This window comes from Pinus tabuliformis, chromosome 4_1, assembly GCF_031772625.1.
Source record: "Pinus tabuliformis cultivar Carrire ecotype Pingquan chromosome 4_1, CPIR1, whole genome shotgun sequence".
In the NCBI taxonomy this organism is placed as follows: Eukaryota; Viridiplantae; Streptophyta; class Pinopsida; order Pinales; family Pinaceae; genus Pinus; species Pinus tabuliformis.
In genome coordinates, this window is record NC_142303.1 from 549,878,723 (window position 1) to 550,022,901 (window position 144,179).

The window sequence follows — 144,179 nt, forward strand, 5'->3', positions numbered from 1 at the left end:
TAAATGGCATATGGAAGTTTTTGCTCAACTTGTCCTAAGGCTGCACCTATGGCTTTGTTCGAGGCATCAGTGTGGATGTGGAAAGGTAGGGCCCAGTTTGGACCTCTCAAGATTGGTGCTGACACCAACTTGTCCTTTAACTCATTCAAACTCCTCTGACAATCGTCAGTCCACTTAAACTCCACATCTTTTGCCAACAGACCAAACAATGGTGAGGCTAACTTGCTGAAGTCCTTAATGAATCTCCGGTAGTATCCTGCTAATCCCAAGAAACTCCGGACATCCCTTACTTTTTGAGGAGGTGGAACCCTCTTGATGAGAGCAATTTTGTTAGGATCCACCTGCAATCCTTGGGAAGAAATGGTATGGCCTAGCACGGTCCCTTCAGTCATTAGGAATTCACATTTTTCAGGGCTGAGGGACAAGTTCATCTCGGTGCATTTGGTTAGGACTTTCCCCAGGTTGGACAATGCTTCTTGGAAGTTGGCCCCATAAGGAGTAAAGTCATCCATGTATATTTCCACTGCATCACGGACCAACTCCGAGAAGATGCTCAAGACAGCTCTCTGAAAAGTAGCAGGAGCATTGCATAGCCCAAATGGAAGGACTCGGTAGGCAAAGGTACCCAAAGGACAAGTGAAGGTGGTCTTATCTTGGTCTTCCGGGCTGATTTGGATTTGATTGTACCCGCTAAACCCATCCAGGAAAGAGAAGAACTTCTTTCCTGCCAGTCCATCCAACACTTGATCTATGAAAGGTAGAGGGAAATGGTCTTTTTTGGTAGCTTTGTTCAGCTCACGGTAATCTACACAGATCCTCCACTTCCCATTCTTCTTGGGAACCAACACTAGAGGGGACACCCATTCACTATCTGAGATGGGGTAGATGAATCCGGCATCCAACAGTTTCTGAAATTCTTCCTTGACAATGTCCTTAAGGGCTGGATTCATTCTCCTCTGGGGTTGCCTAACTGGTTTACAATCCTCTTTGATGTATATATGATGGGTACAGACCGAGGGATGGACTCCTTTAATCTCCTTATAGCTCCAAGCAAAAGCATCTAAGCGGCTGGCCAATAGGCTACACAACTCCTTCTCCTGGGAAGGAGATAGGGAGGAGCTGATCTTTAATGCTCTCTCAGGGCCGAACTCCACACTTTTGACTCTGGGAGTGACAGGGCTGGTTGTACAAAGGTCCACTAAGGTGCTAGCTTGGGCATCCTCCACCAACTTCTCTAAAGATAGTGCACTGGAAGGTGGATTCTGGATCAGGGTCTCAATCAAATCATCCTCGGTTGGGGGATTTCTTCTAGTGGTATCTAGGGTACACAAAGGTGCCGAATACACCTCGTCTTCTTCTCCTTCCTCCAACCAGAGTGGTAAATCATGCTCTAAAGAAGGTTGGGCAGGAGGGTATAGGACTAGTTGCTTGGACATGGGACCATTTTTGATGGTCATGTTTCCTGCCCGACAACTTATGTAAGCATCTGCAGTAGCTAACCAAGGCCTTCCCAAGATGAGAGGATATCCAGTAAGCTTGGCCTTTGGTTGCAGAACCAGGAAGTCTGCAGGGTATTCCCAAGAATCGATAGAGACCAAGACATCCTCCACAATCCCTTCGGGAGTCACGGTGGAGCGATCTGCTAATTGCAGTACTGTCGAGGTCTTCCTCAAGGAATCCTGAAGATTGAGTTTAAGCATGGTGTCCTTGGTCATCACATTGATGGCCGCCCCCAGATCAATCAAGGTGTGGGGGATAATGGTGCCATTGATGTGAACATCTACTACAGGACTTCCAGGATCTAGGTACTTTGGGCAGATGACTTGTCCTAGCATAAGGTCAGACAGCTGTCCTATGACATTGATAGTTGAGGCATCTTTCTTCCGTCTGCTTGGGTGTTTGAAACACTTCTCCTTGACCAGCTTGTTATATATTGGCACATCCTTGATGGCTTGGAGAAGTGGGATTTTTACACACAACTGCTTGAGCTCACCCAAAAGCTCATCTTCTTCTGGGTTAGGTTGTGTGGTGGCTGTTAGTCTCTCAGGAAAGGGTGGAATAGGCTTTGGTTCACTCTCCTGATGGTTTTCCTCATCCTCTGGGGGAGGAGGTTGGCGATCTGGAAGAGTCTTTCCAGATCTAAGATTGATCTCCTGGATCTCCACAGCATAGGTAGGGCATGAGGTCTCCCCAGTATATACCTGCTGAGCCTGTCTATTGTTGGGGTTCGGGTTCGGTTGAGCAGGCATCTGAGGTTGCCTTGGAGGAGCAGGAGGTAAAGGCTGAGGTTGAACTGGTGGTGGAGGCAAAATGGCAGGAGGAGTGTTGTATTGGGGCCTCCACCCCGACTGAGGAGCACTCCATTGAGGCTGCGACTGGGTATGTGAGTGATATGGATGAGAAGTAGGTTGAGTAGGGTACTGAGGTGGATAAGACCATGGAGGAGGCATGGACCAAGAAGGATGAGCAGGGGGACCCCAGGAAGGCATGGGAGTCGAGTGGTTGGGGTTGTAATAAGCTTGAGATGCCCCTTGCATCCCCTGTTGATAAGGTCTAGATCCTTGAGGCCTCCTTTGGTTGATGAAGTAGAGAGGTTCAGTGGGGGTTTCGGTTCCTTGGTACATGGCTTTAAACCCAGGTAAGGTTGGACACTGATTTGTTGGGTGGTCCTCCTCACAAACGAAACACACTTCAACCGAATGCAATGGACATTCGTTCTTAGGGTGTCTTCTGGTGCACCTAGGACAGAAGACAGCCAAGGCTCTCTCAGCTTCTTCTTTCTTCTGCTGGATCCTGAATGTGTCCAGCTACATGGCAATGGTCTGTCTCACCTCACTCTTAAGATCTTCTAATTGGTTTGTAAACTCATGTTTGGAGAAAGGGACACCGGTGGAGAGGAGATTTCCTCTACCTCGTTTTCTAGCTGCCCTGGAATGATTTCGAAACACAGTCTTGATGTCCTCATAAGGCAGTTGGTAAATGTCCCCCCCAGCTAACATGTGAAGGGTGTCTAAGAGATCTTCAGGGACTCCTCGGAGTAGAACCAACTTGAGGGATTCAGGGTCAAGTGTGCACCTGGCCCGTTTATAGCTAAGTTGGAACCTCTCCTCATAATCCTCTAAAGACTCATCATTCCCCATGGTCATTCGAAAGATCTCTCCCTTGGTTTCCTTGGACCTACAATAATCCCTATACTTGGTATTGAAGGCTTGCTGCATCTGAGCCCAAGTAGCGATGCTATTCCCAGGTAATCCCATGAACCAGCGTAGTGCTGCATCCTTAAGAGTGGAAGGGAAAAGCTTCAGCTTTTGCTCATCTTCAGTATAGTCATAGGTTCTACAAAGGACAGCAAACTCAAACAAGAAGGTATCAGGATCCTCAGTGGTTAGTCCATGGAAGTGAGGCAAGGCGGAGGGGCTAATGTTTTTCATTTTCATATCTCCATTGGTCTCTCGGATGGGGAAAGCTCCTTCTATTCTCTCATCTTCTCTCCTATTATCAGCCATGGCTTCAGATGGAGTGGTCTCTAACTCTTCTTCTTCTATAGGGTCTTGGTATATCTCAGGATGTTCACCTATAGGTTCCTCTGGGTCACTGTCACCAAAGAAGAGAGAAGGGTGACTCAGTGATGTGGTGGGGGTGTTTGGTAGGAATTTGCCTGATCTATCTCGGTTCCTACGAGGCATGAAATGGAAAGGACTTTTCTTTTTTTGAGTGCTTTTGCTTTTTCTTTGGTACCTGCAAAACTGAAACAAAGTGATCTACAACTAACTATATTGCTCAAATGAAATTGCAGAATTGGAAAGCTAATCTAGGAAAGCAAGAAAAATTACTCTAGGAAAGCAAGAAATATTAGTCTAGGAAAGCAAGAAATATTAATCTAGGAAAGCAGGAAATGCTATCTTAGGAAAGCAGGAAATGCTAAGCTACTTTTGCAGAATGGAAATGAAATAAACTACTGAGCAGAAGTAAGAGTACGAAAGTAGAAGAAAAGCAACAATTACTAATACTCTGACGCTTCCCCGGCAACGGCGCCAAAAAGATGGTGAGCTCCAGTATTGTAGCAATAATGCTACAACTCCTGGGGCTTCTTGTCTCTCATTTTATCAACCTGGTAGTTCGTACAAACTTGGAAGCGACGGTGCTATATGCACAAGTACTAGCTCTTGTCGCAGCTGTCACTTGGTCAGCTGGCACAAGTCCGCTAGGGCTCAAGCCAACTTCTATAGGCTCTCAGAAGAAGCTTGCTAATTGATGGACGAAAGCTATTCTCAAAGGAAAACTACTCTACTTGAAAAAATGGACTGAAAGCAAATCAAAGCATGTAAACCTAGGAAACCCTAATTTAACTAGTCTAACCTCTACAATGCAAGAAATGTGAATGAAACTTCTACCAATGCTGCTGTTACCTCTAATAAGTGCAAATGCATGGATCTAAACTACTTGCATCATGAAATATATGTTTTTGTATTTTTCCCTTAAGTGTGTGGAATGATTGTGATTTTGTGCTAACTAGGGTTTGATTGTGCAGATGGGATGGAGAAGGAAGGAAAGCGTGGGACAGGTTGGGGAGGCTAGGAGAGGTCCCTAGGGATCCTTAGCATCCATCCACAGAGGTTCCTCGCATTCAGAAGCTCGGCAACCGAGTGAGTGGCCTCCTACAGGAAGTCTGCAGGGGATCCTACAGGATACTCTGGTTTCTACAGGATGTCTACAAACGGCTACAGGATGACCTACCGTGAGTGTTTGGCGTGATGGAGGAGTGATGAAATGGTAGGGGGAGATGTGTAAGGTAGGAATGAGGCTGGTGATGGCTGTAGAAGTGGAGGAATAGGATAGGGAGTTAATGTAGGGAGTAGGTTGGAAGATAGAGGGCTAGGTCAATGAAAGGGCTAGAGAATGGAAGTACGTGAGGAGTGAAAGACTTTGGGAGATGACAGGGCGGAGCAGAGGTCAAAGATGTGTTTGCATGTGTGATCAAGATGGAGGACGAAGTAATGGAATGAGAGAAAGCAGTGTAAATGGAACAAATGCTTGTGACTATCACCAAACCAAAAATGCATTAACTTAGACTACCTGTGCTTATAAATTCAATGAACAGCAATCTAAACGCGAAGGAGAATGTGCATGAAGCTGTGGTAAAGGAGTGTGGTGCAGGTGTGAACCATGTGGAAGCATCTAACATAACGTGACTGTGTTTGCAACAATCATGGAACAAAGAAATGCGTATTTTTGGTGGCTAGTCATGGACTGCACTCCAATCCTAGATGAGACGGTAGTGAGCCTTAACAACCTTTTTGTTGGAGCTCCAATCGATTATATCTATCCTCTGCTACACTAAGCAAGTGGAAACAAAGTCATCATAAGCAACTCCTACCTAACTCATGAAAAAGACCAACTTAACAACCTGTAATTCGAATTGCATGTGCAAATGAAAAGCTCAAAGTGCTGAAATGAAATGGAAACAACACTACAGCAGAGGGGATCTATGGCTCTCAGGTTGGGCCCTAACCTGAGAGCTATAGTCTCCTTAAGAAAACTCAGAACTAGATCAGAATCTGCCTTCTTTATTCATAATCTGATATCATGCCAAATTGGCTTACAAAAAGGAACAAAAACTGAGCTGTGCTCGAAAATTACAATAGCAAGACGAGAGTTTCAACAACCTATCCAAGGCTAAGGCCTCTACACTTATACAAAAACGATGATCCAACAAGTGTCCTTGATTTTAGGAGCTCGGCTGTCCAACTAGAGTTTAACTGCTGATCCTGTAGGACGGTCATAACTGCTATTCCTGTAGAGCAGTTTATAACTGTTGTTCCTGTAGAACAACTGGCTGCTTCTAAGCTCAGAGGGGAGATGGATTGGAGCTCGGAGTTCTTGGTGGGAATCATGAGGAATGTCCCCAAGACCGTGGACATCCTCTCCTAAAAGTCAGCAGTGCCACCTCATTGTCTCCTTGTCTCCTTTTCGTTGTCTTTTGCTCCCTTTTAATGCCAAAACCTGGAATCACAATGCATTAGTCACGTAGATAGAGTGCCTACCCTTCTTTCTACAAACAACATGAATAAACTAAGAAATGCATGCATAAGCAGTAAAAAATGAATGGTTTGAGCAAGTAGAATAGGCCAAAATGAGCCCAAATTGTACCAAAATTGGGGCTCATCAAAAAGGAGGCCATTTTCATGCGCGATTAGCGCTTCGCTGGGCAAATAAGGCCAAAGAGGAAGAGCCTTAAGCACTCGGTCATGTTGGGAGCTAGAGAACCACAGGCGGAGAAACAAAAAGCACTAAAGGACAAAGGCGGGACCCCCGCTCTGGAAAACCAGTGGTATTGATCAGGGCACCCTTGAACGGTAAGAGGTTTTGGAGGAGAGCGGAGCGATCCCACTTAGTGATTGACGCATGGCAGCAGAGGAGAGATAAAAACCGTCGTGATCACGCGCTATCAGTTGAGCAAGTCAACTGTGCTTGATGTGCGTATGACACAATCTAAATCACAACCTATGGAAACGGGAACAAAAACTCACTATGGCTCTTGGCTGGCCCAGACAACGTCCTGTGGGTGAGTAAATGCAACAAGACAGGCTAGACGACGTCCTGGGCTGTAGTAGATCGAGAGGTTGTTCCGTCGACATTAGATCTGGAGGAGCCCAGATTGGATAGCTGAGATTGTGCCCCATAGAAAGAAGCGGAATCGACAGGGAATTGAGCCGCGATTTAAGGGGATTTGAAATTCGTTTGACCGCCACGATGGAGAAAGAACGCATACACGACGTAACGGAAGAAACGAACTGATGAAACACGCTGGCACCAGTTAGATGGAGACACGTGGCCACTTGTCGAGCATTCATGCTGACGCCGAATAGGGAACTCCAAGCACAGTTGCAGAAGGTGAATTGACGCAGGCGGGAGAGGAACCGAACAGGCATAGGGATCGAATGGCTAAAGCCATGAACAAAGATAGTCAAACAGGTGGGGGGGATTGGAAATCTGAATTGAGAGGAGTCCAATCAACCAAGAGAGACAGTGAACAGTGCACCCTGAGAGGAGGACTAAACATAGAGAACAATAAAGCCAAGCAGAGGAGACAGAGGGCCGAGCTGACCATAGGCAACATCGAGCACCAGAGAGCTTGAAGATTCAAGCCTTACGATAGAGGAATCTATCTAGATTGAGCATCACAGTTGGCTCTTTCCACTGTAGACCGAGGGTCATAGAGCTAGTAGGAAGAACAAGAGTCTGTGTACTCCGAGTGGCTTCGGGAATCCAAGAACCACCCTGCTAAGCAAACCTGTTTCAAGAGAACTCACATTGAGTCCATGTATTTGTAATTCTCTGCTTAAAGACGCAATAAAACAAGGCCACCACTGAAAGCTAGACCTAAGACGTAGCCCTAGAGAATAGTGTGAACTCCTTATTAAAAAATTCTTGTGTCTTTATGTTGCTTACTATATTTCTCTGCTGTCTTTCCACTTATTTTCTGTGTATTGGAAATCTAATCGATCCATTGTTTCAATAACATAGAACGCACACACCAGCACATGAGTCTATAATACCTTTTGTTTAATAAATCTTCAACTGAGGTCACTCATAGGGTGATTATTAGATCAACCAATGAAGATATGAAGTATGTGAATCTCAGTACATGTTGTACACCTCAAGAGAGGTAAACTTTTATCTGTCTTTTCAAGCAGTATTTCTATGTGTTTGCACAGAGGTATGATGAGTTGAAAACTTATGATATGTGAATTATCCAACATGTAATAGTTAGCAATGAAGGGGTAAAGCCTTTTCAGCATAAATTAAGGAAATTTCATCCTACACTTGAACCCCTCATCCAAAAAGAGTTAAGAAAATTATTGGATGCTTGAATCATATTCAAAGTTTGGCTTTCTACATGGGTCTCTAATCTAGTTCCCATAAGAAAGAAGTCTAGAGAGATATGCCTATGTGTTTATTTCCGAAATTTGAACCAGGATTCCGATAAGGACAACTATCCTATGCCACCTATGGAGAAGATAATTCAAACAACATATGTGTCAGAGATGGTCTCATTACTAGATCGATTTTCTAGATACAACCAAGTTCTAGTAACAGAACCCAATAGACACAAAACCACATTTAGGACAAAGTGGGGTACCTTTGCATTCAAGTGCATGCTTTTTGGACTCATCAATGTGGGTGTTAACTTTTAATGGGCTATGGACATCGAGTTTTGTGCTTTAATTAGACAAAGTGTAATATTTTAATTGAATGACGTTACAATATTTTCAAAGAAAATATTTGTTCACTGTCATCATCTGAGGCTGATTTTCGAGCAATGTCAAAAGTATGGCAAATATTTAAATCCAAAGAAGGGAATCTTTGGAGTGTATAAGGGTAATATCTTGGGCCACATTATAGCTAAGTTTGAGATTAAGGTGGACCCAGAATGGGTCAAAACTATTTATCATATTCCCTTTCCCATGAACAAAAAATTTATGTAATCATTCCTGGGGAAAAATAACTTCCTTCGTAAGTTCATCTCAGGTTATGCACAGATAGTTAATCCATTACAAGAGATGATTAAGAAGGATGAAATTTACAAGTGGTATAAAATGGAGACATATTCCTTCTCCTATATTAAGAAAGCAATTGTCGAAGCCCTAATATTGTAGAGTCCAGATTCTGACAAAGGTTTATTGTTATATACTTTCGCTTCTGACACTTCTCTTGCAACCGTTCTTACTCAAAAGGATTATCAAGGAAATGAGGGATTGATGATCATTCATGAGAACCAACTTATAGGGATCTAAATTAAAATACCCCACCATTGATAATAATGCTTATGCATTAGATGGTGAAGCACTTCAGGCCTTACCTTTTGAAGAGTCATGTTATTATCTGTGTGCCTCACCCAATGGTTAGATCATTTTTTATACAACAAGAGTTAGGTGAGAGAAGGGAAAACTACATGACAAGCCCTCAAGAGTATGATCTTGAATTTAGGCCAGTTCATATGATAAAAGGTCATAGTATCTGCCAGCTTGCAGCATAAGTGGTTAATTTACCAAAAGAGGAATCTTTTGGATGGGAACACAAAACCAAGATGTACAGTATCAAACAAGCTACCCCCATTATTACGGCCATGTTTTGGTACACATATGTGCAATAATATCTAGAGAATGGTCATTTTCCCTCATATTTATCAGCTAAACAAAAGAGGTTTATTTGAATTTTATCATATCAACTTTTACATTGTGTATGTTTTTGAAAGCATCATAATGGTATCCTGTTTAGATGTCTAGAAGCACATGATTCAAAAAGGGTGCTAAAGTATCTTCCAGATGGGATAGTTAGTGGAAACTACGCGAGTGATACTACTACACACAAATTCATGTAGGTTGGTTGTTATTGGCCCACATTATTGAAGCATGCACATGCATACACCCGTAAGTGTTTAGTTTGTCAAAGATGTGTTGGTCACGATAAAAAGTTAGTTGCCCCATTGCAGTCCATTGTTGTTGAAGAACCTTTTCAATGATGGGGATTGGATGTCATTGGTGAAATTTTTCCACATTAATCGAAGTAGACCTGACATATCTTAACCGCTACATAATATTTTACTTGGTGTGCTGAAGTAGTTCCTCTAAAACAAGTGAATGAACAGGAAGTCATCAACTTCCTTAACCAGAATATCATCACTAGGTTTGGCATTCCTAAATCACTTTTTTTTTTTATAATGAATTTTTTTCATCACTCAAACTTTATGGTTCTGTATTAGAAAATGGTATTTCTTTAAAGCACTCATATAACTATTAACTTCAAGGAAACAGTTTAGCTAAATCTACCAACAAGAATTTAATTTGTGTCATCAATCAAATCATTTACTATGAGTAAAGAGACTAGAATAATTCTTTGGTGAATGTTTTATAGGATGATTGTGTCATACCAAAACCATCTCTGAAGACTTCCCCTTACTTTCTTGTGTATGGAAAATAAGTTATCCTTCCTCTAAACATATACCCTGGCTCTTCAACTTTCCCAAGAATATCAGAGGTAATCCATGCCTTGTGGTTCAAAGTATGATATAAATCTTATTAACGTTAGAGGAAGAAGGGAAAAAAAATGAAAGAAAATTTTGTCGTCCATAATAGTGATATAAAGTGTTGGTTTGACAAGAATTTTGCAAGGAACAAGGATTTAAATGTGGGGGACCTAGTATTGAAGTGGGATAAAACCCATGAAAATAAAGGTAAACACACTAAATTCCAATCCTTGTGATTGGACCTGATGTTGTGCATGACAACTTTGGCCACCATAGTTATTGTTTTTAATCCTTAGATGGGAGGATGGAATCTCTTCCTATTAATAGCCAAGATCTAAAACAATATTTTCAATAGCATCCTAGGGATGTATCCCTACCCTATGTACATATTTCTTTCCTTGTCCTTTTCATGTTATTTGTGTGTTATGTCCTTTTCATCATATTTTGTTTTGTTGTGCTATGAATAAAACCTTGTGTCAAAATGTTTTTTCTGGTTCCAACAAGTGTGGAAAAAATTTAAAGAGAATTTTGGCATACAACAAGACTTGGTTAAATTTTAGTCCTTCTTCTTTGTCTTGGTCTAATATCTTAAGTTCAATGATGTCTCAATGGAAAAGATAATCCATTCGTATGGAAATCTTTGGGAAAAACCATGACACCCGCATCTTGTTGGTTGGATAAATCGATCTTGCAGACAAGACCGATCTCACTAGTATCATAAGATAGTCTAGACGTATGTAATTTATAAGTAAATACTACAAAGGTGTTAAGATCCTACCTTAGATCCAGTGCTTGTTTGTAGTAGTCATCCTCCAGTCATTTGAAAGAGTTATCTTTGAAGACCTGCAATCACAAACAAGCAAACATTAAATAACACCTGCATAGAAAATATTATAAATCATGCCTATTATGATGATCAAGGAACCCATAAAATAAACCATGAATTAACAGCATAATGAGAAAAAAAAAATATTTGTATTAACTTTGAATAGTAGAAGAACCTTACAACCTTTTCAGCCTTGATGTTGAACAAGTTCTTCCTGGGGTCTGAAATAGGAATTTCCTTTACTTTGACAAGCCTTGCACTCTTCCAAATGAGATTCATAGAGGTATGTAATCTCTCCTCATAAAAACTCAACTAAAGAAGACTAAGTTCCAATAGCATTTTCCCTCAAAAAATAGTAAGCTTCTAACTCCCTGTTAACCAGCCCAATGCTTCTTTTTATAGTGCAGAGGAGGAGGTTACAGTTCCACCTATGAAGGGATAGAATCCTCCTTCAAAGGGATAAGCTCCTCACATCAAGGGGTTAGCTCCTTAAGGTATGAGATACATGAACCTTAAAAGAGTGAACTTGCCACCTCAAGATTCCTTCCAGAAGCTTCTAGAAATAACTGAAAGTGAGTTTTTCAGAATATACTTGCGCCTTTTTAACTTTTACAAGGGTCTGCACCTTTAACACAAAGATAGTGCAGTCAGGTGTGCTGGAGACATGACCATTAGGTGCGGGACCGCAGGTAAGACAAAGAGAAAGTGTGGAACCAAAGTTTTACAAACTTTTGAGAGCTTTTCTCTTATTTTCAAGGCTTGATATGAGGAACTGATGTTTTAGACTTGCAGAGGAGGAAAGTATGAGTGGTAATGAACTCACACAGATAGCAGAATGTCAAGGTGACAATTTTCAATGCAACAGATTGCCCCCTAAAGTGCGAAGTCTATAATAGATGGAGATAGAGTCTGTCATGTATGAAGAGTGAAGTACTTTATCATTTCAAGGATCATCTTGTGGAAACCCCAGTCGAAACCTATAAAAACATTCAATGCAATATATATCTATATATATATATATATGTAGAATATCATCACTGAGGTAGGCATTCTCATACTCAGATCAAAACTGACTAGAAAACTGACTAAACTGTTCTGATACAGGAATGATTTTGTAATACATCAGGAGTATAGACATATGTAGGTACAGTATGGACGCAACCATCTGTTTATGAATAGCCCACTGTATAATGAATAACAAAATTCCTCGTAGCCTAGATGGTAGAAACTAGATCCAGGGTCTTGATTTCCGCTTCTCGAACTAGTACGATTCTATCCATGTGAATAAATGTGTCGAAGTCAAACATGGTAGAAACCACTTGATTACTAGCCAATGCTGTGTAATGTTAACAAGTGTGAGATAAACCACCAGTAATGTCAATGGCTCTCAAAGTACTTAGAACAATCCATGAAATGTGAATAAATGAGCCGAAGTCGAACATGTCATAGAATCATTCGATCGAAGTTCACTGATGCAACCTATCGTGGAAGGCGAGAAACCTACCATTAGGGCATGCAGATTTCAAGGTACTAACGATTTCTAGATCAACTTCCTAGATAATGAGCTGAAGTTAATAGAAAGAGATCTGTCGTAGGCAAGCCCACAACATGAAATCATAGATCAAGTTTTGAAGAAATATATTGGCAAGGACTAACTCAGGGATGGTCAAAATGGATGACAGATATCTTGCACATGAATGGTTTGTTTGAACTGTTCTCTTGAACACATAATGACATTGTAGATGGCTTGGTGACAATTGACCCAAAGCTAATACCCAAAAACCGGCTAAAGACTTTCAATGTGGTTTGATTAACTGTTAGTCAAAGGATTTCCCAACCCAGGTGAACAAAAAGTGTTGTGTTCAAGAGTGGTTAACGACTTTTCTAAAAAACAAAGTGTAACAAACAGGTTCATTTTTCTCTCTTTTCCCAACCATTTCTATCAAGTACCTCTTTATTTTTGACAAGCTTGAGGAGGATAACATTTGCTTGTTTATAAGCTCATCATTTGGATGAGTCCAACTTAGTTTAAAATTCGAACCCTAAGAAGGAGTGGTTCGTTACTGTTTAAAATTGAACAGGTCCTTTACTGTTAAATTTTAACGAGTCTAATATAGGAAAAACTCAGTGTTTTTCAATTTTAAGGAGTCAGAAGAAAAATTTAAGAAAAATCCATGCGGGTACTTTTTCATAAAATAATCCCTCAGGTCTGAAAAAGGATAAAATAATACAGGAGGGATGACATTTCAAATAATTTAACGAGCTGGAAAGGATAAGTGCTTGACAAAATTTTCATGTTTAACAAGTCTGAAATGGGTTTAAAAAGGACTCTATTGACCGTAATTAGTCAACGTATACATTTTTCGTAAATAGTCCATTTCAGTCCGTAAAAGGGGTAAACTTATACTGAAGGGACGATTATTCATTTATTTTAACGAGTTCAGACAATCAAGTGCTCGGCAATCTTTTCAATTTTTAAGAGTCTGAAAAGGGCTTAAAGAGGACTCCAATGTTTCGCTTTTTCGTAAATTTTTTAAAGAGTCTAAAAAAGTGATAAAAGTATGCTCTTTGTTTAAAAATGCTCAATTTTCCTGAAAAATCCAATATTCTGCACAAAAACTCAAAACATTACACATACCTGTTTAAGATAAATAAAAATGTATTTAAAAATTTAACTTTTTAAAGTGAAAAATAAATAAATTAAAAATTCATTTATTCGAAAAAACTTATAAAAAGGGCTTCTGTAACTTCATTTTTACCATTTGAGTTCAGAGTGAGAAGTGAGAGCTTTTGGGTTAAAAAATTCCTGTGAAGATTCTGGAAAATCCGTCCGTTGGAATCGAAAGCCGTCAGCTCCAAGTAATCCACGTCCTCCTTAACTTGCATTTCATCCGTTTACATTTTGTTTTTAGGTTTTAATTTTGATTTTTAAAGGAAAAATAGGTTTAGAAAATCACTCGCGGGGGTCCGCGGGTGCAACACGCGGGCCCTGCGGACCCCAAATTTTTTCTACAAAGAAAAAAAGTCATGGGTCCACACCTATTGCTCACAACCCATGCAAACCTATGCACTATTTGGAAGCAGCGGGTGCAGACCCCGCGCAATGAGTTTTAAAACTTGACTTTCTCCATTTTTGCCCAAAATTTTTTGAACAAGCTTGTTCTGATATGTCTTTTTATGCATTATAGGACATTCAAAATGCTTATTTGGCGAGAACGTGAGCACGAGGATGTAGATCTTGCCACAATAAATCATATGCCCACATTGCAGGCATTGAGATGATGTAGACTGCTTAAGTTCTCGGCCATACTGGGCATGAGGGCCCAAGTAGACCTTCTGACATGGCTAGTAGACAGATGGAACACACAGGACCAGTGCTTCGTGATTGGTGGCCACCGGCTCGAAATCGAGCTGGAGGACATATACTTTTTGACTGGTTTGTCCAAGAGGGGCGAACAATTATCTCTTTTTAGGAGTAGGCTAGGTTGCTAGTCTGTCGCTAGTCTCCGATTGGAGTTTTGTGATGATCGAGCAGACCCCAAGGATAAACGGATTGATATGAAAACTATCAACCATCCTGAGCTTAAAGTTATTGCATTCATTATTACCAAACTATGCAAGAGTGTAGCATTGCATGTGGCTACTAGATCCCAGATGCAAGTGGCTGCACCCTGTTTACGAGGCACCATATTCAACTGGTGCAAGGCTGCGTTGGCAAATGTGAGAGGCCAACTAACTAGAGCAAAGAATGGATAGCTGAAAAACTTTGGATACGGATTTATCGTAGTCAGCTTTGCTCTAGAGAGGATCCCCATGTTAGCCCCATTACATATTCCTATTGATGCTGATCTTCCTCAGAGCCTAGAATGGTTCGTTAGGTTGCTTTGATGGCCCGTCACTCTGAGGAGGGCACAGAGGTTGTTCGATTTCCACCTGAATATTTTCATTAGATGAACAACCAAATTTTTGTGATTCAGGACTTTCCATAGGCCGAGATGGATTATCGTGGCGATACAGACATGAATTTTCCACCAAGAGAGCAATGGGATGATTCAGGTAAAAACCATTTTCAACACTTTCTAAGTTTTTTTTTTTTTTTAATCGTACAAAACTAACAATCAAAAGTTTAAATGTAGATTTGGGTCCACAACGACCAGCTGCTCTCCAGCCTTATGAGAGGAGACACCTAGCTGTAGTAGTACCAGCCCCACAGGACCAATCAGCAGAGATCCTGACCGACTTGGAGCATCATGTAGAGCGCTTGACAGTAGATATTCCAGAGACTGGCATAGATGATATTCCACTTTGGTTATAGAGATATGTGATTGGGGTCTGTCACACGGAATGAGTCGATCTTGCGGACAAGGTAGACCTTCCTAGAATCTAAAGAAGACCTAACGACAAGCAAACCAACCAGACACTATCTTTCTCTAAATATGCTTCAATAAACAATAGCAAACAAGTGTTTTTAGGGCCTACCTTTGGTCCAACGCAAGCTTGTGGATGCCCTCGCTCTTTTGATACAAATGAGCTCCTCTTCGCAAATCTGCAAACACAAACAAGGCAAACAAATTAAATAGCACCTGAAAAACCAATTTCATAAAACATATTTAACATGAAAGTCAAGGAGTCCATGAAACAAATAACATAAGATACTTGTTGAGAAAAATGAGTTTGATTGTATTAATTCAAAAGAAGAAGAACTTTACAACCTTTGCCTTGACGCTGTACAAGCTCCTCCCAGGGTCCAACAAGATGTCTCCTCTACTTTGACAAGTTTCACTCACTCTCCAATGGAACCAAGAGGTATGTGATCTCTCCTCTCAAGCTCAACCAAAGAGTCTTAATTTCACCAGAATTTACCCTCAAAATGTTCAGCTTCTAACCTCCCTAGTCCTCACCCCAATGCCTGTATTTATAGTGCAATGGAGGGAAGTTACTAGGTCCTCCTTCAAAGGGATAAATCCCTCCTTTAAAGGGATAGCTCCTTTAGTCAAGGGATTAGCTCCTTTTCTTTTGGGATGCATGAACCACCTCAGAGCGAACAATCCACATCAAAATTCCTTCTAGAAAACTCTAGAATTAATCCAAAGTGATTTTTTTAAGATAAAACTTGCGCCTTTTGACTTTCACAGGGGTCTGCACCTACACCGTTAGGGACAGAGCAGGTAGGTACGCAACTTTTGTACACAGAAGGTGCGGGACTGTAGGTGACCATGAGAGAAAGTGCGGAACCCGAGTTACATTGATTTTTAATGTCTTTCTCCCACTTCCAAAGCTTGATTTGAAGAGCTGAGGTCTTATACTTGCTTAGGAGGACAGTACAAGTGATGATAGACCCATACTGACTGCAAATAATCATGGTGACGATATTTTAGTGTAACAGATTGCCCCCTAAAGTGCGAAGTCTGTAGTAGATGAGGATTTCATTTATCATATAGGAAGAGTGAAGTACTTTATCATTTCGAGGATCATCTTGTGGAGAGCCTGGTCGGAACCTGTAAAAACATTCAATGCAAGATATATATATGAGATCATATCATCGCTGAGGTAGGCATTCCCATACTCAGATCAAAACTAACTAGAAAACTATCTACTGCTCTGATATAGGAATGATCTTGTAAAACATCACAAGTATGGACTCATGTGAACACAGTATGGACGCAGCCATCTGTTTATAAATAGTCCACAATACAATGAATACAAAATTCCCCGCAGCCTGGATGGTAGGAACTAGATCCAGGGTCTTCATTTCTACTTCCCGAAAAAGTACGATTCTATCCATGCGAATAAATGTGTTGATGTCGAACATGGTAGAAACCACTTGATTACCAGTCAATGATGTAAACTGTCGTCAAAGGCGAGAAACCTGCCATTGAGGCATGCAGATCTCAAGGTACTGACGATTTCTAGATCATCTTTCTAGATAATGAGCTGATATCGATAGAAAGTGATCCGTCGTAGGCAAGCCCACTACACGAAATCATAGATCAAGTTGAAGAAATTTAGTTGCAAGGGCTGACTCAGGGATGGTCAAGATGGATGACAGATATTTTTACATATGAATGGCTTACTGGCAGTGACCTCTTGAACACATAACGACACGACAGATGGCTTGGTGACAATTGACCCAAAGTTAATACCCAGAAACTGGCTGAAGACTTTCAATGTGGTTTGATCAACTGTTAGGCAAAGGATTTCCCAACCCAGGTGAATAAAAGTGTCGTGTTCAAGAGTGGTTACAAAGTATGACAAACAGGCTCATTTTCCTCTCTTTTCCCCCACCATTTCTGGCAAGTACCTCTTTATTTTTGACAAGCTTGAGGAGGATAACATTTGCTTGATTATAAGCTCATCCTTCGGATGAGTCCAACTTAGTTTAAATTCGAACCCTAAGAAGGAGTGGCTCGTTCCTGTTTGTAATTGAATAGGTCCTTTACTGTGGAATTTTAACGAGTCCAGTATAGGAGAAACTCGGCATTTTTCATTTTTATAGAGTCTGAAAAAACTTAAGTAGACTCCAGGGTTGACCTTTTTCGTAAATTTGTGTCTCCCAAGCTCGAAAAAGTATAAAATAATACTTGAGAGAACCGCTTGATCTTTTACGAACAAGGAGTACTTTTCGTTATTAGTGTCACTGATCCGAAAAAAGTAAAAAAGCGATCAACGACACGTCGTTTTATAACCAATATCAAATTTGAAACGACAAAAATCCGGCAATCTTTTCATGTTTTTACGGTCGAAAAAGAGCTGTAAGTGGACCGTCTTTTAATTCCGTTTTAACGAGTGTAAAAGAAACGCTCAACAATCTTTTCATGTTTTAGGAGTTAGAAAAGGGTTTAAAGATGACTCTACTTGTTTTTTCGTTGAAAATGATAGATTTCGCCTGAATAATCCTTTATTCTGCACAAAAACACAAACATTACTCATACCTGTTTGAAATGGATAAAAGCGTTGCAAAATACCTTTTCAAAGTGAAACATAAACAAATTTGCGATTTATTTACTCAAAAAACTTATAAAAAGGGCCTTTGTCAATTCATTTTTACCGTTCGAGTTTGGGTGAGAAAATAGTGCTTTTGCTTAGAAAACTTCCCGTGAAGATTGTGGAAAATCCAACCGTCGGAATCAAGCGCTGTCTTCTCCAGGTAATCCACATCATCCTACTCTTCATTTTCAACCGTTTAGTTTTTTGATTTAGTCCCTCATTTCATTTTTTGAGAGGGTTTTTAGGCGCAAAACCTGCGCGCGGGGGTCCGCAGGTTTACCATTACGGACCCGCGGACCCTGACTTTTTCTCCATTGGGAAAAAGCTCAGGGTCCGCACCTTCCGTGTAGACAAGGTGCGGACCCACGCACTGTGTCTAACGCAGAGGGTGCGTAACCCGCCGCAAGGGTTTTGAACCCAAAATTTCTCAAAAATGGACCAATCAAAATGTTTTCTGGCAATCTAATTAATCTTTATACTTGATGCAGAGAGTATATCATGCTAGATTGGCGTGAACGAGAGCACAAGGACGTGGATACTGCTGCATTGAATCATCAGCCTTCACTTGATGCTTTGAGGGCATGCGGACTGTACAAATTCTGGACCATTCCTGGCATGAGGGCTCAGGTAGATTTCTTACAGTGGCTGGTTGACAGATGGAGCATACAAGACCAGTGCTTTTTCATTGGCGGGAACCGGCTCAAAATCGAGCCGGAGGACATTTATTTCTTGACTGGTTTGCCTAAGAGAGGCGAAGACTTGACTCTATTCGGGACTAGGCCAGGTGGCCAGTCTGTCGATAGCCTCTGGCTAGAGTACTGCAACAACCAGGCTAAAGACAAAGGGATAGACATAAAGACCATATCCCGTCCTGAGCTCATGGTGATTGCGTTTACTGTCACCAGACTTTGCGGAGCTGCCACATTACATATTGCCACTCAATCCCAAATGTGTATGGCAGTTGATTGCTTTCGAGGCACCATCTTCAACTGGTGCAATGCTGTGCTGGCCAATGTGAAAGGCCAACTGACCAGGGCCAAGAGCGGACGACTAAAGACCTTTGGTTATGGGGCTTTGGTTGTGAGTTTTGGCCTGGAGAGGGTTCCTATGCTGATCCCACAACATCTTACTATTGGAGCTGGGCTTCCTCGAGAGCCCAAACTGATGCGATGGGTCGCAGTCATGGCCCGTCACCCAGACGAGAGGGCAGAAGTTGCTCGGTTCAAACCTGAGTATTTCCAATGGTTGGACAGTTAGGTTTTTTCCATTCAGGACTTCCCTTACGCTGGGATGGATTTCCGTGGTGACCCAGACATGGCTCTTCCACCAGGAGAGCAGTGGGACGAGTCAGGTAAAATCCTTTTCAACTTTTCCTATTTAAATTTTTTATTTTTCCATCGTCTCAAAACTGATAGTAAAAATTTCAAATGCAGATGTGGGTCCACAGCGACCAGCCGCTCTCCGGCCTTTCGAGAGGAGGCAACTAGTTGCACCCGTGCCAGCCCCACAGGACGAATCAGTAGAGGTTTTGACCGAGTTGGAGAGTCATCTTGAGTGCTTGACAGGGGATATTCCTGAGACCACTATAGACGACATTCCTCGTCGACTTCAGCACTATGTGATTGGAGTCCCGGGACCTTTTAGGAGGTTCCTTTGCAAGGTGGCCTGAGTAGTGGTTTCTTATAGAGATCATCACCAGTGATAGGATGATCGCCTTTTGTCGGCACATGCGACATTTTGTTTTTGTGCTTATCATTTTTGCCGACATAAGGTGTTTTTCAACCTATGATCGAAGACGATGTATTTTTTTGACACACTCCTATATATATATATCACTATTACCGGCTTGTCTTGTAAATCATATTATGGAATGGTTTTAAATTTACATGTATGATTATTGCAAATGTCTATTTAACATTCGAGAAGCAATTGCATCTGCTAATGTATTTAAAGACCTTGGAATATGTTGATATTCAATATAATCAAACTCACGTTCCAAGAGATGCACTCTCAAAAATAATCTTAATAACACTGGATTTCTAATGGCATACACTCTATTAAGCTGTAACACAACGAGTTCAGAATCTAACCTCACTATCAAACTCCGAATCCCAAATGAAATAGATTCAGACAATAACTCAATCATTGCACTGTACTCTGCAATGTTGTTTGTTGTTTGACCGAGGCTTACCCCATGCATAGAAACTAACTCGTCAGAGGGTGAATAGATAACCCAAGCTGCGGAAGAGATGTTCCGTGTATTACGACAAGCACCATCAGCAAACCCAATGTATGTTTGGAGAGGCATCGACATCTGCAATATCAAGAGTAAAACCAAGATAAGCAGGAAAAATGACGGAAAAACACTCTCTAAGCTAAGCACACTTTTGTTTTTAAACTAAAACACACCAGCTAGAAAGAAAAACTATCCTAACTAAAAATCTCCATACCTCATTCTTTCAAGCATAGTACCTCTTCAAGTAAAGGCCATTTCTGGGTTTACCCAAAGAGTCCCCATCAAAGTCCACCAATTCATAGGCCCCTTTTGCTAGCTTTCGCTTAACAATATAGGGACCATGCCACATAGGAACGAATTTCCTAGCGCCTAATTTATCATTAGCTTGATCATACAATAACACTAGGTCTCCTTCCGAAAAATTTTGAGGGGTCACATTCCAATCATACTGAGCTTTTATACGTTTTGTGTGAGTCTCGATCGCCAATGCAGCACCACGTCGATTCTCATCTAATTGAGCTAAGTATAACAAATACTTTTCCTCTTCCAAAGTAGCTGAAAGTAACTCGATGGCCATTTGCAGTGACAGGATTTCGCACTCAATGGGTAACACAACTTCCAAACCATAGACTAGGTGGAAAGGAGTGAACCCTGTTGATGTTTTTACTGAATTTCGGTACGCCCAAAGTGCTGAAAATAGCATGTTGTGCCAATTCGACCGATGAATCCCAATGATTCGTCGGATCATGATAACTAAAACTTTGTTGATGGATTCAACCAGACCATTTGCTTGTGGATAATAAGGAGTTGAACTATCGTGACGTAAACCAAGCTGGCCTGTAAGTTCGGTCATCATAACGTTTCGAAAATGATGCCCATGATCAGTGATTATCACTTGTGGGACGCCAAACCTAGAAATTATATGATTGAACACAAAAATTGCAGCTGTCTTGCCGTCTGTCTCAAATGTAGGCATCGCCTCGGCCCACTTAGTAAAATAATCTACCACAAGGATGATATACGCATGCCCCCCGGTCGAGTGAGGGTTACATGTAATAAAATCGATACCCCATTTGGCAAAAGGAGCAACGGAAATTATAGGGTGGAGAGGAGCAGGTGGAGCGCGCATCTTACGATCAAAAATCTGGCAGTTGTGGCATTTTCGGACCGCCATAATACAATCTTTAAACAAGGACAGCTAGAAATAGCCAGCGCGCAATATCTTTTGGGCTGTGGCATACCCAGACATATGACCGCCACATGCTCCAAAGTGATAGTCATTTAGAACCCTCTCAGCCTCTTCGTGAGTTAAGCAATGTCGAAAAATAGAGTCCGCCCCACGGCGATAAAGAGTATCTCCAATAATTTTGAATTGTTGGGACTGGAATCGAATTTTCTGACGTTCCGACCTTGAAATTTCTGGCTGAAAGGATTGTGTCTGGAGATAGGTGATGATATCCCCATACCACGGATCTAAAGTGCTGATTAGAAACAAAGATTCGTCCGCAATGGGCTCCTCTACCACAGTTTTCGTGTCAGCACGCGGGAAGTCACACATTAATTCTGCAAAAACTAAAGATTTCTTAGACTTAGATTTCTCAAACTCCAAGTCGAACTCCTGCAGGATAACGATCCATTTAGAGTACTTTCCCCCTAGCAATTGTCTGGTCAAAATGTAGATCATAGGGTTGCAATCTGAAATTACCGTAGTTTTACGTAGTAAAATGTAGTGACGAAAACGTTGGACAGCTTGAACGGCTGCCAATGCCAATTTCTCCACATGTGAGTATTTTAGCTCAGTTGGATTTAACGTTCGACTAAGGTAATATATCACATGTTCCTTTCCGAATTCATCTTCCTGAACTAAGACCATTCCAATGGTGGAATGGGAGGCGGCGAGATACAAGAAGTAATCCTGGTTGTAGTTGGGAGGATGCAACAATGGTGCATGGGACAACGCGTGTTTGAGTGCATCAAAAGATTTCTGAGCTATCTCATCCCAAGAAAATTGAGTGTTCTATTTCAACAACCGTGTAAAACCCTTTGTAACCTCGGCGTAGTTAGGAATGAATCGTCCTAAAAAGTTTGCTTTCCCTTGCAAACTTTGGAGTTGGCGAAGACTCGAAGGAGGAGGCAAATTGATGATAGCTTCGACCTTTGAGGGATCAACGCGAATGCCGGCTTTCGAAACTACAAATCCTAGCAATCGACCCATTTCTATACAGAAGACACATTTGTGTGGGTTCAACCGAATACGATAATGCCTACACCTCATAAAGATTGCTCGTAAATGGACAAGGTGATCAGCTCGATGTAGTGAATGAGCAGGCAAGTCATCGAGATAGGGTTGCACAACGTGCTTGATGTCATGAAACGCATAAGACATCGCCCTCTGAAAAGTTTCTCTGGCATTCTTAAGCCCAAAAGGTAATTTGCAATAAGCAAATGTCCCCCATGGAAAAATGAAAGTCGTTTTTGGTTGATCGGCAGGTAGAATGTTGATTTGATTGTATTCGGGAAAACCGTCCATAAAGGAAAATATTTCGTTGCCGGCACAATCATCAATGATTTGATCGATATAGGGAGTTGGGTAGTTGTCCTTTGGACAGGTTCGATTAATGTCCCTATTGTCGATGCATATTCTTATTGTTCCCTGTTTTTTGTTAACCGGAACAATATTCGATACCCAATCCATTAGCGGGATCGGATAAATGAAACCTGCTTTCAACAGTTTTTCAACTTCTGCTTTAATTGCAGCAGCTTTTCGTGGGTGAATCTGACACAAACGTTGCCAGACGGGTTTAGCATCCGGGTAAGTCTTGATCTCATGAACAACAATCGTGGGATCAATTCCTGGCATTTCCTCATAGGTCTAGGCAAACACGTCGCCGAATTCTTGAAATAGGGCCTTATATAATTGAATTTCGTCATCTGTACACGAGGCACCTATATGAATGTTCTCAACAATTCCGGGCTTAACCGAAATGTCAATGGGAATAGTTCAAGAGACGTTTCCCAAATTTAACTCTGAATCAGGATGTTTCATTGGATTCTGAGGTTCCTTGACATATTCAGTCGTAAATATTGATGAGAAATCATTTTCAAAACGATCATCCTCAGGTAAAAATGAAGATCTATGATGGAGATCTTCCCATGGTAAATCATCTACACATAGGATTTCACGAATTTGCTCATCAGAGTGAACAAGTTCAGAAAACGTAGTTAAATCCGAGGTTGATGTGAAAAGTGATTCCTCATGGACCACATTCATTAAGTCATTTTCGGTTGAACACGGGTTGGCAAAAGACTACACGGCTTCATAGGCAATTTCATATGGAGTCAAAGGCATGGAATTACCAAATGAGTCTATTTCAGATTCAGAAGGAACGACCCAAGGATCGTCATAAAAAATAGTGTCTGATGTAATCATATGAATAGTTACAAATGAAGATGATGCGTTGATTGGAGGAAAAGGAAAAGTTCCCAGTAAACCGGCATCTTTAACTAATCCTACTCCAACATCCTTATATGGGATAGTCGTTTTACCGACATGCTGAATACTCTCTGAAGAGGCTGGGTTGGATGAAAAGTAAGCCAGCTGGTCTATTGTTATGATCTTTCCATTATGTGGAAACATTATGACTCTAAAGACCGATGAAACGACCGCTGTCATAGCGTAAGACCAACTTCGACCCAAGAGAAGGTTGTAGTCTAGAGGGGCATCAACCACCTCCACATCTAGACTAACGGTTTTTCCTTCAACCCCTATAGGCAAATCCTGTAGAATGCCAAAAGGATGAAACCCACGGCCATCAAAGGCCTTAAGAATTGTCGGGGATTGATTTAGTGAAGGAGAACCAAGTGATCTCCAACACTATATTGACATAATACACGTTGAAGCTCCTTCATCAATTACAGTCCGATGAATAGGCCTGTTTTTTACTATCACTGGGATCTGGAAAGCCATTTGATGAGGCAAACGCGGTGTACTATTTTCTAGATCAAAGATTATTAGGTTCGGGTCCTGAATATCAACAGCTCCTATAGCCGACAAAAGTAATTTATGCTGTGTTGGGCATGATTGTAGCACTTCCAAAGCCGACATTACTGAGGGTGAAACAGCTAAATCCTCAACAATGTTATAATTCTGAGCTGCTCTCGCATGTGGATTGAAAGCTGACTTTCGAAGTATACCCTTGACGGGCGGTTTGATTACTAAGTCTGGATTAGGTTTCTCGATCTGTAGTGGATCAGAACCGGGAACTGAGGTTGATGGATTGGAGTGAGAAGGTTCTGCTTCTTTACCATCAATAGGACTTTTACTGCCATAATCTTGTGATCGAGTCGCAATCCTTACATGGGACATCATCAATATGGGTTCTTCATTGGCACTCGAGGAAGAACCTATCATCTTGCTATCTTGACTTGGAAATGGATCCTTCAAAACAGCAGGAGTTTGGGAACCTTTGACGATCTTCGCAACCTCTGCTCGATGAGGGCAGTCTCTTGTAAAATGTTCTTCGTTACAAATGAGACATGGATAATGAGGTTTGCGCTTTTCATCATTGGATTCCGCCTTTTCAGATTTTTCTTTTGAACTTTTGTCCGTTTTATTCTTCTTCTTTCCTTTCTTCTCCCCACCGGATTTTGATTTAGCCATAGATGACTCTACAATGTGAATATCCGCGGAAACCTCTGCAGAAGAGTCTCCTGTCGGGGAATCAGGCAAGGTTATAATAGGAGAAGAATTCTTGGAAGACTTCTTCTTACTTTTAGTGTTAACCGTACCAATCATACTGTCAGCGGCATGAGATCCCGAAGGAACTGCAGTGATTTGATTTGACTTGGGAAGATCGGGGATCTTTTCGTGTAACGTACCTGACTGAGTATAGACCAAGTCAAGGTACTGTTCTTGAGCAATCACTTGCTCCTCAGTAACAACTCCAGCTTTAGCAACATCTTCAGTGATCCTTGGCAACAAAGATTTTACAAACCACTCAGCCAAGATTTGATCCGGAATAAATACCTTCACTAAACGTCGTCGACGTCTCCACTCATGAATATGATCTGAAATGTACATGGATGTCGATTGTTTTAGCGAAGTTAACAGTTCCATGCCATTGTCATATCTGACTGGCAACTGAAAATGAGTTAAAAACGAGGTAGCTAACTGACTAAAATTATAAAAAGTGCCTCGCGGTAACTCAATGTACCACTTGGCCGCGAGACCAGTTAGAGTGCGCTGGAAAAGTCTAAGACGGATCGAATCATCTGTGATGGAGTTAGACGCACACCAGAGGTGGTATGTCATCACATGGTTCGACGGGTCCTCTCCAAATTTACCTTCGAACTTGGGAATGTCACTGGGCAACTTATTCGGCATTGGCGGCCAAAACGGAAGATAATTAATCGGATCGTTCGTTAGGCACGACAAATCAGGTAAGTCCAAAGTTGCGATAAATGGTAACTACCGATTAGGATCCCTAAAACTCTGGGTCATGAGACCAGCCCCAGGAGGAGGATATCCGGGATAACTAGGAATAGGAATTGTGTTCGGGATATTATATCCTCCCGGAAAACCAGGATTAACCGGACCATACTGGGTTTGTTGAGGTTGTTGATAAGTGTACCCAGGATATGGTTGATACTGATAAACTGGCTGCTGGACAGCAGGACAAAATTGGTACTGTCCCTGGTATGGTTGATAGGTGAATTGAGGTTGACTTGTGACAACCGTACTTAAACCAGGTTGTCCTACAGGCATCTGAACCGTAGTTTGAATCGTGGATCCAGACGGTGGTAAAGATGTCTGAGGAGTAGATACAGGAACAGTAGAAACCGGAGCTGTCGATACTCCAGAAGTAGGTGGGGTAGATTGAACAGACGTTGCGGCAGTTGCAGCAGTCGTTTGAGATGGAGTACGAGGCGCAGTAGGCCCAGACTGTGAAACTACCAAAGGTACAGAAGTTTGAATGTTAGACTGGACTGGTTGCTGGAGTGAACCAGAAACTAAGGGTTGTCCAGTTTGAGATGACAACTATACACTTGGCTGCAACACCTGTTGAGTTTGCGATGGATCCCACACTATGTTCATTCCGAGGTACTGACCCATAACGGGTTGAGAATATTGACGACCATAACCGGGTTGAGGGTAGGATTGATAATTGAAAGGTACATTTCCCGTTCCTTGAACATAAGATTGACCTTGGGGTGGTTGGAAACCTTGGTTCGAGTACTGACCTTGGGGTAGATACCCCTGAGGCACGTACTGATACTGGGGTTGACCTTGAGGTATAAATTGATACTGGGGTTGACCTTGGAGTACATATTGAGTCTGGGGTTGACCTTGAGGAACGTATTGTATCGTAGGCACGTACTGTCCTTGAGGTTGCCCCCTATATGCAAATTGTGTACCTTGAGGTTGCCCCCCAGGCGTTAATTGAGGCTGCCCCCCAGGCGGTAACTGGCCACCTTGAGGTTGAGAATTGGGAATAGAACCTGACATCATAAGAATGTCTTCTACGCTCAACGGCTTTGCACCATTGCTTCCAGTGAATAACCCTTGTTCAATAGGTTGAGGAGATGCTCCCGAAAGAGTACCAGAAAGTGACTGATACCCAGAGGGAACAGAAGGACCGCCGTACAAAAAAGATTCAGGCGATTGAGTAAACATGGACGACTGACCTGACATATTTATGGGAGTATAAAAACCTCTAAGGTGATAAGGAGCACGAGGTGGTGAAAAACTTAACACTGGGTTTTCCAAATAATTAGTCAAAGAAAGATACCAAGTAGTACTTCTAGGTGGACTGTAAAAAATTGATTCACGCTCCCTTAGATCAATAACAGGTTGATTTTCAGGGATAGGGATGCCTACTTCTTCTTCTGGAGCAAGTTCTTCAATAGCTATCAAACCAGAAGGAAGATTTTTGGTGATTACTCTTTCTACCATAGGTGAATTAGGACCACTAGAAGTTGGAGAGACAAACCCCGATGTTGGAGTAACAGGTTCAGATATCTCAGGTTCTTCACCTATATCACTAGTAGATGAAAAGCTACCAGCAAGTTCGGAAACCAAAATAGATTCAGGATTATAACCTGTTACTAGAGTTTGGTAATCAGGATGTACAACCAACGAAGACTCTCCTTCTTCAGGTGACCCAACTTTACTGCCACTAGGAGTTACGAGGAATTTCAAGCCTTCAAGATGGCTCGAGACTCCTTCAGGAGGTTGGCCCCGAAGTCTACGGGACTTCCTTAGTAAATCAGCCACGGTTACAAACTCAGGAGACTAGCCCCGAAGTCTACGGGACTGTCTTGGTAATTCAGCCACAGTTAAAAACTTTTAACTAATTCACACACAAACAAAGTAAAGTCTCAATGAAAACCACCTAAAGCCTCTAAAGAACCAAACAAATTTGAATCACATGCCTAAAGAATCTAGAGATCAAACACACACAAACAGTAACTTTCCGGACCGAAAACACTAGTTGGTGATGAAATCCAACATTGCAGAATTCAGTACAGAAATGGCGGTTGGAACAGTTACCTCGGCAACCTGCTTAATGAATAGACTGGACCAAGTTCCTCCACTTAAACCATCTCGAGTGAAGTGAACCCCCCAGAAAATCCAAGTGAGTCTAGCCGACGTCTGCTCCAGGTACAGTGGGATCTTCCCACCACTGTCACCTTAGGAAGAATCCTAAAGAATATGGCCACTAAGGTTACCAACTGAGACAAATACACCTGGGGGAACAATCTACGATCCGATATGCACGCAAGGGCAGAGTAGCAAGCTCAATCCCCTTGAAGGCTCCTTGACATAATCCAAGGTTTACCAACAAGTGACCCCAGGCTCCTCGACAATGGTTAATTCGAGGTTTACCGTTTTTAATATGTGAATATCTGGTGTCATTCCTAATGAGGAAGGATTGATTCCCACACTGGTTCAGACACGATCTCGTGCTTCTCCTTTAAGAGGAGCTTTCCCAGAGCATAAATGCAACAATTGGATTTCTTCTTACCACAAGATACAGCTACTTGTTTGTTTTTACTGTCTTGGAGAGTTAATTACTCTCCTACTCGAAGACACTAGCCTAAGCTAAGTTGGTGTATCAGAGTCCTAGAAATAAAATGTTACTAGGTGAATTTTACTTTAAGCGTTAATTTTAGTGGTTGTTGTTTAAGTCAAGAGGTGGCAGAGATGAAACTTGTGGTGTAAAGACTCGACTCGAAATCACTAAAAATATGCACCTAAGATGATTTAAACAATCTTTTCTCTTCGATGAACTTCTAAACTAAGAAAGAGTTTGAGAATGCAAATACTTTGTAAACACAAATCTTCCTCAATTAAACAAATTAAAAGAAGAGCTTTTCCTTTCCAAAGCACTCAAAACGAGACAACTAGCTATTTCACACAATTTTCCCTTTTCTTTTCAAAGCGCTCAATCACTACAAAAGACAAACTTTTCCAAAAGAGATTTTGTTTTTTATATTTTGTAAATAAAACACTCAAAACTAATGAAAATGACTAACTTTGAGAGCTACAAACTGTAAAAAGCTACTTGAAGTTAAAGACTACTAAAAGTCTTTTTGAGGATGTTTTACTTAGCTAAACATGAGCTAAGGACTAATTTATGCAGAATCACAATTAGTCAAAAAACAACCAATCTTTCGTTTTCTTTTTAAAAAATGAAAATTCCAAACTTTCAACTACAAGCTTTTCAAAATTTTGAAATGAGAAAACTCAAAGCGGATTCCTCAACAAGGGGAGATTTCATAAATGGTCAGACTCATAAGAAGACTGGTAGACACCAAGGTAATCTGAGGTCCCTATGGCTTCTAAGCTCAGAGCCACTACACAACCAAAAACGAAAAACAAACCCAACAAGCAAAATTCCTAGGAATTCCACCTAAAACCCTAATGCTAATGAAATTAAACCAAGGAAAGTTTTTGACAGGGAACAAGCAGGTCTGGGCAATGGCTAAAACCTATAAACAAATTCTAAACTGATAAAAAAGAGAAAAATTTAAAATTTTTCAAATTTTTGACAGGGTACGCAGGCAACCTGTTTACACAGGTGCGTCCACGCTCTGTGCACAAAGCAAAAGTGCGTACAGGTACGCACTGTGCTTAACTCAGAGGGTGCGTACCTCTCCCAAAACTATGAAAAATGAAAACTAACTCAAATTAACTAAATTCACCCAATCCCACAATCATAAAGTCAAAAACAGAAACAGAAAATACAGTTTCTCAGGTCAAAGTATAGACAAGGAAAACAATCAAATTCCCCAGCGGAGTTGCCATTTTGTCACACGGAATGAGTCGATCTTGCAGACAAGATAGACCTTCCTAGAATCTAAAGAAGACCTAACGACAAGCAAACCAACCAGACACTATCTTTATCTAAATATGCTTCAATAAACAATAGCAAACAAGTGTTTTTAGGGCCTACCTTTGGTCCAACGCAAGCTTGTCGATGCCCTCGCTCTTTTGATACAAATGAGCTCCTCTTCGCGAATCTGCAAACACAAACAAGGCAAAAAAATTAAATAGCACCTGAAAAACCAATTGCATAAAACATATTTAACATGAAAGTCAAGGAGTCCATGAAACAAATAACATAAGATACTTGTTGAGAAAAATGAGTTTGATTGTATTAATTCAAAAGAAGAAGAACTTTACAACCTTTGCCTTGATGCTGTACAAGCTCCTCCCAGGGTCCAACAAGATGTCTCCTCTACTTTGACAAGTTTCACTCACTCTCCAATGGAACCAAGAGGTATGTGATCTCTCCTCTCAAGCTCAACCAAAGAGTCTTAATTTCACCAGCATTTACCCTCAAAATGTTCAGCTTCTAACCTCCCTAGTCCTCACCCCAATGCCTGTATTTATAGTGCAATGGAGGGAAGTTACTAGGTCCTCCTTCAAAGGGATAAAGCCCTCCTTCAAAGGGATAGCTCCTTTAGTCAAGGGATTAGCTCCTTTTCTTTTGGGATGCATGAACCACCTCAGAGCGAACAATCCACGTCAAAATTCCTTCTAGAAAACTCTAGAATTAATCCAAAGTGAGTTTTTTAAGATAAAACTTGCGCCTTTTGACTTTCACAGGGGTCCACACCTACACCGTTAGGGACAGAGCGGGTAGGTACGCAGCTTTTGTACACAGAAGGTGCGGGACCGCAGGTGACCATGAGAGAAAGTGCGGAACCAGAGTTACATTGATTTTTAATGTCTTTCTCCCACTTCCATAGCTTGATTTGAAGAGCTGAGGTCTTAGACTTGCTTAGGAGGACAGTACAAGTGATGATAGACCCATACTGACTGCAAATAATCATGGTGACGATATTTTAGTGTAACAGGGTCCCAGGACCTTTTAGGAGGTTCCTATGTAGGGTGGCCCGAGTAGTAGTTTCTTATCATGATCATCACCAGGGATAAGATGATCGATTTTGTAGACTCATGACATTTTTGTCTTTTTGTATTATCATTTTTTCTAATGATAAGGTGTTTTTCAACCTATGATCGAAGACGATGTATATTTTGAAACACACTTCTATGTTATGATATATCACTGTTACCGGCTATCTCATGTAACAGTTATCGAATGTTATTAAATTTGTTGTTTTGATTATTACAAATGCCTATTTATTATACGAGAAGCAACTGCATCTGCTAATGTATTTAAATGTCTTGGAATATGCTGATATTCAATGTAATCAAATTCACGTTCCAAGAGACAAACTTTAAAAAATAACCTTAATAACTCTGGATTTCTAATGGCATAAACACTGTTAAGTTGTAATACAAAGAGTTCAGAATCCAACCTAACAATCAAACTCCAAATCCCAAATGAGATGGATTCAGATAATAACTCAATCACTGCACTATACTCTGCAATTTTATTCGTTGTTTGACCGAGGCTTACCCCATGCATAGACACTAACTCATCAGAGGGTGAATAGATAACCCAAGCTACAGAAGAAATGTTCTGTGTACTACGACAAGCACCATCAGCAAAACCAATGTATGTTTGAAGAGACGTCGACATCTGCAATATCAAGATTAAAATCAAGATAAGTAGGAATAGTGATAAGAGCACTCTGTAAACTAGGCACACTTTTCTAATTTAAAACACAACCAGCTATAAAGAAACTAATCTAACGAAAAATCTCCACACAGAATTTAAGCATAATATCTCTTCAAATAAAGTCCATTTCTAGGTTTACCCAAAGAGACACTGTCAAAATCGATCAATTCATAAGCCCCTTTTGTCAGCTTTCGCTTAACAATGTAAGGACCATGCCACACAGGTACAAATTTTCCAGCCCCTATGGTGGGCTCCAGTATTGTAGCAATAATGCTACAACTCCTGGAACTCCCTTCTTTAATTTTATCAACCCGGTAGTTCATAACAAACTTGGAAGCGACGGTGATGTATGCACAAGTACTAGCTCTTGCCGCAGCTGTCACTTGGTCAGCTGGCACAAGTACACTAGGAGCTTAAGCCAACTTCTATGAGCTCTTAGAAGAAGCTTTTTAATTGATGGATGAAAGCTAACTCAAAGGAAGCTAATCTAATTGCGAAAAGAAAATGAAAGCCAAAAAGGAACGCAAACCCTAGCAAACCCTAATTCTACCAGCTAGTCCTACCGATGCAAAGGAGAGCATGCAAACTACCGAAAGAGATGCCATTACTTTGAAGAAGGTAAAATTCATGTGTCTAAGTTATCACTATCTGAAGAAAACATATTTTTGTATTTTTGTTTAAGTTATTAGAATTATCATGCATGTGCTTTTAACTGGCTTTTCACTGTGCAGGGGTGGATCAAGGAGGAGAAATGCTTGGAAAAGGTTGGGAAGACTTGGAGAGGGTCTAAGGGATCCCTACCATCCTTTCAGAGAGTTTCACAAAGTCAGGATGCCATGCAACCGTGTTTATGAACTTCTACAGGAAGTCTGCAGGGGTTTCTACAGGATGTTCAGTAATTCTTCTATAGGATGTTTCAAAATGGGATTTTTGACTGATAGGGGAGTGGGAGAGAATGCATGAATGGGTAGGGAGGTAGGGTAGGGGCCTGGAATGACCCAATGACTAAGGGATGAGGTGATGAGAGGGTGTGGAAGTCTAGCTTGCATCAAAGAAGGTTTAGGCAATGGAAAGGCAAGAAGGTAGGGTTACATGGCAAAAGAGCAGATGGGAGATGAGGAAACAGACTTGGTGATGGAGGAGCTGATCTAGACGAGGCTCAGATGAACGAGGAGGTGATGAAGGTGCCCTGCATAGTGTTTACCTTATCAAACCAACTACGTCTTGCATACAATCAAAATATTAGATGATCTATCTAATAGTTTAATAAGAGCAGTGAACAACAACCTTATTCATGACAAGAATCACGTACAACATGTGAACAAAACATTATCAAAGAGATATAAACACATAACTAACTCCTACCAATCCATCCTAAACATAAAAAGCTACTTCAACCATCAAAAGAAACCTAAGTAACAAAGCACGAATTAAATCTAAAGAGCAGACTTTATTTTAAGAATGCAGCGAACACACATAAAGATAAACAAGGGAGGTACTGGGCGCTTGAGATGGGCCCAACCCCAAGAGCTACAGCCTCCCAAGAGAGATTTAGAGCTGGTGCAAAGCTGGATTCATCTTTATTAATCAAGAATGAAGAGTTACATCAAAACTATCTGTTATAGACATTTTTGTGCCTTACAGCATGAAGCATGAAATGTCAATAATCTAAGGGATCCAAAGTCCCTAAACATGTTGTTCCTACCCCTAGAGGAACAAGGTCAACAAACCACAGCACTAAATATCAGTTCTCCACCTGAAAACACTAAAAAACAAGCTAATTCTGGATCATGTCAACTGCTCCACTGAGCATCTGCGCTGAATGTCAACTGCTCCACTCTGTACCTGCGCTGAATGTCAACTCTAATGAAGGCTACCTGCGCTGGGCGAGATTGGCCAAGTGGCACAGTCATTCCTCAATGTGTCAATGCCCAGGAAGCTTCCAAAATGACACTTGGATCAGGGAATTCGCCTTGTGATGAGTAAGAGGATCTAGATCTCCAAGTGGAAGTAAGAACCTCCAAGTGGACTCAAGAACTGAAGAATAACTGAAGTGGGAGAGGACACTAGTCAGCTCCATGCCAAGCTCAAGCTGACTCATTCTTTCTCCAAATCTCCTATATATAGAGCTCTCTCATGAGGTCTAGGGAGGCTGGAATCTTGTGAATGTAAGGAAGTGTTGTTGGTTTGAGTATAGAACTATTGGGTGATTTGCTTGAAGGAGGTGAAGAGGAGATTTCTTTCTGCTGGGAGGTGTTGCTGGATTGGGCCTCTTATGGTTGTAACACTCTCAGAACTTTACTTCTTCCATTAATAAAGCATTTGAGGTTCTTCTATATGCATGTGTCTCAATGGTGGATTGTTATGCTTGTGTATTTGATTTATTCTAATCCTTGAATCAATTATGAATGTATGCTTCTTGTAGTTTCCTTCTCTTGCCCTTTTGCAGGATCTTTGTGTAGCTGGGCTAGTGAAAGAGCAAGGAGCTGGGAGCAAGCAGCAAAGAGAGAAGATTGGATCAATCATTAGCGGAAGACAACGGTTAGTGGATCTCTTTCTCCCCTCTCTTACATATCATAAAGAAGTAATCTTGAATAGCTTTGCATTCGGTTGTTGTTGAGGTACTATCACCCTTAGAGTGGGATAGGGTCATTCCGTATTGGATACTTTTCCCAACAACAAGTTGGCGACTCCGCTGGGGATCGTATCTTGTTGGTTGTTTGTGTTTTTGCTATTCATTTCATAAACACAGGGAGTATCGAATCGAACTGCATTTGGATCTTTCAAATGCAAAGTAGAGGGCAGCTACTCTAGCTCAGTTTCTGGGCAAGTTTATGATTTGAAGAGCTGATCCACAAGGACTCTAAATAGCTCTTAGTGATAGCTTTTCATCCTCCTTTTCATCCCTTAGTGTGTACTTGACTGATAGCTTCTGATTTGGCCAAAAACTGTGAATTTTTGAGCAATCTGTGACCCGGAAACCAAGAGAAACGAAAGTTTCGTTCTTCAGTGCAGGTGCTGTGAAGGCAGTCTGCATTTCAGCGCAGTTCCCGAAGGGGCTACCTGCGCTGAAGGTCAAACTACCAGTGTACTACCTGCGCTGGACCAGTTTTGCCTAGTGCTACTGGGGTTCCCTCCTGTTTATTGCCCTGTTTTCACCCTTGTTTTTGCAGCCTGTTACCAGTCAATGTACCTATCTAAAACCAACTTTCCTTGCCACTATTCCGCCTCGGTTGTATAAAGAAACTATGTTTGTTCTTTGTGTATTTCTTGTATCATTTGCAATTTCCCATAACGAAAGTGAACTAGTCTTGCTGTGGCCTCTTAGATCTAGACCTGTGATTAAGTGTCGTTTTGATCTTAAGAGTTAGTTTATTTGCTGTTCATAGCTGATTGAGCTTTTTCTTTCGTCATATGGTTTGAATTTATATATTTCTAGTGTCGAAACAAGTAAATCTTAAGGTGTCTTTTGATTTTGGACAAGCTTGTTTGCTTTCGCTTGAAATTGAATTCAAAGTTATACAACAGCTTTCTTTTTGTATCGCACCAACATTAAGAAAGAGAAAAGAAATACTTGCATTGTGCATGAGCATTATGACAGTTTGCATGTTGATTTAGGAAAAAGTGCATTAGTGTGTGCTCTATGATCTGTGTGAAAAGATGTTGTCTTTCTTTTCCCTCAGTAGTTAAGATTTTCAAAGTTGAAAGATTGAAAAGCTTGCTTATCATCTTAGACTGCATTTAGGAGTGTTACTATACATCTCGTGGTGATCCATAAAGGCAAACTGCTAAACAAGATCAACCTTAAAATAAATTGAATTTACATAACAACGCATTGAAACATAACGCAAACACCTAGAGGTCTAAGCTAGAGACGTGTTCCGTCGTTAAACGTGATATCTTAACGTTGAGTGGTTGGGTGATTCCTCCACGGTGAAGCGATAAGTATCAATACGGACTTGTGCTCCCACGTACCGTCGCGTATATATTGGGAGACCCCTATAGGAACAAAGCCTTTATCCATAGGAAACCGTGTCGACCGCCCTACTGATCGCAATGCAGTGAACACAGCATTCACAAAGATCGACCACTCGTACCGTAAAACGTATTCTGTGGTTTTGCGAAAAGTTTGGCACACCCTCTGCCTAGAACTCCAGAGCAGTTTCGTTTGGCCTTTTTCAAACTCTATAACTGAAAAAGTCCATCCGAGCATTTGTCACTTCGGGCTCGTTAAAACATCGAAGGAGACTAGAGTCATCTTTAGCTTTTTCTCGACTCTTAAAAAGTGAAAAAGCAAGTTGTGTCTAAAGCGTCGTTATAAAATTTATTTTAAACGGAACATAATCACCTCCTATTCCTGCGTTGATCTGTAGGTTGAGAACATGGAACGCCCCAATCAAGGAATTCCACATGATGGAAATCCTAGTCCTTTCTCCTCTTGGGGAGAAGTTGGTGCGCCCCACATGGCCACATTGTCGCTTCCAGGACTGACAATTGGCCTGCCTATTTGGCTATTCTCAACCAATGTCGTTCAGAACACCATGGTTCCTGAACAGTCGAGTCAATAGTTAGATGAGTCTAGAGCTGCCCACCAGCCTTCTGCTTCCTATAACTCTTCCTCCAATCCTTCATCTTCGCAAGGTAGAGCCGGCAAAAGCCAAGCTCCCATGGAGAAGAAGGAGAAGAAGAAGAGAGAAAAGAAGAAGAAGGAGCCTAAGGTGACTGGGGGCAAGCAAAAGACATCTGACAAAAATCCACACACAGCACAGACCGGGCCTAAATCGCCATGTGTCATATGTAGAGGAGACCACTTCCATAGAGATTGTCCCTGTATTCCCCGGATACTAAGGGACTGGTCCCCTCGTTTGCACAATTCGGGAGCATCAACCTCTGATAGCCATGTTGAATGCTTACCGTCAACCAGCGAAAGTGAAGGTTCAAGACAGAGGGGGGGAGCAAGATCCCCCTGCAGACTGTGTAAAGGCGATCACGCCATCCACCGTTGTCCCTTCTTAGACGAAGCAAAAAGAGTTTTGGAAGATCGTCCGGTTTCACCGTTGAGACTTCCTCCTGGATACAAAAAACTCGTGCCAATTCCTTCGTTGGTTGAAAATACAGCTGGCCCACTCAAGTGGTCAGCTAAAGCGTCAGTCATTGAAAATGAACCTACTGAATCCAGACCAGACGAAAGTCTAAAGGTCGATATGGCAGTTGACCTGGTTCTTCCTTCAAAGGTTTCATCCTCAAATGACACCGTCACTGAAGATTCATCTTCAAATGACACCCTCACTGAAGAGAATAAGGATGACACCATCCGGATTCTTTTCATCAACACAGACTCTGATGAGCATCAGGGCAATGCGCCCATTCCTTTATCGCAGGAAGGAACATCGTCAGGGTCATATCTGGCCGTGTATTCGGTCCCACCACCAAGCAACCTGGTTGTGTCCTTTGATTGGAACCAACTAGGCAGACCCCGGTTGCCAGCCAGTGTACCATTCAGAATCATAGTCCAAATCTACAGAATGGTAATGGCTGGAACTATTATTGATGAAGGGGCATCTGTGAGTATCCTTTCCTCTATTGCTTGGAAAGCACTGGGTTCCCCGGCGCTTTTGCCTGAGATAAGAAATCTCTCGGGTTTTGATAAAGGAACCAGTCGACCATTAGGGATCCTCCCCAATGTACCTGTTACATTGAAAGGGAAGACCGTTCAAATGAACGTGATGGTCGTTCAAGGACCCTTGGATTATAACCTACTCCTTGGACGAGACTATATATATTGCATGGGAGCTATAGTCTCCTCACTCTTTAGAGTAATGTGTTTTCCACACGAAGGAAGAATGGTCAAGCTCGTAGACCAACTTTCATTTCCGGGATCACGCATCACAAATAGTCAGATACCAACCCTGAATGGTCTATTCACCCAAGAAATGTCTCCACCCCCAGTCCTCCTTCCCGATGAGTGCGAGTGATTCGGAAAGATGGGACTGGAACCCAGGGGGCAGGCATCCTGGTTTGCTAGGGGCAGAGAAAACCTTGGGTATAAGGTAGAATTTCTGCGAAAGAATATGACTAGTCCGTACCCCGTCCGTGGATGGAAGAGGGGTTGTTCTAGAACAGGATTCTTTTGTTAAGGTTACTTGTTTGACAAAGGTCATTCACCATTGTCTACTTCGGTAGACAGTGCCGAGGAAATGTTTTCGTTTGATGGTGTTAACAAAACAATCTTTGGGTAACCAGAAAGAGGCAAGCCTCACCCTTTAAAACAAATGTTTTATCGGATAAGTAGGGGCAGCCTTGAAATTGTACTTTATACCTGGGGGCATGCAAACCTTTTGGAGTGCAAGCTAAGAGCGGTTATTTATCTGTTTTTTGGGATTAGTCGTTTCCTAACTTACATAAAGAAAGGATGTGGGGCAAAGGTCAAAATTTGCCAAATGAGGAGCATAGCTTCGTGAGATAAAGCTCCATAAAAAATAGCTATCTCACAGGAGACATTTCTTATCTTATGACTGGTATTTTCGAGCAGTTTTACCGCGGAATTTATGCTCGTTAAAAAATAGAAAAGCGAGATCCGAGCAGTTTTAGCACATAGTTCATGCTCGTTAAAAAATAAACATAATATTGAGCAGTCAAGCTCATTAAAAAATGAACATACCCCGGTAAATAACCATTGTGATCGTAAATTTATTAGCCATAAAAAGCCTTGGTCGTGTTTGCACCTGCCACCTCCATTTCATTTGGCCAATCATTCACCTCCATATGATTGTTTACCCATTTTGAGGAACAGCTGCGAAGAGTGATTTCACCTAGCCATCCTTGTGACACTGCCATGATTGGAAAATTCCAACCTGTACCTGGAATCCGCTGCTATCCCTGTTTATCACTCGTTCCTCAAAAGACGAGTCTTCTTTGAGCTCTTTTCTCCTGACTCGTAAAATATGAAAAGTTTGCCGAGTTTTGGCCTTCCAGCTCGTTAAAAGGACCGGAAGAGCTATGCCTCCTCTAGATTTTAATCTTTTTGGACCTGAGGGATTATTGCACAAAAAGGTCGAGCGCTTGTTTTATTCGGCTCGTTAAAGTTATCGAAAACTCATCCCTTCTGTATTGTTTTATACTTTTTCGGACTTAAGGGATTAGATGACGAAAAAGGAATTTTGGAGTTAACTTTCTGTACCTTTTCAGACTCTCTAAAGATGAAAAGGACCGAGTTTTCCTTGTCGTTAGACTCGTTAAAATGATTAAATAGCGACAAACTTGTCTTTAGACGAGAACGAGTTTCCCTATCGCTAGGCTCATTAAAACATAGCGATGGGCTTGCCCGAAGGGCAGGTTATAGAACAAGCATATGTTATCCTCCTCAAGCTTGACAAAAATAAAGAGGTACTGGTCAGAAATGACTGGGGAAAAATTGGGAGAACCTCAAAGCTTTAATGGTAGCAAGTCGCTCTTGAACATGACACTTTTCCTCCGTATCACATCGGGTTGGGTTGTTTCATTCACCGGTCTCATCACCATGGTCCTCGCCAAACCATCCACATTTGGGGTAATGCTACCGATCCATCGCATCAGTGTCGTTATATGTTCAAGAGATGTTGTTCAGAAAGAGTCAACCGTGTCCCATCCACTGCCATACATTATCCTTCATCCACCCATGATCGCCACCCTGAATCATATTTCACAGATTGTTTTCACCTCCACTAAAATCATTAGCTCCATTCCGTGTCACTGATGTGGGATTCATTAAGGCCCTCCTTTGACGGATCGCTTCTTGTCGACTTCAGCTCATTATCCAAGAAGTTGATCTAGGAACACCCCCCTCAGTACTTTGAAGCTTGCATGCCTCAATGGCAAGTTTCTCACTTCCGGCGACAGGTATACATTAATGACCTTCGACCAGAAGATTTTGCGTGGTGTTCGACGCCAAGTCCTTTATTCACACCACGTGAATTGTACTGCAGTACCTTGAGGGTCATTATCATTATCGGTGATTCCTCTCGCGCTTGTTAACGGTTTACATTATTGACCGGTAATCAAGCAATGTCTTTCCATGTTCGACTTCAGCGCAATTCTCACATGGATCGACTTGTACTTAGAGTGAAGATCGAACGAGTTTGAAGACCCCGGATCTAGTTTCATCCATCCGAGCTGCGATATATATTCAGGAAACATAAAGACATTTGACATGTACATCATTGCAGCAGATGATCATCCTACTCAAAGGATGATAATTTCAGCAGAGAATTATCAGTCTACCATCAGACGATCGTCTGTTCTATGTACCAAAATGAATTTATAAAGCTGAGCATGGGGATGCCCGCCTCAGCTAGATCATGAAAGCAGAATGAAAAATAATGTATTGTATTGTATTTTATTACAGGTCACCTCTCAGCGATTGAATGAACTTCAGATCCTCTTAATAAAGCATTTCACCCGATAAACGACCTCATACTTTAGGGGGCAACTGTTATAGACATTTTTGTGCCTTACAGCATGAAGCATGAAATGTCAATAATCTAAGGGATCCAAAGTCCCTAAACATGTTGTTCCTACCCCTAGAGGAACAAGGTCAGCAAACCACAGCACTAAATATCAGTTCTCCACCTGAAAACACTCAAAAACAAGCTAATTCTGGATCATGTCAACTGCTCCACTGAGCATCTACGATGAATGTCAACTGCTCCACTCTGTACCTGCGCTGAATGTCAACTCTAATGAAGGCTACCTGCGTTGGGCGAGATTGGCCAAGTGGCACAGTCATTCCTCAATGTGTCAATGCCCAGGAAGCTTCCAAAATGACACTTGGATCAGGGAATTCGCCTTGTGATGAGTAAGAGGATCTAGACCTCCAAGTGGAAGCAAGAACCTCCAAGTGGACTCAAGAACTGAAGAATAACTGAAGTGGGAGAGGACACTAGTCAGCTCCATGCCAAGCTCAAGCTGACTCATCCTTTCTCCAAATCTCCTATATATAGAGCTCTCTCATGAGGTCTAGGGAGGCTGGAATCTTGTGAATGTAAGGAAGTGTTGTTGGTTTGAGTATAGAACTATTGGGTGATTTGCTTGAAGGAGGTGAAGAGGAGATTTCTTTCTGTTGGGAGGTGTTGCTGGATTGGGCCTCTTATGGTTGTAACACTCTCAGAACTTTACTTCTTCCATTAATAAAGCATTTGAGGTTCTTCTATATGCATGTGTCTCAATGGTGGATTGTTATGCTTGTGTATTTGATTTATTCTAATCCTTGAATCAATTATGAATGTATGCTTCTTTTAGTTTCCTTCTCTTGCCCTTTTGCAGGATCTTTGTGTAGCTGGGCCAGTGAAAGAGCAAGGAGCTGGGAGCAAGCAGCAAAGAGAGAAGATTGGATCAATCATTAGCGGAAGACAACGGTTAGTGGATCTCTTTCTCCCCTCTCTTACATATCATAAAGAAGTAATCTTGAATAGCTTTGCATTCGGTTGTTGCTGAGGTACTATCACCCTTAGAGTGGGATAGGGTCATTCCGTATTGGATACTTTTCCCAACAACACTATCCACAAGGAGATCTTGAGAATGAGCTGAAAGCAAAGCTAATCTATTGCCTACAAATCGAATTACAAAATGACTGCAACAAGGCTATGAAATGACTAACTACTAGCTACTATCTACTGGATAACTAGCTAACATCCACTGGCTAACCAAAATGAGGCCCTAAGCCTTCTTATTTATACAAATTGAGGACCCAACAGTCCTCCTAAACTTTAGGGACTCGGCTGCCCAAGACTTGTAGTTAACAGCAGTCCTACTTGACTTGCTTGGCTGCCCTTGTGTTGATTGATTTGGTGGCCTTTGAACTCCGAGCTGATGGTGGAGAATTCGAGGTAAGGGCCCATAAATGAAGGGGACACCTTCCTACAAATCCTCTCCCTTGTCTTCCCACGAATTTGGCTGCCAAGTGCTCATTAAGACCTTCAATTTTGTCTCCAAATTGACCAAAAAGGCTACACAAAGCACCCATTAGACTTGTTGGCATAATGACTAACCAAATTCACTCTATTAACATAAATATAATCAAAAACATGCAATAAACTAATGAGAATGGTGGATTAAGTCAAATCAGGAGGTTGAATGAGCCCAAATAATTGTCCATTTTTGGGGCTCATCACCCTAGCTTATCGTTCACTTGATCATATAGTAAAACTAGGTCTCCTTCTGAAAAATTACAAGGTGTAACACTTCTGTCGTACTGAGCTTTCATTTGTTCCCCATGTCTCATTTTCTATTGCGGCAGTGCGTCGATTTTCATCTAGCTGAGCTAAGTACAAAAAACGTTTCTCCTCTTCAAAAGTAGCTGGGAGTAATTCTATGGCTAATTGTAATGACAAAATTTCGCATTCAATAGGTAACACTGCTTCCAAACCGTAAACCAGTTGAAAAGGAGTGAAACCAGTCGATGTTTTCACTGAGGTCCGATATGCCCAAAGTGCTGAAAATAGCATGGCATGCCAATTTGATTTATGAATTCCAATGATTCGTTGGATCATAGTGACTAAAACTTTATTGATAGCTTCAACCAGACCATTAGCCTACGGGTAATACATAGTAGAACTATCATGGCGCATGCCAAGTTGATCTGTCAGTTCAGTCATCATGATATTTCAAAAGTGGCTTCCATGATCAATAATAATAGATTGAGGAACACCAAATCTAGCAATTATATGATTGAATATGAAAGTTGTAGTAGTCTTTCCGTCTGCCGAAAATGTAGGCATTGCCTCGGCCCACTTAGTAAAATAATCTACCGCTAGTTTAATATACGCATGCCCCCCGGCCGAGTGAGGGTTACATGTAATAAATTCAATATCCCACTTTGCGAAAGGACCGATAGCAATTATAGGGTGGAGAGTAGCAGGTGGAGCACACATTTACGATCAAAGATTTGGCAATTGTGGCATTTCCGAATTGCATAGATACAATCTTTGAATAAGGATGGCCAGAAATAACCAGCACACAATATCTTTTGGGTTGTGGCATACCCAGACATATGACTACCACATGCTCCAGAATGACAGTCATTTAGAACCTTTTCAGCTTCTTCATGAGTTAGACAATGTCAGAAAACAAAATCCGCTCCACGACAATAAAGTGTATCACCAATAATATTGTATTGTTGGGATTGGAAACGTATTTTCCGTCACTAAGTCATGAGATTTCAAGCTAAAAAGATTGGGTTTGGAGATAAAAAATAATATCTCCATACCAAGGATCAAGAGTATTGATAAGAAATAAGGATTCATCCGCAATGGGTTGTTCTGCCACCGTTTCAGTATCAGTACGCGGGAAATCACACATCAGTTCAGCAAAAACCAAAGACTTCTTTGCCTTGGATTTTTCAAATTCCAAGTCAAATTCCTGTAGGATAACTATCCATTTGGAATACTTGACCCCTAGCAATTGTTTAGTCAATATACACATCATAGGGTTATAGTCAGAAATTACCGTGGTTTTGCGTAATAAGATGTAGAGACGAAATCTTTGGACAGCTTGGATAGCTGCCAAGGCCAATTTCTCCACATGTGAATATTTAAGCTCAGTTGGATGCAGAGTTTGACTAACATAGTAAATCACATGTTCATTTTTGAATTCATCTTCCCGAACTAAAACCATGCCAATGGTGGAATGAGAAGCGGCGAGATACAAAAAGTAATCCTGGTTGTAATTGGGAGGTTACAGTTACGGTGCATGGGTTAACATGTGTTTAAGTGCATCAAAAGATTTATCAGCGATCTCATCCCAAAAGAATGGAGGATTCTGTTTCAACAACCTGGTAAAACCTTTCGTTATCTCGGCGTAGTTAGGAATGAAACGACGTAAAAATTTTGCTTTCCCTTGCAAATTTTAGAGTTGGCAAAGAGTCGAAGGAGGAGGTAGATTGATTATAGCTTCAACCTACGAGGGATCGACACGAATGCCAGCCTTTGAAACAACAAATCCCAGTAAGCAACCCATTTCTACACAGAAAACACATTTGTGTGGATTCAGCAGAATTCGATAATGCCTACATTTCATAAAGATAGCTCGTAAATGAGTGAGATGATCAGCTCTATGTGACGAATGGGTAGGTAAATCATCGAGATAAGGCTGCACAATGTGCTTGATGTCATGAAATGCGTAAGACATAGCCCTTTGAAAAGTTGCTCCAACGTTCTTCAATCCAAATGGTAATTTGCAATAAACAAATGTCCCCCATGGACAAATGAAAGCTGTTTTTGGTTGATCAGCAGGGAGTATGTTGATTTGATTGTAACCAGAAAAATCATCCATAAAGGAGAACATTTCACTGCCGGCACAATCATCAATAATTTGATCGATATATGGGTTGGATAATTGTCTTTAGGACAAGATCGATTAATATCCCTATAGTCGATACATATTCTTATCGTCCTTGCTTTTTGTTAACAAGAACAATATTTGATACCCAATCGGTTAAAGGAATTGGATAAATGAAACCTGCACGAAGTAATTTCTCAACTTCAACTTTGATAGTAGTGGCTTTTCTCAGATGTATATGACGTAAACGTTGTCGGACAGGTTTAGCATCCAGGTAAGTTTTAATTTCATGGACAGCAATTGATGGATCGATTCTTGGCATTTCTTCATATGACCAGGAAAACACGTCATAAAATTCTTGAAATAGGACTTTATAAGTTTGGATTTCATCATCCTTACAGGAAGCACCTATATGAATGTTTTCAATAATTCCAGGCTTGACTGAAATGTAAATAGGAACTGTTCGAGAGATATTTCCCAAATTTAACTCAGAATCAAAATGTTGCAATGCATTCTATGGTTCTTTGACATAGTTAGTAGTAAAAATATAAGAAAAATCATTTTCAAAATGATCAAGCTCAAGTAAAAATAAAGATCGGTGATGAATATCTTCCCATGGGAGATCTTCAACAGACAAAAGTTCACAAATCTGCTCATCAGTATGAATAAGATCAAAAAGTGTTGTTGTAGCTGAGATTGAAATCAAAAGTGGATTCCCCATGGACTACATTCATTGGATATGTTTTGGTTGAACAAGAAACAGAAAACGACTGTACAACCCGATATGCAATTTCAAAGGGACTCAAAGGCATCGCGCCATCAAATGAATCTACCTCAGAATCGGAAGGTACGATCCAAGGATCATCAAAAGCAATAGTGTTCGATGAAATCATATGAATAGTTGCAATAGAAGGTGATACGTTAGGAGGAGGGAAGGAAAAAGTTCCCAGTAAACCAGAATCTTTAATCAAACCTACACCAACATCCTTGTAAGGGATAGTCGTTTTACCAATGTGTTGAATACTATCTGTAGAGGCTAGGTCGGATGAGAAATAAGTTAGCTGGTCTATCGTAATGATCTTTCCATTATGAGGAAACTTGATAAGCTGAAAAACCGATGAAACAATAGCAGTCATAGCATAAGACCAACTGCGACCCAGGAGAAGGTTGTAATCTAGAGGGGCATCAACCACTTCCACATCTAGATTTACGATTTTGCCTTCGACCCTTATAGGTAAATCCTACAAAATACCAAAAGGATGGAACCCTCGGCCATCAAAAGCCTTTAGAATTATCGGAGACTGATTGAGTGTGGGAGAACCAAGCGATCTCCAACACTGGATCGACATAATACACGTAGAAGCCCCTTCATCAGTCACAGTCTGAAAGCAAGGTCTTTTTTTGACTAAGGCGTGGTGTACTATTCTCTAAATCGAAGATTATTAGGTTCGGATCCTGAATATCGACAGCTCCTATAGCAGACAATAGTAATTTATGCTATGCTGGGCACGATTGCAGCACTTCCAAAGCCGACATTGCTGAAGGGGAAATAGCTAAGTCTTCAACAATGTTATAATTCTGAGCAGCTCTCGCATGTGGATTGAAAGCTGATTTACGAAGTATACCTTTAGTAGGCAGTTTGATTACTAAGTCAGGGTTGGGTTTCTCGATCTGTAGCGGATCAGAACCAGAAGGAGGTGTATTTGATGTGTTTGAATTAGAATATTCTGCTTCTTTACCACCAACAGGATTTTTACTACCATAATCTTGCGATCGCGTCGCAATCCTGACATGAGACATCATCATAATGGGTTCTTCTGAGGCATTTGAGGAAGAACCAATCATTTCACTATCTTGAGTAGGAAAAGGATCCTTCAAGACAGTAGGCGTTTGAGAACCTTTAATGATTTTCAAAACCTTTACTTGATGTGGGCAGTCTTTGGTAAAATGATCCTCGTCGCAAATGAAACAAGGATAGCGAGGTTTACATTTTTCGTCAGTAGATTCATTTTTATCCGTTTTATCTTTTGAATTTTGTTTGTTTTCTTCTTCCCCTTCTTTTTACTACCAGATTTTGATTTGGTCGTAGATGAGTCTACAACATGGATGTCGGCAGAAAATTTAGTGGAAGAATCTCCTTTCAGGGAATCAGGTAAAGTTATTATAGGAGAAGAATTCTTTGAAGATTTCTTCTTACTTTTAGTACTAACTGAACCAATCATACCATCACCGACATGAGACCCTGAAGGAGCTGCAGTTATTTGACCATGTTTTGGAAGATCAAGAATTTTTTCATGTAAAGTACCTGACTGCATATAGACGAGGTCAAGGTATTGAGCCTAAGCAATGACTTGCTCTTAAGTGACAACTCCTCCCTTAGCTGCATCTTCAGTGATTTTGGGTAGCAGTGATTTAATGAACCATTCCGCTAAAATTTGGTTTGGAATGAAAACTTTCACTAAACACCTTCTACGCTGCCATTCATGAATATGATCAGAAATATATGTGGACGTGGATTGTTTTAGTGAAGTTAACAGTTCCGTGGCATTGTCGTATCTGACAGGCAACTGAAAATGAGTTAAGAAAGTAGTGGCTAACTGATTAAAATTATAAAAAGAGCCTCGTGGTAACTCAATGAACTATTTGGCGGCAAGACCAATAAGAGTTCATTGAAAAAGACGCAATCGAATTGAATCATCAATGATTGAATTAGATGCACACCAGAGGTGATAAGTCATAACGTGACTTGACGGATCCTCTCCTGACTTACCCTTGAATTTCGGGATATCACTGGGAAACTTACTAGGCATTGGCGGCCAATACGAAATATAGTAAATCAGATCATTCGTAAGGTGCAACAAATGAGGTAAATCCAAAGTTGCAATAAATGGTAACTGACGGTTAGGGTCGCGAAAACCTTGAGTAATGAGACCAGCTCCAAGAGGAGGATATCTAGGATAACCTAGAATTGTATTTGCATTAGGAATGTTATAACCTCCTGGGAAGCCAGGATTAACCGGACCAAACTGAGGTTGTTGAGGCTATTGATAAGTATAGCCAGGATATGGTTGATACTGATAAACTGGGTTTTGTACAGTAGGACCGAATTGATACTGTCCTTGGTATGGTTGATAGGTGATTTGCAGTTGACTTGTGACAATCGTACTTGGACCAGCTTGTCCTATAGGCATTTGGACCAAAGTCTGAACTGTAGGTCCTGACTGTGGCACAGAGACTTGAGGAGTTTGCATTGATGCAGGGATAGTAGAAACCGGAGCTACAGATACTCCGGAAACAAGTGTGGTAGGTTGAACAAAAGTTGCAGTAGTTTTAGCAGTTTGATGCGGAGTCTGAGGTGTGCTAGGTCCAGGCTACTGAACTAAACCAGGTGCAGGCGTTTGAACAGTAGGTTGGAAAGGTTGCTAGGTTGGACTAGAAACCAAAGGTTGTCAAAGTTGATTAGATAATTGCACATTAGGTTGCATAGTCTATTGAGTTTGAGGCAGATTCCACACCATGTTCATTCCAGGGTATGGGCCCATAAAAGGTTGTGCATATGGAGGACCATAACCTGGTTGAACATAAGGCTGATAACTAAACGGTACATTTCTATTTCCTTGTAAATATGGCTGACTAGGAGGTGGTTGGAAACCTTGAGTTGGTTACTGACCTTGAGGTTGATAACCCTGAGGCACGTACTAAATCTGGGGTTGATAAGCATATTGAGGAATATACTAAGTTTTGGGTTGACCTTGGGGTATGTAGTGTCCTGAAGGTATGTACTATCCCTGAGGTTGCCCCCCAAGCGATCACTGACTACCTTGAGGTTGCCCCTTAGGCTGTAACTGACTACCTTGAGGTTGCCCCCCAGGCGGTAACTGACTACCTTGAGGGTGCCCCCCAGGCGGTAACTGACTACCTTGAGGTTGAGGATTTGGAGTACTACCAGACATCATAAGGATTTGCTCTGCGCTCAACGTTTGAGTTCCATTAGTACCAGTTCTAGGGGTTGCTCCTGACAAAGTACCAGCAAGTGACTAGTACCCCAAAGGAACAGAAGGACCGCCGTATAAAAATGTTTCCGGTGATTGGGAAAATATAGATGACTGTCTTGACATGATCGATGACGGATAATAATCTCTTGGTGTAGGGTGCAAAGGAATTCAAGGTGGTGAAAAAATAAGACTCGGGTTTTCTAAAAAATTTGTCAATGATACATACCAAGCGTCACTCCTAAAAGGATTGTAGAATATTGATTCACATTCCCTAAGATTTAAAGTCTGTTGGTTTTCGGGAAGAGTTAAGTCTTCATTCGGACTGACAAGTTCTTCAATAGAAATGAGGCCAGAAGGAAGATTTTGAGTAATGATATTTCCTACCCTAGGTGAACCAGGATCACTAGAATTTGGAGTAACAAATCCTGAAGATGGTTCCAAAATAGCAAGTTCAGTGTCAGGCTTAGAAATTTCAGGTTCTTCAGCTAATTCACTGGAAGGATAAATACTACCAGTAACTTCGGAAAAATGAAATTGGCTCTTCAATATACTCTGTTGTTTGTATTTGATAATCAGGATGAATAATTAAAGATGACTCTCTGGCTTCTAATGATCCAACTCTACTGTCACTAGGTGATACCAGAGCTCGCAGCCCTTCAAGTTGGCTTGGTGTATACTCAGATGTTTCCCCTGAAGTCTACGAGATTGTCTCGGTAATTCGACCACGATTAAATGTTAAATAATCACATGCAAACAAAGAAAATTCCAATAAAAACACCTAAATTCTCTAAAGAAACAAACAGCTGAATCACACACCTAAAAAAATCTAAGAGTTTAAACAATGCACAAACAGTAACTTCCCATACTAAAAACACTAGTTGGTGATGAAATCCAAATTAGTAGAAGTCTAATACAGAAAGGGCGGTTGGAACAATTACCCCAACAACTTGCTTAATGAAACAAATTGGCACAAGTTTCTTAACAAAACCATCTCGAGTGAAGAGAACCCCCCAAAGAGTCCAAGTGAGTCTAGTCGACGTCTACTCCAGGTATAGTGAGATCTTTCCTTCATTGTCACCTTAGGAAATAATCTTAAGTTTATGGACATTAAGGTTACCAACAGCAAAAAATGCAACTGGGGGAACAATCTATGATCCGATTCCACGCGCAAGGGCAGAGTATCAAAGCTCAATACCCTTGAAGGCTCCTCGACATGGTCAATACGAGGTTTACCAAAAAGTGACCCCAGGCTCCTCGAAAATGGTTAATTCGAGGTTTATTGTTTATAATACGTGCAGATCTTCTATCTTTCCCAATGAAACATAATTGATTGTCTCAAAGGTTCAGACATGATCTCGTGATTGACTCCTTTAAGAGAAGCTTCCCAAAATGTATCAATTACAATTGGATTTATTTCTTACCACAAGATGTATCTACTTGTTTGTTTTAACTATCTTGGAGAGTTAATTACTCCCTACTCCAAGATACTAGCCTAAGCTATATGGGTGATAAGAGCCCTAGAAATAGAAAAGATTACTAGATCAATTTTAATTAAGCGTTGATTTTATGGGTTGTTCTTTAATTCAATAGTTATGGAAATGAAACCTTGATGGTGTGAAGATTCGACTCCAAACACACTAAAAAAATTCACCTAAAATGATAAGCAATTCGTTTTTGTTTCAATGAAATTCTAGCCAAAAGAAAGAGTTTGAGAATGCAATTCTTTAAGAAACAATTATTTCTTTCAACATGGAAATGGAAAGAAAATCTTTTTGTTTTGTTTTTTTTTAAAATAAGAACTCAAAATGAGACAAATAATTGATGCTCACAATAAATCCCTTTCACTTTTCAAAACTTGAAACAACAAAAAAACAATTTTCTTCAAAAGAGATCTACAAGTTCTAGAAAAACACTCAAAACTTACAAAAACTTATTTTGAGATATGAAAACTTTAAAAAAATTTATTGAATAAAAGCTTCAATTTTTTTGAGGACATTTTACTTAGTTTTTCAGTAAACTAAGGATTCATTTGCGCAGAATAACAAACCAATCAAAAAACATCCAGATATGTTTTCTTTTGTAAAAATGAAATTCAGAACTTATAACAAAGTTTGTTTAAAGATTTCCAATGAGAAAACTAAATCTGTTTCTCACAAAGGATAGATTTCACAACCAAGTCAAATTCATCAAGAAGACGAAAAGACACCAGGGTGATCTAAGGTTTCTTAAGCTTCTAGTCTTTGAGTCACTACAGAGACAAAGTGAAAACCACTTCCAGCATGCAAAACTTCTAGAAAATCATTCAAAACAAAAATACTATCGGTACTCACTCACAAGAGATTTTTGAAAGGAAAAATACAGATCTAGGTAGATGCTAAGAATCCAAAATCAAACCTAAACTTAACTGGAATAAGATATCTTAGGTTTTTCAAAAATTTTAACAGTGTTCGCAGGCTCTAGAAGCAACAGGTGCGGTCCCGCACTGTTTACTCAAGGAAACAAGCGGATATGTCCGCTCTATCTGTGAAGACAAAGTGCGGTCCCCAAAAAACAAAAATATTTTGAGATTTTTGAAACTACCCAGGCCAGTATATATCAATCAAAAACCAGAAAAACAATTTTCTCAAGTCAAAACAAAGGAAAACCAAAAATTAAAAACCTTCCCCAGCGAAGTCGCCAATTTGTTGGCCGGATAAATCGATCTTGTGGACAAGACCAATCTCCCTAGTATCAAAAGATAGTCTAGCAACAAACAGACAAACAAACCTATCTTTCTCTAGACATATGTGATTTATAAGTAAATACTACAAAGGTGTTAAGATCCTACCTTAGATCCAGTGCTTGTTTGTAGTAGTCATTCTCCAGTCGTTTGAAAGAGTTATCTTTGAAGACCTGTAATCACAAACAAGCAAACATTAAATATTACCTGCATAGAAAATATTATAAATCATGCCTATTATGGTGAACAAGGAATCCATAACATAAAACATGAATTAATGGCTTATTGAGAAAAAAAAATGTATTTGTATTAACTTTGAATAGTAGAAGAACCTTACAACCTTTTCAGCCTTGATGTTGAACAAGTTCTTCCTGGGGTCTGAAACAAGAATTTCCTTTACTTTGACAAGCCTTGCACTCTTCCAAATGAGATTCATAGAGGTATGTAATCTCTCCTCATAAAAACTCAACTAAAGAAGACTAAGTTCCAACAGCATTTTCCCTCAAAAAATGGTAAGCTTCTAACTCCATGTTAACCAACCCAGTGCTTCTTTTTATAGTGCAGAGGAGGAGGTTACAGTTACACCTAAAAAGGGATAGAATCCTCCTTCAAAGGGATAAGCTCCTCACATCAAGGGGTTAGCTCCTTAAGGTATGAGATACATGAACCTTAAAAGAGTGAACTTGCCACCTCAAGATTCCTTCCAGAAGCTTCTAGAAATAACTGAAAGTGAGTTTTTCAGAATATACTTGCACCTTTTTAACTTTTACAGGGGTCCGCACCTTTAACACAGAGACAGTGCAGTTAGGTGCGTTGGATACGTGACCATTAGGTGTGGGACCGCAGGTAAGACAAAGAGAAAGTTCAGAACCAGAGTTTTACAAACTTTTGAGAGCTTTTCTCTTATTTTCAAGGCTTGATATGAGGAACTAATGTTTTAGACTTGCAGAGGAGGAAAGTATGAGTGCTACTGAACTCACATAGATAGCAGAATGTCAAGGTGACAATTTGCAGTGCAACACATCTTTTCTACAACCTTATTTCCTTGAATTAGTGTCATAATTAAATGGTGTTTGTCATGTTGATCCAATCAAGTATAGAAAGGAAAGGGAAAAATTGTAGAGGTATAAAATAGTCTCTGAAGAAAGAACCTCTCCTGCTCTTAATAAGTCGGGATCCCTATTTCACCTTGGCAATAAAACCTTGATAAAAATCCAACGAGAATATTGAAATAAAATAAAGGGTGAAGGAAGATATAGGCTTCCTACACAGAGAGGTAAAGAAAGTAACTTTGTCAGGCTACTGATCAGGCCTACTAGTAATGGAGAAACACCAAAGATGAAAGTGAAACTTTGATCATTTCATACTCGTGACTATATATCACCCTTCCTCCAGATCAAAACAATTGTGATACGAGAAGCTTTGTAAAGGTTTTTAACCGAGAGAGGAATACAGGGGACTACATCCATATATTGCTTAAGTTAGGGAAGAAAAGTAATCCACATTATGAATCAGTACTTTCTGAAATACTAGACCCCATGCATAAATCTAGACCATAACAGAGAATTTATAGCTATACCAATGTGTCGCCAAGTGTTGTTGTTGCTACGACACCCTCCAAATTTTTTCCTACATCCAAACTTTGGAGCCTCCTTTAACCATGTGAGTTTTCATTTTTAGTAATTAAATACATTCCATGCTTGTTCTCTATGTTTCCAAGTTCCTTTGTAAAGAAAAATCAAGTGTCATATTTTTGTAAGGGAAGTGTCGCACTTTGTGAAAGAGAGTTATAACACATATTTAAGAGGAAACTTTGGTACTAATGGGTCTTATCTATCATAGAGACATGTATTAGACTCATTCCCAAAGTTTTGTGCACTATTTTGTTGGCGTCATCACTTGTGTCACAAAGTGTATCCTAAGTGTCACACTTGGAGGTAAGTGTTGTTTTGTTGTCGTTTCAATGGGTACATGTTGATTTTAGGTGTTAAGTGTTTCATTGTTGTGTGGTTGATCATTTATGAGTGTGTGATCATGTTCAAGTCATGTTTTGGTTTCATCTCTTGCCTCATTGATCCCACACTTAGCCAATTTCTGAAGTGACCCTTGCCCAACCAACCACTCCTCAACTTTCCTCCTTGAATTTCACATTGCAAAATCTGAGGCCCTAGCAACCACCCTTGTCTCCTGGAACTATGCACTACACAGTCACAGTGCTCAACCTCTATCTCCTATCCCTCGAAATTGCGTAATTCTCTCTCCCATCCAGCCTTACATTCTGCACTGTGTAGTATCAGTCAACAGTATGGCCTCACTTCCTCCCTGACCTATGCAACTGCACAATCTTGTGGCTTAGTCTTCCCTGAGGTACACATTGCACAATCACAGTGAGCAAGTATGCCTTGTTGTATCACTGTCTCCCTCAACTGCATAGTTTTGTCTCCTAGTCCCTTAACCACTACATTGCGTAGTCACAGTGACCAAACCTCCATCACTACCTTCTGGAACTATGCACTATGCAATCCCTGAGCCTCCGCCCTAGTCTTGCACTCAACCCTGGGTCCAATCAATGAATTGGATGAAGAAAGTTAGACTCAGAGATTTTTGAGTTGATGTCATCTTGTCATGAGTGAATTTAATCTGTAGGTACTGTACCTTGACATGATAGGATGATGCTCAGGGATGATTCCAAGGAGACCATGCAAGAAGACACTTGTGAAGCTAGAGAATAAAATATGATCATCAAGCAAGAAGATGAAGGGACACTAGATCACGACAGAAGATGGAAGACCAATATCACATGGAACGCTCGTTATCATATAGCCTCTTAGAGGACGAAGATGAAGTACATGCAAAACTTATCACAAAGATACAAATATGGCAACATTAAGAAAATCTTGATATGAGACTTCTACAATGAAGTCCATTTCATTGATTTCCAAGTCATGGCTTGTCCAAGTGTCACCTCAAGAGTCATATGTGTCATTATATTTTTCCACATCATTGTGGATGTAATTATGTAATTTTCAAAAAATGAGAAATGTAAAAAGTGTGGAAGTCCAAAGGTCTCATAGGAGTTTCGAAAAGTCACATGGAAGACCAAGAGTCATTGGGGGAGCTCAAGGGTAAAAAGGGAGGTGGAGAGTCATCTCATTTTTTATAGATACACCCTCATAGTTCAAGCAAAGGAATTTTCACCTTGGCTTCTCAAGCTAGTAATAGGAGAGAAGATAAGGCTTTTCAGAAGCAAGTAGTTGCTTAATGTTACACTATTGGAACCAATGTTGTATCATTGTAACGATGTATCTTGGGAATTTCACTCAATAATTCAAAGCTCTTGGAACTGACACAATTTTCATGCATATTTCATGAATGACTTAGAGACTATTCTTTCATTGTTTATGATGTATTTTTATGTCAATGCATATTGATGAAAATGAATTGTTTTGTTGGCTCTAGTATGTATATTTGAATCATGTGTCTTTTGCTTTCATGATCATTGTTTCTTTGTGAACTATTTCACAAGATTACTAATGATTCTTTCAGATATATGTGTGTGTCTTTATTAGGATAGTACTATTAATTTTCTCTTAAAATTTCACTTTCTTTTCAATTCCATGAAAGAACCATTATACACTTTACAATTGAATACATCACAAGGATAACATACATATCTATCTTGAAAGTACATGTGTTTCTCTTGTGCCATTTATTGCATCCAAGGAAAATCTTTAAGATAATGGCAACCGACCATACTTTCCAATTAGCGCTCCTACTTCAAACGGTGTGAGGTCTAAATGTGACTTCATATCTGGGAGACCCCCTTATTGTTGGCAGCATCTATTACTGTCAACAAAAGTCTAGGAGGAAGATCTCGTATCGTTGTCTTAGGCATAACTTGCTCCATAAATTTGCATAAATAAGACCTTACTCCAATCTATTGTAGTAGCCTTTTGTATCAACTCAGAAAGTAGTATTCTTGCATTAACTCAAAAGTATAGGCTTTATAAACTTGCATCACTATCTCAGAATTATAGTTATAGACACTCGCATCTTCATCCACAGGATCAACAAACTTATTTTAGAGATATGTTATTAAACTACCTTTATACCACCTTATCTCTTATACCATGTTGAGAAATCAAAGTTCTGAATATTTATCTTACTTGATAATTACTTGTGAACTATTCTTGGCTTATTAATATTATTTTTTATTCTTATTTTATCAAGAAATTATAAAAATTCAAAAATATGAAGATCACAAAAAAAGAGAGACACGAGATATAAGCTCCAAGCCAAGGCAAAAAAACCTCGCAAGGGGGAAAGCCCAAAAAGTTAACTTCTTATAGAATCAGATCAAAGTGAGATATCCAAGACTGAATAACAAGAGTAGGCATAAGGATCCAAGTCATCCCTCCTCCATGATTCACCTTTCATCTATTCACAATTAGAGACTTTAACCTTTCACAGTTTCACATCTGGGTCTTCTATAAGACTCCTTGGCCTTCCTTTGTAATATATCATAGTATTACAATTTCATCTTTCCATGGTAGCATATCAAAGAAAATTGCATACCTCAAGTTGCTTCACATATCTTACTAGAGAACTTTGTATCACAAATAATTTCACATTATAAAGAACTTCTCATCTTAGAACATCACTAAACAAAACTTTTCATAAGTTGTGGAGGATAGAAAAACATCTCACAATCATGCCACATAAGACTTGTATTCTTGTCACAAAAATATGCCCTTATGTAGCTCATATTTCATTCTACAATGTAGCCTTAGAATGTTGCATTTATTCATGGTATTAGCCTCAAGAAATTCATATTTATTAGCCTCAAAAAACTTGTTACAATTGTCAACTAAAATCCTTGTCAAATGGTGGAGTCCAACAGCAAATATATAGTTGTTTATCCATGATAAGGGTCATGTCCTTTGGGCATGCCGAGGGTCAACTTGATCTTGTGATGATTCTTTTCACCCAAAAATAAAATATTTTTCTTTCTTTCTACAAAAATCCCAAATGGGGATGACTCAAATATAATTCTTTTGACTCCTAGAAGCAAGAAGAGCATGCTTGACTAATAAATGATAATAATAATATAATTTTTCTTATTCTTATTCTTTTACATAAAATACAAATTGATACAAGTATAAATATAATTATGAATATTGAACCTAGTTAAACTTTTAAACAATGTGGACTACGGGGGGGACACCATTGTCAGAAACCTTGACCTTACAAAACAATGCATGATTAACTCACTATGTAAACCTAACCCATATCAACATGGCAATGTCACATGGGCCAGGTGGAGACCAAATGGGTGACATGTGGTGCCCTTGTTATGATATGGCCTCATTTAATAGGCCAAAACTTCTAATGAGCATAACTTCTAACGCAAGATTTAGAATTAGATAAAATTTATATTGTCGGAAATTTTGCAATGACTTGAATGCAAAGGTGGTATCAGAATTAAATTCTGAAGACTTGAAAAATGAGGTGGTTGTAAAACCATCTTCATAACATATCTTGGAGATTGGGTCAAATAGGTATCACTTTCCACAACTTGGGATCCTTGAGGGGTTGGGAGGGTGGTTAACTTATCCACTGACATATTTCATCTATCATTAAGAGGCTCAAGTGGCTTAGGATCCTCTAAGATAGCAAGTCCCATAATAAAAAAATTATTGTCATAAACAATTGGAGTAAGAGAAATATTTCATGTGCACTCCCACCACTCTCTGATAATCTTTCCATTGTAGTGGTACGCATTCTATTTGAATTGCATTGATAATGGTTGAGATGTGCATGGTGGACCCTAACTCATTTTGCAAGGGACCTCACCCCAAAATTGTAATAGTTTTTGTAGGTGATCCATTTCCATTCTGATTTTATAACTTTTCACTATGATTAGAAAGGAAAAATTATCATGTATTAGTGCATCATCAACCCAAGAAAACTACAATAAGGCTTATGCTTATTAAAAATGAACCCATTTCACAACATCCAAACAAAGTATAACACTTTAGTTTACACAAAAATCCACAACATTGAATTGACATCCCATTGTATTTTGACTTGAAGCCTAGAAACATTCAAGTGATGGAAGTTAGGAGGTTATGCATGACTTGCAAAAGGAACACACCTAGGTCCACACACACTTATCTAGAGTAAAAAACCAAATGAAGTGATTTAGGATCTTGTCTCAACCACACCATAGGAAACATGGGTTTGGATCTCCTAGATAAGAAAGAATTTTCTTGAAAGGTAATCCTCCCATGATTAGAAACCAGTTAAACATTAATTTTCAAGGTTCCAAACCTAGCCTCCAAAGTCTCCTAGGCCTACCAAATGTTCTTAAATAGTATTTCTGACACAAGGTTAAGTAAAAACCCCCTTTAGAGAAGGTATATTTTATATTTTTCCAAGGTAATTGTGTTGCCCCACTTTTATTCCTTCTACCAAGCTAATGCGATCATAAGGAAAACTTAAGTACATGATCCTCTAGATTTAGGTGTTAAACTCATTCCAAAACAAACTTGTCAAAACTAGACAACTTATACTTTTACTTAAGCTTTGGCCATGGTAATGATTCCTAATATTTCTTGCAGGCTAACCACAAAAAACCAGATGCCCTTATTCAACAACATCCTAACTAAGAATTAGGTTGTTTTAACCAAGGGCTTATTGCTAGACATAATTTCCTCAATAGTGACTGAGTACTCTTAATCCATAGGCTTACCTAGAACCTATGACATATGGTGTGTGATGGTGTTTACTTAACCTAAAAAGTTTTCAATGCAAATGTGAAAATCAAAATTAAACCAGAAGGAGAATCAAATGTACCTTATCATGGAAGGCGGCTATAAAAAAATTGCAGTGATTGAATTCTTTGTAATCTTGGCTCCATGAATCTCCTCACGTGTGACCTACATAGAGGAAACAACCAATCTCCATTTCTATGTTCCTATAGACTAAAGTTAGCATTAGCACTATGAAAACCCAAATACAAACACAAATAACATCAATGAAAATTCTGTTGCTAGGGGGGAAAGTAATTTTTTTTATTATACCATTTGTGTTTGCAATAGTTTCTCCCTTCATTTTCCATTTTCCTTGTCCCTCCTTTCACCATAGTTCATTGCCAAGGCACACAATATTTTGCATCTTATTGCAAGGGGAATTTCAGTCCTCATTCCATTGACATTTCTATATATACTTTTCTCACTTTGTTCCATGGAGAGGATTTGTTATATAGATGGCTTTGCATGGGTGATCAAATGTATTAAGACACTTTCTTGATGATGTTTGATATACTTTCATCCTTATCTTCTAGAACTGATCAATTTTGACATTTTTTACCCTTATCCCTTCACTCTACTAGTCCTAGTGGCTTCAACTCTATTTTGTTATCTAACTAGAGCTATAGGATCCAAAAAGAGTGTTGCAACTCTCCTTTCTATTTTTCTAGGTATGTTGAATAGGAAAAGAACTAGTTTTTGTCGGGTTACATGGACTTATTTATGCATTCCAACCTCTATTTTGATGCCTTTTCTTAGTAGACCCAAGGGGTTGTCACTCTGAGCTATGGAAGACCTATATGGTGATGCTTTGAGCTATAAAAAATGTCCCCTAAAATGTATGAGGTCATAAGAGAAGATGATGGTTGAAATACATTATAATAATCTCAATGAGTGAGGTAGAAAAAGGGATTCAAGGATGCGAAACCTACAAAAAGATACAAAATTCCTAGTCAGATACATATAGTATTCATCCTTGAGTTATGAATAACCAAAATTAGTATTGAAAGAATATATCATGGTTGACCATTAAAGATACTAACAAATCATGTCATCAAGGACTAGTTATGATACAATTGCATGTCCATATCACAATTAATTATCAGTAGGGTTGTGGAAACCAATGTGAGTTCCCAAATGATGGCCCTAAAAAATCATAATACATTATCCATAGAGGAGGAAATATGCTTGAGTGAGATAGCCCCATTTCCTAAGGTATTTTATTGGTTATGATGGCACGACTCGAATACATGTAAATGAATGAACTAATGTCGAGCATGCAAGGAGATTGTCTAATTACTAGGCATTGAGGGATCCTGGTAACAAACATGATGGAGACCACCAATAATGAAAATGTTTCCGAAGGTACATAGCGCAATCTATTTAGTGTGAATGAATGATTTGATGTCGAGCACTCATAAAACTAGTTAAGATGGGCCATGATGAAAACCCACTATTAGCTACAAGGAAGCCTGATAGTGAGGACTGTGTCATAATCTAACGGGGTAGGACATAAAGAACAGTGAAATATTAGATGAAAGGTCAAAAATGAATTGGAAATATTTATGTGGATCCTAACCCTATATGTTAGTTTCGAAAGTGTACCACAAATTGCCATGAAATATGGTACAAACATCGTGTTTCTACCCAATAGATAGCCAAAAACTCCTTATGAAATCATTAGTAGCAAGATAATATGATTAAATACATTAAAAATACCCCAAAGAATGAAATATATAACATAAATAGGCATGCTCAATATGAAAAAAGATATTTTAAGATTATTTCCCCCATAAAAAAGAGGAAATTCTGACCATTGTACTCATTTGTTACCCAAAAATAGACAAATTATGGAGAAACCCTCTCATTGTTAGTTTTTTTGTAATCTTGGGAACACCAAGCCATGAAATGAGATTCTATCACCACCAAGTAAGAGGTCTTAACCTCCTTTTTCATTTGATATGCATTTTACCTCGCTTTTTTTTAATTATGTGTTGGGGGGACCTTATCCAAATCAAATGTGCTCCAATGCTCTGTCATAAAGCAAATGAAGAGTTGTTGGGTTCTTCAACACTCCATTGTGAATCGAATAGAGAATTTCAACTCTCCTTTTTCCTAGTGGTAGAGTGTTAAAGGCTTTGTTTTGTAAATATAGCCTACTGAATGCAAGGATTGGTCCCAGTTTTTGGCATATGTAGAAATATAGATGTTTTTTATGTGGGTTTTGCAAGATGTTTGAGTGGAAGGAAATAGAAAATGAGTTTGATGATGTGGCTTCCATGGAAAACCTAGGGACATTATCTTCCTTACACAATTGGGGTCTCTTTAAGTTCTTTGAAACACAAACTATGAGGTTCAACCTAGATTATTGGAGAGGATCACATAATGGTGGGATCATGTGGAGAAACACATTAAAGCATCGGGATTAGTGTTAAAAATAAAGGTATAAATTATCTACTTTCTCATGGGTCTTTTGAGGAGACAAACCCCTTTAGTGGTGTCTAGAGATAGATTGGTTGGTGAGATATTAATGAAATATTTCATTAAACAGTATTTTGTACCCACTACATGAAAGGTAAGTGAAATATCCCATTCAGGGATATAATAGACCTCCCCCTTCATACCATCATATTCATTGTGACCATAGTGGTAAGTTCATCGAGTCCCCACTTGGCTTCCAAAATCTAAGTTGACATTGCAATTCGGTGCATGGCCCTGACATTATTTAACTGGTGTGAGGGACTATTGGAAAACTTAAAAGAGAAATTGACTAAATGCATGAAATGAAAACAATTTATTTTTTTATTTTTATTTTTTTTCTTTTTCTTTTTTCATTATGGAAGCATCGTAGTCACATTATTTTTTGAGCAAGTGTGAATATTGCATCCACAAATTTCTACACCATGATCAGGGAAGACAAAACCCTAAATTAGCAAGTGGACCAAGTTGATGGCTAGGCTAGGAGGTAGGAATTGTCACAAGCATATAATATTTACTACTTCAATTAATTCGAGGAGTAATTGATTCTGATTGATGACTATGCATATGTAGGGACTAATTTATGCCTAGACCCAAACTTAGTTTGTACCCATAGCAATCAATGGAGAGACTTGGGTGAGTAATGTTTTTATGTTTTCTAACCTTTTTGGTATTTTAATTTTTTTTTAGATGTTTTTGGTGGTACAATGTACTGATAATTATCATTTTTTTGACACAGATGTTGTGCCATAGAGATTAGAGGGAGAGTCTCCATATATACATTAGGAAGCAGTTAGAGAGGTTGAGCCACTAATGACCTAAGGAGATTCTAATCATGATAAGGATGATTAACACATTGAGTTGAGGTGGGTGTAGTGAAACCTATAAGTTATGACAATGGGTGTACCATTTACACGAGTAGAGGATGTTTGGCAGCATATGTAGCGCCACACCATGGATGTGTATAGCAAGATGGTTCATCTTATTTGTTCGTTTTTCCATGATGGTTATTTGTTACTAGGCTAATTGAGGTTAGCTGGTGATTAGTGATAGGAAACCTCTATTGTCTATGTGTACTCCTTTTAGGTAAATTTTGGACATTCATACAGTATTTATGGGCTTATGAGCCTAGGCCTACGAACCCAATTTTGGCACTATATATCTTTTGACTATTACTTATGTGTTTTTTACAATGATGATGAAAATTCTCCCATGTTGTTTATGTACAAGCATGTTTAGTTTACTTGATTTTATAAATGCGATGGATTCCATTCTAACATAGTTAGCGAATGAATCATACAATACATTAGAACTTCTACTGACATGTTGATAAATGATGCAATCAAATGAATGCTCAAGAAGACATACCTTAGCATAGAAATGAAATAACATAGGATGTCGACATGGTGGAAGTGATTTAGCTATGATGCGATGAACTAAGAGTCTATATTATCCATAAACTAATGAATTCTTAAAGTTATAGACTCAATTAAGAGTTCAAAGATACCACTATACTACATGACATTGTTAGTGGTAGGGCCTCGAACTAAGTCCCCTAAATTCAAAAGTTCATTAGTGGGTGAAAAGTGCACACAAGTGGCAAAAGCAATGTTTTGGGAACTACAGTTGGAACTATTTGCATATTCTATGTATATAAAAGGGAATTCTAACATTTGCAAACCATGTACCAAACATGATAAGTAGAGAACAAAAAATAACACATATGTAGAAAAACAAAAAGAGTATATATTAAATACATGTGTATAGGGAACTAATCCTAATGACATAGAAATAATACTTATTTAAATAGAGCCTGTTGTGGGGCTCATCAAGAGTGTTCCAATCATAGTCAATCACCACATATGCCCCTTTCTTTAACATATGTTTAACAATGTAGGGACCATGCAATAGAGGTTCTAACTTTCTCACACCTACTTTATCATGTTTCTAGTTATAGACCCTGATCAAATTACCTTTGAAAAAGATGTGAGATCGAATAAACTTGTCATACTAGTGTTTGACACATTTTTTATGGTCTGTGTTGGCTAAAAGAGAATTATGATATTTTTCATCGAGTTGGGCCAAATAAACGGGGTGTTCTTCCTCAACCAAATTGTTAGGGAGAAGTTTAATGACAAGTTTTAACAATGGGATTTTGCATTCAATTGGCAACATCACTTCCACACCATATACAAGCTGTAAAGGAGTAAATATCAAGGAGGTCTTGGGCAAGGTTTGATAATCCCAACAGGAAGGAAAAACCATGAGGTTCAAATTTTGTTTGTGGTTCCACAACATGCATTAGATCATAGTCTTCAAGATGTGATTGATGGCCTTGAATTTATCATTAGCTTGAGGGTAGTAGTGAAAGAATTTCACATGACAGAACCCCAATTTGGTTTCCTTGCCATATATTTCTAGCCAAAAACTATCTCAAGGAAACAACATTCCCATCATTATACTGGGAGGTTTAATTTACTTAATAGAGGCACATTTTCTCAAGTTACAAATCCATATTAAGGAAGGACACCAACATCATCCCTAAGTTAATCACATTGAACTTGCTCTACTTTTGGTCCCTAAACATGGTACTCAAAAATTTCAAGTTTTGGGGGATTCTCTAGTGCTCGTTAAATGGATATAAGTTTCCTACATTCATAATAATTTAGTTTTTCATCTGATCTATGAAGATATTTTAGCATGCAAGTAGCATTTTCCATATATCTCTTTTCACCAATTTGCATCTTCACCCTTGCTGCTTTCTTTTAATTACCTTTAGTTAAGGTCCTTTTGGTATTAGACAATTATTAGCTTTTGTGTGTCTAAGCCTTTGTAACATGAATATAGAGTTGTGATGTTCGATTAGGCCATTATTAATATGATTTTTTTTGTCATATCCAAAAACTAATATCAATTAATAAGGTAGAAATGATAGAAGTTATTTGATCATTTTATTAGATGGTAGCTTATATTATGATTTGAAAAGAGAATTGTGTTTCTCCCATCTCTCAAAAATCAGGCAATGCTCTTAAACATTATGGAAAATAATATGCATGTGTGTGAGAGACAAATATGAAATTAAAAATTTTTATCTAAGAAAAAAAATTATAAATTTTTGAAGCTTCTAATTATTCTACATAAATGTTTTATAAAAAGTACAAGGTAAGATTGTGAATAATTTAATGTATTTTTAAATTATTTAAAGATAGAGTTCCATTACACTGCCTCCAAAAATATGCCATTAGATATTAAAAATAAATAAAAATTGAACAATATTTACTTTATAAAAATATAATTTGTATCATTTTTACATTATTAATTATTATGTGATATCATGCAATCAAGGTTCAATTCACAAACTTTCCCCAAAGTCATTTATTTTTCCATCCAATAGTATAAAACACAACTTAAGCTCGTCGAATTACTAATATCATAGTATTTTGATCCATTGTAGAGTTCGCATTAAATTTGATATTATGTTGTTGCTACTAATGTCTCCATCTTTAACCACAAATGCCAAAATCTCAAATATGGACTTGATATGGAACTAGCACAATCACATCATTAAATGTGGTTGAGATACACTGATAGGCATATCACAACTACATATTGGGATTTATAAACCCTAATATTAAACACTTTTATCTTTGATATTAAACCTTAATATTAAACACTTTTATGGTAGAGTTTCAATACACTTTTATCTTTATTATAAACATGTTGTCTTTGTGACAAACACCCTCCAATTTTTTTCTTAAACTCAAATTTTGGAGCTTCCTTGTGATCCTATGATCTATCATTCCTTGATTTTTTTTATTCACTTCATGGTCAGTTGATGATTTTTTGTGTTGAAGTCACTTTCTTAAACATGCTTATATTTTGATGCATTCAAAAGAGCACATCTTTCTTGCAAGCTCAATGGTCAATGTTTATCTCTACAGATAAGCATTACGCAACCTTTGAAAATAGAACATGTGCAAACACTAGTAACAGTGATTGCACAGTCCTTGATAGTAGGAATTACACAAATCATAGAGCCTACATAGCCCCCACTAACAGTGCTTGGGATAGTTACACTACCCAATCCATGTCGATAGTCAGTGTGCAACATTATTTGATAGTCTCTTTCACTCTCAGTGGAAATTGTGTCATCATTCCAATGAGTCTTCTCAACTATCGATTTTGCACACCTTCTGCTTTCACAAGTGTCGTTTTCACTTTCATGACTATCATTTTTACTTTATTACGCTTTCAAAAGTTCCTCTTTTGATTTCTCTTCACTTTAGCATGAGTCATTTTTACTTTCTTTATATTTTGCAAGTGTCGTTTTCACTTTTCTTACTGTCACAAGTGTCACTTTTAATTGTTTGTACTCTTGCATGTGTTGCACTTTGGCACACTATTAGAGGTAGCTCTAGTAAACTCTTCTACATTAGTTGATCATATATATCACAATAATATGTGTTAGAAACTTTCCCACAACTTAGCACACTTTCTAGTGACAGTTGATACTTATGTCGTAACTTGTATTATGCGTTGCAAAGCTACATTTCAATCGTTGCACTTAGAAATGAGTGTCGTTTTGTTGTCGCTTCAAGGTATGCATGTTGATTTTGGGTATTGTGCATTCTTTGACTTTTTTGAGGTTATCTAAGTCTGAGATCACTATCTCAGTTTTTATTTTCATGTATTGTTCTCTCTTGTCTAATTGATCCTACACTTAGTCATTTTCAAAGCTTTCACTATCTTTGTAACTTGCTAACATTTCTCCCTCTTGGAACTATGCATTGTGGACTCATAAGTGACAATGCACCACCCTCTGCCTCTTGGAACTATGCATTGCGCAATCCTAGAGGATAGTCTCCTTCAATTGTAAATTGAGAAGCCTTGAAGTATGGACCATAACTCTAGCTACTCAGCCCTGTCAATTGCGCAATTCATGATTCCTTCTACCCGAGATTGTGCATTGCACAGGTGTAGTGGACAACTGGTTCATTTATGTGTCACTATCATGCCCAACTGCACAACTCTCAATGTTTTCTCTTCAACCACTATGAATTGTTTATTTACACTGTGCAACTTTGTCTCCTTATCTCCGTAACTTGCCCAACTACACAAATTCCTTCAACTAATATGCCTCCTATTGCACATGACACAATTCCAGTGAGAAATAGGTCACCTCTAGGTCAATAAGAACCTTGACTGCAAAATTCACTTAGCATATCCCTCAATCACTACACATTGCACAATTACAGTGAGTAGTCATGTCCCTCTTACTAACTAAAAACCATGTTGTTCAGCACCTTATCCTATCTTGCCTCCTACTATGTATTTCACAGTTCTAGTGGATATTGGGTTCATCCCTCAATCCCTGTGATGCTCAACTGTGCAATATATTCCTCGTCTTTTTGGAGCAATACACATTGCACATTTTTAGTGAGTAAGCCCATCACCTTGTCTTCTAGACTTCTCCACTATGTGAGACCTTGAAATGTTTTCCCTAATTTCACATTATGCAGTTATAAAGGAAAGTGTGGCTATCCTTGAGTCACTATAGCCCTCAATTTCATAATTCTCAACCCCCTACTCTCTAAACACTTATTCATTGCCTCATCACAATCAACATCTTCCATGAGTAAGAAAAGGTATAATAGGTGTTTTTTGAATTGATGTTTGATTGACATGAGTGGAATTCCTTTGAAAGTGTTATAATTCCAGCATGGAAAGGTGATCCTCAAGGGAGGTCATCAAGGAGATATTACAATAGAGCACTTGTGAAGAAGGAGCAGAAGAAAGAACCATGATGAAGGACATGAAGGAATCTTGGATCAAGACAAAGACATGGAAACTCATGCTAACTTGGAAGGTTTTGACACACATCTAGTCCTTTGGAGGATGAAGATGTAGAACAAGAAAAGATCAAGTATGAATAAGTCAAAGTCATAGAAGCAAGGAGAAGAGCTTGGAATTGATGAATTAAAGTCTTATGCCATTATCCCCAAGTCATGGCTTCTTAAAGTGACGAGTCACATGGGAGGTGAAGAGTCACCTCATTTGTTATAAATACACCCTCATACCTCAAGCAAGTGGACTTTGGACTTTTCTCCTTGGCTTCTCTAGTTTGGAATAGGAGAGAATATCTTTCTTTGGAAGAGAAAGTGGTGACGTAATGTTCCGCTATTAGGGCTAGCATGGTAGCATTGTAATTGTATATCTTCGGACATTCACTTAATATATGAAGCTCTCAGAGCCGATGCACTTTCATCCATATGTCATGAATGATTGTGAGACTATTCTTTCATTGTTTGTGGTGTATGTTTATGTTAACACATTCTGATGAAAATGAACTATTTCATTGGCTTTAGTATGGATATTGTTGACTGCATTTTGTTACTTTCTTTTATGATAATTTTTATCTTGTGAACTACTTTGTAGGTTAACTAATGATTCCTTCCATGCTCTTGTGTGTCTCTTCTAAGATAGTACTATTAATTTTCTTCTAGAGGCTCACTCTCTCTTCTACTACTGTGAATTTACCTTATATACATTGTAATAACATGCCTCATAGTGTCAACTTACTTGCTTGATTCAAAGATTGTTTGTATAATCTCTTATGTTAATAATTGCAGCTAAGGAAAATTCATAAGAATAATGGCAACCGACCTTATTTCCTGATTGGGGATCCTACTCCAAATGGTGTGAGGTCTAATTGGGACTTCATACCTGGGAGACCCACTTGGTTGAAAATTTTCTAGCACCGTCAATAGCAAGAGCTAGAAGGAGGGCCAGATGACAAGCTGAGCCCATTGAGTCTATTTTGAATCTTCCATCTTGAATGGATCATTCCCAAATCATAATCCTGGGATGTTTTTCTAACAGAGAAAATATTTCACTCCCCGAAGAACTTATTTACAACTTGTCTCAATTAAAGTTTGATGGTGAGGGTGGAATATCCATATTTGAGCATACATCTCAATTTCTTAAGTTTTGTGATTTTCATGAAGTGAATTGTGAAGATGTTTCTTGTAAATTATTCACCCTCACACTTGAAGGTTGAGTTAAACTATGGTGTCATACCTTACCATATGCTTCTATTCATTCATTTGAACAAATTTTCAAGGAGCTTCATTGAACCTTTGATAATTATGACTACCAAGATGCTTATGAACAAATTAATCAACTTAGAATTAAGTTTGATGAATCAATAGAGAATTTTGCTAATAGACTTCTTCACCTGTGTCATAAGTTTCCTAAAGAAGATATGGATTGGGATTTCCTCAAAGAAAAGTTGTAGCACTTGGTTTAAAGATCCTTGAAACAATCATAATATGAATCATTGGTTAATAATGCTCTACCAACTTTTATTAATCATGAGTCACCTCCCATTTTAGAGGAGTAAACTATTGTTCCTTTTGTCCCTTTTCCTCCTCCCTTTTAATTTCCTAACAAGGTTGTCTTTGTTGCTATTGTTGAAGTTGATAAATATGAAAATATAATTGTCGATCCATTCATCCCATCCTCATTTTATCTATTTGTGTGAGAAAACTTTGAATGTTCAAATAAATCCATGGAGCCTAAGGTGGAGATTGATCCCTCGATTCCTCAATATCAATGAAATTTTTAATCTAATACCATGGAAAGTATTATTTATTCAAGGGCTACCTATCATCCTCTATCATCTACATTTCATGAATCTTTTCACCTTGATTCGTTTGATCAATCTGCTCCACCAACTAGTTCTTTAGATATTCTCAACTCTCAATTTGATGGTCCAAGTCGTGATTAGATACAATGTGGTCATGTTTCACAGGAATAGGAGTAGAAAGGTGAAGATACTTTTGATCTCTATTCCCTATTTCAAATTCCTCAATGTTAAAATGACGCTTCTACATTATTTGTTGATCAAGAATTTCAACATCTTGGTAATCATTCAAATGAAATTAAAGGCCTTAATTAGCATAAAGCCTTGGACAACCATCACCCTAGCAATAATGAATCCACTGATATGCATGGTGATGAGTGCTCAAGTATATTGGATAATCAATTGTTTTCACAAGAAGACTTTGATTTTCAAATATTTGACCTAGAATATGATTCGATCATACAAGAGTTTCTCACACTAATTTCTTCCTTAGATCACCAACCCTTGTGTCAAGATGTGTGTAATGAATCAATTAATATATCATGTTCTTTTTATTCACATTCTAATGAATCATATCTCAAGCCCACACAAGGTGATAATGTTTCCCATGATGAAGAAGATGATGTGGTAATTTTTGAACATCTCTCTTACAATTTGGGTAATGTATTTGGTGATGTTGAGGCATCCAATAATGTTGATTCCAACAATTTTCATTTGATTCATAATGTTCTTGCTAAAATAACTAATGATATTTTGCTTCACAAAAATGTTAACCTAACCATGATTTCAAAATTGAATAATTCAACATTTGAAAGTTTAGGGACTTGTCAGGAAGTTGATGCACTTCAACTTCAGTTGATGGTTATGTCAGGATATCGAAACACTAATGAGGTCTATGAAATAGGAAAAATAATAATTACCTCACATAATTATTTTCTCATCATTTTTTCATTGGATCTAACCTCATTCCTGAAATATTTCCAGTGTTTTTAATTTAATCTTATTAATCCTCAAGATAGAGCTAAAAATTCTTGTTTGGCTAATTATTCTTTGTGCAAACCTCTTGCATCTAACCCAAGATTGGAATGCATATCTTTCATTCTAATGATCAAGATAAAGATCATCATTGGCCAAATAATTCATATATGTTAACTACTTTTGTGAACAATCATCTCCTAATATTTATTGTGAATGTTATGAAGTTGATCATTTTTGTTTTCGCCCAACCAATCCTTTCGAGTAGCATTCAATTCTTGAATCATTTAGTGGAGGAAAACCCCCATCCTGATATGGATACTAGACTTGATTTAGCATATCCTTTTATCATTTTGTTAGCATGTTATTTAATTGGTTTCCTAAATTTACGAGGCCAACAATTGTTCTTAATTCCCCAAGCTTTCATATTAGTGGTATAATATGGAATTGGATGCAAAGGGAGTCATTGAGAATAAGGAATATTGTATGTCAAACCACCAATCTTCTCATAACATTGGGTCTATCAAATTTCATTCAAATAATCTATTTCACACTAGTATATATGATGATATTTATTTTACATCGATTGATCTTGTTGAACCCTTTGATCTTTATGATTTATCATTTTATTGTTCAAATACTTGTCAAAAATTCGAGGAACTTTAGCCTCTGTTGATGGTTATGTTAGGTCTTCACTATATTGACAAAGTTTTTGAATGAGATCAAATTATCTATTCTTTGCAAGATTCTTCCCATGATTCGAATATGTTTCTTGAAAGTTCATTCTCCCAATAATTTCAAAGCTCTCAAAAGGATTGTTTTGAATTCCATGATTGAATCTATGATTGGTTGGAAACGTCTAGTTTATCAAGCTCTTTTTCTAATAATAAGTTTCAATCTTTCATGATGTTTTCTAAGGATGATAATACAAATGAAGGTACATTCATAAGAATATTTCGAGATTTTTATTATTGTTGTTCTAATCGAAAAGGTAAGGATACAGATTGGTTAAAGTTAGTTGTTATGACACATCTTTCTACCTTTAGCAAAGACCTTCTATCTCTTGTGCAAATATTCATGACCATATTTTCACTTTTTCACATTGCTTTATATTCTTTTTAATTGGTCATATCTTTCTATTTGCAAGTTAGGAGCATATTTGGTGGCTACATTGGTTTCACTACACTTAACCCTAACCTTCTAGCTGATTAGAATAGGAGTAGGTTTGGTTGCATTTTAGTTTTCTTTTGCATTGCATTTACCTTCCAATTTTCCCCACGTCTAGTTTATGCATTTGTTTTGTTCTCTTACTTCCCTTCTTGCATGTTGTTTTTCTTTCAAGTCTTACATTTTCTTTATTCTATTACTTTTTCTTCCCTCACTGTGTCATTTCTTTTCTTTAGTGTTTTTTTTAATACGAATGTGCATGAAAACTTCTCTTGGTTGGTTCAAAAGGCAATGTGGTGAAGCTTTGAAAGACGTTTGTGACACACATCAACACTAGGTTAAATTGTGGTCCCTCTTATTCACTTGGGTCTGATATTTTGAGGTCAATGATATATAAGGAAATACGATCCATTCAAATGGAAAGCTTTAAGAAGAACCATGATTCTTGTATCTATTTTACGATCTTAATTCCTTGACTCGGTATGGTAATTGAATGGTGTTTCACTTACCGATCTAATCGAGTAGAGAAGGGAAAGGGAAAAAATAACGGAAAGAACATCAATTTTAGAGGTATATACAATGGTCTCTGAAGGACCAACCTCTCTTGATATCAATAAGATGGCATCCCTATTCCACCATGGCAATATAAACATCGATAAAATTCCAATGAGAATAATGAAAATAAAATAAAGGGTGAAAGAAGAGAAAGGTTTCCTATGCAGGGAGGTGAAGCAAGTAACTTTGTTAGGGTATGGAACAGGGTTGCTGGAAGTGACGCAATGCTTGTGTTCTTGTAGTGACTCTTTTGGGGTATTGAACAGGCCTATTGCCAATGGATCAACACTGAAGATTAGACTAAGACTATAATATTTTAAACTTGTGACTATATATTACCCTTCTCCTAGAGAAAAAATTGTGATATGTTAATCCCTGTAACTGTGTTTAGTTGAGAAAGGGGATAGGAGAGACTATACTTATAACAGGGTTAAATTGTGAAACTGAAGTAATCCAAATTGTGAAACTGAAGTAATCCATAATTGTGATATGTTAAGCCTTGTAAGTGTGTTTAGTTGAGAAAGGGGATAGTAGAGACTATACTTATAACCGAGCTAAATGGTGAAACTGAAGTAATCCACACGATGTGATCGAGGTGGAAAATAATTACCACAATTAATAATTATTTCTATAATTGGTTGTTAAAACCATGGATAATGCATGATAATAAAAAAAATAAATCATAATATTAAATTGAGAATATAATCGCACAATGATTTCAATTTTACCATCGTAATTATGATACTCACACATGGTATTAACCCATGGATTTTGTAAACCATGGCATTTAGCCATGGAATCATAATTTATTATATTTACTCATGTAGTCGTAATTTATTATACTTGCCCATGGTATTCACTAATGGATCTCTCGATGGAAAGACACCCATACAAATTATAAATACGAGAATTCAAAAGAAAAGCATGTTTTTTCTCATAATGTAGTCTCATGGGACATTATCAATTCAATAAATATTTGAGTTCATTTTTATTACTTTTATGAAATACCTCTCTTTCAAATGTGCCATATTATGATTTATATTTATAATATCAATATTTCTTTTATGCATTGTGCCCTATTCTCAAGTACTTTTAAAATGCTTTTCTGCAATGTTTATCTCACACAGTATGGCATTCCTTTGTCACTCATGAAGTTGCATTTCTTAAACAATCTGGATCATGCCAACATTAATGTATCAAATTGGTTGAGAACTATGAGCACACTCGGGCCAGAGTAGTATTGGGATGAGTGAATTGTTGGGAATTTTTTAGTTCTTACTATTTTGTCACTTTCCTTGGTCTGACTCCTCCTAGAAAGATCTTAATCAATGGTATCAGAGTGGGGATGCTCTTGTCTATTTTTTTATGCATCTCCCTGTAGAAATTTTGAATAATTTAACACATATTCAACAGAGATTATCCTGATCATGTACTATTGCGGAATACATACACAATACATAAGCTCCTCTACGTTGATCAACAATATAGCAGCATCAATAACAATAAAACATCAAGAGCATTCACACATTAACACAGTATGTATCCCGGGGAAAGCATCTCGCTAAAAACCCCAACTATCTGTATATTAATGATTGAGTCATGTAACATTACACAGCATAATACTTCTCACAAGTATCTCCACCTCTGTTACACACAATACAGCTCAGATCTGATCTCCAAATCTCTTCCATTGCTTGCCTGCCTCCACTGCTCAATACCTGCTCAAGAACTGATGAGAATGGCTTACCAAACTTGTTTTTCACCTACAAAATAGTCACTCACACTTTTTTGGACGTGAGCACAAGCTATAATGTGGGAAAATACGTGGGAAAACTCATTGGCATACTCAATCCCTTGATTGTGCAAGATCTGGTGCACAACTATAGTCACAACTGATAGCAATCTGATTCTCTACCACCTGTCCCTGTTGAACTGAACATGCACTGACATGCAACTGAGTTAACTGATGTATTCATTAGTTGTATTATGAGTTAATAACTTGTGAATTAATTAATAACTAATTCACCCAACTCATCTCTAGTCTATTTGTCAGTTAGACTAAATACAACCAGTTTAACAAAGCTAAACTGAACACAACTCCATCAACTCCACAATCAACTCCACCAAACTCTGAGTTCTAACTGAAGTCATGCATTCAACAACTCAACTGACTCATAAGAAAAGCATATTTCCTTCTAACAGCTGCATGTGCCACCTCTGTAGCTCAAACTGAAGTGCTCCAAGAGAATAAGATTAAGTTTATAGTCCAAATATTATTGTGAGATAATAATATTTGACTTTTCTATTTTTGACTTTGATCACTCACACTGTGATCACTCACACTTTCATCAAAAATAGAAGTCCATCTATTTTTTTCCCAACTTGATCAATCATCCATAAACAGCAACCTGCAATCCATAGACATGATCCATATGTCTAAAAATAGACATAGTCTAAAAATAGACTTGCGCCAAAAATAGCCTGCGGGCCCACTTAGTGAAGGCGACTCTTTTCACTAAGCTCCATCATCTTGTTGCAATCTCAACACTCCCTCTCGACAAGATATGGATTATCAGCAACCCCTATCCTGCCTCTGTGGTACTCAAATTTGCTCCTAGTGAGAGCCTTCGTCAGAATATCAGCATCCTGATCCTCCGTTGGAATGTACGAAAGTAACATGATCCTCCGCTGCACACAATCTCTGATATGATGGTACCTGATGTCAATATGTTTAGATCTATCATGAAATACAGGATTAGCCGAGAGTTGAATTCAACTCTGGTTATCACAGTAGGATCCAAATGAGAACCGAACAAACCAACTAGGATCTTCCTCATCCATATAGCCTCGCATGCAGCGAAACTTGCTGCCATATACTCGGCCTCCGCTGAACTGAGTGCCATGGATCTCTGTTTCCTGCTGTACCAAGAAACTGCAGTCGATCCAATACTGAAGACCCCTCCTGATGTGCTATTTCTATCTGTTGGGCTCCCTGCCCAATCTACATCCGTGAAGCCACATAGCTTCACCTCATCCTCCTGTCTGTACCACAAACCATATCCCGATGTGCCTCTCAAGTAGCGCAATACATGCTTGCCCGCCTTCCAAAAGAGCTTGGTAGGCTTAACCATAGCTTGTGAAAGCTGGTTAACTGCATAGCATATATCAGGTCGTGTATTGACCAAATACATCAGCGACCCCACCAACTGTCGATAAACAGTGGCATCCACTTCTTCTCCCGAAGTGGCATCCTCCTTCCTCCAACCTCCAGGAAGAGGAGTATCAACAGGCTTGCAGCCATGCATGTTGAACTTCTCCAGTATCTCTCGAGCATACTTGCCCTGAGAAACAAACAGTCCACCACTGCGCTGCCATATTTCCAATCCCAGGAAATAGTGAAGGAGGCCCAAATCCTTCATCTCAAACTCTGTAACAAGATCCTTCTTGCATGACAGTATCAACAGCTCATCACCCGTTAGAATCAAATCATCAACATACAGTACAATGATAAGCAACTTACCCTCCACCACAATCTGGTATAGGTTCGGATCCGCCTCGCTCTTGGAGAATCCAAGTCCTGTGAAATAGCTGTCTATCCGTGTGTACCAAGCACGTGGTGCTTGCTTCAACCCATACAATGCTCTCTTGAGCTTGCACACATGCGACTCGCTGCTGAAGACTTCAAAGCCTTCGGGTTGCTCAATGTACACCTCCTCCTCAATGACTCTGTTGAGGAACGCAGTCTTCACATCCATCTGATGAATGTGCCATCCCAACTGTGCTGAGAGAGCAAGACTCGTTCGTATGGAAGAATACCTTGCGACAGGTGCAAAGGTCTCTTCATAATCGATCCCCTCAATCTGTGAAAAGCCTCGGGCAACAAATCTTGCCTTATACTTCTCCACACTCCCGTCAGCTGCCTACTTAACTTTGTAGATCCATCTCGAACCCACCACTGATTTCCCTTCCAGTTTAGGAACAATCTCCCATGCACTATTTCTAACAATAGAATCATACTCTTCCACCATGGCGTCTACCCATGCGGGATCCTCCACAGCTTCCTCGAAAGAGGATGGCTTAGTCACAACACACTTGCTCATAAGAGCCATGTATCTAGTGTACCGATCAGGTGACTGTCTCTGCCTACGTTGGGCTGTAGGTGGTCCTACAACTTTCTCTGCATCTTGAGCCAGTCGCTCAGCTTCTGTCAAGCGCTTTCGCCCTTTGATGGTTGGCGCTGCATGAGTGGTCTCTTCCACTCCATGAACCTCGTCCTGTGGCTGATCCACGTCCTGAAGCTCATCCTTAGGAACTAATAGCTCCTCATCTGCATGCAAGTGTAGCTCCCTCTCAAGCGAACACTTCATGGCTTTCTCCTCCTGAAATTTTATATCCCGTCGCACAACAGTTTTACCACTGTCTGGAAAATACACACGATAGTTGTGGGGCATATCAGTGTACCCCACAAATATCCCAACCTCTGCGGTCGGCTCCAACTTCTTCCTGGCATCCTTCGTCACATGCATGTAAACATTAGCACCAAAAATCCTCAAATGAGAAAGATCAGGCTTCTTACCAGAATAAGCCTCCTCGGGTGTACTCATGCCAAGTATCCTATGAGGACAACGGTTCTGCACATAAACTGATGTATTGCATGCTTCCGCCCACAAGTGAAGGGGTAGGCCCTGATCATGCAACATTGCCCGTGCAGCACCCATAATCATTATGTTCTTCCGCTCAGCTACCCCGTTCTGCTGTGGGTTATGGGGAGCTATGAGCTCTCTACGAATCCCTTTTGTCTTGCATAAATCCTTGAACTCGTCTGAGATGTATTCACCACCATTATCACTCCTAAGAGCCTTCACCTTCTTCCCCGACTCCTTCTCGACCAGTGCTTTGAATTCACAGAACTTTGAATATGTCTCGCTCTTCTTCTGCATGAAGAAGATCCAGCACTTATGAGAGAAATCATCAACAAAAATCACATAATACCTGTGTTTTGTTGTCGAAGCAACTGAGAAAGGTCCACACACGTCTGTGTGAATTCTCTCAAGGATCGTCGTGGCGTGACTATCCTTCTCGTGAAAGGTGGCTTTCACAAACTTCCCCAAAGTACACCCCTTGCACTGATCTGACTGCGCAAGTGTGCCTTTAGGAAGCCCTGTAGTGATCTGCTGCAGTATCTTCAAGGCTCCATGGTGAAGGTGACCCAATCTCCTGTGCCACAACTCGCCATCATCCCGGCTCACCAATCCTTCTGCCTTGCCTGCCATTGCTGTGCATCCATCTACATGCAACTGATAAAGGTTCCTCACTCGAACCCCTATCTTCCGGGTCTCACCAGTTGTCTTGCTGCGCAGGAAGGCCTTTCCCTCGCTGAAAACAACATCATACCCCTTGTCTTCTAACATCGCCACTGAGATGAGATTCTTCTTCAATCCTGGAACATGCATGACTTCCTTCAATACAAAGGGTTTACCAGACTCCCTCTCAAAGGAAATGGTACCGATACCGGTCGCACTGTATCTACCATCATCGCCCATCTCGATGTGCACTCCAAGATCCTTGTCCTCCAGATCAGAGAACAAATCTCTATCTCCCGTCATGTGAAAAGACGCACCACTGTCCAAGAACCACACTGATCCCATCACACTTGAAACCAAGCATGCGATCAATGAAAAATCAAGCTCAAACTGAGAAGCTAAGGCCTCTCCCCCTGCAGATCCAGCAACTTGCTTGTTCTTCTTCTTCTGCGGACAATTTGTGGCATAGTGTCCGTGCTGGTGACAGTGAAAACACTTCACCTTGGACATATCCTGCTTCTTGCCTTTCGCACCGGAATGAGAAGCTTTCTTGTTCTTCCCCTTCTTTGCTTTGGCAGCCAAAGTGCAATTCCCTTCATCAGATACCTTTGATGAAGATCCATTCTCACCTTTATTGTTACTGAGTTTATCCTTGAGCACCAGGTCGCTCTTGCTTTGGAATAACATTCGCAATCTGTTGAAAGACATTTCAACAGCACTGTTGCAAATTCGAATTCCACCAGCTCCAACTCAACTGCCTCGAATCCAAGATTCGTGAGAACACAATATTTCTCGTACAGAGATTGACTGTATGGGCATTCACCGGATATCTCACCTTCCAAAGGAAGGATGAATCTAGAGGCTACCTGGCCCGATTACAGACTCTGCCTAAAGAAATAGAATGTAAACACTTCCTGAATAGTAGATCTGATGATCAACAACTCCGATACCATGTAGAAATTTTGAATAATTTAACACATATTCAACAGAGATTATCCTGATCATGTACTATTGCGGAATACATACACAATACATAAGCTCCTCTATGTTGATCAACAATATAGCAACATCAATAACAATAAAACATCAAGAGCATTCCCCACTTAGTGAAGGCGACTCTTTTCACTAAGCTCCATCATCTTGTTGCAATCTCAACACTCCCCAACAAGTTCAGGGTACAAGGAGCTCAGACTTTAACTATTGTAACCTTTACAAGACCATCCTCGTCGACCCGAACAACCTCAAATGTCAGACAAAAAGAAAATTGACAGAGCACCAAATCTTGTCAAATTGTTGCTCGAGCAAGAACTTACATGATAAAGGAGTGAGATGATGGAATCCTTTACAACATATCATTGGATGATGAGAATTTACAAAGATAAGCCACCATATCTCTACTAGGAACATAAGCAAGTGAACTATCTTAGCATGGTTATGGGTCAATCACACAAAACCCTTGCTGCTGAAGTCCATTTGTTTGGTCGCACATTGTCAGCACCACAATTGACCCACAAACATTACATGGTATCTCTATCCTTGGATATTCATTCATCATGGTTAAGGTTCATCCACAAACCCATAGTTATGGGTCAACCATGCAAAACCCTTGTCTTCAAAAACACTTAGTTTTGGGTCATCCAGAAACCCATAGTTATGCTCCTATTCAATAAAGGCTTCAAAATAATTACCGAAGTTAATACTTATTTTCTACAAATGGTTGTTAAAACCATGGATAATGAATGATAATGAATAGATAAAATCATAATATTAAAGTAATAATATAATCGCACAATGATTTCAAATTTACCATTGTAATTATGATACTCACCCATGGATTTTGTAAACCATGGTATTATCTATGGTTTCATAGTTTATTATATTTATTCATAGTGTCATAATTTATTATATTTTCCCATGGTATTCACCCATGGATTTTGTAAACCATGGTATTTACCCATGGCATTTTGAAATGTAAAAGGAGATAACTCTCACTGGAAAGACACCCATAAAAATTATTAATACAGGAATTCACTGGGAGAAAAGCATGTTTTTTCTCATAATGTAGTCTCATGGGATATTATCAATTCAATAAATTGTTAGAAAATTATATATTATAGAGAAATGGAACACATAAAATATATTGAAGAAATATAAATATAGAAAACAAATAAAACAAGAGAGACACAGATATACGTGGTTCACCCAATTTGGGTACGTCTGCGGAGAAACATCTAGTCCTTCCTTTTATATTATCTAGAAAACTGAAGAGATACAACCTACAACAAATCCGTTGTAATTCCCTCTTCACTCTCACACATTCTCTTCTCTCTTTCTCCCTCAAAATATCAATCTACATATATGCAATACAATTCCCTCATATATAGTGAGGGGTTGCCTTATATGACAAAAAACCCTAAATTAAACATAACTTCTACTGCCAAATCTTTGCCTGGATGACCCTTGCAGTGCAAATATTATGGGCATCATTTCACATTACGAATTGGGGTCCAATGTGTTGATACCTCTAAATAAAAAAGATAGTCAAGCTCCACACCCAACAATATCCCACTTGGAGACTGATTATAGCAACTCCACAACTGCTTCATTTGGTTGACAATGACTCCACTTTGGACCTGGATGTTTCTCATCTTCATCATCATACTTGAAGACCAACTGAAACCTAGAAAAATCTCATTTTCTCCCTGGTTGCAACTTTTGTTAACATATCTGCAGGATTCTGGCTAGTGTGTATCATTTCCAGCTTCAACTGTCCATCTCCCAACATTGACTGTATGAAATGATGCTTGAGCTGTATATGTTTTTTCTTAAAATGAAATGCAGATTCAAGATGTATGGCACTTTGGCTGTGACTGTATAACCTACCCAACTCCTGCTTCTTACCCAATTCATCCAGAAACCTTTGTAACCAAATCATTTCTTTACTAGCCTCTGTAGCAGTAACATGCTTTGCTTCCGTTGTTGAAAGTGCAACAACACTTTGCAGTTTTGAAACCCAACTGATAATTGTTCCACCTACAGTAAACACATACCCTACTGTGCTCCTCTTGTTATCTCTATCACCAACCATATCTGCATCAACATATCCTTGTCGAGCAATGTTTGAACCACCAAAGCATAATGCTTGATTTGTGGTACCTCTCAAATACCCGAGAATCCACTTCACTGCCATCCAATGTTCTTTCTCTAGATTTTTCATGTACCTGTTTACAACTCCCATTGCATGTGAAATATCAGGCCTTGTGCAAACCATTTCATACATTAAGCTTCCAACTGCCCATGCATATGGAACTTTAGACATATAAGCCATTTCTTCCTAAGTCCTAGAACACACCTTCGTACCTAGTTTGAAATGGCTAGCCAAAGGTATACTAACTAGTTTTTCATTCTATATATTATATCTTTTCAACACCTTTTCTATGTATTCACTTTAAGACAATGTTAATTTTCGATTCTTCATGTCTTTAGTTATTCTCATCCCAAGGATTTGTTTTGCAGCTCCCAAATCCTTCATTGCAAATGAATTTGCCAATTTTATTTTGAGCACATTTATTTCCTACATGTTAGAACCTGCAACAAGCATGTCATCTACATACAATAATAATATAATATAGCTGCCATCATTTTTCCTTTTGAGATAAACACAATGATCAGAGTGACATCTAGTATAACCTTGTTTAGACATAAAGCTGTCAAATTTTAGATACCACTACCTTGGAGCATGTTTTAAGCCAAACAAGATCTTCTTCAACCTGCACACTAGTTTCTCCTTCCCTTTTACCTCATATCCTTATGGTTGCTTCATATATACCTCTTCCTCCAAATCCCCATGGAGAAAGGTTGTCTTTACATCTAGCTTCTCAAGATGCAAATCTCCAATGGCTACTAGACTTAAAATGGTTATGATTGAAGTCATTTTAACAACAGGAGAAAATATCTCATCAAAGTATATACCCTTTTACTGTGCAAACCCCTTCACCACAAGTCTAGCTTTATACCTTTTTCTACCTCCTTCTTCTTCCTTTAACTTGCAAAACCCATTTATTCTACAATGTTGTTTTACCTATAGGCAACCTGGCTCAGTCCCAAGTCTGGTTATGTGCTAAGAAGTCCATCTCTTCTTTCATGGCTTACTCCCACTTCTTCCTGGTTTCTACTTGCACTAATTCTTCATAACATTTTGGTTCACCAGAATCAATCAACAATACATAATATAATGAAGGAGAGTATCGTTCAGGGGGTATACTTATCCTGGTAGATATTATAACACCACTTTCAGGTGTTTGAGGTACTTGCTATTGTTGTGGTTGTTGTATTTGTTCTTTTTGTTCATCATTATGATTTTTAGGAACCTTCACTTTTTTTGGTGATCTCATCAAGCACTGTGCATTCTCTGTTTTCTTTTTCTTGTTTCTTTTCCTGCAACTGATTCTTATACAAAACCTTTTTATTGACTATGACATCTCTAATCCTAATGATTTTGTGTTTTTCATAATCATAAAAGAGATAACCAAAGTCATTAACACCATATCCAATAAAGGTACATTTCTTTGATTTTGCCTCAAGATTTGTTCTATTTTCTTTATTAATGTGGACAAAGGCTTCACAATCAAAAGTCTTTAAAAATGAGTAGGTTACCTTTTTACCTATCCATTCCTCCTCTGGAACACCACCATCCAAGTAACTTGAAGGCCCTCTGTTTATTAGATAAACAACAATATCTACAGCATCTGCCCAAAATTGTAAAGGCAATCTTGCATGCAATCTCATGCACCTTGCATGCTCCATGATTGTCCTATTCATCCTTTCTGACACACCATTTTCTTGTGGTGTTCCTGGAACTGTCTTCTCTCTACAAATTCCATTATCTGAACATTACCTATCAAACTATTTGCTGCAATATTCACCTCCATTGACTGATCTGAGACACCTCAACCTTTTTCGTATCTCATTTTCAACCAAAGCTTTCCATTTCTTGAAAGTATCAAATACATTAGATTTATTTCGAATACAATAAATAAAGATTTTTCTGGTTGCATCATTAATAAAAGTAACATAATAGCGAGAGCCACTGAGAGATGATACCTGAACAGGTCCCCATACATTTGTATGCACAAGTTCTAATTTTCTCTCTTCTTTTCTTTCCCAACTCTGAGGAATCTGACTCTCTTCTGTTTTCCATAAACACAATTCTCACAGAATTTTAAATCAACATGCTAAAACCTGGCAACAAATTTCTTGAGTGAAGAATTTGCATCCCATTCTCACTAATATGCCAAAGCCTATGATGCCACAGTGTCGTATCTTCTCCTGTAGAGGTTAAAACATTAACAAAATTAGAAATATCATTGCATAAATACAATTTACCAACCTTTTCTCCTTTTTCTATTACCGGAGTTCCTTTAGTGACCTTCCATGTTTTATCTGTAAAAGTATCTACACAGTGTTCACCTCCCAATTGCCCTATTGAGATAATATTTTTCTTCAGATCTGGAACATGCCTTACCTCCTTCAATAACCATTGATTTCCATTCTACTGTTTTATGAAAACTGTACCCATTCCAATGATTTTACAGGTTTTATCATCACCCAATCGAACCTGTCCAAAATCTCCTTGAACATGATCATGAAAATGTTTCCTATTAGGTGTGGCATGGAATGAGGCCCCTGAATCTACCACACGGGCATCAATAATATTTATTGATGAAAGAATCAAAGCATCTTGCAACACATCACCTGTCACATTCTCTTCATGATTGTTTTCTTGTTGCGCATCTCCTTCTTTTCCCTTCTGAGACTTGCAGTCTTTCTTTAGGTGTCCTTTCTTACCGCATTTCCAACACACTATCCCCGATCTGGACTTATATCTATCTTTCCTTGAATTACTGTGATATCCTGGGCTCTTTCCTCTTTCCATTTTTCTTCCCCTAGTCTCTACAGTCAAAGCATTACCTAATGTCTCACTGGAGCTTTTCCGTAACATTTCCTCTCTATGGATTGCACCAACAACATCATCAAACTTTAAAGTACTAGATCCAGAGACAGAGTTACTAATGGCCATAATTAAGTCATTCCAACTTTCTAACAATGAGCATAGAAATAACAGAGCCCTAACTTCATCATAAAAAGTTACCCCTACATAAATTAACTGACTGGTAACTATATTAAATTTATTTAAATGATCAACAACAGATCAACCTTATAACATCTTCATATTAGATAAACACTTCATAAGAAATACCTTATTTTAGGCCGAGGGTTTTTCATATAGTTTGGCCAATGCCTTCATTAAACCCTCTATTGTCATTTCCTTTGAAATACTAAACACTACCGACACTACTAGGCACAACCGTATTGTTCCAAGTGCCTTTCTGTTGAGAATATCCCATTTTGTGCCTATCATACTCGTCAGCTTCTTTGTTTCTCTGCTCAATGGTAGGTACAGATCTTTCTGATACAGATAATCTTCCATCTGCATCTTCCATAGCTGGTAGTTTTTTCCATTAAAATTTTTTGACCCTAAACCTACCATCTTCCGCCATTGCTCCCACTTGAACTAAGAACCCTTCTCTCCTTTGAGTTTATCAACCAAATAGATCTTCAACTCTGATACCAGCTGTTAGAAAATTATATACAGAGAAATGGAACACATAAAATATATTACAGAAATATAAACACAAAAAACACATGAAACAAGAGAGACACAGATATACATGGTTCACCCAATTTGGGCTACGTCCACAGAGAAACAACTAGTCCTTCCTTTTATATTACCCATGAAACTGAAGAGATACAACCTATAGCATATCCGTTGTAATTCCCTCTTCACTCTCACACAATATCCTCTCTCTTTCTCACTCAGAATACCGATCTACATAGACGCAATACAATTCCCTCATATATAGCGAGGGGTTTCCTTCTGGGACAAAAAAACCCTAAATTAAACATAACTTCTACCGTTAGATCTCTGCCTAATGAATGGCCCAGATTGACTACGAAATTACAGCATTTTACGAGGCAATTTTACATCTATTTTTAGCTTCAGGGGCACTACCCCCAATCCCCCACCAAGGAGGCTCCTAAAGAATGCTACCACCCCACCCCTTGAACCCCCCTTACAGCGAAAATATTACAGGTGGCATTGCCGCCACATTATGAATTGGGGTCCAATGTGGTGATACCTCTGAATAAAGAAGATAATCAGGCTTCACACCCAACATAAATATTTGAGTTCATTTTTATTACTTTTTTGAAATACCTCTCTACAATGTGTCATATTTTGAGTTATCTTTATAATGTCAATATTTCTTTTATGCATTGTGCCCTATTCTCAATTATTTTTATAATGCTTTTTTGCAATGTTTATCTCCTTTGTCACTCATGAAATTTAATTTCTTAAACAACTTGGATCATAACAACATTAATGTATCATATTGGAAGAGACCTTAGTAGTTAAGCATGATCAGGCTAGAGTAGTACTGGGATGCGTGACTTACTCGAAAAATTTTAGTTCTTACTATTTTGTCACTTTGCTTGGTCTCTTACCTCTAAAGATATGGATGACATCGAATTAATACTTCCTAAAAGACTAGACCCTGTGCTCAAATGTATACCTAAGCAAAGAAGCCAGAGTTCTTCCAGTGTGTCTCCAAGTGTTTTTATTGCAATCATAACAACCTCCAAAATTTTACTTACACTTGAATTTTGGAGCCTATTTTTGATCCTATGATCTATCATTCCTTGATTTTTTTTAATCGCTTCATGGTCGGTTGATGATTTGCTAAGTGTTGAAGTCATTTGCTTACACATGCTTAGTGTTCGATGCATTCGCAAGACAACCTCTTTCTTACAAGCTTAGTAGTCAATGTTTACCTCTGTAACTAAGCATTGTGCAGCGTCTCAAAATAGAGCATGCAAAGTCACTAGTAATAGTGATTGCACAATCCTTGGTAATAGGCACTATGCTACTCAAATACCATGCACAACCCCTACCGATAGTCCTTGGGGCAGTTGCACTACACAATCCATGTTGATAGTCAGTGCATAACATTATTTGACAATCTCTTTCACTCTTAGTGGAAATTGTCATCATTCCAGTGAGTCTTCTCAATTGTCTCTTTTGTGCACCTTTTTCTTTCACAACTGTCATTTTCCCTTTCTCAACTCTCTTTTTTTCTTGCTTTTTCTTTCACAAGTGTCAATTTGTCTTTCTTGTTGCTTTAGTAAGTGTTGCATTAACTTTCTTTAGATATTTCTTATTGTTGGAAGTATCACTTTTAACTGTTTGTACTCCTACATTTCTTGCATGTTGGTGCACTACTAGAGGCAGCTCTAGCACACTTTTTTGCATTCAATGCTCATATATATCACAAGAATATGTGCTAGACACTTTCCCAAAACTTAGTGCACTTTTTTGGTTGCAGTCGACACTTTTGTAGTAACTTGTATTATGAGTGTTGCAAAGTTACATTTCAACTATCACACTTAGAAATGAGTGTCTCTTTGATGACACTTCAAAGTATGCATGTTGTTTTTTGGTACTATGCATTCTTTGGCTTGTGTTGAGGTTATTTGAGTGTGATATCACCATGGGGGCTTCACTCAATGAACCTCATACATATCACATGCATTCGTGGCATATTAAACAATGCCCTTAATTTGATTACATATTGGAAAATACCTCTAAAAAACACATTATTTAACCCCCTACCAATATGAACCCAATACACCTTCCCAATTTAAAAACCCCTAATTTCATTAGATATTGGAGGTATCCATTTTTTCATTAACATTTTTATACCCCTTTATATTGTTTCATTAACTTTGGGCTCCATTTTTTACAATTGCCAATATAAAAACCCTCTAACCCCTATATATTACCCAATATATTATGTGATCTTTTCCTCAATAATTATCCCCCAATATGAACCCATGTGGTATGGTATTTCTCCCCCAGTGAAGCCCCTGTGGATATCACTATCTCAAGACTTGTTTGCATGTATTTTTATCTCTTGTCTCATTGATCCCACACTTAGTCATTTTCATAGATTTCATTATCTTTGCAACATTCTAACCTTTCTCCCTCCTGGAACTATGCACTATGTAGTCCTAAGTTATAGTGAAGCACCCTCTGCCTATTGGAACTGCACATTGTGCAATCCTAGAGGATAGTCTCCCTCAATTGTACATTGAGCAACCTTGAAGTCTGGACCATCACTCTATATTTTTATCCCTTTCAACTTTGTAGTTCATGATTCCCTCTACCCTAGATTGTGCATTGCAGAGTTGCAATGGAAAGTGGGGTCATCTTTGTGTCAATTCCATGCCCAATTTTGTAGTTCTCAAAGCTTTCTCTTCAACCACTACACATTGCAAAGTTAGAGTGTGCAACCTTGTCTCCTTAACTTTCCCAATTGCACAAATCACTTCATTTGGAGGGCCTTGTTCTACACATTGTGTTGTCCAGGTGAATAGTAGGTCACATCTATGTCACTTAGACCTTCAACTATTTAATTCACTAATCATGTCCCTCAATCACTATGCATTGCATAGTTAAAGTGGCTAGTCTTGTCCCTCTTGTTGTCTAAAACCCCCACTTCACAGTACGTTGTCATATCCTTCCTCCTACTATACATTGCATAGTTCTAATGGATAGTGGGCTTATCCCTCAGTCCCTATTATTTTCAACTATTAAATCTTAGCCTCCTCTTTCTTGAGCACTATGCACTATAGATTTTTAGTCATCAAGTCCATCACCTTGTCTCCTGTACTTCCCCACTATGCAAGACCTTAACAAATTTTTCTTAATTATGCATTGTGCATCTCTAGAGGACAATGTGGCCATCCTTAGGTCCCTTTAGCCCTCAACTATGAAATTATCAGCCCGTTTCTCTCAAAATCCTTGCTCGTTGCCTCATCACACTCAACATCTTCCACAAGTAAGAGAAGGTAGAATAGGTGGTTTCCATATTGATGTTGTCTTGTCATGACTGGACTTCATCTATAGGGATTACCATTCCAACTTTGAAAGGTGATCCTGAAGGGAGGTCATGAAGGATAGACTACGAGAAAGCACTTGCGAAGGAGCAGGAGAAAGAACCATCATGAAGGACATGAAGGTATCTTGGATAAAGACAAAGACATGGCAACCATTAGAGAATTTTTGAGTCTAAAATGGGCCTCCTAAGGAATATTATAAAATAATAATGGAAAATTAAAATAAGATTAGATTACATCATCAAATTTTGGAGGGAAAAATGAAAAAACTACTTTTTTAACTCATATTTTCAACTTATCTCCCTATAATTTTACTCAAGTTTCGAGCATGAGAACTTATTGGATGTGGAATTAATTTTTCATTGAAGAAGTACCCATGTTGCATACTTTTGATGGACCCTACTACATGAAAAGTGTGAAATACATGAAAAACATGATTGCAATAATGTTTTTTCATGTATTTTACATTTTTCGTGTAGCAGGATCCACCAAAAGTATGCAACATGGGTACTCCTTGGATGAAAAATTAAATTCCGCATCCATTGATGTTACCAAGAGCTACTTCCTTCTAATAATCATGTTAACAAGCTAAAATTATTACAGAAAACATTAAACTCTTAAAAACTATCATCAACAAATTCAATGTGTTTGATTTCACTACTATTTACTCCAAATGTGTAGCTTGTTGTCCCTTTATGGGCATTATTTTTCCTCTGAAGTTTTTATTCATCTTCGTAGCTTGTTGATTACACTTAATTCTTTCCTCCTTACTATCTTCAAGGACAATTCTTTGTTCTGCACTTTACGCCCAAAGATTTTCTCTACTTGGACTCCTTTCAAGTTCTTCCGCATATGACTATCCCATTATCTCATTCATTAAATTCATGTTTTGCTTGATTGGATTCAAATGAATGCCACGTTATTTTTATCACTCCTCTACATATTCACATAAAGAATTGATTTCAAAGTTTTTGAATCTATTAGATACTTTGAGCACCTCTTTATCTGCATGCTTCCTATCTACAATCTCTACATAGTCCTCTACAATCCTTGGATGACTAAACCATTCATCTAACATCTTCAATTCTCTGTCAAGATTCACATTTTGCTTTTCACCCCATATTCCATACATTAGAAGGGTTTATTCATGTCATCATCCTCATGCTTTGAATGAAATAAAATTTCAATCTCATGAGACATTTTTGTTCTTGTCTAAACTCGATTTGCAGCTATACACATATAATTAACTTGGAAATACTCCTCTTCCTCTCTAGATGTTATAAATACCTCTACTTCACTAAGTATCCCTAAATATTGTTCAAAATTGATTGTAATTCCTTCTTTATTTTCAAGATTCCTTGGCAACTCTTCCAACAACTTTACTTCTTCATAAAAAATTATTAACATCATATCTGAATTTTAATTTTTTTTTCCTCTAGATTTTCTTCATTGAACAATTTTACCTATTTACTATAACAAAATGTCCTTTTATTATCTCACAACATCTGCATCCTTTCAATGTGTATAGGTTCCCTTTTGACTTACTTTGTGAGGCAATTCTATGCCTTCCATTTCTATGAAAAATTCATTATCCTATCCTTGTTTAATAACTCTAGAAAGCATTATTTTATATTCCTCTTTCATTATGACAACTTTCAGTGATGTCCTCCATCTACAAAACTTGTAAATATTTCACTCACACACAAATTACCAGCTTTAAAACATAGGGATTTCTCGCCTCCTGTAGTGATTTTTCCAAACAATCTATGCAACTCTTTAAGTCTCTCATCAACATCTTTATTATCACTGTGTCTAAGAAATTATACATGTTTTGGTTCACAATAGTGAATTTCTTCCTCCTCACACTCAATTTCTTTGAGTCCTTCCTTGAACCAAGTACTCATCTCATGCTTCATCCTCTTATTTTTCAGCCTTTCCTCTATTTTGATAAAAAAAACCATTTTGTGCATTAATTTCTTTGCAAACAAATTCACAATAGGCCATCTGACTTTCTTATTCATTTTACATCCATGCCTTAGATGCTCAACAATATTATTCTATAGCATCTTTCTCATAACATTGATTTGTTCCTTCATCTCAACTATCTCTCTATCCATTTTTTCATCGCTCTTCTTGTTTTTGCCAACATTCTTGGCATATTTTGTCATCTCATTGTGGCTTCATTCTTCTAGAACCTTTACATTACCATTTATAGTCATCTTCACTTCCATTTATGTGAGCTTTTCCATGCCCAACTATGAGTTGCAAACAATCATCTGCAGTAACAAGTTTGTTTCACCTTGCTACAAGATACTCACTAAGCTTTTCTCCTAAACATAGCCTTTTCATAATTTTGATTCTCTCTTTTAGAACCTATCAAGATTCCTCTACTCTTTATGGCTTCTGCATTCTTTTGACAATTCTACCCACAATACCAATTTATGGATTTGTCTCTACAACTTCCACCCAACCTCAGATGAAAGTTTTTACAGCTTCTACTACTGCAATAGTCTTTACCGCATTTCCCTTCCTCTTGTTCTTACCCGAAATCAACAATTTCTTTGTCCAAGTTAAAGTGAAAATGTAAAGACCATTGTTATCACCAAAAAATTGATCATCTAGCCTAATTTACTAGCTAGATCGTACACCATGTAAAGCCAATTTGAATATTAAAATTGCTTTAGAAATTACTTAATAAACCACCTTTGTTAAGTAATTTACAATTAAACCCATGAAGAATAATTAAATAAATCATTATTTATTTGATTTTCTTCTAGGAATAATTAATTAAACCATTGTTCAATTATTATTCCTTGTCATATTTGACCCAATCATGAAAAATAAACATATAAATCATTATTTATCTTATTTTTCTCTAAGAATAATTAATTAATCACTAATTAATTATTATTCTTTGTTAAATTTGACTAAATCCCTTAGGAATAATTAAATAAATCCTTATTTATTTATTATTTCTAAATAAAAATTTAAATACTTTTTCCCTCCTAAACAAATATAATAAAATATTCCAGGTGCTTATTCCAAGAATAGGATCAATAATATTTTATTATTGCTCATTATTCAAGGATAACTCACTATTTTGTTATAAATATGTTGACTTGTTGGGGCCTCACCTAGGTTCGGAGTTAATTAGCCAAACAAATCGTTGTACTATTGGCCCTTTCAGCAACAATCCATGGAGTGCACACTAAGGTCTCACTCGAAGTAGTATGGGTGGGTACCGGAACCAGGTTTCCGCACCCTTGAGATGTCTGAGGGGTTGACTTGGTCCAACTATGAGTCTCTTTGTGCAGGTTACTTTGAGAACTTCCCTGGCCTTCGTTCCCTGATGTACTCGCCTTCATGTTGCCCTAACTAGGGATTGTGGGGCTTTCGCGCTACTATAGCAGCGATCTGCACTATTCCTCCAAGTCACGCTCGCGATCTTACTTATCTTCTTAAAACAGTTAGTTATCTTCATATAAACAAATGTATTATGTTATATTTATTCATTCAACACATTCATATGAGTTAGCGCAGTAAATAACCAGTAAACTTGCTATTCATAACCAATAATACATAAAACAGGAAAAGATACTCAGTAATATGGTAAAACTTCTCTTTAGTAATCCTTCCAATGATTACAGACTCGACCCGCCCTATGCACTCAGCTGTAGGGGTTCGCGCACTTAGCTGCAAACTACTAGGCCTCTGCACACTCAGCCGCAGAGCCTTCTCCTACTCTACGACCCAAAGACACGACTTGCACTTCGACTCAATCAATTCCTTCTATTCATCATGCTTCCTTTTTTCTCTCTCACTATTTTCTATAGTTAGAGCTTCACTCTATTTATACAATCCCATGGTCTGCAGACCATGGGTAGATCTTTCAAACCGACATTACATTACAAAAACAAGGGCGAACAACCCTATGACTCTATTTGATCCGAATTGGATCCATGAAGATTATCACAGTACCATGACTGTATCAAATCAGGACAAAAACTTCGAATTCAAGAGCACAGAGTGATCAGGAAGACCTCTTAACAGTGGTAGTTGGCAGCCAATGAGGAACGACGAGGACCTCGATCAAAGTGCGCTGAATGAGGCCCATAGAGACTATGCAGGATGCCAAACTGGCACTTAGGAAGCCCGGATTGGGAAAAGGAGGCCATTTCTGATGCATTGCTAGACAAAACCCTCGAGAAGGAAAGGCTCTGAGCACTTAGTCGCATGGAAGCCGGGAAAACCATGGGGAAAGCACTAAAGGCTAAAGACAAGACCCGCGCTCCAAAACTGGTAGTATATCAAGGGCACCCTTGGGTGGTAAGCAGATTTGGAGAAAAACGAGCGATTCCATTCAACGCCCGACACGTGGCAGGCAGATGAGAGAGAAAGCCACCGCTCATCGCACACTAACGATCGAGCAAGTTAATCGCGTGAAATGAGCGAATGTCGTTGGATCTGGGGGCTCCAGATCTAACGGCGGAGATCGTGCCCAATGGAGGAACCGGATTTAATAGGGGATTAAGCCGCGACAGAGAGAAGCTTCATGTCTGATTTGACCACCGAGTTGGCAGGTGACTCATTCCATGATGTAACTAAAAAACCAAACCGACGAAGAAGAGTTGGCACAATTCGCAAGAGGACAAGTGGCCACTCCTTGTGAGCCGTTAATGATGATGCAGAGATAGGGAACCCCAAGAGAGTAGCAACAGGTGATTCGACGGGGTTGAAAGAGGAAGTGAGCAGCCCTGAGATCATTTGGCTTTAAAGCCATGAATAGAGATAGAGGACACCGAGAGGAAGAACTAGAGAGAAGAAAATGAAGATAGAGAAAAGAAAAGACAGTGAAGCAAGAAGCAGAAAGACAAAGAGCCGAGCTGACCTGTAGCATAAGGCAGCATCGAGCAATCCCTGAGAGGATCTGTCGAGAATTGAGCACCACATTAGGCTCCTCCCATTAAAGACCAGAGAGCTCAAGTTCTGGTAAGGAAAAGAGTTTGTGTGCTCTAGTGGCTTGGGGGATCCAAGAACCACCCTACCAAACATTGTTTTGTTTCAGGAGACTCAATTTGACCCCCTCATTGTAATTTTCTGCTTTAAAGACAATAAAAGAAGGCCACCACTAAAAGCTGGACCGGAGATGTATCCTTGGAGGATAGGATGAACTCCTTATTAATTATTTTGTTCTGTTTTTGCTTACTATGTTTCTCTTGTTGTTTTCCATCTTCCAGTGTCTATGTATTTTGCAATCTGATCGATTCGTTGCCTAAAATAACATAGACACACACCAACACATGAGTTTGTAATACCTTCATTCAATAATTAATTAATTGAGGTCACTCAAGGATGATTTTGAGATCAAGTGGTATCAGAGCTTTAGGCTGTTAAGGTTAGACAAAATTGTGTTGGTTTAGCTATGAATTCTCACTAGATCAAAGCTCAAATTAGGAGAAGGAGAGTTGGTCGAAACTAATCCTGAAATTGGGAGAGTCTATCCTCAGAAGACAATGTCAGAGGAAGGTTCTATGGGGCCAGAACCTCAATTCATAGAAAGTTTCCTGGCCATAAAGTCCATGGTAGAATAATTGTATAGGGACTTTAGAAAACACAAGGATGAAGATTCATCAGGCTCTAAACAAGACAAAGGGGAAGATGAATCACATTTCCATGACCACTCAAAAGGAAAAGGGAAAGAGGAAAGCTTTCTCACACCTCCTAATAACCCTGTACATAACAAGAAAGCATCTTTCATCAAGCTAGATGTTAAATTTGATTTTCCTATATATGATGGAGAGTTAAATGCATAAAAGTTGGACAATTGGATTAGACAAATTGATGTGTATTGTAGAGTGCAGAACATCAGCTCAGACAAGAGCAAGATTCAGCTGGCAAGCCTATGCCTTGGAGGCATTGCCTTGGTTTGGTGGGAAGGCAGAATCCAAGCTGACATGAAAAGACATGGTAACACTATCTTTGTCTAGAGTGAATTTGTTTCTGCAATCAAAAAGTAGTTCTATCCATTGGCCTACATGCAACAAGCCATGATGAGTTGGCAAACTCTTCGACAGTTGAAAGGGAAAAGTGTGCAAGGGTACACTCAGTAATTTAGAAAGAGAGCATTAATTCTAGGAATCTCATTAGACTCACAAGAGATTCTGTTGAAGTACATTGGTGATCTACACAGCTACATGAGGCACACCATCCTCGTGTTTAATCCCACTAGTATAGATGAGGTATATGTACAAGCTACTCATCTAGAAGCTAGAGGAAAGAATGGAAATCCAGAAGTTGGGGGACCATCTCAACCCACTACAAGCAAGAGCAAGGAGAAAAGAAAGCAGAAGTGGAAAGCAAGGAAGGCTAACACTACACAGAAAAGCAAAGCTTCATGCACTCACTGTAAAAATGATGGGCATGATGATGATCATTGTTGGATTCTGCATCTAGAGATGAAACCTAAGAAGTTCAAGGGCAAGAAGAAGAAGACTATTGAAGCTATTCAGAAAGATTTGGGGTCAGAATCGGGAGATGAAACAACCATTGCAGCCATAGGTATAAAAGGTAAGAATTCTAAAGCATCTACTAGTAATTCTACAAAATATATTATTGATGAAGAAGATGAGAGAAAAAGACATGAGCTTTTCCATATTCGAGTTACTTCCAAACATCAAAAGATTAATACTTTGTTTGATAGTGGCTCACAAGTAAATTTAATTTTTGAAGCAATTGTAAATAAATTGGGATTAGCAACTACACCTCACAAGAAACCATACCCATTAGGATGGTTGAATGATAAAGCACAACTACAAGTGACTAGACAGTGCAAACTCAAGTTTTCTTTTGGGTCAGCATTTGTAGATGAGGTTTAGTTAGACATAATTCTTTTAGATATATGTAGAATTGTTTTAGGACGTCCTTACTTGTATGATAGAAAAGCTATTTTCTATAGAGTTGAGAACAAGTATCTACTTGTCAAATATGGAATCGAATACTTTGTAGGAGCTCATAAGCTCAAGAATAATTATACTCTCATAAACTCAGGGCAGATGAAAACAATGATAAATTCATGCAAACAATTCTTACTTATGATTGTAAAGAAAAAGAAACCTGATAAAACCAATGTATTTAAGGGTTGTAATGGTAAACAGCAAGCTGATTTAGAAAAGGTTGTTTCAGAGTATGATATCTTGTTTCAAGAACCTAGAGGTTTGCCACCCAAAAAGGAAATAGTACATGATATTATTTTGCAGCAAGATGCTCCTTTTCCTAACATTGGAATGTACAGGTTGTCTGCTTTAGAGAATGTTGAAATCAAGAAGCAGGTGCAGGAGTTGCTCGAGAAGGGGTTCGTCAGGCCTAGCACATCACCATGTGGGTCACCAATCGTTTTGGTGAGAAAGAAGGATGGTTCGTGGAGAATTTGCATTGATTACCGAACACTCAATAAGTAACAATCAAAAATTGTTATCCCCTTCGTCGCATAGATGATCCTTTAGATCAATTGAAAGAAGCTGTTTATTTCACCAAGCTAGACTTGCACAGTGGATACCATCAGGTTAGAGTTGCAGAACAAGATGCATGGAAGACTACTTTCAAAACAAAGCAGGGATTGTATGAGTGGCTGGTTATGCCTTTTGGCTTAACTAATGCTCTTGCTACTTTCATGAGATTAATGAATGATGTACTCAGACCTTTTCTTCATGAGTTTGTTATTGTGTATCTGGATGACATTCTAATTTTTAGTAAAACGTGGGAAGAACACTAAAAGCATGTTAAGCATACACTAGATGTTTTGAAAAGAGAAAAACTTCATGTTAAATGTTAAACTCACAAAATGTGAATTTGGAAAAACATCTCTAAATTATTTGGGTCATATAGTAGGGGGTGGTGAATTGAAGATAGATCCCTCTAAGGTGGCAGTCATTGTAAACTGGCCTAAACCCAAGTCTACTACAGAAGTGAGAAGCTTCTTAGGGGCAGCACAATATTAGAGGAAGTTCATTTCTAACTTTTCCTCAATTACAGCTCCCTTACATGTTTTGACAAGATTGAACAAGGTGTTTCAGTGGGGAGGCAAATATCAGAAACCCTTTGACACCTTGAAAGAAAAGATTAGTACAGCACCTGTACTAGCAGTGCTTGATCTTCAAAGACCATTTGAGATCCAAACAATTGTCAGTGACTATGCCATGGGATTAGTGTTGACACTGTTGAGAATAATACTGAGAGGGGGGGTGAATCAGTATTATCTAATTCTTTTAATCAATCTTCCTTATTTGTTCTTTGAATTATTTTTGCATGTCAGTACCATAAAATAATGAGCATGAGCAAGGAAAAATAGATAGTCACACCAAAGAACACAAGATGTAAGGTGGAAACCCAATGTGGGTGAAAACCACCTGCTGCAATATGTCTCTATCTTCTTTCAAATTAGAAACTTCTTTTACAATGGTTTTGTACTGGTGGAGTCCTTTACCAGCACGCAGGCTGCAACCTGCAGAGAGCTACAACTCTCTCTCTCTCGTTTTCCAGTCTCTCCTGGAAGGGAGCTACAACCCCCTACTTCTTTTCATAAAGCATCAAATGATCATCAAGTACATAAAAGTTACAGTCCACTACAGTCATCAGATCAGCAATAACAGAACTAACCCAGAACACCTTATCAACAGAAAAATTCAATCAACAGAACATTTTAAGACAGATACGCAGTTTTCCTTTCTGTGGCCTGCGTCGCTACGCAGTTCACCTTCTGCTTTCCTACGTATACCCGCAGGGATCCTTCTGCCGAACTGCGTGCCCACGCACTGTTCCTTGAACCGGACTGCGTACTATTACTGCAGGGACGCACCCAGAGACATTATCGCTCCGCGTACTATTACTGCAGGGACGCACCAAAAGATACTATCGCGCCGTGTACTTTTACTATGCGGACGCACCTGAACCTTAGTCACTCTGCGTATCGACGCAGGTATCCTTCTTCTACTCTGCGTACCGACACAGGTATCCTTCTTCTGCTCTGCGTACCGATGTAGATCTCCTGTTTCTGCACTGCGTACCCATGCAGCTCTTCTGTTAAACCCCTGCGTCCTTCTGATTAGGGCCGAATAGGCAGTCCACCAGAGTGGCACAGTTGCTCAGATCTGATCATGCGCTCGAGAGATCACCCTTCACAGATTCGCCTTCAACTTCCCTTTCATATAGATCAAGCTTTTAAGACCATAACCCAATATTTAAGATCTAAAGATATTCAATTGCAAAAGATACTTAGCCAAGTGATCTCCTTTGCTTTATATAGGCAAGCTCCTCCTAAAATCATGGAACAATACCACGAGCCGACACCATAATAACCCAATACCGTCGGCTAAATACCAAGAGTAAAACATAAGAAACCCCACGTGTGCTTTTCTCTGCCTTGAAATGTGTGCACTGGGGGGACGCACCTCCTGAACGGCTTGCCTGCGTATCTGGACGCGGACCCTGCATGGTGTACCTGCAGGTACGCACCTTCTGAACTGATTACCTGCGTACTTCTTAATTTTCAACAAATTGAGGGCCTTGCCACGGGAGTTGCCATCAAGTACAACATCTGTAACATATAGCCATACCAGAAACATAATGCCAACAATCTCCCCCTTTGGACTTGATGGCAACCTCACAAACTTCAGCTTCATTCTCCCCCTTTGACATCAAGGGCAAAGGGGTATGCTCCCCCTAAGATCATGCTCCCCCTGAAAATGAACCAGATCTACAACAAAGAACCATAATCCACCATGAAAGAGATAGAGACATATTGCAGCTATTTCCAAGATCTCCTTCTGACCATCCTCCATAATGCCAACAATGCATTATATGCTCCCCCTGAACCTGTACCATCAATCAGAAAAGGTTCAACAATAAGATGATGCATCAAAAACCCCCAGCTTTTGCCTGAGGTATTCAAAAGTGTCCCTGGGAAATGGTTTGGTGAGAATATCAGCAACTTGTTCCTTAGAAGGAACATACTCCAACTTGACCTTCTGTTCAAGTACTTGTTCCCGGAGAAAATGGTACTTGATTGGTATGTGCTTGGTTTTTGAATGCATAACCGGATTCTTTGAGATGCTGATTGCACTTGTGTTATCACATAAGATGGGGATAGGTGGTGTACAAGTGATTTGAAAATCCTGCAAAGTCTGCATCATCCAAAGGAGTTGAGTGCAACAAGATGCAGCAGCAACATATTCCGCTTCAGCTGTAGACAAGGCAATCGAACTCTGTTTCTTGCTGAACCAAGATACCAGTCTGGAACCCATAAAGAACGCACCACCACTTGTGCTTTTCCTGTCATCCACGCTTCTGGCCCAATCTGCATCTGTATAAGCATGAAGTGTAAGATCTGTATCTCTAGGATACCATAAGCCATAATTTTGAGTCCCTTGAAGATATTTGAAGATTCTCTTCACTGCCTGAAGATGAGTCTCCTTCGGATTTGCCTGAAATCTTCCAACTATTCCAACTGCATGCATGATGTCCGGTCGGGTACCTGTCAAATAAAGTAAACTTCCAATCATAGATCTGTAGGTTGGTTGATGTACTGCTGCAGATTCATCATTTGCACTGAGGCTACATCCTGTGACCATGGGTGTACATACTGGTTTTGTATCTTCCATACCATATTTCTTCAAAATCTGTTTGAGATACTTGGTTTGAGATAAAAAGATTCCTCCTTCTTTTTGTTGGATTTGCAAACCAAGGAAATATGTCAGTTCTCCTAGCAAAGACATTTCAAATTCTTTCTGCATGACCGAGGCAAAACTTTGACTCATAGCTTCTTCATTGCTCCCAAAAATAATGTCATCTACATACACAACAAGTATTAGCAATTTGTCATTTTCAACTTTTATATAAAGATTGCTATCTGCTGATCCTTTTGAAAAACCTTGTTGATGAAGATATTTGTCCAAACGATAGTACCAAGCCCTTGGAGCTTGTTTGAGACCATAGAGAGCCTTTTTCAATCTGCATACAAGATTTGGATCATTTCCAAGAATGAACCCATCTGGCTGTTCAATGTATACTTCTTCTTCCAGGTCTCCATTCAGAAAGGCTGATTTCACGTCCATTTGAAATACTTTGAAGTTTTGAAAACTTGAGAGAGCAAGGAACATTCGGATGGCCTCAAGTCTTGCAACAGGAGCAAAGGTTTCTTCAAAGCCTATTCCTTCTTGCTGCGCATACCCTTTACAAACAAGTCTGGCTTTGTTTCTAATTACTTCTCCATTTTCATTCAATTTGTTTTTGAAGACCCATTTTGTTCCGATAACATTCTTATCCTTTGGTCTAGGAACCAGCTCCCAAGTGTTGTTCTTTTCGATTTGCTCAAGTTCTTCATCCATTGCTTTCACCCAACATTCATCTTTGCATGCATCTTTCACACTTTGTGGTTCAGTAGAGGAGAGTAATGCCAAATAGCTTGAAGCTTCTGCAACTGTTCTTCTTGTTTGTACACCTGCTTCTTTCTGCCCCATAATCTGAGATTCTGGATGATTCTTCTGAACATATCTGGATGGAGTCTTTTTTTCTATTCTTGTCTGCTCCTCTGGTTCTTCTTGAGGTTCTTCTTGAGGTTCTTCTTCTTCATCATTCTGTCTTTGAGGGTAGCCTTCATCTTCTTCGATGTCTTCATGATGTACTTGCCTAGGAATGTATCCCTTCTCATCAACCACTACATCAATGCTGTCAACAATTCTGCCAAGTCTTTTATTGTAGCATTTGTATGCTTTGCTATGTGGAGAGTAACCAAGAAGAATGCCTTCATCTGCTCTAGGTTCAAGTTTGCCAAGCTGCTCATCAGTATTCTTGATATAGCATTTGCTCCCAAAGATTTTGAAGTGCTTTACCGAAGGAGTCTTACCACTCCAGAGCTCATGAGGAGTTTGAGTGCTGTTCACCCGGACATTTGTTTTGTTGAGAATAACAACCGCAGCATGTGCAGCTTCACCCCAGAAAGTTGGGGAGTTCCTGATTCATCAAGCATAGCACGAGCCATTTGTTGGACTGTTCTGTTCATTCTTTCCACAACTCCATTTTGCTGAGGAGTTCTAGCTGTAGAGAATTCTCTTCTTATCCCATGTTCTTCACAGAAATCGAAAAATTCATTTGAGGTAAACTCCCCACCTCTGTCGGATCTGAGGCACTTAATTTTGTGACCTGATTCATTTTCAACCAAGGCTTTGAAGGATTTGAATTTTTCGAATGCTTCATCTTTGTGCTTCATAAGTCCTAGCCAGACAAACCTGGAGAAATCGTCAATGAATAATATCAGGTATTCTTCTCCTCTAGGTGTTCTTTTCCTGAATGGACCACATGTATCTGTATGAACTAGCTCAAGAGGCATGCTAGCTGATCCTTCCTTCTCTGGAAAGTTAGTTCTGGTTTGTTTTCCAAACTGACATGATTTGCATATGGTGTTGTCAGGAATTTTGATATCTGGAAGATCACGAACTGCCTGATATTTGCATGCTTTCCTTATTTGTGAAAAGCTTAGATGCCCCAACCTCCGATGCCATAACCAGTGCTCATCATCCTTGCTCAGATAGCATTGTTGTTGTCCTTCTTCAAATATGTACAGATTATTTGGAGTTCTTTTACCTTTGATTACTGTTTTACCTGTATCAAGATCACGAACAAGACATCCATTTGATCTGAATATAACCTCGATTCTTTGATCACACATCTGGCTAACACTTAGAAGATTATGCTTCAATCCATCAACATACAAAACATTTCCAGCCTTGACCTTTTCTTTTAACTGAGCAATGCCCTTTCCTTTTATAGTTGCAGGAGTATCATTTCCAAAAGAGACTTTCTTTCCCTTTTCTAGAGCAGAATAAGAATCAAGTTTTTCTTTATCACCTGTCATATGCTTCGAACATCCACTGTCAATGTACCATAGATTTTCCTGTCCCTCTGCATAAAATGCTATCCCACATCTTTCTGTTTGAGGTTCCTTTATTCTCCATGTTTTGGCGTTTGAGGTTTGTTCCTTTTTCTGCTGAAACCTGCTCCTGCATTCAGAGTCTTCATGACCAAAGTTATTGCAAATAGAACATTCAACTTCATTTTCAAGAACCGAAAAGTTGTTATAGGTCCTTTTTGTAATCCCTGTCATACTTCTTTGTTTTTGAGCTTCCCTAGTCATGATCGTTTTATATGCAACACATTGAGCTGCTTTGTGACCAAAGTTATGGCAAGAAAAGCATTGTCCATTGAAGAAACTTCTGCGGTTATTGAATCTACCAGCCAACTGATTGTAATTTCTATTTTCATCTATTCTTGAACCAAATTGAGAAGATTTTACCTGTGGCTGGTTGTAGCTTTTATTCATCCTTAAGATGGATTGCCCTTGATAGTTTCTGTTTGTAATTCGTTCCTGCTTTACCTGTTGATCTTCATTGTTCTTTTGCTCATTTCTTCTTGCTGCATCAAGATAACTTTTTGAGGTGGATGCTTGAGAAGTTTCTCCATTATAGCCTAGCCCTGTTTTGTTTAGAGGAGACCGCTGCACATTGATAATCTCATCCAAAGTTTCAGATCCTTTGACAAACTTGAGATTAATAGCTTTTGTTTTCTCAATCTCTTTTCTAAGACCAACAATTTCACCTTCTAATTTTTCAAGATGTTTTTCCTTTTCATCAATTTGAAATTGTAGAGTATCAATGATCATGTTCTTTTCTTCTATACATCTCTTGAGTCTAGTAATTTCATCATAAAGGTTATCCACATCTACAGCATCCATATAATCATCATCTTCAAATGCCATTAACAACTTATATTCATTACCTTGTTCATCTTCATCACTGTTTGATAGACCATCACTATCTTCATGAGTGTAGTAGCTTTTCTTATTTGCGTTCTGTTTCTTGTTCCATCTAGCAGGTTCCTTTCCTTTATCCTTATAAGGACATTTTGCAGCATAATGACCTACTCTTCCACAAGCAAAGCATTTAAAAGGTAACTTACCTCTGAACCTTCCAGAACCCCTTTGAAGATTTCTGACAAAATTTGATTCTTCTTCCTCTTCTTCTGGGACGTGGCTTGCTTCATAATAATCTCCTTTGCCTGATGCCTTGAAAGCAGCTTCTCTTCTGTCTGATGGACCTCCCTTTCTCATTTCATAAGCAGTTAGAATTCCATGTAGCTGAGACATAGTAAGAATTCGTAGATTTTCCTTTTCTTCTATTGCAGATACTTTAGATTCAAACTTGGGGGACAATGATCTTAGGACCTTTTCAACCACAATAGCCTCTTTTATTTCTTCACCCAAATTTTTCATACAATTAACAACCTCATCTACCCGAAGAAAATAGTTAGCCACACTTTCATCATTATACATTTTGAGAGCCTCATACTGAATTCTGAGAGTTTGAAGTTTAGCACGTTTTACCTGTTCGTCTCCTTCATAACTTGTAACAATTTTGTCCCATATCTCTTTTGCGGATTTATAGTGCATTACCTTCATGAATTCTGATTGAGATATACATCCTAATAGAGTACTGACTGCTTTCGCATTTGTTTCATACTTCTTTTTCTCGGCTGCATCTGTAGGAGTAGCTGAAGGAAAAGCATAGCCTGTCTCTACGATGTCCCAAACTTCTGTACCAAGAGATTGAAGATAGGCAGTAACTCTTACCTTCCAATAATTGAAGTTTGTCCCATCAAAAACCGGTGGCCTGATTGATGCTTCTCTCTCGTAGTTGCTCATGATGAACGATCTACCTTCAAGCGATCAAGCTTCTCTGAAGGACCTGCTCTGATACCAATTGTTGAGAATAATACTGAGAGGGGGGGTGAATCAGTATTATCTAATTCTTTTAATCAATCTTCCTTATTTGTTCTTTGAATTATTTTTGCATGTCAGTACCATAAAATAATGAGCATGAGCAAGGAAAAACAGATAGTCACACCAAAGAACACAAGATGTAAGGTGGAAACCCAATGTGGGTGAAAACCACCTGCTGCAATATGTCTCTATCTTCTTTCAAATTAGAAACTTCTTTTACAATGGTTTTGTACTGGTGCAGTCCTTTACCAGCACGCAGGCTGCAACCTGCAGAGAGCTACAACTCTCTCTCTCTCGTTTTCCAGTCTCTCCTGGAAGGGAGCTACAACCCCCTACTTCTTTTCATAAAGCATCAAATGATCATCAAGTACATAAAAGTTACAGTCCACTACAGTCATCAGATCAGCAATAACAGAACTAACCCAGAACACCTTATCAACAAAAAAATTCAATCAACAGAACATTTTAAGACAGATACGCAGTTTTCCTTTCTGTGGCCTGCGTCACTACGTAGTTCACCTTCTGCTTTCCTGCGTATACCCGCAGGGATCCTTCTACCGAATTGTGTGCCCACGCACTGTTCCTTGAACCGGACTGTGTACTATTACTGCAGGGACGCACCCAGAGACATTATCGCACCGCGTACTATTACTGCAGGGACGCACCAAAAGATACTATCGCGCCGCGTACTTTTACTATGCGGACACACCTGAACCTTAGTCGCTCTGCGTACCGACGCAGGTATCCTTCTTCTGCTCTGCGTACCGACGCAGGTATCCTTCTTCTGCTCTGCGTACTGACGCAGATCTCCTATTTCTGCACTGCGTACCCACGCAGCTCTTCTGTTAAACCCCTGCGTCCTTCTGATTAGGGCCGAATAGGCAGTCCACCAGAGTGGCACAGTTGCTCAGATCTGATCATGCGCTCGAGAGATCACCCTTCACAGATTCGCCTTCAGCTTCCCTTTCATATAGATCAAGCTTTTAAGACCATAACCCAATATTTCAGATCTAAAGATATTCAATTGCAAAAGATACTTAGCCAAGTGATCTCCTTTGCTTTATATAGGCAAGCTCCTCCTAAAATCATGGAACAATACCACGAGCCGACACCATAATAACCCAATACCGTCGGCTAAATACCAAGAGTAAAACATAAGAAACCCCACGTGTGCTTTTCTCTGCCTTGAAATGTGTGCACTGGGGGGACGCACCTCCTGAACGGCTTGCCTGCGTATCTGGACGCGGACCCTGCATGGTGTACCTACGGGTACGCACCTTCTGAACTGATTACCTGCGTACTTCTTAATTTTCAACAAATTGAGGGCCTTGCCACGGGAGTTTCCATCAAGTACAACATCTGTAACATATAGCCATACCAGAAACATAATGCCAACAGACACAACACGGTAAACCCATATGTTACCATTCTGAGACTTTTAACCCTGCAGTAGTTAACTATCCTACATATGATAAAGAATTGTATGCATTAGTTCAGAGTGTGAAAAAGTGGAAACATTACTTAATGGGAAAAGAGGCAGTAATACATACTGATCATCAACCACTTCAATATCTACACTCCAAAACTAAGTTGCAACAATCAAGACACTATAGATGGATGGCTTTTCTGCAACAGTTTCATTTAATCATCAGATATAAAAAGGGCATACATAATAAAGTTGTAGACATGTTATCTAGACCCATTATAAATGCATCTACTATACTTGAGCATAATTCTGTGCTACATGAAAGCTACATTGAACAATATGCTCAAGATATAGACTTTAAAGATGTATATGCAACTTTGAGTCAAGGCAAATGGGTAGAAGAATTTGATTATCAAGTGAAGGATCGACTCTTATACCATTATGGGAAGTTATGCATTCCACAAACTGAGAGAGTAAAGATAATTAGATAAGCACACACTTCTCTGATATCAGGTCACTTTGGGGTAAGTAAAACAGTTGCACAACTGCAAAGATTTTGTTATTGGCAAAAAATGAATGAGACAGTTTCTAGATATGTAAAAGGGTGTACTATGTGTTCTAAAAGAAAGCCCAGCAATAGAAAACTAGGCTTGTACACTCCATTACCAGTTCCTTCTCACCCTTGGGAAAGCGTTTCCATGGATTTTGTTGGAGGACTACCTAAATCTAGGAAAGGTCATGATTATCTATATGTTGTTGTGGATAGGTTCAACAAAATGTGTATTTTGATACCTTGTAATAAACAGGTCACAGCTAAACAAACTGCAAAATTGTTCTTTGAACATGTATGGGTTCATTTTGGATTACCCACTTCCATTGTATCTGATCGAGACAGTCAATTTGTGGGGAAGTTTTGGTCAAGTCTATGGGAACTGATGGACACCAAACTGAAATAAATCACAGCTTTTCATCAACAAACTGATGGCCAGACAAAACTAGTTAACAAGACAGTGATCCAGTTACTCAGAGGATATTGCAGAAAATATCCTAAGCTTTGGTATGAACATTTGTGTTTTGTGCAACATGCTTACAACAGAATAAAAAATTCTTCTATGCAGAGATCTCTTTTTGAGACATGTTTTGGTTTCACCCCAAGGTCTCCTTTAGATTTTGTCTTTGGTAAAGATACCACAGTTGATGGACACGGTGATGTGGACAGGGAAACTAGGTTCATTGAACAAATCTAGGAGATCCACCAAGCAGTACAGGAACAACTGGAAAAGAGCCAAGCCAAATACAAGGCAAGGCATGACAAGCATCGGATGGAGCATAGTTTCCAAGTTGGTGACTAGATCTGGCTGTATATCAGCAAGGACATGATGCAAGGTGAAGGTAAAAAGCTAAAGCCTATCAGGTATGGACTTTTCAAAATACTTGAGAAGATTGGTGAGAATGCTTTTTGCCTTGATCTACTAGCTTACATGCACTACTCAGTCATGAATACAGATTGCTTGAGATTGTTTGAACCAAGCTCACTAATTGAGGATCCTGAAGAGTAGAGTCAATTGCCTTCTATTGATGACCTACTACCTGAATATCTAAATGAATTGTAGGAAGACACAGTTCTAGACAAGAAGTTGAGGACGACGTGCGGAGGAGATGTTGAGTACCTCAGAGTAGGGCTCAAGGGTTCAAAGCTGAGCAGTGAAAAGTGGATCGAGATTGGACAAGTGAGACAACAGTACCCTCACTTAGTCGATGCTTGAAAACCAAATTTTGGTGGTCCAAAATCCTTTTCAGTGGGAAGGCCGTGATCTGAATTGGATCCATGAAAATTATCACAATACCATGACTATATCAAATCAGGACAAAAACGTTGAATTCAAGGGCACAGAGTGATCAGGAAGACCTCTGAACAATGGCAGTGTTGGCATTATGTTTCTGGTATGGCTATATGTTACAGATGTTGTACTTGATGGCAACTCCCGTGGCAAGGCTCTCAATATGTTGAAAATTAAGAAGTACGCAGGAGATCAGTTCAGAAAGTGTGTACCCGCAGGTACACCGTGAAGGGACCGCGGCCTGATACGCAGATAAGCCGTCCAGGAGGTGCGTACCCCAGTGCACACATTTCAAGGCAAAGAAAAGCACACGTGGGGTTTCTTATGTTTAACTAGCCGACGGTATTTGTGTTTCTATGGTTTTGGCTCGTGGTATTGATCCATGATTTTAGGAGGAGCTTGCCTATATAAAGCAAAGGAGATCACTTGGCTAAGTATCTTTTGCAATTGAATATCTTAAGATCTGAAATATTGGGTTATGGTCTTAAAAGCTTGATCTATATGAAGTTGAAAGTGAATCTGTGAAGGGTGATCTCTCGAGCGCATGATCAGATCTGGGCATCTGAGCATCTGTGCCACTCTGGTGGACTGCCTATTCGGCCCTAATCAGAAGTACGCAGGTGTTTAACAGAAGATCTGCGTGGGTACGCAGAGCAGAAACAGAAGATCTGCGTGGGTACGCAGAGCAGAAACAGAAGATCTGCGTGGGTACGCAGAGCAGAAACAGGAGACCTGCGTGGGTACGCAGAGCGACGAAGGTTCAGGTGCGTACGCACAGTAACTGTACGTGGCGCAATAGTATCTCTGGGCGCGTACCTACAACAATAGTATGCGGCGTAATAGTGTCTCTGGGTGCGTACCTGCAGTAACAGTAAGCAGCGTGGTTGAAGAAACAATGCGTGGACACGCAGTGCGGCAGAAGGATCTCTGCAGGTATGCGTAGGGGAGCAGAAGGTGAAGTGCGTACGCACGCAGACCAGAGAAAGAAGAACTGCGTATCTGTCTTAAGACATTTTATTTGGCTGTATTTTTCTGTTGATAAGGTGTTCTGGGTTTGGTTCTATTATTGTTGATCTGGTTACTAGAGTTGACTGGGTGATTTTCTTATACTTGATGATCATTTGATGCTTATGGATCCAGTTTGAAAATTTATGAAAAGTGGTCCTTGTAAGAAAAGAAGTATGGGGTTGTAGCTCCCTTCCAGAAGAGACTGGAAAACGAGAGAGAGAGTTGTAGCTCTCTGCAGGTTGCAGCCTGCGTACTGGTAAAGGACTGCACTAGTACAAAACCATTGTAAAAGGAGTTTCTAATTTGAAAGAAGATAGAGACATATTGCAGCAGGTGGTTTTCACCCACATTGGGTTTCCACCTTACATCTTGTGTTCTTTGGTGTGACTATCTGTTTTCTTTGTTCATGCTCATTATTTTATGGTACTGACATGCAAAAATAATTCAAAGAACAAATAAGGAAGATTTATTAAAAGAATTAAATAATACTGATTCACCCCCCCTCTCAGTATTATTTCCAACAAATGGTATCAGAGCAGGTCCTTCGGAGAAGCTTGATCGCTTGAAGGTAGATCGTTCATCATGAGCAACTACGAGAGAGAAGCATCAATCAGGCCACCGGTTTTTGATGGGACAAACTTCAATTATTGGAAGGTAAGAGTTACTGCCTATCTTCAATCTCTTGGTACAGAAGTTTGGGACACCGTAGAGACAGGCTACGCTTTTCCTTCAGCTGCTCCTATAGATGCAGCCGAGAAAAAGAAGTATGAAACAAATGCGAAAGCAGTCAGTACTCTATTAGGATGTATATCCCAATCAGAATTTATGAAGGTAATGCACTATAAATCCGCAAAAGAGATATGGGACAAAATTGTCACGAGCTATGAAGGAGATGAACAGGTAAACCGTGCTAAACTTCAAACTCTCAGAATTCAGTATGAGACTCTCAAGATGTATAATGATGAAAGTGTGGCTAGCTATTTTCTTCGAGTAGATGAGATTGTTAATTGTATGAAAAATTTGGGTGAAGAAATAAAAGAGGCTATTGTGGTTGAAAAGGTTCTAAGATCATTGTCCCACAAGTTTGAATCTAAAGTATCTGCAATAGAAGAAAAGGAAAATCTACGAATTCTTACTATGTCTCAGCTACATGGAATTCTAACTGCTTATGAAATGAGAAAGGGAGGTCGATCAGACAGAAAAGAAGCTACTTTCAAGGCATCAGGCAAAGGAGATTATTATGAAGCAAGCCACGTCCCAGAAGAAGAGGAAGAAGAATCAAATTTTGTCAGAAATTATCAAAGGGGTTCTGGAAGGTTCAGAGGTAAGTTACCTTTTAAATGCTTTGCTTGTGGAAGAGTAGGTCATTATGCTGTAAAATGTCCTTATAAGGATAAAGGAAAGGAACCTGCTAGATGGAACAAGAAACAGAATGCAAATAAGAAAAGCTACTACACTCATGAAGATAGTGATGGTCTATCAAACAGTGATGAAGATGAACAAGGTAATGAATATAAGTTGTTAATGGCATTTGAAGATGATGATTATGTGGATGCTATAGATGTGGATAACCTTTATGATGAAATTACTAGACTCAAGAGATGTATAGAAGAAAAGAATATGATCATTGATACTCTACAATTTCAAATTGATGAAAAGGAAAAACATCTTGAAAAATTAGAAGGTGAAATTGTTGGTCTTAGAAAAGAGATTGAGAAAACAAAAGCTATTAATCTTAAGTTTGTCAAAGGATCTGAAACTTTGGATGAGATTATCAATGTGCAGCGGTCTCCACTAAACAAGACAGGTCTGGGCTATAATGGAGAAACTTCTCAAGCATCCACCTCAAAAAGTTATCTTGATGCAGCAAGAAGAAATGAGCAAAAGCACAATGAAGATCATCAGGTAAAGCAGGGACGAATTACAAACAGAAACTATCAGGGGCAATCCATCTTAAGGGTGAACAAAAGCTACAACCAGCCACAGGTAAAATCTTCTCAATTTGGTTCAAGAATAGATGACAATAGAAATTACAATCAATTGGCTGGTAGATTCGATAACCGCAGAAGTTTCTTCAATGGACAATGCTTTTCTTGCCATAACTTTGGTCACAAAGCAGCTCAATGTGTTGCATATAAAACGATCATGACTAGGGAAGCTCAAAAACAAAGAAGTATGACCGGGATTACAAAAAGGACCTATAACAACTTTTCGGTTCTTGAAAATGAAGTTGAATGTTCTATTTGCAATAACTTTGGTCATGAAGACTCTGAATGCAGGAGTAGGTTTCAGCAGAAAAAGGAACAAGCCTCAAGCACCAAAACATGGAGAATAAAGGAACCACAAACAGAAAGATGTGGGATAGCATTTTATGCAGAGGGACAGGAAAATCTATGGTACATTGACAGTGGATGTTCGAAGCATATGACAGGTGATAAAGAAAAACTTGAGTCATATTCTGCTCTAGAAAAAGGAAAGAAAGTCTCTTTTGGAAATGATACTCCCGCAACTATAAAAGGAAAAGGCATTGCTCAGTTAAAAGAAAAGGTCAAGGCTGGAAATGTTTTGTATGTTGATGGATTGAAGCATAATCTTCTAAGTGTCAGCCAGATGTGTGATCAAAGAACAGAGGTTATATTCAGATCAAATGGATGTCTTGTTCGTGATCTTGATACAGGTAAAACAGTGATCAAAGGCAAAAGAACTCCAAATAATCTGTACATATTTGAAGAAGGACAACAACAATGCTATCTGAGCAAGGATGATGGGCACTGGTTATGGCATCGGAGGTTGGGACATCTAAGCTTTTCACAAATAAGGAAAGCATGCAAATATCAGGCAGTTCGCGATCTTCCAGATATCAAAATTCCTAACAACACCATATGCAAATCATGTCAGTTTGGAAAACAAACCAGAACTAACTTTCCAGAGAAAGAAGGATCAGCTAGCATGCCTCTTGAGCTAGTACATACAGATACATGCGGTCCTTTCAGGAAATGAACACCTCGAGGAGAAGAATACTTGATATTATTCATTGACGATTTCTCCAGGTTTGTCTGGTTAGGACTTATGAAGCACAAAGATGAAGCATTCGAAAAATTCAAATCCTTCAAAGCCTTGGTTGAAAATGAATTCAGGTCACAAAATTAAGTGCCTCAAATCCGACAGAGGTGGGGAATTTACTTCAAATGAATTTTTCGATTTCTGTGAAGAACATGGGATAAGAACAGAGTTCTCTACAGCAAGAACTCCTCAGCAAAATGGAGTTGTGGAAAGAATGAACAGAATAGTCCAACAAATGGCTCGTGCTATGCTTGATGAGTCAGGAACTCCCGCAACTTTCTGGGGTGAAGCTGCACATGTTGCGGTTGTTATTCTCAACAAAACAAATGTCCGGGTGAACAGCACTCAAACTCCTCATGAGCTCTGGAGTGGTAAGACTCCTTCAGTAAAGCACTTCAAAATCTTTGGGAGCAAATGCTATATCAAGAATACTGATGAGCAGCTTGGCAAACTTGAACCTAGAGCAGATGAAGGCATTCTTCTTGGTTACTCTCCACATAGCAAAGCATACAAATGCTACAATAAAAGACTTGGCAGAATTGTTGACAGCATTGATGTAGTGGTTGATGAGAAGGGATACATTCCTAGGCAAGTACATCATGAAGACATCGAAGAAGATGAAGGCTACCCTCAACGACAGAATGACGAAGAAGAAGAACCTCAAGAAGAACCAGAGGAGCAAACAAGAATAGAAGAAAAGACTCCATCCAGATATGTTCAGAAGAATCATCCAGAATCTCAGATTATGGGGCAGAAAGAAGCAAGTGTACAAACAAGAAGAACAGTTGCAGAAGCTTCAAGCTATTTGGCATTACTCTCTTCTACTGAACCACAAAATGTGAAAGAGGCATGCAAAGATGAATGTTGGGTGAAAGCAATGGATGAAGAACTTGAGCAGATCGAAAAGAACAACACTTGGGAGCTAGTTCCTAGACCAAAGGATAAGAATGTTATCGGGACAAAATGGGTCTTCAAAAATAAATTGAATGAAAATGGAGAAGTAATTAGAAACAAAGCCAGACTTGTTTGTAAAGGGTATGCGCAGCAAGAAGGAATAGACTTTGAAGAAATCAGCCTTTCTGAATGGAGACCTGGAAGAAGAAGTATACATTGAACAGCCAGATGGGTTCATTCTTGGAAATGATCCAAATCTTGTATGCAGATTGAAAAAGGCTCTCTATGGTCTCAAGCAAGCTCCAAGGGCTTGGTACTACCGTTTGGACAAATATCTTCATCAACAAGGCTTTTCAAAAGGATCAGCAGATAGCAATCTTTATATAAAAATTGAAAATGACAAATTGCTAATACTTGTTGTGTATGTAGATGACATTATTTTTGGCAGCAATGAAGAAGCTATGAGTCAAAGCTTTGCCTTGGTCATGCAGAAAGAATTTGAAATGTCCTTGCTAGGAGAACTGACATATTTCCTTGGTTTGCTAATCCAACAAAAAGACGGAGGAATCTTCTTATCTCAAACCAAGTATCTCAAATAGATTTTGAAGAAATATGGCATGGAAGATGCAAAACTAGTATGTACACCCATGGTCACAGGATGTAGCCTCAGTTAAAATGATGAATCTGCAGCAGTACATCAACCAACCTACAGATCTATGATTGGAAGTTTACTTTATTTGACAGGTACCCGACCGGACATCATGCATGCAGTTGGAATAGTTGGAAGATTTCAGGCAAATCCGAAGGAGACTCATCTTCAGGCAGTGAAGAGAATTTTCAAATATCTTCAAGGGACTCAAAATTATGGCTTATGGTATCCTAGAGATACAGATCTTACACTTCATGCTTATACAGATGCAGATTGGGCCGGAAGTGTGGATGACAAGAAAAGCACAAGTGGTGGTGCATTCTTTATGGGTTCCAGACTGGTATCTTGGTTCAGCAAGAAACAGAGTTCGATTGCCTTGTCTATAGCTGAAGCGAAATATGTTGTTGTTGCATCTTGCTGCACCCAACTCCTTTGGATGATGCAGACGTTGCAGGATTTTCAAATCACTTGTACACCACCTATCCCCATCTTATGTGATAACACAAGTGCAATCAGCATCTCAAAGAATCCTGTTATGCATTCAAAAACCAAGCACATACCAATCAAGTATCATTTTCTTCGGGAACAAGTGCTTGAACAGAAGGTCAAGTTGGAGTATGTTCCTTCTAAGGAACAAGTTGCTGATATACTCACCAAACCATTGCCCAGGGACACTTTTGAATACCTCAGGCAAAAGCTAGGGGTTGTTGATGCATCATCTTATTGCTGAACCTCTTCTGATTGATGGTTGTATATGCATACATGAGCTGGGTGGCTGATTGGTTGAAGATTGATGGTACAGGTTCAGGGGGAGCATATAATGCATTGTTGGCATTATGGAGGATGTGCAGAAGGAGATCATGGAAGTAGCTGCAATATGTCTCTATCTCTTTCATGGTGGATTAAGGTTTTTCGCTGCAGATCTGGTTCATATTCAGGGGGAACATGTTCTTAGGGGGAGCATAACCTTTTGCCCTTAATGTCAAAGGGGGAGAATGAAGCTGAAGTTTGTGAGGTTGCCATCAAGTCCAAAGGGGGAGATTGTTGGCATTATGTTTCTGGTATGGCTATATGTTACAGATGTTGTACTTGATGGCAACTCCCGTGGCAAGGCTCTCAATATGTTGAAAATTAAGAAGTATGCAGGAGATCAGTTCAGAAAGTGCGTACCCGCAGGTACACCGTGAAGGGACCGCGGCCTGATACGCAGATAAGCCGTCCAGGAGGTGCGTACCCCAGTGCACACATTTCAAGGCAAATAAAAGCACACGTGGGGTTTCTTATGTTTAACTAGCCGACGGTATTTGTGTTTCTATGGTTTTGGCTCGTGGTATTGATCCATGATTCTAGGAGGAGCTTGCCTATATAAAGCAAAGGAGATCACTTAGCTAAGTATCTTTTGCAATTGAATATCTTAAGATCTGAAATATTGGGTTATGGTCTTAAAAGCTTGATCTATATGAAGTTGAAAGTGAATCTGTGAAGGGTGATCTCTCGAGCGCACGATCAGATCTGGGCATCTGAGCATCTGTGCCACTCTGGTGGACTGCCTATTCGGCCCTAATCAGAAGTACACAGGTGTTTAACAAAAGATCTGCGTGGGTATGCAGAGCAGAAACAGAAGATCTCCGTGGGTACACAAAGCAGAAACAGAAGATCTGCGTGGGTACGTAGAGCAGAAATAGGAGACCTGCGTGGGTACACAGAGCGACGAAGGTTCAGGTGCGTACGCACAGTAACTGTACGCGGTGCGATAGTATCTCTAGGCGCGTACTTGCAGCAATAGTATGCGGCGTAATAGTGTCTCTGGGTGTGTACCTGCAGTAACAGTAAGCAGCGCGGTTGAAGAAACAGTGCGTGGACACGCAGTGTGGCAGAAGGGTCCCTGCGGGTATACGCAGGGGAGCAGAAGGTGAAGTGCGTACGCACGCAGACCAGAGAAAGAAGAACTGCGTATTGATGAGCCCCAATTTTGGTACAATTTGGGCTCATTTTTGGCCTATTTTGCTTGCTCAAACCATTCATTTTTATTGTTTATGCATACACTTCTTAGTTTATTCATGTTGTTTGTAGGAGAAAGGATAGGCACTTTATCCACGTAGCTAATGCATTGTGATTCCAGGTTTTGGCATTAAAAGGGAGCAAAAGACAACGAAAAGGTGGCAAGGAGACAACGAGTTGGCATTGCTGACATAAGGAGAGGTTGTCCACGGTTTTGGGGGACATTCCTCGTGATCCTCACCAAGAACTCCGAGCCCACTTCAGCCTCCCTCCGAGCTTAATACACGGCCAGCTGTTCTACAGGAACAGCAGTTCAAAACTGCTCTACAGGAAACAACATTTATGACCATCCTACAGGATCAGCAGTTAAACTATAGATTGAATAGCCGAGCTCCTAGAATCATGGATATCTGTTGGAGCATCGTTTTGTATAAGTATAGAAGCCTTAGCCTTGGTTAGGTTGTTGAAACTCTCGTATTACTATTGTAATTTTGGAGCACAGCTCAAGTTTCGTTCTCTTTTGTAAGCCAATTTGGCATGTTATCAGATTATGAATAAAGAAGGCCACTTTTGAGTTAGTTCTGAGTTTTCTCAAGGAGCTATAGCTCTCAGGTGAGGGCCCAACCTGAGAGCCATAGTCCTCCTCCGTGTTTTAATGCATTTACCATTAGTTCCAGCACTTGAGTTTGTTTAGTTTCCTATGCAATTCGGATTTCCAGCTTGTTGGTTTAGTTGTTTTCATTAGCATAGATAGGATTGGTATGATGCTTTGCTTTCAGTATTCGAGTTTGATAGGTTGGTAGAATAAATCTCTTGGAGCTCCATCAAAAACAGGTTGCAAAAGGCTCACTGCCATCTCACCGTTGGGATTGGGGTGTAGACCATGATCAGCCACCAAAAAGAACAGCAGTCGTTTCATCTCCACGCAAATTGCCACATGAACGTTTTTATTGAAAATCCATTCATATATTCTCGACATTGATCCATACTGCACTCTCACGCATTAGTTTCATTTCTTGTTTTCCATTTCGGATTTGTAGGTTTCATGGCATAATAGGTTAATGAATCTCTTGTTTTGATGCACAGGTCATTTGTTTCATTTACGCTGCTCTTTCTCAAGCCACTTCCTTCATCGTTTTCTCCATCCACCTGCAAGTTCTATTCATCCTCTACCTCACTCACTTGCCCTCCAACTCTCTCATTCCACGTACCGCTCCATTTCCTTCACTCTCGTTGATTTCACCCTTCCAAAACATCAACCCATTGCATGCACCCTTCCTTCGTCTGACTTGCCATTTCCTAAGACATCATTAGGTCCATCTCCATCTCCCTTAGCCTCCCACACCACTCCAACACTCCATCCACTCCTAAAATCTCCACGACCAACCATCCTGTAGACGTGCACAGCCATCCTGTAGAAAACAGAGTATCCTGTAGAATTCCCAGCAGCCTTCCTGTAGGAGGCCATTCACTTCGTTGCCGAGCTTCTGAACGTGAGGGACCTCTGTGGATGGGTGCTAAGGATCCTTAGAAACCTCTCCAAGCCTCCCCAACCTGTCCCACACTTTCCTTCCATCTCCATCCCACCTGCACAATCAAACCCTAGTTAGGCCAAGGTCACAATCACTCCACACACTTAAAGGAAAAACACAAAAACACATTTCTCATGATGCCAGTAGCTTAGACCCATGCATTCATACTTGTTAGAGGCAATGACAGCATTCATAAGAGTTGCACCCACATTCTTTGCATTATAAAGGATAGACTAGTTAAATTAGGGTTTCATAGATTTACATGCTTTAAGTTGCTTTTGATTCAGTTTGTCAAGTAGAGTAGCCTTTCTTTGAAGTTAACTTTCGTCCATCATTGATAAAGCTTCTTCTGTGAGCCTATAGAAGTTGGCTTAAGCCCTAGCGGACTTGTGCCAGCTGACCAAGTGACAGCTGCGACAAGGGCTAGTACTTGTGCATACAGCACCGTCGCTTCCAAGTTTGTACGAACTACCGGGTTGATAAAATTAAGAGACAGGAAGCCCCAGGAGTTGTAGCATTATTGCTACAATACTGGAGCTCACCACCTTTTTGGCACCGTTGCCGGGGAAGCGTCAGAGTATTAGCACCTGTTGCTTTTCCTCTACTTTCCTACTCTTACCTTCTGCTAAGTAGTTTACTTCATTTCCATTCTGCAAAAGTAGCATAGACTTTCCTGCTTTCCTAGATTAGTATTTCCTGCTTTCCTAGATTAGTATTTCCTGCTTTCCTAGATTAATATTTCCTGCTTTCCTAGATTAATATTTCCAATTCCGCAAATTTCATTTGAGCAATCTAGTTAGTTGTAGATCACTTTGTTTCAGTTTTGCAGGTACAAGAAAAAAGCAAAAGCACTAAAAACAGAGAAGAGTCCTTTCCCTTTCATGCCTCGTAGGAACCGAGATAGATCAGGCAAATTCCTACCAAACACCCCCACCACATCACTAAGTCACCCTTCTCTCTTCTTTGGTGACAGTGACCCAGAGGAACCTATAGGTGAACATCCCGAGATATACCAAGACCCTATAGACGAAGAAGAGTTAGAAACCACTCCATCTGAAGCCATGGCTGATAATGGGAGAGAAGATGAGAGAATAGAAGGAGCTTTCCCCATCCGAGAAACCAATGGGGATATGAAAATGAAAAACATTAGCCCCTCTGCCTTGCCTCACTTCCATGGACTGACCACTGAGGATCCGGATACCTTCTTGTTTGAGTTTGATGTCCTTTGTCGAACCTATGACTATACTGAGGATGAGCAAAAGTTGAAGCTTTTCCCTTCCACTCTCAAGGATGCAGCACTACGTTGGTTCATGGGATTACCTGGGAATAGCATCACCACTTGGGCTCAGATGCAGCAAGCCTTCAATACCAAGTATAGGGATTATTGTAGGTCCAAGGAAACCAAGGGAGAAATCTTTCAAATGACCATGGGGAATGATGAGTCTTTAGAGGACTATGAGGAGAGGTTCCAACTTAGCTATAAACGGGCTAGGTGCACACTTGACCCTGAATCCCTCAAGTTGGTTCTACTCCAAGGAGTCCCTGAAGATCTCCTAGACACCCTTCACATGTTAGCTGGGGGGGACATTTACCAACTGCCTTATGAGGACATCAAAACTGTGTTTCGAAATCATTCCAGGGCAGCTAGAAAACGAGGTAGAGGAAACCTCCTCTCCACCGGTGTCCCTTTCTCCAAACATGAGCTTACAAACCAATTAGAAGATCTTAAGAGTGAGGTGAGACATACCATTGCCATGCAGCTGGACACATTCAGGATCCAGCAAAAGAAAGAGGAAGCTGAGAGAGCCTTGGCTGTCTTCTGCCCTAGGTGCACCAGAAGACACCCTAAGAACGAATGTCCATTGCATTCGGTTGAAGTGTGTTTCGTTTGTGAGGAGGACCACCCAACAAATCAGTGTCCAACCTTGCCTGGGTTTAAAGCCATGTACCAGGGAACTGAAGTCCCCACTGAACCTCTCTACTTCATCAACCAAAGGAGGCCTCAAGGATCTAGACCTTATCAGCAGGGGATGCAAGGGGCATCTCAAGCTTATTACAACCCCAACCACTTGACTCCCATGCCTTCCTGGGGTCCCCCTGCTCATCCTTCCTGGTCAATGCCTCCTCCATGGTCTTATCCACCTCAGTACCCTACTCAACCTACTTCTCATCCATATCACTCACATACCCAGTCGCAACCTCAATGGAGTGCTCCTCAGTCGGGGTGGAGGCCCCAATACAACACTCCTCCCGCCATTTTGCCTCCACCACCAGTTCAACCTCAGCCTTTACCTCCTGCTCCTCCAAGGCAACCTCAGATGCCTGCTCAACCGAACCCGAACCCCAACAATAGACAGGCTCAGCAGGTATATACTGGGGAGACCTCGTGCCCTACCTATGCTGTGGAGATCCAGGAAATCAATCTTAGATCTAGAAAGATTCTTCCAGATCGCCAACCTCCTCCCCCAGAGGATGAGCAAAACCATCAGGAGAGTGAACCAAAGCCTACTCCACCCTTTCCTGAGAGATTAACCGCCACCACACAACCGAACCCAGAAGAAGATGAGCTTTTGGGTGAGCTCAAACAGTTGTGTGTTAAAATCCCACTTCTCCAAGCCATCAAAGATGTGCCAATATATAACAAGCTGATTAAGGAGAAGTGTTTCAAACACCCAGGCAGACGGAAGAAAGATGCCTCAACTCTCAACGTCATAGGACAAATGTCTGACCTTATGCTAGGACAAGTCATCTGCCCAAAATACCTAGATCCTGGAAGTCCTGTAGTAGATGTACACATCAATGGCACCATTATCCCCCACACCTTGATTGATCTGGGGGCAGCCATCAATGTGATGACCAGGGATACCATGCTTAAACTCAATCTTCAGGGTTCCTTGAGAAAGACTTCGACAGTACTGCAGTTAGCAGATCGCTCCACCGTGACTCCTGAAGGGATTGTGGAGGATGTCTTGGTCTCAATTGATTCTTGGGAATACCCTGCAGATTTCCTGGTCCTGCAACCAAAGGCCAAGCTTACTGGATATCCTCTCATCTTGGGGAGGCCTTGGTTAGCTACTGCAGATGCTTACATAAGTTGTCGGGCAGGGAACATGACCATCAAAAATGGTCCCATGTCCAAGCAGCTAGTCCTATACCCTCCTGCCCAACCTTCTTTAGAGCATGATTTACCACTCTGGTTGGAGGACGGAGAGGAAGACGAGGTGTACTCTGCACCTCTGTGCACCCTAGATACCGCTAGAAGAAATTCTCCTACCGAGGATGATTTAATTGAGACCCTGATCCAGAATCCACCTTCCAGTGCACTATCTTTAGAGAAGTTGGTGGAGGATGCCCAAGCTAGCCCCTTAGTGGACCTTTGTACAACCAGCCCTGTAACTCCCAGAGTCAAAAGTGTGGAGTTCGGCCCTAAGAGAGCGTTAAAGATCAGCTCCTCTCTGTCTCCTTCCCAGGAGAAGGAGTTGTGTAGCCTATTGGCCAGCCACTTAGATGCTTTTGCTTGGAGCTATAAGGAGATGAAAGGAGTCCACCCCTCGGTCTGTACCCATCATATATACATCAAAGAGGATTGTAAACCAGTTAGGCAACCCCAGAGGAGAATGAATCCAGCCCTTAAGGACATTGTCAAGGAAGAATTGCAAAAATTGTTGGACGCCGGATTCATTTACCCCATCTCAGATAGTGAATGGGTGTCCCCTCTGGTGTTGGTTCCCAAGAAGAATGGGAAGTGGAGGATCTGTGTAGATTACCGGGAGCTGAACAAAGCTACCAAGAAGGACCATTTCCCTCTACCCTTCATAGATCAAGTGTTGGATGGACTGGCAGGAAAGAAGTTCTTCTCTTTCCTGGATGGGTTCAGCGGGTACAATCAAATCCAAATCAGCCCAGAAGACCAAGATAAGACCACCTTCACTTGTCCTTGGGGTACCTTTGCCTACCGAGTCCTTCCCTTTGGGCTATGCAATGCTCCTGCTACTTTTCAGAGAGCTGTCTTGAGCATCTTCTCGGAGTTGGTCCATGATGCAGTGGAAATCTACATGGATGACTTTACCCCTTATGGGGCCAACTTCGAGGAAGCATTGTCCAACTTGGGAAAGGTCCTAACCAAGTGCATCGAGATGAACTTGTCCCTTAGCCCTGAGAAATGTGAATTCCTAATGACTGAAGGGACAGTGCTAGGCCATACCATTTCTTCTCAAGGATTGCAGGTGGATCCTAACAAAATTGCTCTCATCAAGAGGGTTCCACCTCCTCAAAAAGTAAGGGATGTCCGGAGTTTCTTGGGATTAGCAGGATACTACCAGAGGTTCATTAAAGACTTCAGCAAGTTAGCCTCACCGTTGTTTGGTTTGTTGGCAAAAGATGTGGAGTTTAATTGGACTGACGATTCTCAGAAGAGTTTGAATGAATTAAAAGACAAGTTAGTGTCAGCTCCAATCCTAAGAGGTCCAAACTGGGCCCTACCTTTCCACATCCACACTGATGCCTCGAACAAAGCCATAGGTGCAGCCTTAGGACAAGTTGAGCAAAAACTTCCATATGCCATTTACTTCGTTAGCAAAAACTTGTCCAAAGCAGAGCTGAATTACACTGTAACCGAGAAGGAATTCTTAGCTGTGGTTCATGCACTGAACAAGTTCCGACATTACATTACTGGTTACCAGACTTTTGTACATACTGACCATGCTGCTATTAGATACTTGATGAATAAACCAGATGTGAATGCTCGTATTATTAGATGGTTACTTTTATTGCAGCAGTTTGATCTAACCATTGTTGATAAACCAGGAAAAGAAAATGTTGTTGCTGACTTCTTGTCTAGATTGGATTTGTCTGCAGATGAAGATGGGACGGTGGATGACCAGATGCCTGATGAGCATCTGTTTGCTATCTCAGTACTCTCTCCATGGTTTGCTGACATAGCAAACTACCTCGTTTCAACTCAGTTTCCTCCGCACCTCTCTTCAAAAGAGAAGAGCAAAATCATCAGAAAGAGTGCCTCATTTACATGGATTGGGGGCAACCTGTTCAAGCTTGGCCCCGATCAGATCTTAAGGCATTGTGTAAGGGAGGAGGAAGTCTTTGACATTCTCCTCAACTGTCATGATGGGCCTTGTGGAGGACATTTTGCGGCAAAGAGAACTGCCTTCAAGATCCTGCAGGCAGGCTACTATTGGCCCACACTTCATCAAGATGTCAGAAGATATGTTAGCCAGTGTGACCAATGCCAAAGAATGGGGAAACCGACCCAAAGGGATGAGATGCCTCTCCAACCTCAAGTGACTCTCGAGCCATTTGAGAAGTGGGGCATGGACTTTGTGGGCCCAATCAATCCCTCTTCGAGGCAAAGATCCTACATCATAGTGTGTACTGACTACTTGACAAAGTGGGCAGAGACTAAAGCAATCAAAGCAGCAACTGAAGAAAAGGTGGTTGAGTTCTTAAGAGAGAACATCTTCTACAAGTTTGGCTACCCAAGAGAGCTGGTGACCGATCAAGGGAGCCAGTTCACCTCTAACTTGGTTGAAGATCTATTGGCTCATCACAAGATCAAGCATAGGACTTCCACCCCTTATCATCCTCAAGCCAATGGGCAGGTGGAAGTCACCAATAGAGCTCTAGAAGGGATCTTGACCAAGGTGGTAGACAGCAGCAGAAAAGACTGGGCAGATCGCCTAGTTGAAGCCACATGGGCTTACAACACCACTTGGAAGACCACCACCGGTTTCACACCTTATGAGCTGGTCTATGGGAAGAAAGCTTTGTTGTCCATTGAATTTGAGTATAACACTTTGAGGTTGGCAGCTCAGCTGGACCTAGATCTCAGCCATGCACAGCAAGAAAGGCTATTGCAGCTGAATGGACTGGATGAACACCGCATGCAGGCCCTCCTTCACTCAGAGGTGGTTCAACTTCAGAGGAAGGTGTGGCATGACCAACATCTCCATGACAAGCAATTTCAGCTGGGAGATTGGGCTTTGTTGTATGATTCCAGATTCAAAGATTTCAAGGGGAAGTTGAGAACCAGATGACCAGGACCATATGTGGTGGAACAGTGCCATGACAATGGATCTGTCCTCATTCGAACCATTGATGAGGAATCCATTCCCATGCTTGTAAATGGGCACCGATTGAAGATCTATAGAAGACCTCTCTCAAGACAAGAGTTTATCAGCACTATGGAGAAATCTGTTTTGGTCATAGAGAAGGGTTCTGCATCCACTTTGGGCATACCCTGAAGGATCTAAAAAAAAAAAAAAAAAAAAAAAAAGATCCTTGGGTGAAAACCTTTTTGAGGCGCCCAAGGCAGGCAGTAGCGGTGAAAACCTCATTGAGGCGCTCCTATTGTCTTTCAAGAAAAAAGAGGAAAATAAAGATCCTTGGGTGAAAACCTCTCTGAGGCACCCAAGGCAGGCAGTGGGGGTGAAAACCTCATCGAGGCGCTCCTATTGTCTTTCTAAAAAAATAAAAAATAAAAAAAAAAAAAAAAAAGAAAAAGAAAAAAGAGAAAAAAACAATCAGCACAATAAAAAGGTTTGCATGCAGATGTTCTATGGAGGAGAAGAAGCCTCTCCACTCCAAGCCAGGGGCCTTCATCATGCTAGCAAAGGATGTTATCAGCACCTCCTCCAAGAACAGCAATGTTTTTAAGGTATGTGCAGTTATTATCATGCTTTGGATCTTCTACAGGAGGATACAGTTTTTCTACAGGAACAGACAGTCTTCCTACAGGAAGACGTGGATCTTCTACAGGAAAGTGTCAAATTTCTACAGGAAGCTCTGTGTTCTACAGGAAACTTCCTGTAGAAGGTTACGATGGCCGAAATGTGTTTCAAATGAAGATCTAGCGACTGAGGAGTGGATTGAATGCATGCATGTCAATGATGGCACCCCTGAACATTGTCATTATCGTCCTCCACCACCCTCGTCGCCATGCAACCCAGATCCCTGCAGCAGCACACCAAAGTAATCAGTTCTCGTGAGAAAGCACCTGTCAAAGAGAAACTAAGCACCGAGAACCATGCCACATCCATGTTGATACATCAGAAGCGCTGGGATCATGATCGAGAAGCCAGAACCGCCAGCATGCAGCATACACCCGAGAAGAAAGAACGGTGACAAGACCCCTCGCGGGGATCCTGTAACAGTTCGACCTGCTCAAGTGAAGACCGTTCACAGCACCGCCATCTGAGATCAAACACGGGCGCATGAACGCAGATCCATCCACTCCATCGCCAGCATCCTGTAACCACGAGCCTACAGGAATGTGCAGCCACATGCGGCAGGTGGATCCATCGCTAAAAAAATTTGGAAATCATGTGCAGCCGCGCGCAGGTAAGTGTTCTAATCCTTCTCTCCATCAAACTGCATGATTATTACTTCGATTTGTTTTGCATGGCATAAAGGTGAATGGTTGAGCGGCCTAAAGGCCAGTGATGGGCCACGTCGGTTAGTAAAGGGATAGTCAGAGGACGAGGTGGCAGCCACGACGAGAGACACACGCAGCAAGCACGTGAAGATCATTCCCGTCAACCGAGAAGTGAAGTTTAACCGAAAAGGGCGGCGGCAGATCTGTGGGAATGAATGCGGCAACAAACGAATGTGCAGGCGGATGAGGGGTGACGTCACCCAACGGTCCGGCGGGGACAGCTCACCCCCGCGCCACGAGCTGCGCCGATTCAAAATCTAATCGGCTCGATTAAGCGTGTATCTCCATCAACCTCACTTCAAAACTCGAGTAGATCCTCTGCTTACCTCTGCATGTTGACACGCCGAGCTCTCGGCCACCTGAACGCTAGTAAAGCACCTCTCGACCGCCAGCCAGCTAAAAGCTCTTCCCGAAGCCTGCACACTGCTCCTACAGGAACAGTTTCTACAGGAACGCCGTCCTACAGGAAGCAGTTTCTACAGGCACGCGGCTCTACAGGAAGGTGAAGTCTTCACGTAAAAAAAGGTGGCAGAAAAGAGGTAACCCTGCAACTCCTTCCGCAATTGGTTTTTTAAAAAGGTGGCAAGGCAATTAGTCACAGTGTGGTCATAAAAAAATTGTGGTTTGCCGTGCCTATACTATCGCTCCTACAGGATAGCTGTATAATCACACTGTGGTCTGAAAATTCATTGCATGTTCTGTCTTTAAGACCAAATTTCCTGTGTATCCACCACCTCTGGTACAAACACTGTGTTCATCATGCCTGGCGGGTTTATCAGGCGAGAGCCCACTAATTCAAATGCATTAAGGAGAAACCCGGCAGTGGTTGAGCTCTTCACTAGAGCACAATGGATGCCTTTCTGTGATAAACTACAGGGCTACGATGAGGAAGTAGCCGAGGAATTTTTGCAGGCTCTGCAGCCTAAATCACAGACGTTGGCCACGGTAACCTTCAGAGGTCTCAGCCTCAAACTCACCCCCGAGCATATCAGTCGGATTATAGAGTTGCCCATGGGTCTGCCGTGGGACAAAGACGAGCGGAAGATGAGCCAGCAAGCAAAGAAGGATTTCTTCACACCTGAGGAAGAATTCTCGGAGGATAAAAATGGGGTAAGAAGGACGAGCCTAACACCACCGTGGAATGAAGTCAGTTTGCAAATAATGAAGTATATTACGTGTGAAGGCCGGTTCAGTATAGTATATGCATATCATTTCCGGCTCCTCACTGAATTAAGGCACGGAATTGACGATCCTGTAGACCAAAAACTAAGCATCCCTTATTATCTTCTACAGTCCCTCATGGAGTGTGCTACCAAACTAAGACAGGGCATCCCTGATCAGATAGCCCATCATGGGTTAATAAAATTGCTTGTGGAAGATGCCTTGCACTCATATAGAGTTCCCCTCTCCTGGGAGTCGTTTAGGAATCTGACACGAGATGGAGACATTAAAATGCTGATCAAAGAGAGTGGCTCCTCCAGCACTGAAGACAAGGAAGAGGTGGCTGAGAAAGAAGAGGATAAAGACAAAGCTGACTCCCCCATCCTGTCAGCAAGAGAATTAAGGTCAAAAAGCAGAAGAGACAGAGTCGGGGAAAGCCACGTCAGCCCAATTACCTATCCAGCACTCGCAAGCAAGCAAAAGGATCAATCCACCGTAGAAAAAAGAGAAAAAGGGAAGACACCTACCGCTACAGGGGGGGAAAAGCAGGCTTCTACAGGAAGCCCAAAAGCAAAGACCAAGGCTTCTACAGGAAGCCCGACACCAGCGTCTACAGGAAGCACAAGGGTGCAAAAACAGGCTTCTACAGGAAGCCATGCACAACCAAAATCTGAGAAGCGAAAGGTGGATGTTTTAGCCAGAGAGGCAGCGGCCGTATTAGCTGGCCTCAGTACGCCACCTAAGCAAAAGGGAAAAAGGAAGAGGGACCCTCCTCCCTACTTCAAAGCACGGAGGAGTGTTCGGATAAAAACAGGGAAACCACAGCAGCAGTCCAGCAGCCCAATTGTCATTGAGGACACCCCTGTTTCTCCCAAAGACAAATCTCCCTCAAAGGTCACAGTTACCTATGAAAAGGGCAGCCCGAAGAAGAGCACATGGCAAGACCGAGTGGACCTAATGGACGAGAAGACCCAGCTACAGGAAGCTGAGAACGTCCTACAGGATACCTTAGCTCGACTACAGGAAACCGAACAGAAAGAAGAAGGAGGACCTTCATCACCCAGGGCGGATGAGGCAGAACCCCCTCAAGAAAAAGCAAGAGAGCATATACCTGAACCTAGTCCTTCACCCAATCTGAATTCATATTACACTTTCTTGGAGGCAGGCCAGATCATCCCACAAAAATTCACCATACCTCTATTCTTCGAATTGGAGCAAGAAAGAGTTCGCTCCCATACCTGGATGCAAATTGCCAAATCAAAGGGGGTAGGGGACATAGGCCCTCTACAAAATCAGCTCAGGGAGGTCAGAAGCGAGTTCACTATGGCTAAACATGTGGCTAGCTGCCAGCAGGCACTTCTACAGGAAGAAAACCAAAAGCTACGGTTGCAGCTACAAGAACTCCAGGCAAAGGCAGGACTATCCTCCAAGGGCATCACATCTGAACAAGAAGGCAAGAAGGAGCTGGCCACCAATATTGAAGGACCAAAAACAGTTCTACAGGAAGAAGAACAGCAGTTAAGAATTGAGGTGCAGGCCTTGAAGGAGCAGCTGCAACAAAAGGAGGCGCAATTGGCTTGCATGGCTAGTTGGGCCATGGAAGCCTTGCAGTGCAGACATCCTGCAAAGTCCTATGGGCTGTACTTAAAGGATCGGTGGCTACAATTCCAGATCAACACCCTAGCACAAAGAGGTATTGAGCAAATTCATGACCCACAGCAGTTTACTGAAGTATGCAACACTAGCTCAGCAGAAGATAAAACTCAGCTAGCAAAATTTTATATCCACAATCTAATTCTGCCCAATGAGGTCTCTTGGGATCCCAATATCGCCTTGGGCGATATGCAACTAATGGCTTTTGCATCTTGGCTGAATCATGAAGATCAGAGAGCCACTGAGGAGAAGTCGGTCATGAACCGGGAAGTGAGTGAACCACTGTATATTCGGCCAGAACTAGGAGATCCGGTTGCCCTCACCTCAGCTCGCCGACAGTTATCCAATGATCCTGCAGCTTCCTTGAGATTTATAGATCAGCAAGCCCAAGCAATCGCCCATTTTGAAGACATGGACAGACTCTTGGGAGAAACTGCTGGCCATGCTTGTGCACGTAGATGGCATGCTTTGGCACATAGCTTGAAAATCAGGGAATACCATACCCCGACTAGAATGAGGGAAGCATTTGCAAGGATGGACCTGTACAAGAAATCAGTGCAAAGACTTCAGGCCAACTGGATTGGCCTCAAACTCAGCCCTCCATTGTTGCTAGGATTGGCTGAAGGAGGTGCAGGAAAGGAAGAAAGGGCACAATGGGAAAAAGTGGAAAGTACAGCAGGGTTTCATATCAACCATGAAGACATCACCACAGAAGCTTGGGATGTAAGGGGAGCAGTAAAGGCCATGAAGGATGAGGATCTTGACTGAGTTGCTCAAGGATGAGCAAATGGTTCAGCTGGGGGGTGATGATGAGCCCCAATTTTGGTACAATTTGGGCTCATTTTTGGCCTATTTTGCTTGCTCAAACCATTCATTTTTATTGTTTATGCATACACTTCTTAGTTTATTCATGTTGTTTGTAGGAGAAAGGATAGGCACTTTATCCACGTAGCTAATGCATTGTGATTCCAGGTTTTGGCATTAAAAGGGAGCAAAAGACAACGAAAAGGTGGCAAGGAGACAACGAGTTGGCATTGCTGACATAAGGAGAGGTTGTCCACGGTTTTGGGGGACATTCCTCGTGATCCTCACCAAGAAATCCGAGCCCACTTCAGCCTCCCTCCGAGCTTAATACACGGCCAGCTGTTCTACAGGAACAGCAGTTCAAAACTGCTCTACAGGAAACAACATTTATGACCATCCTACAGGATCAGCAGTTAAACTATAGATTGAACAGCCGAGCTCCTAGAATCATGGATATCTGTTGGAGCATCGTTTTGTATAAGTATAGAAGCCTTAGCCTTGGTTAGGTTGTTGAAACTCTCGTATTACTATTGTAATTTTGGAGCACAGCTCAAGTTTCGTTCTCTTTTGTAAGCCAATTTGGCATGTTATCAGATTATGAATAAAGAAGGCCACTTTTGAGTTAGTTCTGAGTTTTCTCAAGGAGCTATAGCTCTCAGGTGAGGGCCCAACCTGAGAGCCATAGTCCTCCTCCGTGTTGTAATGCATTTACCATTAGTTCCAGCACTTGAGTTTGTTTAGTTTCCTATGCAATTCGGATTTCCAGCTTGTTGGTTTAGTTGTTTTCATTAGCATAGATAGGACTGGTATGATGCTTTGCTTTCAGTATTCGAGTTTGATAGGTTGGTAGAATAAATCTCTTGGAGCTCCATCAAAAACAGGTTGCAAAAGGCTCACTGCCATCTCACCGTTGGGATTGGGGTGTAGACCATGATCAGCCACCAAAAAGAACAGCAGTTGTTTCATCTCCACGCAAGTTGCCACATGAACGTTTTTATTGAAAATCCATTCATATATTCTCGACATTGATCCATACTGCACTCTCACGCATTAGTTTCATTTCTTGTTTTCCATTTCGGATTTGTAGGTTTCATGGCATAATAGGTTAATGAATCTCTTGTTTTGATGCACAGGTCATTTGTTTCATTTACGCTGCTCTTTCTCAAGCCACTTCCTTCGTCGTTTTCTCCATCCACCTGCAAGTTCTATTCATCCTCTACCTCACTCACTTGCCCTCCAACTCTCTCATTCCACGTACCGCTCCATTTCCTTCACTCTCGTTGATTTCACCCTTCCAAAACATCAACCCATTGCATGCACCCTTCCTTCGTCTGACTTGCCATTTCCTAAGACATCATTAGGTCCATCTCCATCTCCCTTAGCCTCCCACACCACTCCAACACTCCATCCACTCCTAAAATTTCCACGACCAACCATCCTGTAGACGTGCACAGCCATCCTGTAGAAAACAGAGTATCCTGTAGAATTCCCAGCAGCCTTCCTGTAGGAGGCCATTCACTTCATTGCCGAGCTTCTGAACGTGAGGGACCTCTGTGGATGGGTGCTGAGGATCCTTAGGAACCTCTCCAAGCCTCCCCAACCTGTCCCACACTTTCCTTCCATCTCCATCCCACCTGCACAATCAAACCCTAGTTAGGCCAAGGTCACAATCACTCCACACACTTAAAGGAAAAACAAAAAAACACATTTCTCATGATGCCAGTAGCTTAGACCCATGCATTCATACTTGTTAGAGGCAATGACAGCATTCATAAGAGTTGCACCCACATTCTTTGCATTATAGAGGATAGACTAGTTAAATTAGGGTTTCATAGATTTACATGCTTTAAGTTGCTTTTGATTCAGTTTGTCAAGTAGAGTAGCCTTTCTTTGAAGTTAACTTTCGTCCATCATTGATAAAGCTTCTTCTGTGAACCTATAGAAGTTGGCTTAAGCCCTAGCGGACTTGTGCCAGCTGACCAAGTGACAGCTGCGACAAGGGCTAGTACTTGTGCATACAGCACCGTCGCTTCCAAGTTTGTACGAACTACCGGGTTGATAAAATTAAGAGACAGGAAGCCCCAGGAGTTGTAGCATTATTGCTACAATACTGGAGCTCACCACGTATCTGTCTTAAGACATTTTATTTGGCTGTATTTTTCTGTTGATAAGGTGTTCTGGGTTTGGTTCTATTATTGTTGATCTGGTTACTACAGTTGACTGGGTGATTTTCTTATACTTGATGATCATTTGATGCTTATGGATCCAGTTTGAAAATTTATGAAAAGTGGTCCTTGTAAGAAAAGAAGTAGGGGGTTGTAGCTCCCTTCCAGAAGAGACTGGAAAACGAGAGAGAGAGTTGTAGCTCTCTGCAGGTTGCAGCCTGCGTACTAGTAAAGGACTGCACCAGTACAAAACCATTGTAAAAGGAGTTTCTAATTTGAAAGAAGATAGAGACATATTGCAGCAGGTGGTTTTCACCCACATTGGGTTTCCACCTTACATCTTGTGTTCTTTGGTGTGACTATCTATTTTCTTTGTTCATGCTCATTATTTTATGGTACTGACATGCAAAAATAATTCAAAGAACAAATAAGGAAGATTTATTAAAAGAATTAAATAATACTAATTCACCCCCCCTCTCAGTATTATTTCCAACAGGCAGTTGGCAGCTAGCCAGGAACGACGAGGACCTTGGTCAAAGTGCACTGACCGAGGCCCATGGAGACTGTGCAGGAGGCCAAACTGGCACTTGGGAAGCCCGGATCGGGAAAAGGAGGCCCCGAGTGCTCGGTCGCATGGAAGCCAGGAAAACCATGGGGAAAGTGCTAGAGACTAAAGGCGAGACCCACGCTCCAAAACCGACAGTATATCAGGGGCACCCTTAAGTGGTGAGCGGATTTGGAGAAGAACGAGTGATTCCATTTAGCGACCGACGCGTGGTAGGCAGATGAGAGAGAAATCCACTGCTCATCGCATGCTAACAGTCGAGAAAGTCAACCGCACGAAATGAGCAAACGTCATCAGATCAGGGGGCTCTAGATCTAATGGTAGAGATCGTGCCCGATGGAGGAACCAGATTTAATAGGGGATTAAGCTGCGACAGAGAGAAGCTTGACGTCCGATTTGACCACTGAGTTGGTGGATGACTCATTCCACGGTGTAACTGAAAAACCAAACCGACGAAGAAGAGCTGGTACAGTTCGCAAGTGGACAAGTGGCCACTCCTTATGAGCTGTTGATGATGATGCAAAGATAGGGAACCCTAACTGAGTAGCAATAGGCAATCCAATGGGGGCAGAAGAGGAAGTGAGCAACCCTAAGATCAATTGGCTTTAAAGCCATGAACAGAGACAAAGGACACCAAGAGGACACCGAAAGTAAGAACAAAAGAGAAGAAGACGAAGACAGAGAAAAGAAAAGACAGTGAAGCAAGAAGTAGAAAGACAGAGAGCCAAGCTGACCTGTAGCATAAGGTAGCATCGAGCAATCCTTGAGAGGATCTGTTGGGAATTGAGCACCACATTGGGCTCCTCCCATTAAAGACCAGAGAGGTCAAGTTCTAGTAAGGAAAAGAGTCTATGTGCTCTAGTGGCTTGGGGGATCCAAGAACCACCCTACCAAACATTGTTATGTTTCAGGAGACTCAATTTGAGCCCCTCATTGTAATTCTCTACTTTAAAGACACAATAAAAGAAGGCCACCACTGAAAGTTGGACCGGAGACGTAGCCCTAGAGGATAGGGTGAACTCCTTATTAATTATTGTGTTCTGTTTTTGCTTACTGTGTTTCTCTTGCTGTTTTCCATCTTCCAGTGTCTGTGTATTTTTCAATCTGATCGATCCATTGCCTAAAATAACATAGACACACACCAGCACATGAGCCTGTAATACCTTCATTCAATAATTAATTAACTAAGGTCACTCAAGGGTGATTTTCAAATCACTATATGGCTTCGCACTCCACGCCCACAAATCGCAGAGTCTTTACAATGGACTTAGTCAAAACTTGGGCTTTAAGTCCCAAAACATGCCTTGGGGGGATTCGATGCCCAACATGCCCCCAACACAAACATCGTGACTCACCCTCGATGGTGAGGGCCAGTATTGCAGCAAGAAAGCTGCAACTCCTAGGCTACCAACTTTACTTTTATCAACCCGATAGTTCGTAACAAACTTTGAAGTGTCGGTGCTATATGCACAAGTACTAGTTCTCACTGCAAGTTGTCACTTGGTTAGTCGACACGAGATCACTAGGAGCTCAAGTCAACTTCTATATATTTCAGAAGAAGCTCTATATGTGATGAAAGGAAAGAAATATTACTCTACAGATGCTATTCTAACTGCAGAAAGGAGAAAGACTAGAATGTGAAGCAAAACCTAGTAAACCCTAATTAACAAGCTAATTCTAATTTTGTCAAAAACACTATGAAAACCATGAAATAAATGCCATTACCTACTCAAGGAAGTAAACAACATCTAACCATGCTATTTCTAGAAGTAAATAAGCAAAAAACATATTTTTGGATTTTTATGTGTTTTTATGTGAATTTAACATGCATCTAATTTATTATGTGTGAGTGTGGCAGCGAATAGGTGGCATTAGAGGGCGGCTTTGGAGCTTGTGAGGATGTAGGATGGTGTGGATGGGTCCTAGGAGGTCTTAGGTGGCCTTCTAGAGGCTTTTCCCACACTCACCTTCAAAAGAAAGCCTACAAGAAAAACTACAAGAGGACACAGGAAAACTACAAGAGGACATAGGAAAACTACAGGAGGAAAACAGGGAAACTACAAGAGGAGGCCGAGAGAATTTTTTACTATTTGGAGGGTGTAAGAGTGGGTGAAAAATGTGGATGAAGGTTGGAATGAGGTGTTAGGACACCTAAGGTCTAGCATGGATCACCAGGAGAGAGAAAGATGATTGGATTTGCTCAAGGAGAGAGGAAGAAGTTCTATGAAAAATGAAGGAAACTAGGGAAGATTTAAGGTGAGGTTTGGGAGACCTATAGGGCATGGATCAGATGGAGGGTGTGATTGCTGGTAAGCTAGCCTACTGCTGGAAGAGATTTTCTACATAGAAACTGACAATCAACCAAGAAAATCAAGCAACCAATGAAATGAGTGCATCCTAGGAAAAACAAAGTTTTGCATTAAAATGGCCTAAACTATGATGTATAGAAGGAAATGCTGGGAAATTTTGTAAGAGAGGAAAGCATGCAAAAAGACTATTGCAAATCAGGAAGTGAACATGATAAAGAATATCTAAAGCAAAGCAAAACTGGACTATCATCCTACTAGAGAGCTGCAAACACTAGAAGTCCTAGGAAAGAGGAAAATCTATGTTTTGGGGGTAGCAGGAGAGTCTTTGCCTCAAAACATGGTCCCAGAGGGAAAAAGAGAGGCAAAGGAACTTTTTCTAGCCTCTTGAATCTTCTCTAACCACTGCTTAACCTACTATAGAAAGCACAAATGGAAGCAAGCTACTAAATCATCAAAAGCAACCTATTCTTAACCATAAGAGAAATACATCTAACACCAAACTAATCTACAACTTTAAGTAAAGCATACAAATACAAGTAAAGAGAGGCTTGGCTTCTTGGATTGGGCCCTAACCTAAGAGCTTTAGCCCTTTGAGGTAACTTAGTGCTAGCTCAAAAAACATTCCATCTTCATTATAAAAAAATAGCAAGATTACATAAAACTGTCACAAAATAGTAAGCTCGAAATTTGAGCAGAGTTTACACAAGAAAAAAAAAGTCAACCCTAGTGAGGCCCTAGACCTCTCTAATACATCTGAAGCTATCAATAGCTTCCTTAAAATTAGGGAGGCTTGGCTTCCAAAACTCATATAACTATCAATCATCTTCCACTTGCTCGGCTGCCTTCTAGTGCATGATTCGGCTGCTTGTACTCTAAGCTGAATGAAGGGGAATTCGAAGTGAGGAGCAATAAATGAGGAGGATTCCCTCCTATAAGTCCTCTCCTCTATCTACTTCGTGTTATTGCTACAGTTTCACCATTAGATCCTTGACTTTGACCTCGAAATCCATCAATAATCTGCATTAAATACATGTTAGACCACATGGCATAATAACTAACTCAACTCACCCTATAAGCATAAATATAATCAGAAAATCATACAATAAGCTAAGAGAATGGTTGATTTGACTAGGTTAGGAGGTAAAATGAGCCGATATAATTACTCATTTATGAGGCTCATCATCACCCCCTATTGAAGGTGTTGCTCATCCTCTGAGCAACCTAGTCAATCTCTTGGTCTTTCATGGCCCTGGTGGCCTCCCTAGCATTCCAGGCTTCTGATGTGGTCTGCTCATGTTCTCCATAAAATCTTGCCTTTCTGTCTATGTCCTTCCACTGCTCCTTATCTTCTTCTTTTCTTCTACCTTCCAGCATGCCTAATATGAGTGGAGGACTTAGTTTGAGGCCAATCTAGTTGACCTTCAGCCTTTGCATGGAGCACTTGTACATTAGCACTTTTTTCAATGCCTCCTTCAGCCTCATGGGGAAATGGTATTCTCTGATCTGCAAGCTGTAGGTCAGGGTGTTCCATCTTCTCATGCATGCATGCACATAGTCATCCCTAAGTAGCCTAAGCATATCTTCAAAGTGTGAAATGGCTTGTTTCTGATTGGCTAGATATTTAGGGGCAATCTGAGGGTCATTGGAAAGCAGGTTGTGTGTCCTGATGAGTTCCATAGGATCTGATGGCTTGGCTCTTATCATCAATGGTTCATTCTGCTTTTTTATTAACAATATTTTTATTTCTGATGCCCTCAATTCTTCATGGTTCATCCATGACGCCATGGCCATTAATTTCAAATCCCCTAGCTTGGCATTGGAGTCCCACACAGTCAGGTCTGTGAGGGCCATGTTGTGTAGATAGAACTTTGCCATCTTTGCATTGTCCTCGGAGGTGATTTGGTCACACAAATCCATGAACTGCCTGTAATCTTGGAAAGGCATTATGCCTTTTTGTGCCAAAGTTTTTATTTGGAATTGAAGCCATTGATCCTTTAGATAGAGGCCATAAGATTTGGCTGGTGTTCTGCATTGTAATGCTTCTATGGATAAGCTGGCCATTTATTCCAAATGAGTCTCTTTCTCCTGCAGCTACCTCCTTAGTAATTCATTTTCATTCTCAACGTGGCTTCTTGTAATGGCTTCTCTGTCTCTGAGAGCACTCAATTGCCTGCCCATTTCCCTGAGTTTGTCTTCCATGTGGCCAATATCCTCAACTCCTTCAGACTTGGCTATCTGCATCCACCTATGTGTTCTCGCTCTCTCTTTTTCCAATTCGAAAAATAGTGGAATTGCAAATTTCTGTGGGATTATCTTGCCTCCCTCAAGTAGTCTGTAATAGGAGTCAATATTAGGCTAGGGGTCAGGTTCTTGTAGCTATTGTGCTTCCTATTTCACGTCTTGTTGTCCTCCTATCTTTTCCTCAAATTTTTGTGTCTCCTATAGTTTGGATAGTATCTCTTGTAGGACTGTTTTAGCCTCCTGTAGGTCTGGTTTGGGGTCCTGTAGAATTTCCTTTCCCTTCCATGTAGAATATCTTGTAGTCCTCCTTTCATAGGTTATGGGTGTCTTGGAAGGAGATTCTTTCACCTTGGCAGATGGTGAATCTTCAATGTTAATGGGAGTCTTTGAGGAGGGTTGAGGTTTGCCTATTTTAATTCTGGTACTCTTCCTTGCCCTAAAATACATGGAGGTTTTTCTTTTCCTCTTCTGTTTTTGCTTGACTGGTGTACTGAGGGTAGTGAGGGTAGTTGTTGCTTCTCTTTCCAAAGTTTTAGGAGACTCTTCTCTTTGCTCTGCCCTCTCTACCTCCTTTTCTCCCTCTTCTATCTCTTTTTCCTACTCCTACTCTGTCTCTTTTTCTACCTCTTGTTCTGTCTCTTCAACTCTCCCCTCCTCTATTTCTTTTCTTTCCTCCTTCCTCTCTTGCTCTACTATGTCACCACTGGCTTTATCTTCTCCTCCTTTCTATTCTCCTTCCTCACTGACATCATAGGTTAATGCCTGGATGTCATCCTCAGCTGTCATATTTCTGAAAACTTTCCATGTTATAGGGATTGTAAGGGTATGGAGGGCTTCTTCTACTAGGATCTTGATTAGGCCATGGTGAACTAGCTACTATGAATTTCCTTCTTGTACCTTGGTGCTGGAGCCAATCAGGGGCTAAAGGAGAAAGTAAGGGATATTGAGCTTTTGATGTGTTGTGGTATACATGCCATATCTCAATTCTCAGAGGATTCTGAAATGATATCCATAAACAATGTTGTACCTTCCCTCTCAAGAAATGTATTTGACCACTTGGTAGCTAACCTCATCCCAAGGATATGGTACACTAGCCCTCCTAATTCCATTTTTGTCTTCAACAGGGGTTTCATTATCTTGGAAAAATTTCCTCTTGGCAACCTAGCCAATTATTTTCTCATCTTTACTCCAAGGTAGCCCAAGAGGAAGGGTAGTGACCCTACTGATGAACTCAAGGTTTATTTCAATGGAGAGGCATCTAATGGTTATAGTAGCATGACTTCTTGTGTGAGGGACTATAGAGAGAGAAAATTCATGGGCAATTTCATCATCAAACCCTCTAAACTTCTCAAAGAAATTCATCCAATTTGCCCTTGTAAATATTTCCACCACTTGAGGGTGTGCATAGAGTCTAGTGGAGTTAGTGTGCTCTTTTCTTATAAACCCTCCTATCATACTGGTTGTACTTCTTTTGAAAAACCAGATATGGAGATGGAGACAAAGAATTTTGAGTGGAATAGAAAAACAGAGGGGACCGTGTTTAATTTTTTATTTTTTTTAATGTATTTCTACCCTCTTAAAGACTCATTTTATCTTCAATTTGAGACCAAATCCTTCACATTTTTATATTCAACAGAGCGCATTCATGAACCCTACTTCTTTAGACTAAAATTTGTGCCAAAAATCATGTTTCCTCCCTTCAAAATGACTTCTACCCCTCCTGTAGAAGCCCATTGTCCCTCTTGTAGATTTTCTGTAGGTGCTTCTGTAGAAAATGCCGAGAGAAAAAATATGGAGGAAATCGATGGAGGATGGTGGGTATGAGGCTATGGGGGCATAAGAAGACTATTGTGTGGCTGAGTTACGAGGAGAAACTGAAGAAAAGGTGGTGAGAATGCACATGAGGAGTGCTCATTACCTTTTATGGTTGTTTTCAGTTATGAGTGTTGAGCTAGAAAGGTGTACGTTGCCCAGATTAGGACCGTTGGTCCCCACTTGCTTGGTCATCATGACCCCCCTCATAATCATCCCCTCATTAATGCATCAGACTTAACTCTTCCTCCCACTACCTGTCCTTCGCATCTTTTGCTTGAGTTGATTGTGTGCACGTGTGGGTGATATCTCGGTTAAGTGGAGTCAACTAAATGAAGGTGGCCAAGTTAACTGGCCACCTTTCCCTCTTTTGATTTCAACCACCTTGTTGCCTTCATATGGTTCCTAATTAGACAAATACAGATAGAGGTGTGACTTAGCTACTTACCTGTAATCCAAGTGTATTTGTTGCCATCGACTGTGAGGTGTTGTGGCTTTCTCTATTGCATGCCTTCATTTTCCTTCATGCATGTTGTCTCTGCTTGTTGATGTGTTGTTTTGCATTTTTGCAGGTTCTTATTTTGCTAGAGCTGAGCTGCATGTGCCTTTTCAACCTTCAGATGTGTTGTCCTTTGCTGCTAGTGTTGGACTTCTATGGGATCAACTGCTACATGAATTCCTACAGGAGCTCCTGTAGCTGCTTCTCCTCTTGAAACTTTAGCTATTCCCCTATGGTTGGAGCTCGAGAATGATGCCAGAGGTGGAGATGAATGATGGAGGGATAGTAGGTAAGCTTCAGGTAAATTTAATGGTGCCCTTTCCTCCTTTTATTTTTGTTTTTTCTCAAAACTAAAAAACTGTTTTTCTGTGTTTTTCTTGGAAAGAAAAAAAATAATAATAATGATGATGCTTGGAGTGTGAAGCAGGCTTGGAAATAATGACAATGAGGGTTGAAGATGGTAAGAGGGATTATATGTTCCTCATGAATCTTTTCTTGTCCCTCAAACTGCCTCCTATAGACACTTTTGGCTCTCTATAATTCCTACAGGAGCCTCCTGTAGAAAAAACAGAGCCTCCTATAGAAAACATAGTTTTGGAAGAAGAGGTACAGTGGGGTGAAAGAGATGCCAAAAGTGATGGAGGAAGGTGTGGAGAAGATGAGATGGATGCTGGTATGAATGTCAAGGTCCTCTTGGCACCTTCTTCTACTACCTGTAGTCCTCCTGCAAAACTGTAATGCAATAAAAATTCATTTTTTCTTTCTCTTTTTTTGTTTTTAAAACAACTAGTGCGTCTATTTTCACCTTAATTGCTTGCCCTGGGCGCCTCCAAAGGAGGTTTTCACCCAGGGATATTATTATTTTCCCTTTTTTTATTTTGACATCACTGGGCTACCTCAGAAGAGGTTTTCAACCCAATGATGGGACTTAAGCGCCTCATGGAGGTTTTCACTTGAGTCCTTATTTTTTCTGTTTTTCTTCAGTGAGTGGTTGAAGTGGAAGCCAAGACATGCTCCACTACCATCACTATTTTATTCAAATCTTCAATAAAATATCACTTGGAGAGGGGATTCTTGTAGACTTTAAACCGATGTCCATTGACAAGCATGTGGATGGCTTCATCATCAATGGTTCTGATCAAAACTGAACCATTGTCATTGTATTTCTCCACAGTGTAGGGTCCCAGCCATCTTGTCCTCAGCGTACCTTTGAAATCCTTGTATCTTGAATCATAGAGTAGTGCCTAATCTCCCTCTTGGAATTGCTTCTCCCTGACATTTCTATCATGCCATATCTTTCTCTAAAGCTGAATTACCTCTGTATGGAGAAGGGCTTGCAATCTGTAGTCATCCAATCCATTGAGTTGAAGTAATCTCTCCTTCTATGCATGGCTGAGGTCTAGGTACAGCTAAGCTACCATCCTTAGGGTATTGAATTAAAACTCTATTGACAGCAAAGCCTTCTTCCTATAGACTAGTTTATAGGGTGTGAACCCGGTGGTGTCTTCCATGTTGTGTTGTAGGCCCAAGTGGCCTCAACTAATCTATCCACCCAGTCTTTTCTACTACTGCTCACTACCTTGGTTAGGATCCCTTCCAATGCTCTGTTAGTGACCTCCACTTGCCCATTGGCTTGTGGATGGTAAGGGGTGGAAGTCCTGTGCTTGATCTTATGATGTGTGAGTAGGTCTTCAATCAGGTTGGAAGTGAATTGACTGCCTTGGTCTGTGACCAACTCCCTTAGATACCTGAACTTGTAGAATATGTTTTCCCTCAAAACCTTAGCTACTTTTTCCTCTGTCACTGCTTTAATTACTTTTGTCTCCGCCCACTTTGTCAGGTAGTCGATGCACACAATGATGTACTGCTTCTGCTTTGAAGGAGGGTTGATAGGCCCCACGAAATCCATCCCCACTTCTCAAATGGCTCAAAGGTCACTTAAGGTTGCATGGGAATTTCATCCTTTCGAGTGGGTTTCCCCATCCTCTGACACCGATCACACTAGCTCGTGTATCTCCTCACATCCTGATGAAGAGTGGGCCAGTAGTAGCCTACTTGCAATATCTTGAAGGCTGTTCTTTTTGCTGCAAAATGACCTCCACAAGGCCCATCATGATAGGTCAAGAGGACATCAAAGACTTCCTCCTCCCTGACACATCTTCTCAAGATCAGATCTGGGCCAAGTTTGAAGAGATTGCCTCCAATCTAGGTGAAAGGGGTGCATTTCCTTACTATCTTGTTCTTCTCTTTCGAGGATAGGTGTGGTGGGAACTGTATTGAAACCAAGTAATTTGCTATATCAGCAAACCATGGAGAGAGTACTGATATAGCAAATAGGTGTTCATCTATCATTTGGCCATCCACCATTCCTTCTTCACCTGTAGGCAAATTTACTCTTGACAAAAAGTCAACAACAACATTCTCTTTACCAAGCTTATCAATAATGGTCAGATCAAACTGTTGCAGTAAACGCAACCATATAATAATGCGAGAATTTACTTTTGGTTTGTTTATTAAATATCTAATTGTAGCATGATCAATGTGCACAAAGGTTTGATATCCTGTGATATAATCTCTGAATTTGTTTAAGGAATGCATGACAGCTTGGAGTTCCTTCTCGGTCACTGTATAGTTTAACTCTGCCTTTGACAAGTTTTTGCTTATAAAGTATATGGCATAAGTTAACTTTTCATCAATTTGTCCTAAGGCTTCTCCTATTTCTTTGTTCGAGGAATCTGTGTGAATGTGAAAAGGTAGGGCCCAGTTTTGGCCTCTGAGAATTGGGGTAGTCACTAGCTTGCTCTTCAAGGTATCTAAGGCTTCTTGACAGTTTTCTGACCATATGAACTCAATATCTTTGCCTAGGAGGCCAAACAGGGGAGAGGCTAACTTGCTAAAGTCTTTAATGAATCTCCTGTAATATCCAGCTAAGCCTAGGAAGCTTCTGACATCTCTCACCTTTTGAGGAGTTGGGACCCTTTAGATGATGGAAATTTTGTTGGGGTCCACCTGTAGTCCTTGTTGAGATATTACATGACATAGCGTACTCCCTTCAGCCATCAAAAATTCACATTTTTCTGGGCTGAGAGACAGGTTCATCTCAATACACTTATCTATAACTTTTCCTAGGTTAGATAAAGCTTCTTGAAAGTCAGAGCCATAAGGAGTAAAATCATCCATGTATATTTCTACTGCATCATGAACCAGTTCAGAGAATATACTCAATACCGTTCTTTGGAAAGTGGCTGGAGTGTTGCACAAACCAAAAGGAAGGACCCAGTATGAAAGGGTACCCCAAGGACAAGTGAAAGTGGTCTTATATTGGTCTTCCAGGCTAATTTGAATCTAATTGTACCTGCTAAACCCATCTAGGAAGGAGAAACAATTTGCCCCTTCCAAATCGTCTAACAGTTGATCTATGAAAGGTAAAGGAAAATGGCCCTTTTTAATGTCTTTTTTCAATTCTCGATAGTCGACACAAATTCTCCACTTTCCGTTCTTATTTGGCACTAGCACCAAAGGAGAGACCCATTCACTGTAAGAGATGGGATAGATGAATCCTGCATCAAGCAATTTCTATAGTTCTTCCTTAACAATATCTTTAAGTGTTGGGTTCATCCTCCTTTGAGGCTGCTTGACTGGCTTGCAATCTTCCTTGATGGATATATGATGAGTACATACTCAAGGGTGCACTCCCTTCATCTTCTTATAATTCCAGGTGAAGGCATCTAGATGTTTTCTCAGTATGATGCATATCTCCTTCTCCTAGGAAGTAGATAGGGATGGATTTATTTTCAATGTTCTTTCTAAATCAAACTCTATATTTTTAACATGGAGAGAAGTGGGGTCAGCCACAAAGAGATCAGTTGAGGGGTTGTTTTGGGTTTCTCTTACTATGTCTTCTAATGGTGATACACTGGGAGGTGGATTTTGAATCAAATTTTCAATCATATCATCCTCATCTTGCGGTTTTCCCCCCATGGCGATTTCTAATGTACAAAGTGGTGCAAAATACACTTCATCTTCATCCTCCTCCTCCAACTAAAGAGGTAGATCATGTTCTAGCAAGGGTTGGGCAAGAGGATATAGGATTAACTGCTTGGACATGTGCTCGTTCTTTATGGTCATGTTCCCAGCTCGGCAGCTGATGTAGGTATCGTCTATAGCCAACCAAGGTCTTCCCAAAATGAGAGGATACCTAGTGGGCTTTTCTTTTGGCTGGAGAACTAAGAAATCAACAGGGTACTCCCAAGAATCAACGGAGACCATCACATCTTCCACAATCCCCTCAGGGGTCATTGTAGAGCGGTCTGCTAGCTGCAACACTATTGTGGTCTTCCTCAAGGAGCCTTGGAGGTTAAGTTTGAGCATTGTGTCCTTTGTCATCACATTAATGGTAGCTCCCAGATCAATCAATGTATGTGGGACCATTGTGCCATTGATGTGGACATCAACTACTGGGCTTCCAAGGTCCAAATATTTTGGACAGATTATCTGCCCCAACATCAGGTCGGACAGTTGTCCTATGACATTGATGGTTGGGGCATATCTCTTGCGCCTTCCTCGATGCCTAAAGCAATTCTTTTTGATCAACCTATTGTAGATAGGCACATGTTTTATGTCTTGGAGAAGTGGTATCTTCACACATAAATGTTTCAATTATCCCAAGAGTTCAGTCTCTTTTGGGGTAGGCTGGATTGTCATGGATAGTCTCTCAGGAAAGGGTGGATTTGCTTTAGGTTTTCTTTCCTCTTTATCTTCCTAAACCTCCCTGGGTGGAGGCTGGGTATTTGGGAAAACTTTTTGGTGAGCTCCAATATTGCATCAATAATGCTGCAACTCCTAGGGCTTCCTTCTTTACTTTTATCAACCTGGTAGTTCGTAACAAACTTGGAAGCGACGGTGCTATATGCACAAGTACTAGCTCTTACTGCAGGCTATCACTTGATCAGTTGGCGCAAGTTCGATAGGAGCTTAAGCCAACTTCTATGAGTTCTCAGAAGAAGCTTTAACTATGATGAAAGAAAACTAACTCTACAGGGGCTATTCTACTTGTAGAAAGAGAATGAAAACTGAAATGAAACGCAAACCCTAGTTTACCCACTAACCCTACTTTTGCAACAAAAGAGATGGAAACTAATAAAATGGGTTCCATTGACTACTAAAAAGGTAAATTTCATTTATTCAAGCTACTTCTAAAGAGAAATGAGAAGAAATCATCTTTTTGTACTTTTGAGTATTTTTATGTGGGATTATTATGCTTGTGATTTGATTGGTTGTGACTGTGTAGTGGTTTGGTGGCAAAGGAAGATGGAGTTGGCTTTTGTAGAAGGTGTGGAGAGGTCTTAAGAAGCCCCTAGTACCCTTCTGAATACTTCCATTGTGATCAGACTTCGAAAAATCACTCACAGGAAATTCTACAGGAGGCTGCAGGGGATCTACAAGAGGTTCTACAGGAAGATCTACAGGAGGAGGCCGAAAGTGGTTTTTGGAGATTTGAAGGTGGAAAAACGATGGGAAAGGGGAAATGAAGGCTAGATGAAGATGTTGAGGGGTCTATAACTTGTCAAGGAAGATCAATGATGAAGGAGGTGGTTTGATTTGTTCAAATGGCAAGAAAACAACTTTATGGAAAAACAACACAGAAATTAGGGCAGATTAGCGGAATGTGGCGAATGAGATGAGGGATCTATGAGAAGTGAGCTGGTGCTGGCTGTTTTATGGAGGAATGATGAGCTAGGATGTCATGCAAGAGATTTGCACATTTACTTCTCAAAACTGACCAAAGCAAGAACTAAAAAACTGAGTTTTGTCTAGCTTAACCTAATTTCTGACCTAAAACCAAAAAATGTTGAACAATACCTTATGAACAGAAAAGCATGTGAGAGAACTATGGTAAAGAACATGAAATGATCTAAGCAATTGAATCTGAACCAATATCAACTTTTCTAAATCAAAGTGTCACACTAGCAGTTGCATGGAAAAGCAAAAACTGTGTTTTTGGTGGCAGCAGTGGTGCCTTGACCTCGAATCATAGTCCCAAGAAGGGAGAAAAGAGATAAAGACCTGTTGTTGGCCTTTTTGGATCTTTTTTGTCACTGTAGCAACTTACTTAAGCAACTTGAAACAAAAATAACTATTCTAACCATCAAAAGCAACCTAATCTAATGAAGTAAAATGAGTATATGCAGCAGAAATTAACTCATGAATGGAAACAAAAACATATAAGTACACAAAGGAGGTGCTGGGCAGATCGGGTTAGGCCATAACCCAAGAGCTTCAGCCCTCTAAAAAAGAGCAGTGCCGGCACAAAACTTTGTTCATCTTCATTATCAAAAATAACAGTTACATCATATAAACTGTTCTCAAAAAGAGCTCGAAAATGAGTTGAGTACAATGCTGCACAAAAGTGTGAAAATATACTAAGAACTGGCTAACCTACTGAGGTTTGAAGCCTTCTTATTTATACAAATGGGGACTCCAAACAGTCCTTCTAAAATTAAGGAACTCGGCTTCCTAGAACTGAAGATAACAACAGTCCCACTTGACTTGCTCGGCTGCCCCTTGGAATCATCAATGTGGGCCTTTGTACTCCAAGCTGCTAATGGAGGATTCGAGGAAAGGGGTCATTAATGAAGGAGACACCCCTCCTATAAGTCCTCTTCCCTATTTTCCTTGAGTTTTGGCTGCTATGTGCTCATAAATTTCTTGTCTTTGTCCAAAATTGCCCAAAAAATCTGCGATAAACACTCATTAGACTACAAGGCAAAGTGACTAACCCAATTCACTCTATTAGCATAAATATATTCAAAAACATGAAAAAAATAATGAGAATGGTGGATTAAATTGAAATAATAGGCAGAATGAGCCCATATAGTTACCCATTTATGGGGCTTATCATCACCCCCCTGGTGAATGGGTTGCTCATCCTCTGAGCAACTAATCTAGCTCTTCATCTTTAATAGCTCTGACAAATTCCCTGACATCCCAAGCCTCTAATGTGATGTCTTCCTCTCTATCATGGGAACCTACTTTCCTGTCCACTTCCTCCCATTGTTTATGTTCTTCCACCTCCTTAACTCCTTCCAATAGTCCTAACTACAGTGGAGGACTGAACTTAAGACCAATCCGGTTGGCTTTCAAGTTTTTCTTTTAGTGTTTATATAGGGGCACTCTCCTCGTGGCCTCCCTCATTCTATTTTGGGAGTGATACTCCCTGATCCTTAAGCTATGTGGCAATGTATTCCACCTTCTCATGCAGGCATGAAGGCAGTCATCGCCAAACAATCTCTCCATATCTTCAAAATGAGCAATAGCTTGTGCTTTCTTGTCAACATAGTTAGGGAGAACTTGAGGATTGGCTGCAAGGTGTTGGTGGGCATAAATAAGAGCCAAAGGTTCTGTTGGTTCTGCCCTTATCATCAGGGGCTCACTTAGCTCTTTTGTAATTATTTTCTGAATTTCCACTGCTCTCTTTTCTTCATGGCTCATCCAAGAAGCCATAGCCATTAGTTGTAGGTCTCCCAATGCAACATTTGGATTCCATAAATTCATGTCAGGAAGTGCCATGTTGTGTAGGTAAAATTCTGCTAGCTTTGCTTTATCCTCGATTGGACTATGATCACGTAAATGCATAAATTGGCCATAATCTTGAAATGGTATTGTGCCCCTCTGGGCCAATGTCTTAATCTGGAATTGGAGCCATTGATCTTTGAGATAAAATGCATAGGATTTAGCTGGCTATCTTCACTATAATGCCTCCATTGCCTAGCTGGCCATGCAGGCTAACAGGGCTTCCTTTTCCTGCAGCTGCCTTTTCAAAATCAACACTTCAGTTGCTGCCTTAGATTCTATTTCTTACTGTTGTTTCATCAGTGTCTCACTATCTATCTATGGTTCTTCTTCTTGTTGTTGTTTCTCTGCTGCCTCACTATCTTCTTAGGGACCCTATTTTTGTTGTTGTCCTTCCAATATTGATAGCTTATTTCCTCCTTGAGGTTTCCTTTCTTGTAGTTGCTTTTTCAACATTTCATTTTCTTCCTGTAGTTGAGCTCTTCTGATGCTCTCTGTGTTCCTTACCATGCTCAATTCTCTACTCATATCTCTCAACTTGTTTTCCATGTGCCCTATATCTTCGACTCCTTTAGATTTTGCAATTTGCATCCACGTGTGGGTCCTAACTCTTTCCTTTTCTAGTTCGAAGAAAAGAGGCACTGTGAATTTTTGTGGGATGATCTTCCCATCCTCCAAAAGATTTTAATAGGAGCCTAAGTTAGGCTGAGTTCCAGGCTTTGGTGTTTCTTTTGCCTTACCTTCCTCTTGGGATTGTTCTTCTACCTTCCTTTCTAGTTTTTCAGTTTCTTTGAGCTTAGCAAGTGTCTCCTGTAGAGAGGTTTGTGCCTCCTGTAGGATTGATTTAGAGTCCATTAATTTGATCCTTTCCTTCCAGGTGGAGGTCTTAGGACTCCCTCTCTCGTAGGTGATGGAGATTTTGAAGGGAGATTCCTCCTTTGTCACAATGGGTGCATCATCAATGATAATGGGTTCTTTCGATGGTGGCTGGGGCTTTCCCACCTTGATTCTGGTGCTCCTCAAAGCTTTGAAATACATCGACGTCTATCTTTTTCTTTTCTCCTTTTGCTTAGCTGGAGTGCTCAATGCACCAAGAACAGTTGCCGCTTCCCTTGCTAGTGTCTCAGGGGACACTTCTTCCCATTGTTTTTCTTCTTCATCTGTAGTTTTTCCTGTGTCTGTTGTTTTTGTTTTAATTTTTGTTTTCTCTGGGAGTGTTTTCTCCTTTTGTCACTGAGTTTTTGCCTTTCCTGTGGCAGTATTTTTCTGAGCTGTCTTGGTCTTCTTCTTCTCAGCTTTTGCCCTTTTCTTCTTCTCTGCTTTTGATGCTATTCCCTTCTTTGCCTTAGGTTCAACTGTGGTTGGGTCATGTTTCTCTTCTTCTCTCTGTTTTTCATGTTCCTCCTCTTCTACTTGAATATTTTGTGCCTCTTCATGGATTTCCTTTTCAAGTTCCTCTTTCTGCTCCTCCTCTTCACTACTAGATGGACTAAGGTCATCTGTGAGAGTTTTTATGTCATCTTCCCTAGTCATATTCCTAAAAATTTTCCAAGCTATAGGGATGGTCTATGTGTAGAGGGCATCCTATACCAGCAATTTAATGAGCCCATGGTGGGCCAGTTGGTTTGAAACCCCTGCATTCAATTTGGTGCCACACTCTATCAAAGACTCGAGGAGAAAATATGGCAGACTAAGTTTTCTAGATGCAGGTAGGTCCATTCCATATCTTAATTCATGCAATAATCTGAAGTGATAACCATATACTATACTATATCTTCCTTCACAAGAGATATATTTCATGATCTGGTAGCTGACCTCACCCCATGGATGAGGTCTACTTGTCATTTTGATCCCATTCTTATCCTCTACAGGATCTTCATCAGGCTGGAAAAATGTCTTTTTAGCAACCTGTCCTAGTGGTTTTTCTTTTTTGCTCCAGGGGAGCCCAAGTAGAAGTCCTATTGTGTAAGCTCAATGGTCAGAACCCTGAAACTGACTCTAGCATGGTTTTTTGAATAGGGTCTTAAGGACATTAAAAATTCCTCTATCACCTCCTCATCATATCCATGAATTCTCTCAAAGAAAGGCATTTAGTTTGCCCTGGTGAAGAGGGATACCACTTCTGGGTGTTCATGCAATTTGTTGGAGTTAAAAGGCTGCTTTCTCATAAAACCCCCCCTCATGATGTTTAGTGACTGCTAGAAATGCTCAGGTGAGGAGGAAGGCAACAAACTTTCAAGATCGGAAACAGAGGAATAGCTGAGGTTTGTCTTTCTAGAACCAAAGAGGGAATTTTCGTGTTCTTCTTTTTCACAACATCAATTTGCAATTTATCCTCCCTTCAAACCTTGTTCTCAACCTGAATTTACTTCTCGGGCCTTTAGGGGAAATCAATATTTTGACAGAACAGAGAACATATAAAACAATGTTTTTCTTTCTCACAGAGTAAATAGACTTCCCAATGCAAATTCATTTTTTCACAAGCTTGATTTTCTATGGTTGCATCCCTTTTTTTTACAGGAGAACATGGGGAAGAAAAAGACAGACTTGTAGTGCAGAGAGTAAAAATGGAGAGATTGTATATAATTTAGAAAAACACAAGCAGACTTTTGTGTTCACTTTCCCTTCCTTTTTCAACCCAGTACATTGCTTCAAATTCCACCACCTTGTGTAGATATATCACATGCAGAGTGGGTTTCTAATCCTACCTCTTTTTGAGCTCGAATTTGGAAAAAATTTCGAATTTTTCCTCTGCAGAGCTACTCTCTGGCCTTCCTATAGACAGGCTCTTGTACATGGTGTTCCCGCTCCTGTAGAATGCAATAATTCTCCTGTAGAACCCAATAAGTGGAAGTGTTTTGAAAACTGCCAGAGAACGTCTGGTTCGATGTTCTGAAGGTGGTAGGTGAATTGCTGCAGTCGAGAACTCGTCAATGCAAATGAAAACAAAAGGTGGTGGAGGCTTCGACCGCAGTGTACTTAAGTTGGTGGCGTGATCTGCGGTGACGAGGTGAGGTGGCAGGATGGGTACGTTATTCCCATTTGAACCGTTGGTCCTACTCTAGTGCCATTATGGTATTTCATGTCGCGTGCCCACCATCACTTCCATTATTCCCGTTATACGCCGCCACCACTACTAGTTCTGAGTTTTTCTTCCCGAGTTGATGGACCACATGTGCTGACCACGTCTTCTGAACTGTTGTTTGAATTGGACGATGCTTGTTTGAACTCAACAAGGGTGGTTTGAACTGAACGAGGGTGGCCAGTTAGTTGGCCACCAATTTAGTTTAATTGTGACCATCTCAATGGTTCATGCAGTTCCTAAATAATATTCATGCAACAAAGGAATGGGTTTAGCCACTTACCTATTAGTCGCTACCATGCTCTACATGCTCAAACTTTGGCACTTTGTTTTTTTTTTTATTACTGTTGCTGCTGGTGCTCGTGGCCTCTGAACTGGTGGCTTATGCTGGTGATTTTGAATCAGGCACCACTCCTTGCATGTTGCATACATCTTGGCTGCACTGACCCTTCCTCTGGAGCTTGTTTTTTTAAAGAGATCAGTTGTTACA